The sequence below is a fragment of the Porites lutea genome, chromosome 5, assembly GCF_958299795.1.
Source record: "Porites lutea chromosome 5, jaPorLute2.1, whole genome shotgun sequence".
Lineage (NCBI taxonomy): Eukaryota > Metazoa > Cnidaria > Anthozoa > Scleractinia > Poritidae > Porites > Porites lutea.
Genome location: NC_133205.1, coordinates 18,027,994 through 18,172,172, shown reverse-complemented (window position 1 = coordinate 18,172,172; position 144,179 = coordinate 18,027,994). Strand labels below are relative to the sequence as shown.

At 38.7% G+C, this 144,179-nt stretch overlaps 4 protein-coding genes and 3 long non-coding RNA genes across 9 annotated transcripts in view; 4 read left to right on the top strand and 3 right to left on the bottom strand.

The window, feature by feature from the left end:
- The window catches only part of LOC140937474 (uncharacterized), a 22,319-nt gene extending 17,683 nt beyond the window's left edge, over positions 1–4,636 (bottom strand). Inside the window, exons 1-2 of the mRNA XM_073387042.1 lie at positions 4,388–4,636; positions 3,631–3,703 (exon numbers count right to left, since the gene is read on the bottom strand). Of these exons, the coding sequence (XP_073243143.1) occupies positions 3,631–3,703; positions 4,388–4,445 (131 nt within the window). The 5' untranslated portion in view covers positions 4,446–4,636. The remainder of the gene's footprint in view (positions 1–3,630; positions 3,704–4,387) is intronic.
- Positions 4,637–34,994: 30,358 nt separating this feature from the next.
- On the top strand, positions 34,995–36,722 carry LOC140937479 (uncharacterized). Its single transcript, XM_073387047.1, has one exon. The coding sequence runs from the start codon at positions 35,052–35,054 to the stop codon at positions 36,036–36,038; it is 987 nt and encodes a 328-aa protein (XP_073243148.1). The 5' UTR covers positions 34,995–35,051; the 3' UTR covers positions 36,039–36,722.
- A 3,251-nt stretch (positions 36,723–39,973) lies between these two features.
- LOC140937486 (uncharacterized) lies at positions 39,974–59,386 on the bottom strand. Of its 2 annotated transcripts, XR_012165470.1 has the most exons (4): positions 59,290–59,386; positions 45,997–46,048; positions 44,596–44,640; positions 39,974–40,543 (listed from the first exon to the last, which is right to left on the bottom strand). It is a non-coding gene; the product is annotated as an uncharacterized lncRNA (long non-coding RNA). The 2 variants fall into 2 exon arrangements; XR_012165471.1 differs by lacking the exon at positions 44,596–44,640 and having other exon boundaries at positions 39,977–40,543.
- A 2,102-nt stretch (positions 59,387–61,488) lies between these two features.
- On the bottom strand, positions 61,489–62,954 carry LOC140937491 (uncharacterized). Its single transcript, XR_012165477.1, has 4 exons — positions 62,848–62,954; positions 62,146–62,225; positions 61,950–62,025; positions 61,489–61,511 (listed from the first exon to the last, which is right to left on the bottom strand). It is a non-coding gene; the product is annotated as an uncharacterized lncRNA (long non-coding RNA).
- Positions 62,955–69,638: 6,684 nt separating this feature from the next.
- LOC140937494 (uncharacterized) lies at positions 69,639–70,314 on the top strand. Its single transcript, XR_012165480.1, has 2 exons — positions 69,639–69,730; positions 69,869–70,314. It is a non-coding gene; the product is annotated as an uncharacterized lncRNA (long non-coding RNA).
- A 5,428-nt stretch (positions 70,315–75,742) lies between these two features.
- On the top strand, positions 75,743–101,583 carry LOC140937473 (uncharacterized). 2 transcript variants are annotated; one of them, XM_073387041.1, is made up of 5 exons: positions 75,743–75,833; positions 77,617–98,360; positions 98,673–98,837; positions 99,175–99,216; positions 100,147–101,583. In XM_073387041.1, the coding sequence occupies exons 2-5, from the start codon at positions 77,703–77,705 to the stop codon at positions 100,345–100,347; spliced, it is 21,066 nt and encodes a 7,021-aa protein (XP_073243142.1). In that variant the 5' UTR covers positions 75,743–75,833; positions 77,617–77,702; the 3' UTR covers positions 100,348–101,583. The 2 variants fall into 2 exon arrangements, with proteins under 2 accessions (XP_073243142.1, XP_073243141.1); XM_073387040.1 differs by lacking the exon at positions 75,743–75,833 and having other exon boundaries at positions 76,491–98,360.
- A 16,047-nt stretch (positions 101,584–117,630) lies between these two features.
- LOC140938018 (uncharacterized) lies at positions 117,631–128,061 on the top strand. Its single transcript, XM_073387568.1, has 6 exons — positions 117,631–117,752; positions 119,335–125,505; positions 125,964–126,053; positions 127,052–127,141; positions 127,502–127,642; positions 127,939–128,061. The coding sequence occupies exons 2-6, from the start codon at positions 119,350–119,352 to the stop codon at positions 128,059–128,061; spliced, it is 6,600 nt and encodes a 2,199-aa protein (XP_073243669.1). The 5' UTR covers positions 117,631–117,752; positions 119,335–119,349.
- Positions 128,062–144,179: the final 16,118 nt, after the last annotated feature.

Here is a 144,179-nt window from a genome sequence, read left to right as displayed (position 1 = left end):
CCATCTCTTTTGGTTTAAATTACAGAACAACAACAGCACTTATAATTGGTTAAAATGACTCCCTAGCACACTTCAAAAACTTTTGTCTGTGTCAAAATTGCCCATCAACCAATTATGCCATAAATTCAAAACAATACTGTTCAAGGAAAATGTTATTATGCTTTATAAAAATAAGAGATTTCTTAACTGCAAATGAATGCAATTTATAATTAGTACTGATTAAGACAATTTTTTCTTCAGCTTAAAACACATGCTAAACCCAAAAAAGTTCAGCTTAGGTAAAAAAAACATTTACAAGATGCAAATGAACAATCACAAACAACCATGATCTGCTAAAATTCGTCACTGACATTTCACAGTATGAAATTTGCCCATGCTGTGAAATAAAATTAATAATACGGTAATCACTCACAAGTACATAAAAACATTGATGAATAGTTAAATAGCTGCTAACTGAAGCTTGCAAAAAAAAAGATTTAATTTACATTGATAAATTTGAAAATGAAATGGTTGTAGAAAATCAAGTTCAAACAAAACATTTCATTTCTCGGGCAAACCCAAAAAAGAAAAAAAGGAAAATTTTCTGTAAATCAAACAGGGATTTCGAGTACCTGTCCGGTCAAAAGTAAAACAGGAGAAGCTTTAAATAAACTATAAAATAAATAAAATATGAAAATTCCTGAGCACTGTGGTGCAAAAAATGAAAAACAAAAAAGAAAAGCAAAGAAAACTTTTCTGTGAATAATAAGGGAATTTTGAGTACCTGTTGAAAGTAAAACACAAGAAGCTAAAATAAACTATAAAATAAATAAAATACAATGTATGACATTCCTGAGCACTGAGGTGCAACACCCTTCAAAAGAATGCGAAAGTCTCTTTTGCATATCATTGGAAAAAAAACACCCTAAAAAGAGGAACATGGCAACAAAAGTGATTAATTTTTTCATTAAATTTATTTCATGAAAAGGCAACTTTGGAAAGAGAATTGCCAAGAGGAGGAAATATACATGAGTGGTCTTAAATGTGCTAGTGGGTTAACAAAAAACATTCACAATTACCTTGTGTATGAATAAAATAATTATTTTTCTTTGCATAACAGCACACAAGTATACGTCAAGGTCAATTCTTAGAAGATTTCAGTATACACAAACTTTAGAACTAAAATTTGGGTTTCTAGACAATCGGTTAATCGCTATTTAACACTATCACTTTTAATTTGCTAATCCCAAACATGTCCACCCAGTACTCACATCACTACAAAGCTATTTGAGGTCACATTATTATGAATAAAACATGAAATAATATGCTTTTCTGTTCCCAAGTGTGGCCCAATATCATTAAAGAACAGTCATAATTCTGCCTAAAAAACCTACATGCAGACCTCTGCAACGTTAACTTCAGCAGGAAAGTGGAGAAAAAGCTGCGATTGATTTTGTCGATTTTCAAATTAATTTCCTCCAATGAAAAACATTCTCTATGCCAGTCCGATAAGTACAGCTGCTTCTTATGAAATCCACATGTTTCATGCTGACCGAACAATGGGTATGACAATGCGAAACCTCATTCAAGCTCCGGGTAGTCTTAAATTTCATTCCCTTCTTACTTGTTTCAAGCAAAGGAAACAAATAAGCGCACATGACCAGTCTCCTGGCAGAAGCAACTTGAAGTTGCTAGCAAAAATCTGTAAGAAAACAACATGTCTACTTCCTCAAGAAGCTGACAGATTTGAAGCAAATTTTCAAATTAGGCATCCATTCTTTCTTTCAAGTCTAATTTGATTAAAAGGCACAATTAACATTTGCGATAACACAATTATGTCTGTGCCCAAATGCTTGTTATTACTCTAGGCAAAGCTACTTTCGACCTGGAAGACACTTGGATGAAAATTTTATTAGTTTAATTTTAGCACCGTATTTCAAAAAAAAAATCTTACACCGCGGCCACCACTTGCGCTTTCGCCTTTAAGACCAACGGAAGTGTTCAAAACTTTTTTTTCGACTCCCTTTTCAAGAGAATGAAACTGAAAGCGTCGTTCCGAAAGAATGACAACCTTTGCAGATTGATATTGTGACAGCATTTTGTTTGAACTGTGTTTTAGTGTAATACACCATAGATCGTAAAGATTTACAAAGGCAACCGAAAGGCGAATAATTACGCAAACGTTTTTTTTAACACTTTTACACACTCGTACAAATGCGTAACTTGGTGCATTTCAGTACGAAAGTATTGCCAGGAACTTGTTTTCCTAAATTGGCAAATAAGAGAAACATTCTTCGGATGAAAGAAACTTAAGTAAATAAAGATTATTCAAAAAAGCCAATAAAACTCGCGCAGAAATGTCGTTTTCGTAAATAAAGAATTAATGTCAGGCGAGACAAACAGGCAAGTGATGAAAAGAAGAAAAACAATAATCCAAGAAAGAATTAGACAATCTCGAGTTACTATTTTTCTTGCAAAAGTTTCCGCAGTGAATTATTTAACCATAAAGGGCTAAGTTGATCATGTGTCGAGTCTCTTTTTGGCGGCCGGGGAACCATTGTTTTGAAAAATTTTATGCTATTGTGGCGACTAATAGAGATTGGGAAGCAGCAATTTTGAACTCAATAATCTATAGAATTTTATTCCGGATCTTAATCCCCACAGAGACCATTTCTGCCACTATGATAAGAACGGGTAGAGCTGTTTGACTGGCCCATTTCCACAAACGCAAACGTTTTCAAACGAACAACAACACAAATCTTGACGCTTCGGAAATCGGTTGGCGTGCTTCTAAATAACCCTTTGTTTCACCTTGTAACTAACTTAGAGTTGTTAAGCTGAAGTTTTGAAAGTTTATCAATATAAAAGCACTGTTAATTAGGACCAAGCATTTCAAAACGTGTCGACGCGAAAACTACACTCGCTCGCCTCAAACGCGAAACAAACGTCAGAATGTGGAGGAAACTTTTCAACACCAACTTGCAATAAATCATCATTATTAAGTTCACTTTTAAAGCGAGTTTATTGAGGACACTTTTATGTTGAATAAAAACATCTGCTAAGCTTTCTTAATAATGCATGATGTTTGCGACTCGTAACTGTTAAGAGTAACCCACATAACATGTGTCATTAAAGCGCGGATAGTTAAATTAACCGTAATTTTGATTGCAACGAGAAAATATGCAGCTTCTGTCAAAATTACGCTACACGAAAGCATCCAACCTTTTAGATTTTGATTTAAAGAGGATTTTGGTTGACAAAAACTGGCTATGATTGGAGCCAACAGGATGAAATTAAATCACGCTCTCCACTGCGTATAAAATTGCGGTTTTTTATAAGCTATTATTTACCAAATGGATGTCCATTCTAGTCTTTCAGATTTCGAACGCGCGAAGCATGTGTTACGATTCAGTTTGAAATATGACGAAATAAAGCTAAAAATCCCCGTGAAAAGATAACTAAATGTAAAATAAGCTTTCGATGAGATTACTAGACACGCATTGCTGTCTTCTTAAACAAACATCGCTCTGTCAACTAGTAAGGAAACCATGCAGGTAGGAATTCACGTGCCGAAAGCATCATCTGGAATTCCAAGAGAATTAAAAGCGCTAGTTTATAGCTGGGTTAGTCTACGGAACTGTCGGTACTTACGTGCAGTTAGCTTGTCCTCTAAAAAGGGAGCAAGTTCCACCGTTTTTGCAGTAATCAGGAGTACACGTGGAAGCTGTAAGAGACAAACAAAAGCACGAAGTTGAACCCAAAAGCCGTCAAAGCCAGGTGGAATCTTAAACAATACTCTCGACTTTACAAGCTGCAAAGGGACAGCTGTTCTTGTACGCTGTTCGATACGTTTCCTATCTCTTGAGCCCCAAATGAACAACTCGCAACAAACGAAGCCAACTTTCGTGGCCGCATATTTGCGAAACTTAATTCAGCGAGTGAATTCCACAAGGAGTCCACTTACACACTGTGGTATAAGTTGACCTATAAATAAGAACTACCAACGGTCGATTTCTGTCAAACTATTAAACTTAATGCTCCGATCCTTAACCAGTAGTATTCTAGCATTTCTCAACTTGAATGATGGCGTTCGATCGGAGCAAGATTTGCGTGGAATCGACCGACGTAATTATCAACGAGAGGTGTAAATATAGCCGCAGTTAGACACAATGATGTGCGCCCCACGGAATGAATTCAACCGTCTTTTCAATTAAGCACTAGATTCCTTCTTTAAGCTGCAATCAAACTTCTGTCAAAGCCGAAGATTTCCACATTCGAAGCGAGCTTTCCGCAGAGACGAGCCAGGAGTCCAATGAACTGAGTTCGAGAAGCATTTATCCAGAGTGCCATCCAGTTTGTTTGACGGTTGTAATATGGCCCAGAACACGCATCTCGAAAAACAACTTACCAGAAAGGACTATCGGAATGAACAAGCCCAAAGCAATGGCGATCGCAAAGCCCTTCATAGTGAACTTGCTGTTCAGTTCCCGTAAAGTTGGATCAAGTTTTGAGCATCGTTGGGCAACTCGACATCAATCCGTGAAAAGCACAGTGTTCCCACAACCGGAGTAGAGTTTCACTGACTTCAACTCCCAAGTGGTCTCCAACAGATACATTTGCATATGCAATGTTAGCGCCGACCAAATTTCCACTGACAAGCGCCGCGCTCTCCTTCCTTTGTGGCGAGATTGTCCAATCACGGAGCCCCGTTGCTGTTTGACCAATGAACCGGCTCCGCCTTTGAAAATCGGCTTGAGTGCCGTGCGTTTTGTGTCGTCACGGCCTGGCAAGAGAGCCGTAATTGTCCCTGTCTAATTAGTCAGCATCAACGGGTAGGCCAAGGTTTTCTTTTCACTTGCAGGGATTACAAAACGTGGGAAAATCGCAAAGGACGTGCAAGTTACGACGTTTTGTAGTCAGGTGGTTGCAACAAAGCGAAAAAGCCACATTCTACCTTCAGCGACCTACTTATTCAGGTTATTTGATTTGTTTGACACATTAATGATTGCATTTACAGGGCAATAAACACTTTTCGAACAAAATCATGTCGAAATGTCAAAACAGTAGTTAACGCGTGACCTGCAGACGAACCCGAAGTAACAATCGTTCTTCAGTAATGCTCCCTTTTTTGTAAAAAGTCTTCATTCTCCATTCATAAACTATACTTTTCAAATAGTTTTCTTAAATTTTAAAAAACTGCCTTAAAGTAAGGTTTCACTTCTGTGAAGTGCCTTTCAGAGGGTTTCCATAGCAACTTTCGAAATTTAAAGCGACCTTATTTTTCCCACGGTGAGATAAGGCATCTAAAGTGAAGCGGAAAGCGCTGTTTTGTCGTTTTAAGGCAGTGTTGGTCGCTTGGAAAATTGTTTTTGGATTTTTAGTTTTGGAGTAGACTACACCCACAGGATCTTGTTGCTAATAAAACTGTTTCTTTCCCGTGATTTCCGTGATAACAGCATATAAATGACAGGAATTGTTTTAAAAATAAACTGGATCCTGCCCCAGACGGACAGAACAACACAATTTTCCTAAGCTGATTTTTTCGAGTCAAAGATTATCTCGATTAATTTCGTGTTTATTTATATAAGTTTCTCTGTTTTTTTTTTAACAAAAGCCAGACGAAATAAAGGCTTAACGTTTGTAACAAACCATACGAAAGGGATTGACTATTGAAATATGTACGACAGAGTTCCTTTTAAAATGTTAACCAGCTTTTTCCGGTTTTGTGTTTCTTTGAAACGTGGTGAATTGTGAAAGAAATGTACAATTACCTCCTCATCCCTAAATGAAAAACTAAATATAGAATTTCACTCCAAGCAAGTAAAGTGCAAGGAGGACCTTAATACGATTATCTTTCTTGAAGAACTGGAATTTTCCCTTAGTTTGTTGTCTTAAGGAACCTTCGAAAAAAGCCCGAGTAATGCATAAGATGAACTACCATTTGTCAATGTAAACATCCAACCTGGCGATATTTGAAAATCGCATTGAATATTGACACAAAGATTTTCACAAGTTAATAAAATCGAATTATGACATGTTAATACGAACAATACAACCATAGACAAAACTTCACCGATTTTGGGGTCTAGAGTCGTTTGCATAAATTGCAGGTCCAGACTTGTTCAACAATTTTAGATGCCGCGTTGTGATTACCACTCATAAATCGATATCTATCTATTTTTACTATATAGCGAAGAATCTCTGATTCTCATTGATTAAATATCTTCTTTAGAGATTATGTTCATTCTATGTGACCTTGTGTAGACTAACACTAAGATCAATAGCATTGCTATAAAATGTCCTTGAAATATTCCTATTGTTGGTGTGCTTTCTCTTTTACCCTAACTGGAAATACTATTTGCAGCACTTAAGCACGGCTATGAATTCCAATTTGTTTGACGGGCTCTTTTGCAATATTGTTTTGCCTGTCAGCAATATTGGAGCGTTCATTTCCAAAAAGAGCAAAAAAGAAAAGCGCTAAAATAGGCAATCACGTGACGCAAGTCATATGACTTCGCGCCACGTGTCGATAGAATGATAATTCAGGGGGGGTGGAGGGGAGGTGGTACAGGTGACGAGATTGTCAAGTAAGGCTTAGACTCTTTCTAAGACCATGTGTTCTTGGGTCAGTCCCACCCGTCATAACAAAAAAACTACTTTCAGGAAAATTAACAGGTGTACGCAGAAACTATCAAAACATCCTTGGGGCGACGTTGTTGAATTGAAAAAAAAAAAAAGAAAGAAAAAATAAAAAAATAGAAAGAAAGAAAGAAAGAAGAAGAAAGGTTTGATCAAACAAACCGGAGAGAAAGAAGCTGTCATTTTTTGAAAGTGTCCGTGATCTACTGATTAACCTACGTTACATTTCTTTTGTTCATGTTGTTACTGGGAGTAGTTTGTCTTTTGATGAAACTCAATGAACTTTTCTATTGTTCCAGTTTATTGCCGTAATGTGATTCCAGTCATTTTACACTGACTTGTGAGCCCGCAAATGATCTCCAAAAACTAGGTGCTTGTCACACCTTCTCATGCTCTCTCTCAGGGTCAAGTTTAAGAGTAAAAAAATTGGCAGTGAGTGGTAGAATCGAGAAGTCTGCTTATTTTCTTGTATTGGCGTGATGATCTTTTTAATGTATCAAAGGAAATAAAAAGGGTACAGTGGCTTCAAGCCACACAAAAAAATGTTACGACAACTAGCATCGTGTACTTAACAATGGAACACATGATCGTTTGAAAAAAAACACTCAAACACAGCCAATCAGAGTGCACCATTTTCTTTCGGCAAACAAGGCCTTCTCCATCTCTAGGGAGTACAACTGTGTTGTTGCTTATTAATGAAGGCGGGTGGAATTAACCTCACAAAGAAAAAGCGATAAACACGTTGTATCTGTGGCCGGCTAAATGGCAAAAGAGGAACTGTACAAATGACCATCAGCTGAATTCAAAGTTAAACAATAAACACGTTCGTAAAGTGTGTAGGTGAAACCCTATCGCGGAGAACGTTCGTTCTTTTCTCTAAACCGAGTAATATTCCATGAGAAGAACTGCTGTGCATCCGAGAAAGGAAGGACTTAAATTGTGATCCTTCAGGGCTTCGTTTACTGATCGAAGTATAGAATTTCAATAAGTTCAATCAGTTAGTTTATTGGCGTAAAAGTCAAGCTAGATGGCATTTCAAACCAGTACTGAATCAGTCACCGCAACATAAAGTGCTGCGGCAATCCACTGATCCATGGACACAACCCGGCGAAATCGAGAAGAATCGAGTCGAAGGTAAGGAATATAACTCCACAGCAAAGCTTTAGACGAGGAATGTTAGAAATTCTCAATTGAAAAAGATTTTTGAACGCGATTCACTGAATAGCATAATGCTATCTTCAATAGAAAATCAACAGCGCGGGTATGTTAAGCCAACAATTACAGGCCTGAAAAATATACACCTGTCTTAAGAACAAGCAACGAAAATCGGCGTTTTAATATTACAGAGAGATAGCAATGGATTGCAATGAAATGAAAGTTTTTCTGCTAATTCCTTCGATCGACAAAGAAGACGGCACACCGAGTACAGTTACACCTTTTGTAGACTAACGTTCAATTAGTGGCCCTGTGAACGCCAAACCGTATTTTACGGCCCAAAGGTGCTGAGAGTTTTCAGCAGGTCTCACATCTCCAAACCGAAGTGTGCCGCTTTAATATACAGTTTGTTAATTTCCAACTGAAAAGGTTTTTAATTTTTTGCATAAAGTTTTTAGGATTTGACTGAAATTTATGCTTTTTCAAAAGCAGTGTTCACTGGACATTTCAAGACTAAGTATAAGATTCTGCGTAAAATGTTATTCAGACTTTATACATGTTTCGCAAAGAAACGGTTATTCCTGGGCCGTAACATTGCAATAACTTTGACGAGTTAAGCCAATTGTAACGGTTCGATTCCCTTCACTAGCTGCAGGTGGTGAAATAAAAGGAAAAACATCATCTCTTTATAGCAAACAATAACTTACACAAACTATTACTGAAAATATGTTAAGCTTTGGCGCTTAACCCTCTTGAGGTCTCGACGCATATTTCCCTCAACCCTGATTTCAATGTTTTCAGTTTGAAAGGTTGTCCAAACTGGACTCCTTTGTTTATTTATAGCCTCTCTGATTCATTTGCATGCATGGTCTAACAAAGCCAACTTTGATCATATGGAGTAGCGAGTCTTTGTTTGCATAGGCTTAGCGGGTATCTTGTAAGGCTTTGCGTGTTCAGTATTGGGGCATTGATCGCCAATGTTCATACTTTTCGAATGAAAAGACCTCTTCATATGCCTTAATGCTTAATCCACTTCTGCCCAGTCATCTCCATCGAAAGAAAAAAAAAACAAAAACAATCAAAGAGCCCTTTAGCTTGATAGGACATCAAAAAAGTCTTGTCGGAAAACGCGTTTGGTTCTTTGGGTGATTCCTTTCAATCGTTACGAGATTTAGATGAATTAATTTTCTTTTGCTAATCATGTTTGAAGTTCATGTGTTTGCTTCATTTTTGCATTATCACTGCATGACTGCCACTGGCTGTTTTATTAAGAGGAAATCACTTTAGCACAGACGAGCTCTCAGCGGTAGAGCGCGCTTGTAAGCAGATATAATCCTCGACTTATGAATGGCGACCTGAGTCCTAAGTTATACTCTAGTTGCAATTGTATTAGAAATCCATTTTTATGACATGATTTCTTAACCACATTTAGCTCATCCTATCATCTAACACGTGGTTCAAACACTTTGTCAGTTTTGCTGAAAATATATGGAAGGACACTGTTTCCCTCCAGAATTAGTTCGTTCATTTGATCATTTGATATATTTGCAAAACATTCTATACACTGTCAGACAACCTGGGCGGTCTTGATGTCAGTTAACGGTGAATACATGACTAATCATGTGTCTTGTTTCTAGAAAACCAATTTTCAAAGTTTATGATCTTAAGTTGTATATAAAATATATTGCTGTAGAGTGCGAAAAACCGCATTACAGGAAATCACGGACGAAAGCTACCTCAGACGCAACGACCTAAGAATCACGCGACTAAAATATCACGCTCACGTCATTTTTGAAGGGAGAGATTGGTAAACGTATTTTGTAAGGGGAATAACGTAGAAAGATTTTTGAAAAAGTATTTACTTCTTTAAAGGTTAGTTCTTTAGAGAGTCATTCCATATTTAAAGCAGCTCAGTTATTATCTATATGATTGCGGAGGTCTGTACAGCAAAGCGGCTCTAATTGCTTCCGTTTTTAAAATGGGCTATTAGTAAATTTGTTTAGATCGACAAGAAAAATCTTTTTTTAAAAACGTGATCAAACAATCTCTTGTACTGTACAAGTTCAGATCAATTTCACTAAAATCAAAGCTTACAGAAAACAAACAGAAAAAAAATTGTTCGCAAAGACTCCAGTTGTCAAATTTTCGAATTAGAAATTTGAAAAGTCTTCTAGCGAAAAATTTTTTTTTTTTTGCAAAATGAAATTAATGAATGGAAAATTAACCTTTCCTGAAAACAATTAGTAAATTGTTAGGTCGGTATTGCCCTTTGTATTGTTCTGTAATAATGAGTAAATGGGGCCTTAGAGAAAATTAAGTGAACTGAAAGATATTGGTTCGGTAGATTAATTTATTGCCTATACGCTGTGCGTGCTTGTTATAGCGTTTCTAGGTAATTATGCAACCCCTACATTAAATGGTTAAAATCTTTTATTACGATACTAAGTTTATAGAACTTAAACGTTTCAGAGATGATTAATTAAGGGAGTAAATTGCCTTATGAGAAGGTATTTTTCGCGCCCACGTCAGCACCAACTCAAAATGGCGCACGCACAATTTTGCGCGTTGCCTTTCAGTTGATATTGCTTGTCTTCAAAACCGCATGTTCTTCGGTGGTGGTTATTACTATGACGCGTGTGTACAATTGTGGGCAGAGCATTCACCGATATATTTTAGTGGCATTCTAGAGCACAGTGCCTTGCAAGTGCTCTAGATGTTCACGGAAACACTAAGGCGATAAGCCAGAAAAGAAGGCAATGACTCCCGCACTATAAATTAGCATACGACAGTGGTATTTAATAGAGTTTTTCAAACGTGAGATTAAACATTCAACACTGAATATCTAGTAAGCTCCCTGGACCATTGCTAGAAAGAAACTCCGTGAATTTCAGGAATTATTTGAATGTCAGAATTCAGGATTTAATCCACAGAGACGATAGGTACTTCTTTCCTACCACACATTATTTGAATTTTTGGTGGAAGTATTATAGAGGTGTCTCTTGTTAGAGCTTACGTACATCAATGCCGGAATAACATCAGCAACAACATCAATGGCCACGCGACTATGGCTTTATTCGGTGTCGATTGCAATGATCGCTATGACAAAATCTTTTTCCAGGGCGTTAAAAAAATGGAAAAAGAAAAAGGGAAAAGAGAAATTGGAGATAATGGAATGCGAAAAGAAAGGGAAGTTTGACTTGGGTATCGCCCCATTTACATTGCTACAGGAATGTTTAAATTCCCATGTAATGGCGGATTATGTCACCGCTATGTTATGTTTATAGTCGGACGTTTACTTTCGCATTGGGAAAGATACATTGGCATTCCGACAAAAGACGACCTTGGCATATTTCGTTTTGGATCCAAATCAGCTTATTCACCTTGACGTAACAAGTAACCGGGTTCATGAGGGCTTTACGCCGACCTGTATGCTAACCTAACGCATTATTATCCACAGAATTTGATAAAAGGTAGCTAACAATATTTAATGTGTCGCCGATAACAGAAAAAAATTGTACTGCGGAAATGGACGTTATGGGAAAAACACGTTTAAACGATGCAAAATGCGTCTCAAAAGGCTCTTTCATCAGGAATTTATGGCGTATTAACGGAAGCTTGTTTTTAGTCCTGTGTAACTGGGATATCTTTGACCGACTTTTTGCCTATCGTTGCTAGTCATTTTTCTGCCTTTTAACCAGTTTCTCCTTGATTTCATACTTATGAATAGCAAGCTCCTAATTTCATTTTTTCTGCTTAGCAACAAACGACGTACTTAGATTGTTTATACCAAACTTCCAAGCAACACTCAGAGAGTACTCGGAATACTGTTGCGGTTCTCGTTAATATTTTACACACTACAATATCTGTATGGGTTCTCAAACTTAAACATCGCTCTTAGTAAATAAAAATAATACTGAATAAAACTACGAAAGAATACTAGGTGCTATTCTTTGTCACATGTGTCGGTGAAAAGTTGAAAACCTTACTGAACATGTCTAAGTTTTGTTTAAAGCATTAGCAAATCATTAGATAGTATCACTAACTAATGAGTTCATATTCGGCAATATATGGTACAACAGCGTAGCTTTCGATTTTGCGAAATTTAGAAATCTTCGCAAATCAAGGCGAACCAGTAAAAGAAAGTAGGAACAAAAAAGCGTGGAAAAGTGCAAAATCTAAGTAAAAATATGGTATATAGCTCATTCAGTATACTCTGGTTGGAAAGCCTGATGGGCAATGAGATTCTTACTTGGTCGTTTCAGTATATGTTACTTCCTGAATGTCACAATATTCACATACGCAACCAACTTCATATATTTTATTGTGATATCAACCACGCCATTACGTCTGTTCGTCAAATTTCACTTTGAACATATAAACGCACACAGGCGACCATTGGCTGTAGGATGCAATCCCCAATCTTACTCCCCGGCGCTCTTTCTCTAACCTTTGCCCAGGTTTTTATAGACTACGAGCAGTCTTTCGTTCAGTCTTGGTCCATTGAGCAAAACGCGCGAGACACGCAAATGACCACGCGGGTTACTGAAGGCGCGAGACAGGAGAGCAACTCGCGACTTCGGCGCTTGACGCTCGCGCGCGCGTGCACTCCCCTCACTAAATCTGAAGAAAAACTGCTCGCAGTTTAAGGTTCTTACAAAATGATTGCTTTTAGATGCGTTTTACGTTCCTATTTCCAACAAAAATGTCTGTATGATTGTGTGTCAGTAGATAAAACGATACAGATGAAAAATTAGGGCCATGCCCGAGGAGAGAAGGTATGGCAGGAAGCTCGTGCTAACTGGTCAGTTTGTTCGTTCTAGTCTTTTCTTTCTTCGACCTTGTCCCCTTAATTTGGCTAACTGCAAAAAGACGGCAACTACGCGACCTATAGCACGACACAGTTTGCTCCGTTGAGAAAGCTCAGAAAAGTTCAGAATACCGTACGCGTATGCCACCTTCAAACACTCAGGTCATGATCACATCACTAATTATATTTGATCTTTTGACATTTAGAAATAACAAGATTTGGGGTTATTTCCGAACTGCTGAAACTTTTGCAAATAGTTGCCTTTTAAGGTTAAATGTTTAAAGCCCTTTAACCTTCCCTGGCGAAAAATGATGCAAAAATATTCTAGAATTTGCACGAAACTAAAAAATGTATGAATGAATTGATTGATCAATTAAGACGCGAGTTTTGGGATTGGTACATACATGCTCACGAAGTAAATTTGAATTCTAAGTTTTTCTTTTTGGTTTTATCTTCAATTATTTGATTTCCAGTAGACAAAAAAGGCTTCCACAAAAACGTTCATCACAGACTAATTTTTTCTAAAGCTTTAATTTACAATCGTATTTACTGGAATTTTGTGGATTCACTCAGTCGAAAGCCGAGAGAGGAGGCTAGAGAGGAAAGATCGGGCTTCCTCGAGAAGCAGTCGTAGAGGAGAGAATGTTCTCAGTTTCTCTTTTGCCTTCCCCTTGCGAAAGCCTGCCACGCTAGCTAAAGCATGATTTGAGAGATTTTTTTTCCTCCTGCACAATTTATGTTTAAAATTGACAGTCTTATTGAACAGAACTAGTGATGACGTTACACGTAGTTCAAGTATAATTGTGGCCCCACAGAGATGCATGGCGCCAGTTATGTGCCTTATACTTAAAGAGTTGGTGTCAATGGGTTAACGCCTTATATGATTATAAAATCTACTTAACTGGATTTATCTGCAGACTCCATAGCGCACCTATTCATTCACCTTGATGGCAATTAAAAAACGGACTCTCTAAACGACTGAAAATCGAGCTTAAGTTCCTAAAGGTGCCCTGAACTATCGCGGTCAATGACACCAAATGCTTATTAAATGTCTAAGAAGCTTCCGTTTTTTTAATGCAAACCGTTATCAAAGTTAAAAAGAACAATAGAGATATTTTTTTTCAAGCGCTATGCAGTTTACTATCACACCAGTCGCTTTTATCTCCAGAAATTAGCCGGCCGTTATGGGAAATGTCTTTATAACTGATTTGATTTTTGTTTTGTGTAAGATAACCTAAATGTGTCCGTTTTATAAACAAAACTGTGTCAGTTTCTCCTTTTCTCGGAAACAGCTGAGGTATTGCCCTATTTTTGTTGGGAATCTTCTAGTTTTTATTCAACACTCAGAAAATAAATGACATTGAATGCGAAACGCGTGAAACACTCTTCCAAAAAGTCTAGTGGGAGGGTCGCTCTTAAGTGCACTGACTCAATCTGCAGAAGAAATTACTACTTAACAGATAAAATAGATAAATAAAGATTTAGTGGTAGCACACATCCATAAAGGGATTCTTTGGATATTATTTCTGATCGCACTGGAACTTGGAAAGCGGAAAATTGGAGTACCCGGAGAAGAACTTCCCGGAGGAAGACAGAGAACCAACAACAAACTTAACCATGCAATGGTGTTGCCTCCTGGAGGATTCAGTTAAACCCGGGTCACTTTGGTGGGATATACATTTAGCTTTCAATTTAAAGTTCAAAGTTTAGGATTTAATTCTAGACCTACCACGTTAGGACCACCTCGCAAAAAAAGCACCGTCTTCACTTTTAAAAATACTGTTCTAGATTGTTGTAGATTACCCGGTTAATCACTTTAATTTTTTGAAAACAGTTATAAAGCTTTTTGCAAACATTCTAACTACTGCCGCAGCTACTATCCTAACAAAATGACTGGAGAATGTTGTTTGCCGGCCGATTTAGCTTCAATACGAAAGTGGATCAGTATTGAATTCTTTTCTAGCTTTTTTCTGCGGTCGAAAGTTGTAATGAAAACGGTTATAATTATCCAGAACTCTTTAGCCTTTCTCGAGCTTTAGAAAATTCTAGGCAATATTTGATCCTTCGAAAAGATATTTTAGAGAAAAAAGTCGTTGGGTGCCCCTACTCCTGCCATTCAAAATCTACGATGAATTCAAACGAATTGAATATCTCTTATCGCATAGCTGAGCCGCTTTCCTGAGGTCCCATACTTTGTGGCTTACAACTTTTGATCAAAGTAGTAGCTGAAATCGTTAAGTTTGGCAATTAAAAGTAAACCTGTTGGCAGTTCTTCCTTTTTGCGGTACGGATCATCTTTTTCATTCTTCTTTTCAAATTAAATTTGGCATTTTTATTTGACTGAATGGCACCAAAGGGGTCAGGCAGACGGTCACCTCGCTCCCTATCTTCACAAAGTGATTATGCATTGCTCGTTATCTTGCTCGGAAAGTGCTGTCATAAACGTCTAACTGGATTTGCATATAGAAGTTAATGTTACTTATTTGGAAGTTTGCCGATTTGTCCGACCAAAAGGCACGATGAGGTCACATCTGCAGATTTCCGGCAATTATGCGAACATTTATGGTTTCCTGATAAGCATAAACATATAAACCTTAGTGATGAAACAAAGGCTGGGAAAATTACCTTTAAAATTTTGCCAAAAAACTCCTTGACCTTAATTGAGTTACTCAAAGTTAATTGAACGAATAAAGCTCTTTTTCTAAAAAGTGAAACTTTCACCTGCGCTACTAGCTAAGTAGCAATGGCTATGATGAATTCAGAGCTTGAAGAAAAGGGTTTTGGGTGGTCCCTTAAATTTCTTAATCTTGGAGATGATAAAGCACGGAAAGAAATATTTTGGCCCTAGCTAAGGTGTCTTTACTCTGGGTCACCATGCCATAAATCGATGTCGTCGTAATTGTTCACTGTACTTCAGAGATAACAAGGAAGCTCTTTCCCCAAATGAAAAATAAACAACATAATATTAAAAAACAAACATTTTATTATTTGTGTTATATGGTATACTACGTACTAAATACAGCAATACTCTGATAAAAAACGAGAGCAATAAATTCTTCTCCGACTCAGGGGAGGAAAGTTAAACTTAGTGCTTTTACTCCATGAGAAACAAATTCGTTTCATAGTGTAGTATACAGAAGTTTCAGTTTTAACTTGAAAGAAACGTTCATGTTGTTGATATGAACTTTATTTAATCAATTTAGTTTTTACATTGTGCAATCTGTGAACTGACGTCAACCGGACGAATGATAGTTTCAGGTATGCCATGTTTGATCATGTTTCCCTTGGTGCCTTATCGTGATAAATTTGTAAATGCACGAAGATATTAGTATTGTAAATTAAAAATTTGTCTACGGATTGCAACTGGAAAACAATAAAGACATTCGTTATGTTTATAACGTAATTGAAAAAACTTAGTCTCGATAGTTTTTGGGGACTCGCTGCTTTCGAGGGTGTCACTACGTTCGGGAGCTCCCTATTTTCGGGGTTTATTAGAAGTCAGAAACTTTTGACGTTACTTTGGGGGATCCTAACTTTCGAGGGGTCGCTACTATGGGAATTTTACGGTAGTCCTTTAAAATTTTCATCACGCAGTCACCACAACTCAAAAGCAAAAATTCCGCGATTCTTCCTTCTTTCAAGAGCTTAAGTCGTTTATGAACTGATAATTCCAATTTCTACCATCGAATCTGTGGATAAACTGTCATGGGACGTAGAATTATGATAGCTCTTTTACGTACTTAACTATGGTGGCTACAATTTTTCTGCTGTGCAAGCTAGACCAAAAGCTCCTAACTTTTGTATTTGTATATAGTAGAACCTCAAAATAACCAAGGGTCCGCAAGGGACTAGCAAAATATATTCTCTATAACGGGGCTTTGCTTCATATATTTAATTATCACTGGAGTAAAGAAATCGTTCGTTATAACGAACGATCTATACAGAGGTTCGTTAAATCGAGGTTCCACTTTAGTCATGTGAATATGAGCTCCGGCCCACTTGGCGTGATACCAATCGAAATTCGAAGAAAACGCCTTAGTTAACTTAGTCCTACGGTACGTTTTCCTGTTTCGGAACATATTCCATTATGAGACTTAGAAGTTTTGATGTCATAACCGTGAGGTCATAAGGATTTATTCACAGTTTGTTTCAGTCTGAGATGCGGTGATAAAATGCGGCTAAGGTCTTCAGCAACGTTGGAAGCATAATAATACAGAGGACGTGTAATTATCATTCCCTCAAGTTAGAATATTCAATTATGGGACCACAAATGGTCAAAATTGCTTTAAATTCACGTGGTTTCTTCTCAAAGGAAGTCTTAAGATATTTCACCGTGTCAAAAACTGTCCTCTCTGCGGGACCTTGGTATAAATTCGGAAAGAAACGTTTGGCTGTATGTCCTTACAAACCTAAGAGCGTTTCTTTCTTACTGAGAATTTCATGAGGTTAGAAATTTAAAGGATTAGTATAAGCTATAGATGATACTTTCAGCCAAACTAAATCTGTTGGACTGAATTGACTGACAGAAATCCAAAACAATATTGTCAGTTATTTGCAGCGGGCCACGTGGAGAAGACAACATGTGTATCACTTGCTTAAAAGTCTTTTGTTTAAAATACGGGAAGTAAAACTGAAAGACCTGAAAACATATACAAATTGACTCGAAAGTGAAATAAGCTATTCCTTTTAACTTACAAAATAGTACAAAGACTTCCTGTGTCTTTAAGTACTTTTGTGGTAGTTTGTAAGATAAATTTCTTTTAGTGTCTCTAAGATACCTTTAAGAAATTGGGGCCCATTTTGTTTCGGGATTATGAATTCGACGTGGACTGCGAAATTACTTTATCCGAAGTAGAATAATGTTTTAAGTACAAAAGTACAGAAATGCATGCGTAATTTTTCGAAATTATTTCAGGGAAAAGGAAGAAACAAAACACAGAAAAAAAACAAATATCCACAGTCTTTGAACTGATACACGAGTGAATAAATATTTTCCTTATTTGATCCAGGCCTTTCTTTTATTTATCTTTTCAGCAGCTAAACCCAGTCTATTTGTAGATCTAAACAGAATAAACTTCGCGCGCGAAACCAATACTGTTTTGAGACGAGTAAGACCGAGATGCCAGAAACCAATTCAGCTATGACATAATTTGATAAGGGAGGCAAAATGAATGAGTTAGATACAATACAATAAAGTAGATTTTAAAGCAGACTGTACAAAAGAAAATCAATGACAATGAAAGGTTACTTAAGCTTTGATTTCTTTGTCAACGAATGATTTTTATGGAAATTAAGCACACCCCCAAAACGTTTTTTGACAATTTGGATAACAAAGGCTTTCACCAGGATTTCATTCAATAATTCAATGTGACCTCTCGCGGAGTTCTCGAACTGTTCATCATTTGAGGCGAGTAAAAAGCTGTTTCGTGCTTATGACTTCGCCTTAAGCGATGTCCAACGCCATCCAAAAAAGAGAGACAAAACGCGCGCAGCCGGTTTTTTCTTCTTCAAGTAGCCTAAACTCGCTTCCATGACAATTTCTCTATAATTAGAACAACGCCCGAGCTCTTTTTAATAACGGCTTTCAATTCTCAGAAAAGCATTTCTCATTAAATACTGTGGCTGTTTTCATTTTTATGCAAACATATCGCACCCTGTAGGTAAACATCTTTGATCCCTGTATATGTTCGAATAATGCGTATTTTCTCGCCGTCTTAATGATAGCTCTGGGAATCGCAAGGGATGATTAAAACGCGCGAACTTAGAAAATGGACACAGGTTTTGTTTTAGTTTGACAACGCGTTTCATTTCAGTGTCAAATGCCACAGTTTTAAGGCGAATAGTGCTAGAATCCTCTTGAAAATTCTCATACTCTACGAACCGGCGACATGCATTTAAAGAGATTTCTTTTAAGCTCCGCTTTACCAAAAAGAAAAAGCGGAAACTATAAGACTTGTTTTTTCTGTTTTGTTTTGTCAATTCTTAATCTTTCTTATTTAGAAAGATTGAAATTTACTGAATAAAAAGTTTCTGTTCCTCTGTTTACTTTAAAAATCCTATTATTAAACCGACTGACAAAGTTGAAGTCTTCCACAGCGCGGTCTTTACTCGAGCATGTCAAATCACAAAAAGAGGCCTTTTGTTCTGGAAAATTAGTTCGCGTAAAACGGGTCTTATTCTTTTCACATGTTCTACAATGGTTTCCAAGACTTGAATCAATGGAAAATACAATTCCGCTTTTCAATTTTGCAAAGTAACACATGCTCGAATAGACCGGGATTTTTGGGCTGTATGACAATTAACAATAAAATAACATTTAACGCGTACGTCAAAATTACCAAACAATTTGCCACGGGCGGACTTAAGTCCGCTTGAATCCATGTCACGACCGGCATCGATCATAAGAATTCTGTTTAGAGTTTGCGGTAGTTTAATAACGTAAACTTCATTTTGTAATTTACAACCACCTCCGGGCGAGTTTAAGGAAGCGCGTACATTAAATGAAAAGACTTTTTAACCAAGCTCGACGAAATCGAATTTCACTTATGGAAAGGAACGATTATTTGGACTAAAGCGTGCGACACGTGCCATACATCATGTTTAAGCGGGTTTTCTGTCAAAATGACACAAAAGAAACCCCTTTCAAGACCTAAGCACGACAGCCTCTGCGCGAGCTAGGCGGGAGACAGTGCTACAACAGACGGCGATTTAAATATCCCTCACTTTCAAAGGGAAAACACCAACACTGGAACAGCTGTTGGAAACAAGAGAACTCGCGGGAACTGGCCGGCTACTAATCAAGAAAGGCACTTTTGTAAACGAAAGATCAAGAGTCAAGAGTAGGGTGCAATCTTGGTCCTTAGTCGTGCGCAATTTTTTTTTCATATATATTTTTTTTTTTTGAAAAGGGAAAAAATTCCCGGAGATCGAGCGCGACCTATGCTTGCAGTCATTTTCAATCATCGGCTTTACAATGATATCGTCAGATAGCGAGTGAAAATTAATCGCAAATGGCTCCAGGCTATTGGTGCAAAATAAAATCGAAAAGCCACCATTGAGCCGGCAGATAAACAGGTGTACGATTCGAAACGACTTGAAATGAAAGTAAAGCTTCACTGACCCCAATGCCAATCATTCAGTCATCCATTCACGTTTCAGTCAGTGCAATAGATCAACCAAAGCTATTTGGCTGATAATAATAAGATCTAAAAATCCCGCTCTCCGCAGAGTGAATAAACAGATCAAAGGACGTCCATGGAATGAATCAACGGGCCATCCCTTGAAATCACTCTAATGAAGTTAAATCTTAAATGGAAACTAATCTATGGGAAGCCTACCACTTGATTTATTTGCTGAATAAAATTCTTAGTTTTGAATAAGGAAATAACACAGAAGAGAGGATCCAAAATAAAATTTCCTTACCGCTTCATTAATTTCATGCCTCGTGGAGGGCAGAAGAAATCACTGAAGCTAGAGTTAATCGATCGGTGACCGTTGTTGTGTATTGATCATCAATGGAAACAACGAGGCTTTACTCGACATTTCTCCTGGTAAAATATTAACAAGTTAAATTTATGTCGCTGATAAGAGAAACGGGACTCGTTTTAATTTGAATAACTTTAATTTTACCGTAAGGAAAAGATTTTCCCTTGTCATGAGCTAGACTTCTTTGATGCAAACAAGGCGAACGAGCGATTGAATTTCGGAGAATTTTAAGTAAACTGTACCAGAGACTTACTTGGGTCAATGCACGCTTTCCCGCAATGTTCATGGCATGAACAAATCTCTGGCCCCCTGCACCATTTGTCGTTCTCACATAGCCGTACACCTTTACAGAACCTTTTAAATAACGAGGGTGCAAGGCGCACCGTACAGGTTTCCTGACCCTCCCTGGACCTGAGACGGCGCCCGACCACTGCAAGAAAATCAGAATAAACAAGATGACTGCCTGCGACGTTTACAACTCTTGGTGTATAGTAAATACAAGCTATCAGGAAGCTTCACCAGAAATCCCCCGTCCAAAATTACCTGCCTTGCCATTAATGTAAATTGTCAAATAGAACACGATGTTCAGTATATTCCACATGCTATATGCCGATACCCCATCAAGGGGTAATTCCAACCGGACTGGGCCGCACGTACTACGAGTCGACCATGAAATCTGACCTGGCTACTCAACATTACTCACACTGACAAACTAGCGAACATTCAAAACCCCAGAATTCAAAACTTTGACTAGAATTGACTTATTGTGCGGTCACGTGACCGCCAGGGTCCAATGGTTGGCCGCCCACGCGCGATCAAGGGCAGGTGGCGAGCGATGGAAGGGTTTTATTTGCCGCAGTTTTCTCGCCCGAGCAGCAAGGAACTAAGTGCGAATCATAATTAACGAGAAAGTAATTAATCGTTATTTGATGGTTTTGTTTCGCGGAGACTTGTTGCGCGTGGCGAACACAATCGGCATTGTTAACCAGGTGGAACGGGCCACGTGTGTGATGTAGAGCCCGCGAGATCGCCCTGGCTCAATTGTACGCACACTATACCTTGTTTAATGGACGTTTGCAAACAACTCACTGCGATTACAAAAGAAGGTTGACCGCTAGCCGAGAAAATTGGCTTTAAATACCGCGATCAAAGGATCACTGTTGCCAAAGTATCTGTGAAGAGTCGGGCGCGCGAACAATTTTCTAATCTGTTTGTTTTTCGCTTTTTGGACACAAATAAGAAATGTTGTTAAACATTGGTTTTATTATATCCCTCCCCTACCTCTGACGGACACGTAATGTCGTCTCTCTTTGGCTTAGTGAAAACATCTTGGTGTACAAAAACAATGGGTACTTATATTGAAATATGTCAATTGCACGCGTTGAAATCTTGGACAGAACAAAAAAATGTACATTTCAAGAGAAACTGACCAAAGTATCTTATTCGTAAGAGAAATGAGTCCAAAAACTTATAACAGAACTGTGCCTAAAATAACATCTTTTAAAACCATAATAAATGGCAACTAATTAAAAAGTGTGGCACAAATCTAAGCTGTTTCCCTCCGATTTCATCGTTTTGGTAAACCGAATCGGGTGTTCGAAAACAATAACGCTTTCTCCGGTTCGTTGATAATTAGTCTGCCCAGCTGTTTCAACTGAATGAGAGATGAGTGATTCGCTTATAATTTTTGAAACAGGAAAGCTAACATGTTCAATTAGGGTACTAAAGCTTGAATAGAACTCTTTATTACAAAGATGATCCATTACAACTTTATCCACCTTTGTTTAAATTTCATTATATGAGGCTGGAATATCCACTTGAGTCTAGTTGAAAGGAAAAAATATGCACTGTAAATTTAAAATTTAAAGTTTAGGAGCCGTTAAAAGATCTCGGCATAGCTCTGGCCCTAATTTTGTTAGCCGAAATATTGGCCTATAATAAATCAGCCCTTTGCCGTAGTGCCAGCCTTGCTTTCAGTTTTGTTTTATTTTACACTCCAAGTGACGTCTGGCTACAGCATCTCTTTGATTAGAAATCCAGCAAGAGGAACCAGTCAGTTATATTTACGTGTTGCGTGGACCTCTGCAATCAAACAGTTTTTCCTATACACTATGCATGCAGCTAAGTTACATAAAAAGAGAAAAGCGTTGGTTTTAGGCCAAGTGGTTCCATAACACACCTCCTGCCATAGCCTTTATTTGAAACAATATTTTAAGCCCTTAAGATACTTTTTTTGTTCGCTTAAAAAGTTTTAGAACACAGAGGTTTGAAAAAATTCTTTTTAAATAATTACCAATAATTATAATATGAATGTATTTTCTAGTTCGGTTTACATCATCACACCACTGTCTGATCGTGAATGATCTTCCGGGTCTTAAAAGTCTTCTTGTTTCGGCAGAACTACTTTTACTGGTCACGCCCCGCATAGCACATGTGCGAAAAAAAAAAAAAAAAAATTGAGTTCGAGTTTTCGTTCTGTTAGGGCCGGATTTATCTCCCTTTCTTCGCCAACAATCAAGCATATTTGAAAAAAGAGGGACAAAACTTGACGGAAAAATGTTGACCAAAGGATCACGTTAATAACAATAAACGCAAATTTGAGGAAGTGAAAAGCTTCAGCCTAATGAACAATTGCTGGATTCCAAAGTGGGTTACGAGAACAACAGTCAGAGCTGTCCACTAAATTGTTGCTATAAACATGCACTTATTTTTTAAAAGACCTTGCAATTATAGCTAAAGCCAGTTAGTAACGCATTGATTTAATGGCCTGATATTTACACAGGGACTCGTACGCTAAGGATTTAAAGCTAAAAGCGTGGCGATATTAAACATCTGGACGTGGGAAAAAGTCAGGGGCACCCATCGAGAATACAGTTCAAACCACTTAAACATAGCATTTTTGAACGTATTTTAGTATTTAAACGGTAGATATGGGCATATTTTTATCCCCTAAAAATTTTTCATCTGTTCGGATTTCCTAGCTGAAGGTCTAGTGATCCGAAAATTATAGGGATCAAAACTTACCTTTTCGAAAATTTCAGCCAGAAAAATGGCTCTCGAAAATTCTAGGTGACCTTTTCGAGGTAAAAATCCGTTAAAAATGGGCAATTATACTATTTTTTAGATGTTCGAAAATCCTAAGAGAGGCAGGCAAGCAAGAAATTTTACAAAAAAATGTTCCGAAAATTCTAGATCTCAAATCGTCTTCCGAACAGATATTTTCCGAAAATTGACGTTGGGTGCCCCTGAAAAGTGATTGACCAGGACTCGTCCAGATTGTGACTAATAGAACAAGAATAAATTAAGCTATTCCAATGTTGCTGTTGTTGTTGTTCTTTTCACTGTGTTTTAAAGGTCTCATCACCTTTACTTTATGTTTGAACCGTAAATGACGTATCTAGTGCTTCTTTTCACGTCCCACAAAAATGACATCAAAGACGGCTGTGAGACCGGGCCTACAGTTTTAATTCCTATCTTAAAAGTGGAATGACAAGGGCAAGACTTTCTCCTCACTTATTTACCCCCACCCCCCCTCCCCGCCCGTGCTGGTTCGGCCAAAAATTGAACAGCCTACCCCTCCGTAGTCCTGCTAACCAAATGAGCTAGCCCGTCGGGGCATTTGTGCGCCGATTTTATTGGCCTTCTCTTTTAAGCAAGACACTTATTTCACATCTCTTCTTCTGTCCAGCTTATGTTTAATTGCCTTTGCTTCTTCATTACGTAAAATTCATTAATTAAGTTACGTCTTGTTCTGTTCTTGTTCAAAATAATAACTGAACTTCTATTAAACTGACTTACAAGTGCAGCAGTTTTATGTGCTATACCAGAGTCTTTAAGATCTTATAAGACTTACCAGCCTGTTCATATCTCTTGCAGGGATGATCAGAATCTGAAGACAGCTTTGAAGGGCGTCAGAGAAAACCTCGCAAACAAGGGCAAAGATGTTACTGCAAATTAAATTTTTAAATTTTTTAAATTTTTATCTTCAAGTAATTTTAGGCGTTTTTATATGTGTAATAATATTTAACCCAGGGCCACACTAAAAATCACGTGTGAGACGTGGGCTCCCTGTTGAAATATTTGTCTTCTTACTATTTTCCTATCAAATCTTTTTAAAGACTAAACAGCTGAAGATTGCAGTGTTGGTGAATTTTGGGAAAGACTCACATTTACAGTCTCAGAGACAACTGTCACAACCAAACTATACTATGCGTGCCCCTGAAAAAAAATGAGACCCCTGAGTACCCTGAGTAAGCTTCGTATTGCTACGCTACCACATAGAGGAAATCTCATCCGGAACTAAAATGGGAAGGGGTAGTGTGGGGGCACTGCCATATTTAAGATCGATCAAGCATATATAGATTGTTCTCAAAACTACTGAAAAATTTGATTGACAAAAGCGGGGGTCCAAAGTTGCTCAGGAGCTGGCCAAAAATGAAAAACGTTACCGATCAACATAAGCCATTTATTTCTGCCTATTCTTATTTCCCCTCATTTCACCTAACTTGCCGAAAATAAATAAGACTTGAACTGTAAATAAAGTTGAAAATTGAAAGTTGAAGTTGAAGTTATTCATATTATTATATATTGTATAATAGCTTTAAGTAATATGCTATAACATTTCGCAAAAGTTGCTCTAAAACGAGCAAAATTTAAAAAAAAGTTGCTCAAAACTAGCCGAACACAAACGATAAAAGCCTAAGATGTATAGGAATAGAGAATGTTTTTCAGGGTGCTAAGTTGTCAAATAGGGTATCTAGTATTTTGATCCTTTGATAGGGCGCCTAAAAGCATGGACCTAAACCACTTTAGGGAATCTAAAATACCTAATTTAGGCACCAACAAGACGATTCAACTAAGTTCACCCTACAATTCAACGCTTCATGAATGACAAAGTAAAGAAAAGAAATAAAAAACGACCTTTTTAATCATTTCGATTAAAATTATTTGCCTTAAATAAGGTCAGGGTTTAAGACACGTTTAACGTTAGCGGTAAACCTTCACGTCAGGGTTTAAGAAAGGCTTCGTGGCGCAAGCCTTTCCTGAATAGGCCTCTTTAGCTTGTATTTGTTTTTCCAATACAGATCGTGTGATAATACCCTAGCCTGCGAGCAAGCTCTCCGGGGCGCTCTGGAAGCGGGGCGGGAAAGGGAAGCGCGCGCGTAGGAGCCCATAACCTGGAGCGAGCACCGATTTGTCGCCCCATGAAAGAGAATCCGGATTCTGGAATCCGGGAAATTTTTCTCGTGGAATCCGGAATCCTCTAAATTTTTGCTTGTGCAATCCGGAATCCTAGGCTTGGAAATACGGAATACAGCTCTTGGAATCCGGAATCCCACTTACGATGGAATCTCGAATCCAAGTTCTGCTGACAAGATCTGGGATCCAGTGCATGGAATCCGGAATCCATGCTGTGGAATCCAGAATCCAAGACTTTCCTGGACCCCTTCAAATGGGGAGTAGCGCGTGTCTCCCTCTGGCGCGCCCAATCTTTCTTGTGCCCACTACTTCCAAACGCCTGCTACGCTGGGTACATGGGGGTGAGACTTGTGCAGTTAATGTTTAGAACGATTTTGGCGATTTGGGATATCTTTCATTGAAGTCCGCACAAACCAGACCGGTAAAACGTTCAGACCTGGAAATGACCTTTTGTTGTTACTTTCGTAAACTTAGAATTCGCTCATAGACAGAGAGGGGGCTTCCATTTTCGAGAGGAAAATGCGCTTAATTGTTTCTAAAAATAAACCACTCCGTGAAAATTCCGTGACATGAGCCTGATCTACAATTTTCGAGAAATTCCCGGTCTACGTTAAACGGCGAACAAAGAGAAACACCTGCGCATATTTAATTAATTTCACGAGTGATTAGAGCGTGTTCAATAACCTTGTCACGGTTCTGGAAGCCATCTTCACGAGCAGGTAAACCTTGTGAGAAATTACAGTGTTTGTATGAAAATCTAATGTTGAATCATTTCCGTAAAACGGCTGTTCTGAAACAAATATGAATTGTAAGCTAAAGTTCCACTCACATGCCGCTACATGCGCTAGTACTTTTTAAAATTTTCTATACATTTTTCTGTGAAAATTGCAGACACTATGTGGAAAATCTAAAGCAAGCGTCTGGAGAAAAAAAAAATTGTTAGTAGAATCCTTGGCTGTTCTTAAGTTTGCAAGTCATCTTTCTTTCAGAACAGCCGTTTAACGGAAATTATTCGACATAAGATGCTCATACAAACACTGTATAAGTAATTTCTACTCGTCAAGAAGACTTCCAAAACCGTAACAAGGTCTATCCTAGACGAGGAAGGTAACCTATCATTTTTTTTTCTCTATAGCAAAAACAACCAATCAGTAAAGTTTGACAAAAATATTACAACAGAGGAATGACCTTGGGTTTGGCGCACAATATTCTCTGTCAATGTTGCATTTTCATCAGTTTCTTACTTTAATGGATGGATTACCCGGGGAAGGAGTATTTCCCCCAAACAACTTCCGTCTTGTCATGGATGTCTCTTCTCAGTTTCCAACACGAAGAGACACGAAAATAGGCTATTCTCATTAGATACGTTTCCCTACAACGGGGTATAAACTTTCCATCGTATGAAAGCTGTAGAACGAGATGCTCTTACCCGTCCACCCACTCATACCTACCCGAGGACCACCCCCGGATTCTCGTTTTTGTATCTATGTCATGATCTGCCTGTAAATTTATTTTTCATAATGGATAGGGACCAATAAAGAAAAGGTCTTGTTACTACTACTTTTTCTCAGAGAATTGAGTTATAATTCTTCCAATAGCTTGAATAGAGCCTTGCCGTGACTTAAGCAATAGTTGTTACAGCTGAGGTTCAACACTTCAAGCTTTAATAATAATGACTGTATTCAATCGCAAATACAGTTTTTTTTAACAAAGACAAATGAACTATATAATAAAACAGCAAATACAAAAGCGACTTGAGTTTTCAAGTTATATATATATATTACAGTTCAATACCACAAAGTCGCTTATGTTATGAACTAGTAGGTAATTTTTCAAACAACCCTGTTATGCAATCAATCTGCTTTGGAGAAGTTCCACAGTATATTTTGCAACGGATATCGATGTTAATAAATAATTTACCTGGACAAAATCAGTCTCCCACGTAGCCATGAGTTTTAGTGAAAACTGACCAGTATTATAATTATTTGAATAAAATGATTGTAACATGGAAAACATGCCTCAAGACGGGTATCACTCATATAAACTACCAATAAAAAAAGAGAAAAAAATACGAGAGAGTGAAAATAAGAGAAAAAGAATGATGTTATAAGTTGCGGTATAAACATCGGTTTGTTATCTATATACGATAGTCTAGATCTCCGATCAGAACAAAAATAAACACATGTGAGTAATTCAATAGGTGTTTGAATATGACGAACGTGGTTTTCGCCATCGATTACATCCAGAAAAAAAGAGAAAACAATTCAGTATATCTTGCATAAGTTTAAAAGATCTCGATAGTGTATTTTATTACCAGTTATCTACCTGCATTCTTGCTTAATGCTTGAACTTTTCATTGAAGTGAATGAGCTCGTTAGAAGAAAACAAGACAGATAAAGTGAGAAAACGGCTTAGCTTTTTAAGGTAATGTTATAATTGTGGTAAGGGAATTTTGTTGTGCAAGATCACGGCTTTGCCAACAGGTGTGATTTTTGGAAAATGTGCGATGATGTCTCGTCTGACTATGAAAAAGAGGGAGCTGGAAAGACCACACCGACGAGTGTTGGCTCAGAAAAGAGCGATGCAGTTTTTGGAACGCACGAAGAACGGTCAAAACAAACAAAAATTACAAGATCTAGCGGCAGCAACAACTTCAAAACATTTGAAGGAATCACCAAAACTCGCCACAAAAAGTCGCTGGAGTTTCAAAAAAATGAGGGCTTTAACGGCATTAACAAGAATACAGGAAACGACTATATTGAATTGCCTCTTATTCAGCCTGTTACTGAAAGTCTTAATGACAACAGCAAGTACCAGAATGTAATTAAACGCGTTAAAGACGTAGACAGGGGTGATGTTTTTGAAAACTCGTTGACATTTTCGTCTCAAGCTGAGGATAAAACCGGGGTTCCTCTGCCCAGCGACGCAACAAACACTGCTGGAAGCAAACGATATTCTGATAAACGCGGACGATTTAAAATTCAGCGAAAAAATGAGGGGAAATCTTCGCTTAGAAGCGTCACCCTTCTGCCTCCGTTGAAGGAAGAGAAATCTTCTACGACAGAGAACTTTGCTAAGAACCCCTCGGTCTCAGCAAATATTAGAAGGCATACCATCGGGTATCATGGAGAAAGCAAAGAAATTTTACTACCCTCTATAGTTGTAACACAAGCCGAAGAGGATGTTTCTTGGGAAGAACAAACTTTAAAGTTGCCGAAACTGGAGGCTAGCAACTCAAAATCCAGATATCAGAGGCGGCTGTCTTTGCCGGATCCAAGCAGATTAGCACCCCCTATTTTTCAGGATTCTCCTCAAAATATACACAGACCCCCGTTGCTACAGAGTAAGGAGGATGGAAGTGATTACGCAACCAGTGTTATGCGTTTGCCACGGTTAAGACCCGGCAGTTCAATGATAAATGGAACCCATACAAATGGGAACCAAAAGTGAATGTTGAAAGAAACAAACGTCGTGTCGCGTTTTTAAACATTTCTAAGCGAAGTGAAAGAACAAACAATTAGAATTCTCTCGTTCCTTTTATTTGCGCACTTCTCCTGCGGCTGGCGTGAGCTACATATACTTTCTCCGAGTTCTGACTCAGATTGGTTGAAAAGATTGTGTTTGTGTTTGTTTATGGCCTCAAACACACGAGTTAACGTCTTCTTGTCGAAAGAACTGTAGTGGAAAGGAGTTTAGCGAGTACAAAAAGTGATGGAGACCATGTTACATTTCGGGAACGTGACCAAATATTATGAACGCATTAATAATAAAACAAAAACAAAATTCGCGCACCTACAGCTCGTGAAATTGTCAAAGTGCTGAGGAGTTGATGCGCTTCGCGAGTGGAACTCATAAAGTAGTATTATGCACAACAATCAAAAATCTTTTGGAACCACATTCGCTAGTGCGTCGTAATGACTCAAGAAAGAGTGGCGGTGATGTTTTGAAATTTTCCTAGCGCATTTAAAATGTCTTTTTACAGTCATGAGCTCACTGTAACTGAGACTCTTCTTGTCCCAAAGGGTAGTTTTTGTTCCAAATTGCAGTATCTTCGGAGTAAGGGTTGCTCAAGATTGAATAGCCTACTTATTAAATTTCCAACCGCTTAAGAAACACAATAACTTAAAAGGTAATCCGAAAGCTTGGCCTTCGGAATCCGGAATTCATTGCAAGGAATCCTGCTAACAGTTAGAATACGGAATCCATTGCTTAGAGTCCGGAATTCACAGGCCCACAGCGTGGAATGCAGAATCCACGACTGTTTTGGATTTATGGTCTATAGCCAAAAAAATCGCTTCTATTGCCGTCCCCTGCCCTCAGTTTACAACGATCTGTGGTCCTGTACTGAGACTATTAACATGAAATGGTGACGAAATGCTTAATGCAAACACGAAATAACTCATATCAAGAGAGGGTATTCAGATACAAAATCAGACTCTAAAACAAAACTCAGGCTTTTACCAGGAAAGCACTATTAATGAGACTACGCTTGAATTTTTATCTGCTTAGATAGCCAGGTACAAAATCTAGAAAGGTAGAAAGTGAATTTTAAATTATTTACTTTGGAGAGTAGCCAAAAGTAGCTGATGTCTTCGAGAACGTATATTTACAACAGCGGTAATTTAGTGTATATGTTAAAAAGAAACATGTTATACAATCATATAACCATAACAATTAACTTAGTTTTGCTAAAATGATTTACAGGCTTGAAATCTTAGAAAATATTTTAAAAGGAGAGAAGAAAACACACAAACAGACAAACGAACGAACGTCTTTGAAAATTAAGTCATAACCAAGGTTGAAAGAACTGTACTAAAGAAAGAAATTTAAAAGAAACATTCCAATTACATAATGCATACATAATCTATGGCCAAACATATATATCACTGTCAGAGGCATACAACCCTGTTCATTGGTTAGATGCTTTTGATATTACATATTTCCATTGCTTTTTGCTATTTTTGTTAAAACTATTTTTAACGCTTAATATACTTGTAAACTGAGAAGCTCCAAACATTCTTGTACAGTAAAATGGGTATAGACTTAACACCATTGAATTGATTGCATAAAATAAAATTTAGTTAATCATTTTTACCACACAACGTACTAAATAAAATCAAAGAAAAAAAAAAGACTCTTTAAGTTACTTACAAAATGTTTGTGAATCGACCCAGAGCAAAATGAAAACGGTGGGAATAGTAATAACCGTCCATGTCGAAGATATAAAAGCTTAAATTTAAATGCAAGAAAGTTTTTCTTCTCATTACATGAGAAGAATGTGTGATTCCCCAAAAATATTTTTTCCCTCAATACAAGCGTCGTTACATTCTCTATGCAGCGCCGTAGCTAGTATGAGGCCAACCGAGGCACTCGCCTCGGTAAAATTTTGACGAATTTCGCCGATCATTTTTATTTTACATAAGCGATCATCGGATATTTTTAACGCATCATGATATTACAAAGAATTCAGCAATTCAGTCAATATACTATGGAAAAATTACCATATCATCGATCTCAAGGGGCTACGTACGTTAACTCAAATTTTTTTTGAACAAATACTGATCAAAACCATTGGCGAGGTTAACGGTCACCCAGATTATGTAGCTTGTTTCCGATTATTGCTTTTTAAATTCCACTTAAATTAACTCGAAAAAAAGTTACCGAAAGGCCCAGAAAACGCTGCAAATCGCATTTCCGAGAGACTAAAGTTCAAAATTTCTCGGGGGGGGGGGGGGGGGGGGGCATGCCCCCGAACCCCCCTAGCAACTCCCGCCTGCCTCGGTTGGCCGTTTGGTCTGGCTACGGCACTGCTATGTGGAGGCTAAAGACTGATCATTCGGGTTGTTGACAACGGTGCCACGCAAAGTATTGACGATTTTGCCGTAAACTGAGAGCGACCGTGATTACCTTTAATAGCATGGCCACCATTGTTTGGAAGCCTCTTGCTTAGAAATCTTTCTAGAAAAATCTATTACGAGGTCAAAGAGAATAAAAAAGTCGTAGATAAACTGCAAAAAAGGGGACGACGAGCTCTTACGGTTTATTTCTCGCAAAAAGGAAAAGCAAAACAAGCTTTTTATGACCCTTTTTTGCTCTACGAATGACAAATTAAGCTAAAATGTACAGCACATTTAATCCAACGATAAGAAGTGAATTCAACTTTATCGTTAAGCTTGATAATTAAAAAAAAGGAAATCTTTACTGAAAAAACGAGTTCGTTCGTTTTTTTGTTAATGAAACGTTTAACATAGCACTAAGAAGCCCTCAGGTCTTTTCTGTTTATAACCTCATTGACCATGACGTTGTAAATCGCGGTAAACAAACTTTCGAGCATTTAGAACAAACTTCAACTCGCGCAAAACCCGTGGCCATGTTGATTTCATCAATTTTAATACTGACGAACTGCATCAGTGAAATGATCATTTCGATAAGAGGTTAAGTTGTCTAAGTTTTATGCAATAATAAAGCTTACCTTTTCTTTAACTGTGTGGCTTCTCGTTCAACGCAGCTGTCTGGTAAACCCATTTTTGTTCCTCGATAAGTTCAACGTCCAGAAAAATATAGAACTATGAATGGACGCTACAAGCAAAGGCAAAGATGACGCCAATTATGTGACACGTGACTCCAGTATGTTGCATGTGACCAAGGTCAATTTAATAAAACTTTCATTTTTTTTTTCGTGTATTAAATTTACGAGTGTAGTCTTGTTTTCCTGGATTTATAGAGTGAAAAATAGCTTATTCACACTGGTCCCATGATCACCGATTTTTTTTTTAAATTTCCAAATGCAGTCGAAAATCTCCCAAGGGCGGGACAGGTACACGTATGTGCGGCTTGGAACTAGGGGGTGGGGGTGGGGGGGACTAGTAAGCGTCAAAGAAGAAAAGCATAACCACTCTAACTACTTGACATTCTCTATGGACATTTCCGAAGTGTACGAGTATTTTCGAAGTCAAAGCGACGATCGCTATTAATAAAGCGACGATCTTAAAGAGCAAGGCGACGATCGCATTGCCATTTGACAGCCGTGCGACGAAAACCAAAGCAGCAATCAGAATCTGTCAATCACTCATGGGGACATTCAGTATCATAGCCCCCCCTCCCCCCGTTTTGGTGCCAAAAGCCATTTTTACGGATGTACAGTGACATTACCTGTGACATCGTCCACTTCAGATCAGACGACTTATAAAGAACTACCTAACAAGCACCATGAAGTTACTAGGACCTCCTAAATAACTGCCTGCTGATGCATTATCACAAATCGATTACGGACACACTAGACACTGTGAAGATTGCGAAGAGGTTTGCTTGTGCCAACGAAAAACGCGAAGGGCATGTTGGAAAATCTGAATAGGGGTATGCATGTATGGCTGAGGGGAAGATGAGCCCAGCCCTACGTTTCAAAACGCTCCGCCGCTTCTGAGGATGGAGAGAAACTTCACATCAACAGGAAAAACTGTTACCTTTGATTGAATTTTCGCCCGCGGTTCCCTTAGGTGGCATCCGTCCAAGAGTGTTCGTCTCATTTATACGCAGATATTTAGCAAATCGATTCAGTAAAGACAACGCAATGTCAAGTAATTACGCAAAGGCGCACTGAAACGCCTGAACGCGACTTCGGTGCTCAGGCACGGCCAGGCCGCCTGCACCGCCGTCCGTCTTCTATCATGATTGAGGCTAGTAAAACATCAGGTCCAGGTTGTTCAAACGGTGTATGGCGCTATCCACCGGTAGATCACTATCCAGCGAAACCAATTTTGTGGATAGAGATTTATCCAGTGCCATGGATAGCGTTCGCCACCTTTTGAACAAGTGGGCACTGATAAAATGTGACTGGTGCCGTATTGTTCGAACGACTGAAGGAAAATTTAAAGAAAGTCTTGTAATGACCGGTATTCAGAATCAAAGCCTATCGAGCGAATTTGGGATGTAAACAAAGTTTTCTCCATCTGAACTACCGCATTTGCTTGAAAGAGCTCTGCCCTGGTGGACCACACCTGAGAACATCCGCACCCATTCGCACCTGAGTCATTTCAAAGTTTGATATTAAGCAATGATTGCATTGGGCTGAGTCTGCTCTGCTAAAAAAAAAACACTGTCCTGTTAAGTTGTAAATCAGTTATCTTCTCGTTCATTCTGTAATTAGCTGAACTCCTTTAGCTTCGAGAACTTCAAAAGGTCCCACCAAAGACAAAAAACATTATAACGGATTTTCTTTTTTACTTGCAGTACCGTATTACAGTTTGCATTGCTTTGCGATGAAAAAAAAAAAAAGAAAGAAAAGAAAAGAATTTTAACGCAAAGAAGCGAGTAATGTTTTTATTATTATTATTATTATTATTATTATTATTATTATTATTATTATTATTATTATCATTTTGTAGTTTTATTCCATTTCGCAGAGTGTATATGTTGTGGTTCAGTTTTATTCTTGGTTAAAATTTTATTTTCCTTTGTTTCAAACTCATTATCATATACAGGACCAAAGACAAAATTCAACCACAACATATACTGTTACGCTTTCAGGCCACTAAACCGTGAACGTTGGCTCGTAATCAACGTTCATTGTACAATGAGAAAATGATTCCACTTTCCTACTACATTGTTCCAGCTGTTACTACTTTCCACCAGTAAAACAGATGTGTATTCATTGCGAATAGGTTCAGCTTTATTTTCTTATAATAACTGGTGTGACGCTACCTCGACCCTCTATAAGCCGGACACCTCTCTGAAACGGACAGACGAGGCCGGTCCCGAAGGTTTCCGTCTTACAGAGAATTAACCGTACCCCGAGTGCCATAGGTTTTTTCTCACGTGCGGCGAGGAGCTTAGTAGGCCGCAGCCCGCCACGTTTCCGGCCGAAAAGGCTTGACCGAAATAACCGCGCATGAAAAGCCCCTGGTAACCTAAATAAGAAATTAAAAGAAATTTCATATCTCAAAGCTACCAAAACAATAAAGAAAATCGATGGGTGGTCTTTTGAAGATATTTATTTGTGTACATCATGGTGTCTCCTACGTCAATGAAGTTAGACAAGAAAATACTCAGAAAATATAGTACTTCTAAGATAAACTATTCATTCATTAGTTGAGAAAATAAAATAAACGGGACTTAAATCGAGAATTTTCTTCTTTCAAACTATTTATTCTTCAAATTTCCTTAGTTCTTCGTATTCATGCTGTTTCCATGGCTACCGATTAAAGTTACCTTTTATATTTTCGGATTCAAATTACGTTTTAACAGTAAAATTTTAAAGGCGCCTATGGCTTCATAAAAATAAAATTAAAAATTAAACAAGTAAGAATCAACTTGGAATTTCGCGGTTATAACTTTTCACTGACACTAGACAGAGATAAACTGAATATTTTACGAGTAAAGGAGAATCCGTTTGTATACATCGCCCTTAAAGAAACGTTTCCTTCAAGATGGCGCGGTTCTCATTTTTTAGCACAAGTTTAACGCTTAATCAGGTTTTGAACTGAAATTTTTATGAAAGAAAAGAGTAATAGGTTTTTTTTTGTTGAATGTGAATAAGCTCTTATTCACCAGCGGGATATATTTGTTTTGACGCAAAAACAAGGTCCAATACTTTCACCAATTTTAATATTTACGTTGACAAGTACTCAAACGACCTGTCATTTTTTGTTTCATGGAATAGAAAATTGACAAGTGCGTTTCGAATAGTTAGAGCACTATTAATATTTACTCTACATGTATTCTGACTGACAGATAACTTTAATATCTCTAGAGCGAGTAGCGAAGGGAAGTTATCAAATTTATTAGCGTCATGACGACAGAAATTTCAATTGAACGCGAGGCCAATCTACGGGCTCAAAAGAAAAAGATTCTGCGATTACAAAGGCTGAAATACCTCACCGGGAAACTTGAAATTTCAGACGCACTAACAGCAAATGACGCAGAAAATGAGGATGCCTCATTTGCTCAAGGAAAGGAAGAAAAGTCGAGCGATCAACTTTGCACCAAGGAGCCGCCAGTAGTCGCTTATGAGGAAGTGAATGAGAAGCTCACAAACGGCTCTGTTCCCGATGGTAACTCTGATCGAAGTGGAAACGAGCCATTTGCGCCAAAACATAAGAGTCCTGTTTTACTGAGGAGAAAGCGACATGACGCTGAAGTGACAGTCGAGCAATGTCAAAAGCTAACTAACATAGACAGTTCGAAATTTTCCATTGTTGTTGATAATACTACTGAACTCGAACGATACACACCTTCGGTTGCGTCTCTTTCTTCGGAATATCATCGGAAAACGATTGAAATCAAGAAGAAAGCTGACGAACGGAGACGAAATGTTGGATCACCAAGATATACACATCACACCCTACTGAATTTATCATCAAACAGCCATTCTTTGGCGGTCAATAACCTTCAACTGCGTCGAAGCTCAAGCCTTACTGAGTTGCGCCATCAGGATAATCAAGAAGAAATTCAACATGCCCAACACGCTACAATCAATCACGGAATTAGATGCAAAAGTGAAGACGTAAGAGTGGGAACCCCGAACGGGATTGCAGAGCATGAAACCGCTCCTTTCCCGCTACGTGCAACCAGCATGTCTTCCATAACCGATGTATGTCTCACAACAGAAAAAGAAGATATGAATTTTGGAGTTTTCGCGCGGAAACAACAAGAAAGACTAGAAGATAATTTACGGCGTGTGGAGCAAAACCTAGACAGTACTTTCAGCAAATTACGACGTTATATAAACGCAACGAACGAAATATTAGAAACTGTCAAATTAAAAGAAGACACGTGATCTCCACAATTCTTCTTTGTGATAAGTTTAGATGAGCGCAAGACTCCAGAATATTGTTGTCTACAAAGGTATCCATTCGAAAAAAAAAACCACTTAAATTTATGGAAATTGTGAGACCACGAGATATCAAAATAAACTAGTTTTCCTCATCCATTATTTAAAGCGAAGTAGCAATTTTTGGATATACAGAACATCCTGTCGACACTATCTGCTGATAGTAACTAATCTTTTATCACTATTCAAAACAAAATAACTTCTTTTTTTAGTATGATTTCCGAAATATTGTTACAGATTAAAATTCACACGTCTTGGCTTTTTACCTAATTCAATTCCACAAACTAAAAGAAAATATCCACTCTAGAAAGTCTTTTTAAGCTAAAATGACCTCAGCAAAGATTTTTTTATGAGAGTTTATAGCCCATCACAAACTTTTCTTGATATTCCACAAATATTTCAACGCAAACGACCTCCGAAGATTTTCCGAAAATTTTTCGACTCGGTTATTTAAAGGTCACGACTGTCTCCCGAAAAAGGTAACTCAGTACAATTAGATCTTAGACGTGATACTGTAAAAAATAAACTTTATACATATACAATGTACCTCTCCTATCAAATACTATAGGTGGTGAAAACGAAGTGAGATTTATCGCAGATCGTTTTTCAAAACATCGTTTTTCCTGGTGAATAGGAGAGGGGCCTTAAAAATGACTGTGCGTAGCAGGACAGCCGCTCCAAAACCGCAGGCGAAAGTTGTAGCACAATACAAAAGTAGGCGCGCTAACAATTTACTGACGGGTTTCTGCTGTGCAACTTGAAATACCAAAGGATGTGAAAAATTCTTAACAAAATTCTCCAAACTGTACTTGGTCTAAAATGTGACACAAGTTCCGTTGACTTGCTGACTATGCATGAAGCGAAGACGGGCACAGGCCTGAAAGACGGAAACCAAAACAGCAAATGTTCGCGTCAGTTGGCCGGAATGTGTAAATGAGGACTCATTTTATTAGCGATCGAACAACGGGGCGAATAGCATGCGGTTTCCCCGTAAAACGTCACTTCCATGCTGGGCTGTGATTGGTGGACTTATAAGCGTGCGTAAACGCAGACTAAAGTCAGAGAATCTTCAATGGGAGAAAGGCGCTTCAGATCGTTTTTTAAGAGAAAGACGAATTTAAAAAGTTTACCAGCAATGTCACCACAAAAACAACAATCAAGTTGCACAATAGGGCGCTTTCTAAAACGCAAAATACGTGCTGCCAACTTGAAGTCATGCGTTTTTTGGCGTTAATACACTTTACTTTTTAAACTTACGTTCTGTAACAATAGTCCAGTGGCCAATTTTAAAAATAGCCTTATTTTAAGAGTTGGCTGCACCCTCCTGTGGCAAGCTCGTTTATTAACGCACGCCACTTTATGAAGCGTAGGCACGCTTCTCTCTAGTGCACTAAAGCGTGCACGAATAGGAAAATGTCGATGAAAACGGTAGACATTTTTCAGTGACATCCAGCGCGAGGGTCGTGTAAGCAATTTCCCTATTCTTGTTAAAAATCTTCAATTAGGCACGTAAAGGAAAACAAGAAGGCACGCAGATGAATTATATGCGCTGCTATTGGTTAAGTTAACTTGTTTTGGCAATTATATGAAAGGGCTACCCGCAGGATACCAAATGATCGCTAATCCATTTGCACATTAGAATTAGCGAGCACCGCTTGCAACTTGTTACCTTTACACTTCGTCTTTATTTATTCATGAGAGAAAGTCGCTAGTCGTAATAGAAACCGATCTATTTATATGATAAGTTAAAGTGCAGTCTGACATTTTCAACAATCACCTGGTTTACTTGTTCATGCGAATGGAAGTACGTGGATTATTTACTTCTTGCTATGACTCGCTCACAACAACTTTTTAAACCGTCGCGTGGAAACCAAGGCAAAGGGTATAATTTTATTTTTTTCTTGAAGTAAGCCATGGCTCTGATACAAGAAAGGGAACGCTCTGCGTTATCGTTCATTTCACAAAATGAAGAAGATAATAACTCAACTTATTCAACGAGCGTCAAAACTTCCCAAAGAACTCGGCAAGCACACAACTCTTCGTATCTTCCTCAATTGAAACACAGGTATGTTCCTTCGCTGTATTTCAACCAGGATAAACAACTCACCCGAAAAATCAGAGAATTTCTCAAAAAGCCGCCTCTTAACTCCCAAGAATATTTCGATATGTTATGGTTAAGAAGGCAAAGCGAGCCATCTGGTAACAAAGATGACGACGATTTACGCCGCATTAAAAGCGCGCCATCGTCACCCGATGAACTTTCAAAGAAGCTTTGGCATTTGCTTCCTGAAAAGCGCACAATACAATCGATGATTCTACCTCCGATTAGAGATGGTTGTCTTGGTAACTATCACAGCAAACACACTTCAAAGGCGACGGCTCCACTTGTCGACTCGTCGGTTGATGTTATGGATCAACTTAAATATTGCCGATATCTCCGGCCAAGGCCGACCAAGGCATGGGCAGTTACGGCTCAAGGCATATAGCAGAGTCATAGCACTGAACGTTACAATTATTTGTAACAGCCAACTTTTATTAGAGCCATGAATTGGTTCGCCGGGCAAGTCAGTGACAAACTTGCACCTGATAAGAGGGCAGTACACAGGATGTCCATTCAATCCCTTTGGTAGAATATCTACTTGTGATATTAATATTTGTGTATTGGTATGTCTGTATGTGTATTCGGCATATCTGCTTGGTATATTTGTCCTCAGTGGAATATCTATCTGCCGAAATTAATTAGAACAAAACCAGGGCTGTCGGATATTGTATGCAGAATATTAATGCTTAAATTAGCAAGTGCCCTTGTAAAATGTGGCCTAAATTCTGGCTACATTATTTAAGCAATAGATCACACTTTCTATGGATTTACCCGCGTGATAACCCACGTGGGATGTTGGGAGAATACTCGAAAAGCTTGTAAATCACGAGCCAAAGGCGAGTGATTTACAAGCTTTTCTTGTGTTCTCCCAACATCCCAAGTGGATTATCACGCCGGTAAACCCATAGAAAGTGTGGTCTATTGCTTTTATAAAATAACTTTAAGTTTTCTATGAGTTTACCGGCACAATAAACCATAGGTTCTTAACAAATCAGAACGCGCGTACTATCTTAGTTATTTTATAAAAAGTTATATTCCCTCGCTTTAATTTTCAAAAGGAAAAAGTCCTTCTCCTAAATTCGGTGGCATTTTAATCATCAGTTCAAGCAGTTTCAGCGAGTTCTCCTACGTGTTACTCGTTGAGTGTCCCGGAGAAATCAAAAGCTTTTCGTGTTTTGAATGGACACAAAGAGGCTCGTACGTCAAAATGTTGATTATGAAGAAAAATTAGAAAAAAGAAGATGGACAACTATTTTTTGCTTACGTCAGTGGTCGCACCTGGTGCCATAATTTTCTTGGAGTGAAATTTTCCTGTCGTCTTTCCGTAGTTTTAGCGTTGGGAAGATAAGGGTGAATTGACTTTCTCTAACAGAAATCATCTAACGATCTTTTTCGTACCCTTCCCCCAGGTTCGAGAGTCACTTGAAAGATTTGTGACTTTCTCCAGGTTGTTGTCATGACAACATTTAAAAAGCACAAAGGTGTCCTCGGAATGTTTCAATGTTTCATATGTCTCTGAATACTCAATTCAAAGAACGAAGGTTCCCTTTAACTAGGTCTGTATTTGACCAATGGTAGAACGGCTGTTTTTGCTAAATGTGCCGCACAAATGTCTGACGTAACAACTAACATCAAGCCAGGTAAATTCTTTCTTAAAACGCCGGAACTTAGGATTTCCCACTGACGTAAGGCTTTACAAAGGTGGCCCTAGGAGTCTCCACAGACGAAGCAAAAAGTCATATCAAAAAAAAAAAAACGTAACAAAACATGCATGGCGCGCGCGAATGAAGATATAATGATTTATGTAATTTTAGCAACACTTGGACGTTTCAAACGCAAGCTTTATTTAGAAATGCCTATTTTTGTACGTAGGAAACAGCTTACAGCTGTTAAAGGCCGTGAATGTGTATGATGGAAAAAGATATGATGAGGGCCCGTTTTTAAGTTCTTTCGTTGTTTTACCAGCTTTGTACTCAAGCAAATTTAGACCGCACACCAACACAGTCTGATAAATACTTATATGGATAAAAATATTGGTTTCCATCCTGAACACCCTAAGTACCCTAGACTCCCATCGAAGTCCAGGAGGAAACACACCTGTCAGAGTCTCGTTTTAAATGAAATCTCTCAGGTTTGCTTTTATTAAAATAAATCCAGAAAAAGAAGCAATTTTGTCGGTAAGGTTTCATGTCAGTGTTCTGTTTTACAAAAAAGCAAATCTCATCCTATGATTGCACTTGGTAACTACTAAAACCTGGGAAGAAGAACCTCCAGTTTCTCTCCAGGACTGTTCTTCTTTCATGGATACTGCAACACTTTTCTCTTAGTGTCTGACGTTTTGTCCCATTTCCTGAAGAAATAAAAAGAACAGAGGTTTAGGGATGTCGGCATCAGAGGCAGCTTTTTCCGCACCACATTGTTAAGGACTCCTAAAATGCTTCCATTATCTTATTTACTCTCCAACATGGTCAGAATCGGGAACGGTGGGGGGGGGGGGGGGGGGGGGAGCGGTAACTGAAAATGACAACATTTTAGGTTTCTGATTAATACGGGTCAGTCACTAGAAAAAGGGACGTGAAAGTGAACTTCATCAGCACAAACTGGACGTACGAGGCCCTCTTGGGGAGGGGGGAGGTATGTATTGCAGGATGGTAAAGGGGGGGGGGGGACCTATCACGCACCACGCCGATTTCTTTTAAGCTATCACGAATCACGGAAAAATAAAATAAAATATTAACTACATCAACTATTATCATTTGTTCTGAGAAAATCAGAGTTCGAGTGACGAGAAAAAAGGGCAAGAAGTTGGTTTCATAACTGTCCATTTTAGATGTCTCTGCTTCTAGTTTCAAATGATATTAACCATCACGGAAATTTCAAAGGAAAATCACGCGTCACGCGTGAAAATAGCAAATCAAGCATCACGCTGCCATGCCTAATCACGTCACGCTGATAATGTGGGTCCCATCACGCGTCACAGAAAACCCCTTTACCACCCTGTTATTGAGGAGGAAGCCATGTCCCTTTTGTATTTGCGACTGTTTTCGTTAGAGTTTTAACCCATCTTTATTCGCCTCATGTTGCTGATTCAATACCGTGTCGCTTGCCGGACTTTTACTCTAACAGGGCATATATTAACATATAACAAAATAACATATGCTAAATTACAAGAAGAAAGAAGGGCAAAAAGAACTCCCACAGAGTCGAAGAAGACCAAAAAAAATAGCTGCTGATTAAGACGAGTGAAAAAGATTACTTTGTTATTTTTGTTTCAGAATAAAACACACTTGTTAACTGTCAAAAGGTCGCAGTAGAAAAAAAGTTCTGGTTGTCTGCTTTACTCATATTGAAATACAGTGCCTTTAGAGCAGTTTAAAGGAACACGAAGTTCTAAAACTAGGTACATGTATGTGAGAAGGGGAGCATTTGATAACATATTGTATACGAAAGGAGTGGCTTTCAAAAATGGTATCATATAAGGGTGAGAACAAACATTAAACAGTTCACGATCCTCCATCTAGGACCTAAACTATGGAACTCCCTTCCCCATAATCTTAGGGTACTGACAAGTTACTATAGTTTCAAGACTTCATTACAAAAAATACCTCATCGAGAGAGCTATAAATTAAACTCGCCTGACAATGACATGACAGCTGACATTATATCATAATTAAGTATGAGGAGCCCAATTTTCTACAAGCTATTTAGCTTCTATTGGGCTTCCTCACCACTCTATCTAGTACAAAAGTGCAATCTTAGTAATAATATATATATATATATTTTTTCATTTTCTTTCTGTAATATTTATTTTATGTGGCAAATGTAAATAAATGTAAAAAAAATAAATGTAAAATGAGGGTTTGGACCTTGGCGCGAAACCTCCTTGTCGAAAACTTTGTTGAGTACCCATGGGCGTATTTTGCTTTTCGGCGAATCTCAACGTTGCAAACGTTTACAGGCCTTCAACACTTGAGGAACTATTATCAAGTCTTGGAAAGAACACTAATTAGTTTGATCTATTTCATTCTTTTAAGCTAATATAATTCTCTGAAAATTAGTTAAGGTAATAGCATGATTTGTAGTGATATTTGGCATAAATACCACGAGCGATATTTCGAAATTATTATACGTAATTTCACGAGCCGTTATGCAAGTGAAATTTGCGACAATTTTAAAATATCACGAGTGGTATTTATGCCAAATATCACATACAACTCATGCTATTATTTGTTTATACTTAACTACCCACAAAAGGGTTGTAATTTTCACATGTAGGTATTTCAAATGAAATACCACTGCTCTAAGCCAATCAAATTGCAGAAATTTCTTATGTAGTGTAACAGACTTAATGGGTTTCCTGAGGGACCAATCTAGTAACTAGTTACAATGACTGGCAAAATGCTTGGCTGGAAAAAGCTTTGACTTTCAACGTAAATATCACACAGCAGTTAGGGTATACAAATCAATAAACGGTCTGGTATAGAATACTTGAGCAACTTGTTTACTAACCGTGATAGTGTCACCTCTTACTCGCTAAGAGACACTGAGAACAAACTGGCTATTCCTCAGCCCCAAACAAACTACCTAAAAAATAGCTTTGGCTAGGGAGGGGTGAAGTGCTGTGGAATAGCCTCCAAATCGAGTTGTGGTAGGCAGACACTCTGCACATTTTTAAAGCGGCTTAACACTAGCCAATTTTTATCCTATAGATAGTGAAATGTTTGTTTAGTTATAGAGGCACGGTTCTCATGGAAAGTACGCGTATATAGTGTACACATTATTTTACCTATTTTCTCTTATTACATTTTGCAGTGGCGGATACAGGGGAGGGGCACGGGGGGCCGGCCCCCTCTTATTTTTAGACCAAAATGAGGCCTGAAGGGCCGAAAAAGTTTTTTTTGAGACTGGGTCCCCCAACTTATCTCAGGGTCTGGATGACGGCCGCCCCCCCTTATCTGAAGGTCTGGATCCGCCACTGCACTTGTTCATAAAGTACCAAGTAGCTACATTAGAGTGGTTTTCGTTTGAGTGTCGTAAAACCAAAACCAAAGTAATTACTCTGACCAATCACATAGGACACAGACAATACATTGAACCAATCAAAACTCGAAGTAATTACATGTGGCTGACGCAAAACGCGGGAAAATGCATGCGAGCGCGTCACAATTGGCTTTGGTTTTACTTCTGATTGGATGAAAAGGTGGCGCGAATCTTTTAAGCCAATCGCATCGTGTAGAAAGTGCAAAACCAATTACTTTTCGACACTCAAATGAAAACCGCTCTAAGTTATAGCATTATTTACATATATTTGTCTTGTTTTTTATGGTACACAAATCAATAAACGGTCTTACTTTTTTTGTTCTCTTTTCGTATTACTTTTTAAGTATGTTATATAACCTTTTTAGTTCTGATGGGAAACCATGGGTAAATAAAGTTATTGTTGCTGTTGTTGTTGTTGCATTGTAATAAGGCATTTTTTGTAGACCAAATATGACTGAAAGAGTGTAATACTGATCATTAAAGGCCTGAAAAAACCTTTACATTATTGAACCACTTGAAATCAACCGTTGATTAAAATTATTCCTGTAAGATTGATTTATTCTCAAACAATAATAATACGTCCAACAGTTTCATTTCTCTCAGTTAAGGGGTTTTCATTATTTCTCTAGTTTCTTCATAAATATGAATGCTGTCCTTGAATCAATCCCTCATCTGTATTTTTGGGTTTATATGCTGAAAATATGCACTGTGATCGGTGCAATTCAAAGGTGCAGACGTGCGTGAGTGCAACTGAAGGTGTTAGGATAAGGGTCATTTGAGGTTCAAAATACACTGAGGCTTTAAGTCACGCCTTCTGACCTACAAATCAAATCCTCTGTCACAAAACATGCCAGTAAAGAAGATAAATTTGTATTTTCAAGGGGAATTGTGTCCAGGCTGATGGACCTTTCTTTGGTATAGTGTATTCTTTTAGCATTATCAAAATTATAATTTTCTTTTCGGAGGGGGTGGGTGGGGGTTAACCTTGGCTCATTAATGTACCTACATACCAATCAACAGGGTTACAGCTAAGTACCCCTCAAGGAATAAGTTACAAAACAGAAAAACAGTTAAATTGAATTTCAGTCTAACACTGTCACTGAATGATGTGTTCCTTAGAGGCTTGGGTGTATGTGGTCATATGTTTTACACAATTTTGTTTCACTTATACCTTACCTATTAGCAGAAAAAAATCAAACTAAAATATATATTACAGGCACAGTAGAAGGGGTGTCTGAGTAAAGGCCCTTGTGATTTCTTATTGATCAAAACATTATTACACTACTATTAATTTTATTTTTCTAAGAGACAGATGGTCAACAAGGAATGAAGCTCTTACAAAATGAGAACAAGCAGTCTTACCGTTAAAGTAGCTGTTTTATCCGAAACCAGCACTGGCATAACTACCTAAAAGGACACATCAAGCCTTTATTTACACAACCTTAATTCATGAAATCAATGTTTGTTTGTCTTAAAAAAAAAAAAACTTGGTGCGTGTTCCTTTGGGATCTAGTCACTTGGATCATGATGGATCAAAAGAGCTGCTTAATCCTACCTGGACGAGGATTCCTTCAGTTCCAAGGTACCTTTGATACACCATGATCAGAGCCATCATGGATCATAAATCCTAGTCTGCATGGATCATCCCATAGAAATTAAGTAATTTAAGTTTGAACGTCTAACCAGTTAAAATATCCATTCCTTAATTTTGAGGTCATTTTAGTTTCCTTAAAGCATCATAAATTCATTTCATTTTTATTTTCATTTATTTATTCATTTACGATGAGACAGGCATTTAGTGAAACACTGTCATGACATGTCCTTCCGTTTCCTTAATACGTGAAACAGAGGGTTTTGGTATTTATACACTGACATGCATCCCAGCTCCACCATCACTGTCCACTTATTAAAAACCATTAGGAATGGATCCTTCTTATACAGTAAAATAACCACTTGATACAAACACCAATGACACATTGCTACAGGGTTGCATGCTTTCAACCTAAAGTATAATATTCACAAAGAATCTTTGTGAATATTATACTTTTAGTTGAAAGAGTTTAGTTCTGTCACACTGTAAAAATACTTCTTCATCACTTTCATTAATTAGTGGTTATGGTCAAATTGAAACTATTAACACTATTTTAATGCTGGAGATTACTAAATATTTTATCTTTGTTTATAATTTTATTCCAGAAGGTCCCCTCCAGGCAAAAAATTATGATCCAAATATAGTTAGCAGAGCTGACGTCAATTGTATAGAAGTGAAATAAAACCCAAGGTTTAATTTACACTGAAAAAGATTTCCATGGAAATCTACTCTCTGGTAAAAATATCATTAATAAAGGAATTCCAAAACTCAGGGCAAAAAAACAAAACAAAAAGCAAAAACAATTATTTAACATTCAAACATTTTGTTTGAATCGTCAACAGTATCGATTTCATATAACACAGGAAAAAATAACAGATTCCCATTTTTGGATATTTTAGGGTATTTATAAAGAATACCCACAAAAATCCCAAATTTGGAAGAGTGAGACAACTCCCAACCAGGGAACTTGGTTGGGAATTCCCTGGTTTGGACTTGTCTCACTTTGCCAAATTTGGGATTTTTATGGGTATTCTTCAAATACCCTAAAACATCCAAAAATGGGAATCTGTTATTTTTTCCTGTGACATACATCGATCGGGGGCCTAGAGGTTCCACCCAATCAGAAATCTTAGAATATCTCAACTCTCTGGATCCTAATATCATTAGTTCACCTCTTAGGTTAAGAAGCATGATAAGACACCATTCTTTCTTGCCTGTGTTCACCTAGAGGATGAAAGCAAGACCAGGTTAACATTTTATTTACCAGGAAACCATCTACACAGATCAATTTCAATGGATCTTTTGAAGTTTCATGGAGTTCACTCCTTGCACAAAACCATTTGACTTTAACAGCAAGTCAAGAATGTTAATTAACAACCACACCGCACAGATACTATAAACTTCCACTTATAAGCCCTGGGCTTATACAACTTCATAAGAGGTTTTAGGAGGGCTTATAAATGGGGGGATATGTCAGGAGGGGCTAATATCTGGGGAATTTATAACCGGACTAAAAAAAGCATATTTCAAAACAAGCTAAATAGCAGCTAATCAAAATACTTTTTGAATTTACTTGGTTTTTGAAGCTTCAAAATGTCGTAAAAAGTTTAATTCATTTAAAGACAAACTAGAGGGGGACTTAAATATATATATATATATATATTTTAATAGTTTTTATTGAATTAAATTAAAGACAAGTTTTACAATGTTATTTAAGAATAAACATTACTTAAATAAACTAAATTATACAATTCCACTTAAATAGATACTAACCTAAAAGAAAAAAGAAAAAGGATAACAATAACAACGAAATATAATATATATATAGTACAACAACAACGACAACAACAAAGATGCCTGCTAAGGAAGAGAGTGGCATTTTTACGAACCTCTGTACATCAACTACTATTAAGTGCATTAGTTAGCTTCTCCCACTTTTGAAAACGAAAAAGAAGTTTATTTTTCTCCCGGCGATATGGAAGGAGCTCAATATTGAAGACACGTCTTGCCCTAGCAATTAAAACCTCTAATTGAACGTACGCTATTATGACATTTCCTACAGTGGATATAATATTTACCTAATAAAAAAATATGATTAATTAGAATATAGTGGGGGACTTATATGGGGGGGGGGGGGGTGGGTCTTATAACTGGATGTATTTTTTATTTACTGGTTGGTAGATGGGCCTGTAACTAGCAGGGCTGATATGTGGGGGGGTGCGGCGCTTATAAGTGGACATTTAGGGTAAGCTAAAAGTGTGGCATTGGTTACTACATCTAGTGGGAACAATGCCCAGAAACCTAACACCAATATTGGGAACTTCTCCTGCATTTGACGTTCACCAAAACAAGAGGCCCTGTTAGAGTGAAATTTTGACAAGCGATATGGCCTTGAAAGAGCGACTTTAAGGACAGCAGAAATGGTGACAAACAACACAAAGGTGGGTTGAAACTGCGACAGTGACAGAGAAAAATGCAAATACAATAGTACAATACTGACAGTGACACGGCTTCCTACTCAATTATACGAGAAATGACAGGTTTTGAAATTCACACTGGGGACATACATAACCCTCCTAAGAGGGCTTCAAACAATGTTAAGGTTCTAACCAATGAAGACCACACCAACAGGCTTTCCGTTAAGGGGGACGTTAAGGAGGCCATTACCATATTGATGACAAAGAAACCCCCTGAAGAGGGACAAGGGACTGGTCCTTCAAGTCGTTTAAATAAAATATTCAACTATAAAATTCACTATTTGCTTGCTTTTGAGTTTGGAGTTCTTTTCGCAAATAAAATTTAGTAGCTTAAAAATACCCTTGTTTTCATTTTTAAGATGAAAAATAATAAGTTACTGAATGGCTTACTCTCATGATATCATAATATTATAGTCATTATTCTAACAATGAAAGTTCTGACCCTGGTTCTCGGTGGTAACCTTTGTGTTCTTCATTACAGACCTTGTCACGGTTATCGACGCCATCTTGACGAGTATGAGAATCTAATTTCGAATGATTTCCGTAGAACAGCTGTTCTGAAAAAAATATGATTTGTAAACTAAAGCTTCACTCCTAAGGATTCTACTGAAAAAGGTTGAGGACGTTACACACACTAGGAGACCTAGAACCATTTTTTAAATTTCCTATACATTTGTCTGTATAAGGAAAGTCCCGGAAAAATTACAGACAAACATATGGAAAATCTAAAGCAAGCCTCTGGGGAAATTTAAGCACAGGTACGCCTCCAAATTTTTTTAGGGCAATCCTTTGCTTTGTAGCTTTAGTTTACATTTGATATTTTTTCCAGAACAGCTGTTCTACGGAAATTATTCGACATGAGATTCTCATACAAACACTCTAATTTCTCACACGTTTACCTCCTCGTCAAGATCACGTCGAAAACCGTGACATTAGGTCTATTTCTGGAGAATTTAGTGCTTCCATGATCAACATTTTGCTAGTAGTTTTCTTTTCAGCGTTGGAAAACAGAATGAAGTAAGTTATTAATTAATTAAAAATTACTAAGTAAGCTTACTATTTGCCACGCCAAATTTCCTCAATTCAAAACTCCTTTTTGTGTGCAAAGATGCTTGTAATTGCATCGAACGCTTATTTTGCAAATGAAATCACATATCGGTTCCAGAACAGTCGGGATACAGCTGCCGCGGGATGGCGAGTTTCTACTTTCTAACAAATCTGGTTCAAAAGTACACATTAGCGGATTGTTGTACAGTTTGCTTCAGTGGACAAAAACGCTGCTAGCCTATGTGCAAGGGGGAAGGGGGTGGGGAGGGAAGAGGGAGGGAGCGCTTGCTCCCAGGCAAGCGGACTGCTGGCTTTATCTTCTAGTTTGTTTTTTCTTCCTCGTATATCAGCCACAAAAAGGAAGAAAATAACGACATGACCCACCAAGGGGAGCCGAGAGTCATTCCGTTGCGCAACAAGTAAGAAATGACCCCTCTCTGTCCCAGGTGGAAACTGCCGAGCCGAGCCAGCGGGCCACCAACACTGACCCGGCCAATCGATTCATGACGTAAATGACCAATTTATTTGTGAGACTTGTGCCAAGTGCTTACATGTGGTAGACTTGCCAACGCCAAAATGGGATACTCCATGGATAGAAAAGAAGTAAACAGTTGTAATTTCACCTTTATAAAAATTTGTTTAAGCCGTCAGAAGTATGTGCAAGAAGGTATGAAATTGTCAGCCGTCTGGTGGACCATTTTAAGAACGATTTAGGAAAAAAACAAACAACGCATGCGCACTATCATTATAGAAAAAGACATCAGGAAGAGGTTGTGTCACGCAATTTCAGGTTGCGCACAGATGACGTCACAAAATCGTGACCCCTACCGAGAGTCAGGCAAACATGGGCCTTTTAAGGTGACTCGACCCAGTTTTTTTGGGGGGCTACCATCCTACTTTGAAGCTCTCTGGTATCCCCACCTTTACTTTTATCGTAAGTCTAACACATAGAATGGATAAAATATAGATCAATCTACAATATAACATAAAATTTTTGGCGATCGGAGTAAATGTCACGTGGTTATAATGCCACGCCCCTTTGAGGTCTGAGTCGAAAATCTGCTGTTGCCGGCATTTTTTCGTGAAAATCTCTCGGCTACACATAGTGCGCATTAGTGCCTTGCGCTGAACAGAAAAATTTGCGCACTATGTGTAGCCGAGAGATTTTCACGAAAAAATGCCGGCAACAGCAGATTTTCGACTCAGACCTCAAAGGGGCGTGGCATTATAACCACGTGACATTTACTCCGATCGCCAAAAATTTTATGTTATATTGTAGATTGATCTATATTTTATCCTTTCTATGTGTTAGACTTACGATAAAAGTAAAGGTGGGGATACCAGAGAGCTTCAAAGTAGGATGGTAGCCTCCCAAAAAAACTGGGTCGAGTCACTTTAAACGCTAGCTGTTCCTCGATACCTTATAGCAGTAAATGTTTCTGAAGCCCTAGATCACCCGGTAGTCTGATATTTCCGTCCAATTTTCAAGAATTCTCATCGAATTCTTTAAAAAAAAATTGATATTTGTTTAGAAATTTCGATTTCTCTGCCGAAGTAGAAAGCGTCATCGTAGTCGTACCAGATATTCGATAAATTCAGATTTTCGTGAAAAACCGAGACAATATTTCAGACTGCCGGGCTGTTGCGGCCTAGTATTCTGAAACCGTCTCCCCGATTCGAGATTCGAAGATGCTTAAGCTCGGAGAATTCATTTATACAAGACCAAACCTTTTTTCAGAATTGCTTTTGCGAACAAACAACAAATGCAAATATTTTTTTGGAATATCCTTTAATAACTGACCCCGGGGGGCGGAGTACTCCATATAAATGGCCTATACAGGGAGGCTCCTCCTGAAAAGGGTACCTTTTTTACGCTTCAGGTATATGCAAGGGTAGGGATTTTAATCGTTGAAGTATATGAAAGGGCAGGGAAATCTGTCATTTGGGTCTGTGGAAAGGGCCCAAAGGGCCGAACAGACGAACTTTATGGCTTTATCTGACGTAGATTATTTTTAGAATCTGTGCGCACCGAGCGGATTTTCAGTTGAATCCCTGCTCAACTTAGCGAGAACAATACATTATTGATCTGTAATTCCGAGAAGTTTTAGTGTAGTATCGAACTCGGCCAAGCGCGATGCAAACGGATTTTTCAAGGCTCTCTTGCTCTCCTAGCATCTTCTGAATTCGCGACATCCCGTCAGAAATTCAAAGTTTTGTACATGCGCAGTAACCGGATACTGTTCCTTAAATGTTAAGAGGGTTGCACAGCAATACCGAGGCGCATATTTCGAGCTAAGCCTGGTTTTCCTTTTGATCGCTGAAAAAAAACTCAGCGATCGTTGTCGCTGCTATCGCTACGATTGTAGAGGGTGGTTTCCATATGATCGCAACGATCGCTGTTTTTTTTCAGCGATCGTATGGAAACAGGGCTTTAGGCTACCTTGCAAAAATAACAATGACGACAGAATCCGCCAGCACTGAAGATCCCAGTCACGCCACGTCAACTGAGATCAGTAGGCCCTCAGCTCCGGCGGTAGCCTACAAACCTCAGTCATCAAAGGGAAAACCGTTTCCTCTCAGCTGTTAGCACGGCGCTGCCGAGCCGAGCCAGCGGTGCACCAATACCGACTCGACTAATACCTGCATGGGGTTAGTCTGGTATTTATTTGTGAGACATCCGCCGACACCTCACTTATGGTAGCCTAACTAAATTAATTATTAACAGTTACAGAAAACACATAGTAATTACAACAAAGACAAGATTAAATATAACTCGATCAATTGTTAGAATAGTGGCGCGACCAGGAGTGCGGCAATTTACGTTTGGTTAATTGGTCAAGCTCGACCTCAGAGCTTTTCTCCGCATGATGACCATTCGCAAAACCGTAAGTACTGGCGTCGAGAATAGTTAGTTGGTAAGAAATACAGAAACGCATGCGCATCTGGGGCCAGTTGCAAAAATCTGCAAGTCGGATGTAAACGCTAAGGTCTGTTTCAAAGTCCTGTCAAACTCTATATTTCAACACCAGACGTTAGGCTGACCCCTAGCCATTAAAATTAAAAGGGGACAGACTGCAAATTGTTGTTGCTCAAAATACCTATAAGTCGGAACTGATCATAAGTAGGATACCTAAAACGTGTGCAATTCCACTATTAGTCCGCCTTATGTTGCTGATTCAAGGCCGTGTCGCTTGCCGAACTTTTACAATTACAGGGCATATATTAAAATATCACAAAATAACCTACGCTAAATTACAAGCAGAAAGAAGGCCAAAAAAAACTCCCACAGAGTCGAGGAAGACCAAAATAAAAAAAATATTAGCTGCTGATTAAGACGAGTGGAAAAGATTACTTTGTTCTTTTTGTTTCAGAATAAAAGACACTTGTTAACTGTCAAAAGGTCGCAGTAGAAAAAAGTTCTGGTTTTGTGCTTTACTCATATTGAAATACAGCGCCTTTCGAGCCGTTTAAAGGGACAAAAAGTTCTGAAACTAGGTATATGTATGTGAGAGGGGTAGCATTTCTTAAGATATGGTATACGAAAGGAGTACCTTTAAAAAATTGTATTATAAAAGGGTGAGGGGTTGGACCTCGGCGCGAAACCTCCTTGTCTAAAACTTTGTTGAGTACCCCTGGGGGTATTTTGATTTTCGGCGAATCTCAACGTTGCAAACGTCTACAGGTCTTCAACACTTGAGGGACTATTATCAGATCTTGGAAAGAACACTAGTTAGTTTGATCTATTTCATTCCTTTAAGCTAATTACAAACTTAATGGCTTTCCTTAGGGTCCAATCTAGTAATTAGTTACAATGACTGGCAAAATGCTTGGCTGGCAAAAGCTTTGACTTTCAACGTAAATATCACACAGCAGTGTTGGTATACTTTAATAGTTTGCCAATACAAAATACACACTTAGTATTGACCGGAAAGCCCTAAACAGGAAACAACTTCTCTCACTGAAGGGCTACCTAAATTCACAATAATAAGAAATAAAAAACAAGTAAAAGAAAAATCATAAATACCTAGACAAGTGGCAGTCATGTACAATATTAAACTAGAATATAACTAAACTAGTCAGAAAAATAAATTAAGAGAATGTAGAAATATCCTTCACGTGTAGAAAGGATTTCAGGCAATCCTTAAAATGGTCCAAAGATTCAGTTTTTCTTAAATGTAGAGGCAGAGAGTTCCATGACTTTACTATTCTAAAGAAGTAAGAAAATTTTAAAACATTAGTCCTTGCATATCTAATTTTAAACTGGTAATTAGTATATCTGAGGTTATATTTACATGTGGAACTGTCAGTAGACACAAGATAATAAGACAGATCCAAATCATATAGGCCCATCATGCATTTAAAAAGGAAAACTAAGTCCATAAAGAGCCTCCTTGAGGCCAAGGAAAGAAGATTCAGTTCCTGAAGTCTCTCCCGATAAGGCCTGTCCTTTATGATCAGTCTAGTGGCTCTTCGCTGAACTCTTTCAATTAAGTCAATCAAAAACTGCTGGTGTGGCGACCAGACCTGGAAGGCAAATTCAACGTGTGGTCTGACTAAATGAATGTATAGTTTGAGCAGTACATGGGGTTGGGTACAAGTACCACAAGTTCTCTTGCTCAAACGTAGGACTTTATTAGCGGTGTTTACTTTAGCCATGATATAGTTATGCCAGGATAGGTTGTGACTTATCAGCACTCCTAAGTCTTTTTCTTCTGATGACAATGGGATACGCTCGGTTCCAAGGCTGTAAGAGGTTTCCAATCTCTTTACTTTGTTCGTGATGCAGACATGTTTACATTTCTTAGTGTTAAACTTCATACCCCAGGTCTCACTCCATCGATATAGGGTGGATACGTCTTGTTGCAGTATGTCTCGGTCTAATTGACCTCGTATAACTCTGCTGCATTTTGCGTCATCGGCATAAAGGGGTAATAAAGTTTCAGGAGAAAGGTCTGATCCAATATCATTAATGTAGATGATAAACAAAATTGGACCGATTATTGAGCCTTGTGGAACGCCAGAAGTAACATATTTCCAATCTGAGGAGATGCCGTCGATAGATACTCTGTGCCGTCTATTTGTGAGGTAATCACCTACCCAGTGCAGCAAAGGGTTACGAAAACCTAAATACTCCAGCTTGTATAAAAGCTTTTCATGAGGTACTCGGTCAAAAGCCTTTTCCATATCAAGGTAGATGTTATCAACTTGTTCTCCAGCATCTAATGATGTTGCCAAATTGTGCACATACTGGAGGAGTTGCGTAACACACGATCTGTACCTTCTAAAACCATGCTGAGAGGGACTTAAATATGGTTCAGTCATATTAAGAATTCTGGAGTGAACACATCGCTCAAGTACCTTGGAGAAGACAGGTAGGAGGGCAATTCCTCTGTAGTTAGTAACAACATCCCTCTGACCTGATTTGAAAACTGGTGTGAGGTTTGAATCTTTCCATTTTGTACGGAAAATGCCGCTATTTAAATATTTATTAAAGATGTCTGTAATTGGGCAGGGTATTTCTGAGGCTACTTCCTTTAGAAGTCGTGAACCGTCAAAACCAGGACTCTTAGATGGATCCGAATTCTTTAAGATACTTCCAACTTCCTTCACTGAGATAACAACATTGGAGAGCTATATACAAATGAATAAACGGTCTTGCTCTAGAATACTTGCGCAACTTGTTTACTGACCGTGATAGTGTCACCTCTTACTCGCTAAGGGACACTGAGAGCAAACTGGCTATTCCTCAGCCCCACACAAACAACCTAAAAAGTAGCTTTGGCTAGGGAGGGGTGCAGTGCTGTGGAATAGCCTCCAAATAGAGTTGTGGCAGGCAGACACTCTGCACAGTTTTAAAGCGGTTTACACTAGCCAATTTTTATCCTATAGATAGTGAAATTTTTGTTTAGCTAAAGAGGCACGGCTCTCATGGAAAGTAGGTGTATATAGTGTACACATTATTTTACCTATTTTCTTTCATTACATCAGTGCAGTGGCGAATCCAGGGGAGGGGCATGGGGGACCCAGGCCTCCCCCCTTATTTTTGGACCAAAATGAGGCCCGAAGGGACGGAAATTGTTTTTTTGAGACTGCGCCCCCCCCCCCTTATCTCAGGGTCTGGATGACCGGCCCCCTCCCCTTATCTGAAGGTCTAGATCCGCCACTGCATTTGTACATAAAATACCAAGTAGCTACATTAAGTTATAGCATTATTTACATATATTTATCTTACTTTTTATGGTACACAAATCAATGAACGGTCTTATTTTTTTTCTATTTTTGTATTACTTTTTAAGTATGTTATGTAAACTTTTTAGTTCTGATGGGAAACCATGGGTGAATAAAGTTATTGTTATAATAATAATAATAATAATAATAATATTTGTTTATTTCCACCATTCGCAGATTTCTCTGAATTACAGGTAGGGTCAGGCAAAGACTTACAAACATTCAGTTATACATATAAATATATAAATATGTTGTTGTTGCATTGTAGTAAGGCATTTTTTTGTAGACCCAATATGACTGGAGGAGTGTAATGCTGACTATTAAAGGCCTGAAAAAACCTCTACATTATTGAACCACTTGAAATCAATGATTGATTAAAATTATTTCTGCAAGGTTGATTTATTCTCATGCAAACACATTAATAATACCAACAGTTTCATTTCCCTCAGTTTAGGGTTTTCATTCTTTCTCTGTTTTCTTCATAAATATGAAATAACGCTGTCCTTGAATAAATCCTTCATCTGCATGCTTAGGGTTTATATGCTGAAAATATACACTGTGATAGGACTTTATAAGCCTCTTCAATACATGGATGCAATGACAAGATGGCACATGAATGGCACTTATTTGACATGTACCTATTTTCTAAAGAAAGTTCAGTGGTGACAAGGGCATGTCTTGGCATTGAGAATTATGCGTCGTAAGTCAAGTTAGAAAGCTACATGTAGAGCTCAGAGAGTTCTCAGATCCTATAGTGATAGAAGGAGGGATGCGAAGACCCTTAATTTGTTTGAAGACTTTTTTGGGTTCGGAAATGTGTGTCGACAGCTTTGTTGTGCCAAAGTACTTGGTGATGACTTCTTTTAGGGGGTTTAAAGACAGGGTATAAGTACATACAATGCTGTTTTTAATTCAAAGGTGCAGATGTGAGTGCAACTGAAGGTGTTAGGATAAGGGTCACTTGAGGTTCAAAATACACTGAGGACTTAAAACACGCCTTCTGACCTACAAATCAAACCCTCTGTCACAAAACATGCCAGTAAAGAAGATAAATTTGTACATCCAAGGGGAGTAGTGTCCAGGCTGATGGACCTTTCTTTGGTATAGTGTAGTCTTTTAGCATGTTAGAATTATAATTTTCTTTTCGGAGGGGGTGGGTGGGGTTAACCTTGGCTTATTAATGTACCTACCAATCAACAGGGTTACAGCTAAGTACCCCTCAAGGAATAAGCTACAAAACAGAAAAAGAGTTAAATTGAATTTCAGTCTAACACTTTCACTGAATGGTGTGTTCCTTAGAGGCTTGGGTGTATAGTCATGTTTTACAGAATTTTGTTTCACTTATACCTTACCTATTAGCAGAAAAAATCAAATAAACCATAAAAATAAACTTTTACAGGCACAGTAGAAGGGGTGTCTGAGTAAAGGCCCTATTGATTTCTTAATGATGATCAACATGCTACATACTATTTAAACATTATGACACTACTATTAATTTTTATTTTTCTAAGAGACAGATGGTCAACAAGACATGAAGCTCTTACAAAATGAGAACAAGCAGTCTTACAGTTAAGGTAGCTGTTTTATCAGAAACCAGCACTGGCATAACTACCTAAAAAAACACAAGCCTTTATTTACAAAACCTTAATTCACGAAAGCAATGTTTGTTTGTCTTAAATAAACAACTTGGTTCGTGTTCCTTTGGGATCTAGTCACTTGGATCATGGTGGATCAAAAGAACTGCTTAATCCTACCTGGACAAGGATTCCTTCAGTTCCAAAAAAAGGTACCTTTGATACACCATGATCAGAGCCATCATGGATGATAAATCCTAGTCTGCATGGATCATCCCAAAGAAATTAAGTAATTTATGTTTGAACGTCTGGTTAAAATATCCATTCCTTAATTTTGAGGTCATTTTAGTTTCCTTTGGGTGAGCATCATAAATTCATTTCATTTTTATTTTCATTTATTTATTCATTTTTAATGGGAAAGGCATTTAGTGAAACACTGTCACAGTCATGACATGTCCTTTCGTTTCCTCAATATGTGAAACAGAGGGTTTTGGTATTTATACACTCATGCGTCCCAGCTCCTCCATCACTACCCACCTATTAAAAACCATTATATTTGGAATGGATCCTTCTTAGTAAAATAACCACTGGATACAAACACCAGTAACACATTGCTACAGGGTTGCTTTCAACCTAAAGTATAATATTCACAAAGAATCTTTGTGAATATTATACTTTTAGTTGAAAGAGTTAAGTTCTGTGACACTTTAAAAATACTTCTTCATCACTTTCATTAATTAGTGGTTCTGGTGAAATTGAAACTACTAAGTAACACTATTGTAATGCTGGAGATTACTAAATATTTTAACTTGGTTTATAATTTTATTCCAAAGGGTCCCCTCCAGGCAAAAAATTATGATCCAAATATAGTTAGCAAAGGTCAATTGTAAAGAAGTGAAATAAAACCCAAGGTTTAATTAGCTATCACTGAAAAAGTTGTCCATGGAAATCTAATGTCTGGTAAAAATATCATTAATAAAAGAATTCCAAAACTCAGAGCAAAAAAAAAACAAAACAATTATTTAACACTTAAATATTTTGTTTGAATTGTCAACAGTATTAATTTCATATAACACTCAGGAAAAAATAACAGATTCCCATTTTTGGATATTTTAGGGTATTTAAAGAATACCCACAAAAATCCCAAATTTGGAAGAGTGAGACAAGTCCCAACCAGGGAACTTGGTTGGGAATTCCCTGGTTTGGACTTGTCTCACTTTGCCAAATTTGGGATTTTTATGGGTATTCTTTAAATACCCTAAAATATCCAAAAATGGGAATCTGTTATTTTTTCCTGTGATTTAATTGCACATCGGGGCCTAAAGGTTCCACCCAATCAGAAATCCTAGAATATCTCAACTCTCTGTATCCTAATATCAAGTTCACCTCTTAGGTTAAGAAGCATGATAAGACACATGATTCTTTCTTGCCTGTGTTCACCTAGAGGATGAAAGCAAGGCCAGGTTAACATTTTATTTACCAGGAAACATGACCTACACAGATCAATGTTGATCTTTTGAAGTCTAATGGAGTTCACTCCTAGCACAAACCATTTAACTTTAACTTTTTTTTCAGAGACAGCAAGTCAAGCATGTTAAAAACCACACCGCACAGATACTATAAACTTCCACTTATAAGCCCTGGGCTTATACAACTTCATAAGAGGTTTTAGGAGGGCTTATAAATGGGGGGATATGTCAGGAGGGGCTAATATCTGGGGGAATTTATAACCGGACTAAAAAACGCATTCCAAAACAAGCTAAATAACAGCTAATCAAAATAGTTTTTGAATTTACTCAATTTTTTAAGCTTCAAAATGTCTTAAAAAAATTTAATTCATTTCAAGACAAACTAGAGGGGGACTTATATATATTATATATTTTAACAGTTTTTATTGAATTATTAAATTAAAGACAAGTTTTACAATGTTATTTAAGAATAAACATTAATTAAATAAAGTAAATTACTATACAATTCCACTTAAATAGATACTAACCTAAAAGGAAAAGAAAAAAGGATAACAATAATAACGAAAAATATATATGTATATATATTACAACAACAACGGCAGCAATAAAGATGCCTGCTAAGGAAGAGAGTGGCATTTTTACGAACCTCTGTACATCAACTACTATTAAGTGCATTAGTTAGCTTCTCCCACTTTTGAAAATGAAAAAGAAGTTTATTTTTCTCCCTGGCGATATGGAAGGAGCTCAATATTGAAGACACGTCTTGCCCTAGCAATTAAAACCTCTAATTGAACGTACGCTATTATGACATTTCCTACAGTGGATATAATATTTACCTAATAAAAAAATATGATTAATTAGAATATAGTGGGGGACTTATATGGGGGAGGGGGGGGGGGGGGGGTCTTGTAACTGGATGTTTTTTTTGTTTACTGGTAGATGGGCCTATAACTAGCAGGGCTGATAAGTGGGGTGCGGCGCTTATAAGCGAACATTTAGGGTAAGCTAAAAGTGTGGCATTGTTTACTACATCTAGTGGGAACAATGCCCAGAAACCTAACACCAATATCGGGAATGTCTCCTGCATTTGACGTTCACCCAAACAAGAGGCCCTGTTAGAGTAACATTTTGACAAGCGACATGGCCTTGAAACAGCGACCTTAAGGACAGCAGAAATGGTGACAAATGACACAAAGGTGGGTTGAAACTGCGACAGTGACAGAGAAAAATGCAAATACAATAGTAAAATACCGACAGTGACACGGCTTCCTACTCAATACGAGAAATGACAGGTTTTGAAATTCAGACTAGAAACATACATAACCCCCCTAAGAGGACCTCAAACAATGTTAAGGTTCTAAACAATGAAGACCACACCAACAGGCTTTCCGTTAAGGGGGACGTTAAGGAGGCCATTACCATATTGATGACAAAGAAACCCCCTGAAGAGAGACAGGGGACTGCTCCTCCAAGTCATTTAAATAAAATATTCAAATATAAAAATTCACTATTTGGTTGGTTTTGAGTTTGGAGTTCTTTTTGGAAATAAAATTTAGTAGCTTAAATACCCTTGTTTTCATTTTTGAGATGAAAAATAATAATTTACTGAACGGCTTACTCTCATGATATCATAATATTATAGTCATTATTATAACAATGAAAGTTCGGACCCTGGTTCACGGTGGTAACCTTTGTGTTCTTCCTTATTTCTGGAGAATCTAGTGCTTCCATGATCAACATGTTGCTAGTACTTTTCTTTTCTACGTTGGAAAACAGAATGAAGTAATTAATTAATTAAAAATTACTAGGTACGCTTACTATTTGCCACGCCAAATTCCCCCAATTCAAAACTCCTTTTTGTGTGCAAAGATGCTTGTAATTGCGATCGAGGTCGAGCAAACATCGATCGCTTATTTTGCAAATGAAATCACAAATCGATTCCAGAAGCGTCGGGATACAGCAGCCGCGGAATGGCGACTTTCTACTTTTTAACATATCTGGTTCCGAAGTACACATTAGCGGATTGTTGTACAGTTTGCTTCAGTGGAAAAAAAACGCTGCTAGCCTGTGTGCAAGGGGGAAGGGGGTGGGGAGGGAAGGGGGAGGGAGCGCTTGCTCGCAGGAAAGCGGACTGCTGGCTTTATCTTCTAGTTTGTTTTTTCTTCCTCGTATATCAGCCCCCAAAAAGCAAGAAAATAACGACAGCACCCACCAAGAAGCTTAAAAGTCAATGAAATACTGTCACGTTTGGGGGTTTTCATCATGGGAACTGCCGAGCCGAGCCAGCGGTGCACAACACTGGCCCGACCATCCCTAATGCGTGTAAATGACGAATTTATTTGAGAGACTTGTGCCAAGAGCTTACATGTGGTAGACTTGCCAACGCCAAAATGGGATACTCCATGGATAAAAAAGAAGTAAACAGTTCTAATTTCACCTTTAAAAATTTGTATAAGCCGTTAGATGTATGTGCAAGAAGGTATGAGATTGTCAGCCGTCTGGTGGACCATTTTAAGAACGATTTAGGGAAAAAAAAGAACGCATGCGCACTATCATAACATCGACCTAAACCAGATGAGTCATCGATATGTCAGCGGCGTCTTACCAAATGAACCCTCCACTTCCGCTCATTTGATCGATCGCTGCTAGAATCAGTTAATTTGAGTTAAAAAAGGGTCAATTTTTGACAGTAACAGTTTATATTACTAAAAACTGTTAAATCTACAACAGACTCAGTAGTATTGCGCCGAATTACGTGGCTTATGGTCGTTCCGAGGAACTTAGCAGAGGCTGGTTTCGGTCGATGATATTTAGTGTCGACGGGTTACGAAATACTATCTAACATCGACCGAAACCAGGTTTCAGTGACAGAAGCTAAGAGGAGAAGAAAACGTTTTACTGATAAGTATGTACTTTATTGACATGTTATCTAGTCGAAGTTTGTAGCAACAAAGCTTGCAAATAATACATGTAAATAAAAGGCCAGGCAAAATAAGCTAATAACTTACTTGCAATCCCGGGGGAGGGGGAGTCCCATATGGAAGGGGCGGGGATACTCGTCAGAAATTTTGAATTAAACCTCTAAAGGAGACCAGTCTGGGTGTGGCCCAACCCCTAAAAGCGATCATTTTAAACTTTGTTCACATGACTCGAGTAAATAAAACAAATTGAAAATATAGAATTTTTTAATATTTCTTCTAGTGCAACCCTAAAAGAGACCTTTGCGGCTAAATATCGTGGTGTTTTGCCCAGAACACCCTAAGTGAGACCAAAATCTGCAATTTACACCCCTAAACGACACGACGAGCATCCCCTCCCTTTTATATAGGAGTTATCCCCTCCCCCTCTTCGGCTTGCAGTTTTAGATTATGTTCAGTATAAAGGACACTGGCCAAGCTGCCATAAATTTTCAAAATAAAAAAAATAAATCTTTTAAGAAATTAGGGAATCTCAATGTATTGATGCTGGGCAAGGAACATGGTAGGCCTAGGCCCAGGGATAAAGGAGTTGTTTCCTTCTTGTACTTTTTGCATTGAGAACAGATCATTATAAACAGATCAAATGACAACTGAATTTTCTTGCTGTTTTTTCCTTTGTTAATTTGTTTGTCCCAGTTAACTGATAATTTTAGCCAAGAAAAAACAGCAAGAAAATTCAGTTGTCATTTGGCCATGTATTTCATTGTAACCAGAGACTTTTGGAAATCAATCTTTGCCTCATCGCTCTTCTCAAGGAGGGCATGTCAGTCTAAAAACAAAGACAACAAGAGATGAATAAATATCATCATTTGTGTATATCTAATATAAAGAAGTATTTTTAAAGCATTCCACTTTGTAAGAGTAAGTACCTGATGAAAATCTGGATTCCTTCCTCTGCTAAGGTGCTCTGCAAACTGGATGTAGTTAGGTTTTATTAGTTTTATACTTATGATGTTATTGAAAAAGAGTTTAATTCTTTCTTTTAAATGTTTTTTTTTTTAATGACACAGTTGATGCAAAAATTTTTCCTTCCCATGCAGGCAAACATTCCACAGTGATAGGTATTTTCTTGTAGTGGAACTACCTAATGGGAAGGAAATTTAAAAGACGCCATTAAGAAATATTTCCCACAAATACAAATGCTTCTTTTTTAAATTTAAACAAACAGTACTGTGGGCTAAAGAAGTTATATTTTCATTGCTGAAACATTTTTTTGTTACCTGCATAATTTAGTGCCAATTATTTTCCCGAGATCAACATAGATGTATAGCTGATTGTCAATTAATCTTACAAAGACCCTATATACTGAGTAAATTTTATTTGTTTTTAGTTTTGATACTTCTTATTATTACCTTGGGTATTTCATCCATCCAATCCCCTTCGTTGAAGCATCGTCCCTTTCTCATCATCTCTTCCTTTAGAAAGCACCTTCAACATAGCATTATACTATTAAAACATCTATAGATTTCAAATTGTGACAATAGCAGTCATACTTAAAGTTTATTGATATTTTGTTTAAAAAAGGTATAACACATTAGATATTCTCACCTGATATTCTTGAAGAAGGCAGGAGAAATAATTTGCTTCCCATCCCAGTATGAGATTGTTTTTTGTGTCACATCCACAACCTATGAATCAAGATAGATGTTTTAAAGTGTGAACACTACAGAATAAAGAAATATGATCATCATTACTAAATATAACTATCTATTGTTATGGGGATATTTTATTATCTTTCTCACATGAATCTTTGCAGGGCAGTCACATTTTTTGGTGTCTTGGACTATAAACTGGTGCTTGATGTGGTGGTAGCTATGATCAGGAACATTCTCCTGAAACAGTTATGATAATATCTAATTGATTAGAAAAATATTACCAACTTACTTGATTTCCTGTCTGGAATTTTTGAAAGGGAAAATGAACTACAAAAGTGTGTATGAAGTACCAGTAAGTGGATGGGATGGGTATGTTAAGAGAAGAGGGTCCTGCACTGTCCAATATTTCCATTGAGCCATCAAACTATTTTCTCTTTTCCTATGGCTTGAGTATTAGTAGCAATATATATCTGTCTGATTTCATTAAAACGTGGGCACTAGGTTTTTGCCTGCAGTCCGGTGTCCAAAAAAAAAGGGGCTGCCCTAACAGTGGGTGGGTGGCTCAGGCCAGGGGCACAAAACTAGTAGGGTAGGAGGGGGCTGTTTGACACAACCCCTCCAGTAGTGTTCAGTAGAGGTTTTGACTGGCAACTACCTTTTTCTTAATTTGCCCTAGCCAGCTGAATCAGGCCTCTGCTGAGAATGATTATCATGATAATTGCAGAGCTCAGTGGGAGGTGTGGACAGTCACCCATTGTCCTGCTGGGTGGGGAGGGTCAAGTCAAAGTCTTGGTACCAAGGACACACTTAGCATAGGACCTGTAGGGCTCCGACCTGTAGACACTCACTAAAGCCATGTTTTCATAAATTCAGTCAGATATCAAACACTTGGAAAAGGAATTTGTTGGTGAAGAACATACAATATGTTTTATTTCTTTGAGGGTGTAAAGGTTTGGGATTGGAGTATGGGGCAAGGTAAAGTTCGGACATGCATTATAGACCCGCTGTATATATGTTAGTAATTTTATCTTGCTTAAACCAAGGATCCTCTTGTGCAATATAGGTGGAGGGTACTTCCCTCAAACCATAAGGGGGTGCTATGCAGAAAGACCTTAACTACTGGAAGGCTTTTGTCTGACATCTCCCCTTATGCCACTTGGTCAAGTACCCTCCCCTGGATTGTGCTGGTGCTTACATCCTCTTGCATTTTCTTTTTAGCTTGTTTTCGTTTTAGTGCCTTGTTTCGGTCCGGTCCATTTTGGCATTCAAGGATCTTTACACCAACAATTTGAAATGGAATACCATCATACCTCAGACTGCAGCCTGCCGTTTCCTGCGAGTCAGCCCATTGAATTTTGTGATTTTTGGGCTTTTGAGTCTTTCCTTTCTGGCCTGGATTAAAGAATAACGATGGTCGACAAACGTGATTCTTAAACTGTAAACTCATGGAAATTAAAAATGAGGACACTTGTACAAAATGCTTACCATTGTTGGAAAATCCCCCTGTCTGTTTAAAAATCATGAAATGGGTAGTAGTGGCAATTTCATACGCTTTAATAAGCTCCTCTGCTCTTTTTTTTGTCCTCTACGTATCCCCGCCGAATAAGGATCGAAAGCGACTTAGAATAAAGATTCCCACGGTGTATGGGCTGTTTCTTCTCCCACCATTGTCCTTCTCAGAGGACAATTCTCTCAGAAAATTTTAGATTTCGCGCCAAATGTTGACACCTGGGCCGAGTTGTTCAAAGCTGGGTTAAGATAACCCAGGAATAGTGCGAGATTTGAATTCAGATTTGAAAGCTTAAAAAGCATTTCAGTTTTAATTCTTTTTGTCTACAAGTTGATAATTGGAAGCTTTAAAAATAACAGAGAAAATTATCCGAGAAAATGCTTTTGAACACACAAAAAAAGAAACCTGGGTTACATTTAACCCCAGGTTAAGTGCTAATCGGCCTTCGAACAACTAGCTAATAACTGGGCCCTGATTGTTAACACTGGAAAAAATAACAGATTCCCATTTTTGAATATTTTAGGGTATTTAAAGAATACCCACAAAAATCCCAAATTTGGAAGAGTGAGACAAGTCCCAACCAGGGAACTTGGTTGGGAATTACCTTGTTGGGACTTGTCTCACTTTGCCAAATTTGGGATTTTTGTGGAAATTCTTCAAATATCCTAAAATATCCAATATTGGGAATCTGTTATTTTTTCCTGTGCATAAAGTAGAACTTTACTAATAATTTTCCGAACTTTTTAAACTTTCTAAGCTGAAAGTCGAAAAAGCTGAAATACAACTGTTTGAGACTCTAAGGACAGCAATAAACACACTCTTGCTCGATTTATTTTATTCAGGTTGTTTTTAACATTTTTATTGAATTTTTTTTTTTCAGAACCACTGCAGAGATCCGGCTTGGTTTCGGTCGATGTTAGTATTTCGTGGCGTGTCAGGAGTAAATAAAATCGACCGAAACCAGCCTCAGCTAAGTTCCTCGGAAAGACCATAAGCCACGTAATTCGGCGCAATACTGCTGAGTCTGTAGTAGATTTAACAGTTTTTAGTAATATAAACTGTTAATGTCAAAAATTGACCCTTTTTTTTTTTTAACTCAAATTAACATTCTCGCAGCGATCGATCAAATGGGAAGTCGGAGGGTTCATTTTGTAAGACGCCGCTGCATATCGATGACTCATCTGGTTTAGGTCGATGTTATCTAGTGCCTCTTCCGGTAAGAGGTTGTGTCACGCAATTTCAGGTTGCGCACAGATGACGTCACAAAATCGTGGCCCTACCGAGAGTCAGACAAACATGGGCCTTTTAAACGCCGAGTCTCGATACCTTACAGCAGTAAATGTTTTCAAAGACCTATATCACCCGGTAGTCTGATATTTACGAAAATTCTCATGGAAATCTTGTAAGAAAATTTGATATTTGTTTAGAAACTTCGATTTCTCTGCCGAAGTAGAAAGAGTCATCGTATTTGTACCAGATATTCGATAAGTTCAGATTTTCGTGAAAAACCGAGACAATATTTCAGACTGCCGGGCTGTTGCAGCCTAGTATTCTGAAAACCGTCCCCCGGATTCGAGATTCGAATATGCTTAAGCTCGGAGAATTCGTTTATTCAAGACCAAACCTTTTTTTAGAATTGCTTTTGCAACAAATGCAAATAATTTTTTGGAATATCCTTTGATAACGGACCCCGGGGGGGCGGGGTACTCCCTATAATGGCCTATACAGGGAGGCTCCTGCCGAAAAGGGTACCTTTTTCTGGCTTCAGGTATATGCAATGGTAGGGATTTTAATCTTTGAAGTATATGAAAGGGTAGGGAAATCTGTCATTTGGGTCTGTGGAAAGGGCCCACAGGGTCGAACAGACGAATTTTATGGCTTTACAGAGTTGGGAAAACATTCTAAGGAACATCAAAAATGTCGGCAATTTTGTAACTTGCACCGATGGCCACAAGGGTGGATTTAAAATGTGACGTTTGTGTTCTAGCATGGAAACGAGGCTGGAGCTTAAAGTACCTGAAAAACATCTTTAATGACAACAGATTGTTATCAGAATTACTCCTATAACACATAACAGTGTATCTGACTTGAAAACGTATCTGTTAACCAATTAATGTGGTCACGTGACCACAATTGCGTGGAAACGAGGCTCCACTTTAGAGTACTTGAAAACCATCTTCAATGACAACAGATTGTAATAGAAGTACTCTGATAACACATAATAGTGTATCTGACTTGACAACATACGGTATCTGTTAAGCAGTTAAACTGGTCACGTCACTGCGGTAGCATGGAAACGAGGCTTGAGCTTAAAACTCTGTTTGGCAACCACTAATAGCACGTAGTCAATCCAAAAAAAAAAAAAATAATAAAACACCTATTAGAGTGCCTTTCAGGTTATATAGAACCGGCCAAGCTTTTAGAGAATCCTGGAAACGAGGCTGCATCATAAAAATTCCTTAAGCTTGTTTAAAGATAAGTTCCAATAGGCCATTTGCAGGATGGCGTCATTTTACTACTACGACCAGAATTCTTTTCGTTTTTCCTTTCATTTGTAAATTTGGTAGCCCCAGTGAGGTTTAACTAACAAAAGCCTTAATTTGCGCAAGAAAGCAAAACCCTGAAGGATCCTGGTCATAGTAGTAAAATGACGCCATCATGCAAATGGCCTACGACCTACACAAAACAATGAAAGTGGGATTTCCTCACTACCAGGGCCAGACATTCATGCCAAGATGTTCTAGTTATCACCCTCCTCCTCGAAGTCATCGTCATTAACATTATCATCATGGTTAGAGTTTTCTTAATCCCTGTCAGCAATGTTATCACAAAGCTCATCTCTACCATTAATGCAGCTGCAAAGATCACTGCATTTACTGCTGGCCTTTCAAGACTGAGATCAATCTCTTTAGCACAGCCCGGCTTAACTGGATGGGGAACTGCGTCTGCTGCCGGTTGTAGTCATGTCATTACTGGAACCCATTCACCTTTAAAGAAACCCAGTTTCTACTTAGCTTCATTGTCACAAAGTCTTAAATACGTTGGTTTAATATCCAAGTAAAATACCTTTGTCCATTTAACTTCCAAAGGAGATATCATTGTTTACAAACATTACTCAAATTTGTAACGAGGAAAACAAAAGAACCAATGCGCTTCTGGTTAGCGTTATCATGTAATATCAAAAGGTGACTTCAGTTTGATTATCACTGTAGGTTTGGGTGACGGCAGCTCTGGGGTTGGCACCTTGTAATCGGGTCATATCATCGTCTGGTAATGTGCTCGCAATTTGGCCTCTTTCAATTTTTTGGAGGAAGTCTTTCAGACTGGCCTTCCCTCTTTCGGGTAGATCGGTAATCACCTCAGCAGTTCTTTCACACTAGAAATGCAAGTCTTTGGCTGCTACAGCTGGCAGACTAACTTCTCAATTACAGCAACAGCTCTTGATGTAGGCTGCGCAGTTGTCCCCAGATCCGCAAGTGCAATAGACGGCATCTTCTTCAGCTTCAAGAAATGCTTTCGAACAGGCCAGCTTTCCTCTACACGCGAAGCTTCCTGATATAGTATCTGTTCCACTGCTCCACTGTCTTTATCTTTAAGGAGATTGCCCCATCCCACCTAAAAAACTATTACTGTCACTTTTACTACTGACAGCGATGAAACTGCTATTATAAAAACTGGCATACAAATCCTCCTTAGTGTAACCTTCGATGTTTCTTCCTGTATCAAGCTTTTCAAGAATGTCCAGTAAGGTGCTCTTTAAGGAACCGTGAAGCATAGTACCATCCGCGGCAAACATCGACCTTGGCACGATTGACAACTCCTACTGCCCAACAGCAAACTTGATGTCACCCTCAGGGCTTACCTTACAAGCCTGATATACTCATAGCAACATGGAGCGATTCGCCAGCAGAAAATGTACTAACGTTGTGTAGAGTTTCTCGGATCCTCCTCCTCCTTATTTCCGGAGGGAAGGGTACTTCCTCATATGGCCTATACACAGCCGTATACAGGGATGTTCCGCTCGATAAGGCATTGTTTGTGTGACGTCAGGATTTTAATTCACCTGTGGAAAGTGTAAAACGGCAAACTGATCCTTACGGCAAGGCGATGAAGAAGTAAAAAAGGAATAAACCAAAAAATGTATATTTCAACAAATTTGCCCAACATTTCGGTTTGAAAGACAAACCATCTTCAGGGGCTAAAAGAAAGGGCCAGCCCTTAAAGAACGTTTGTCTTTCAAACCGAAACATTGGGAAAATTCGTTTAAATATATATTTTTTGTTTTATTCTTTTGTTTACTTCTCCATACACTTGCCGTTAGGATCTGTTTGCCGTTTTATATAAAAGTTATTATGGTACTGATCCAGGTCTACAACGGGGAGATCCGGCACCACTCGATGTTTTGTCGCAGTAAACTTTCTGATATTTTATATTTTAATTCACCCGCTAGCAAAGGTCTCGCATATCGTGAACATTGTCCCCTCGTCCACCAGGTGTGCAGGTAACTTGAACCGCAAGGCCAGGATCGCTAAGGTCAGATTTCCAACGGCCATGCACGGAACTTCGTGGCAAAGCATCGTCGACGGTCTTCGATGGAAAAGAGTCCTTAGTTATCATGAGTTATGCGAGCTGAAATTTGCGCTCTGTGATCGCTTTGGTCCAATGGAGGGAAGCAGTAGTTGGAGGAGGATTGTAACCTGCCCTGGGTTAAATCTAGAGGCGATTTAAGTACTTGGAGTGAACTTACAGCTGATTTCCTGTGGTTGATACGTGAGAACTCCGATCGAGCAAGTAACCAACCTTGGGTAATACAGTGGAACCCCGCTATAACGAAGTGTCACGGTACCGAAAAAAATGTTCGTTATACCGGGGTCTTCGTTATAGCGAAGACCCCGTTATATAACAATTATTCACCGAAGTGGAGGTGGCTAGTCCTGGATATTTACCGAACTGCGAAGCAGTGAGGTAAATATCCACGACTAGCCACCGACACTGAGGTGAATAATTGTTTTAGTCTAAAACAGTGAGATAATTGAGCACAAAAACGACGATTTTTAACTCAAATACTGTTGCCAACGATTACAATTTTGGCGCGTAATGACCGGGCGGCCGCGGCCGTCGCTTTTTCTTGCCGGCAACTAAAACTTTTGAAGGCATTTGTTTAGCTCTTGCGGGGAAATTTCTTCAAAAGGAGTTGTGAATTCTTTTTGTATTTAAAATCATTCTATAAAAAAAGATTATTAAGTTTAGTTTTAAGCTTATTTATGAACAACTCAACTAAATAAAGTAAGCAAGAGTTAAGCTTCATTTGCATTTGTAAACAAAAAACTTTTTCACCGGTTTTATCGATAAATTCGTGTCAAAAAGACAAAGCTTTACCTGTTAAAACTTCCAATCCGAACTTAGTCACCTTCTTCGTGTATTTCGGAAACAGCTTGCTTTATCAGTTGTGAAATTTCTTTGTTTGTTTACGGCAGCAAACCGGGAAGGCATTTTGCTTGCAACTTACACGAGTTTGGCGTCGCTCGCTCCGAGGAACTGGAGGTGAATCAGTGAATAGTGCAGGATATTCACTGATTGAGTAGCCAATCAGTGCGCCCGAAAAACACTATCCACTGTTTTAGTATATACTAAAACGAATTATCCGGTCAACAACAGAAATATTCGTTATAGCGGGGTAATTTAAAATTACCAAAAATTCAATACTACACGTAGAAATCATTACTTTTATTCATTTTATATTGTAAACTATAAGTACAACGGTTGTCAATCGAGACATAAAATTCAAGAACATTTTCAATTTAAAACTTTAAAATTCAGAAGTAACAGTAACATCCGAGGGAAATCATCGATGTCGTTTCCTGTAGTAATCATCTCGATTTGTCTCTACCCAAAAAACGTTCATCGTTTTACTTAAAAAAATACATCAATGGAAGCAACAACTTATTCCTTTCGATCTTGTATTCGAGGCTACCATGTGTATAAGGATATATGGGATTCAGTTGTTGGTGAAGTTCTGGATTGCGAGGTAAGACGTGTTTAACAATGTCAAATGTAGAGAACAGAACGTTGGCGATAAAAACAAACCCCTTAGTTCTTTGAAAATTTGGCGTTACAGTATTGATGAATGAATTGATCTCCGCAACACGCGTGTTTTTTTACGCAGCACGAGCCTGATAACCCACACGACACCCATGCTGTTGCCGTTAAACGGGTTCAAGATCAAGGAGGCATGCAGCAGATCGTAGGTCATGTGCCATTGACACTGTCACGTGTATTTCACTTGTTCTTAAAACACGGAGGACAAATCTCAGTGGAAGTGACTGGTAAACGGAGAAACAAGGGCATTGGACTAGAAATTCCGGCTACTTATTTGTTTTATCACAAGAAGCCTTCGAAAGTGAAGAAGTTAATAGAATTAATAAGAGACAAAGAAGAGAGCAGAAGTTAATTGATGTCGAAATACTGTATAACGCCAATGTCTATGACATAATAAGCCGTTGACTGATAGGTTGCTGTCAAAGGATTTGTTGACTGTTGATCTGTACAGCGTTTTATCTTCTGTCGCGTGTTGAGAAAACCGGAATAAAGCAAGCTGTGAATTCTACTCTACGCTCAAATCTGTCGTTGTTACTGACTGCGACCGAGCAACAGGACAAAATATTCGTTATAGCGAGGTAAATTGTACGTTGGGACCGTCAAAATCTTTCGTTATAGCGGGGATTTCGTTATAGCGGGGTTCGTTATAGCGGGGTTCGTTTCAACATATTTTACTGTAAATCTGCCGGGCTTTCAAATGTTGTTCTTTATAACGGGGTCTTCGTTATAGCGAGGTTCGTTATAGCGGGGTTCCACTGTACCAATAAGTCTATTCTGAGTTGTTTATGTCCTGATAATGTCAAATTGCATATTTTGTAAATTTGGGGAAATTTCGTAAGTTTCCACTAGCTTCCACAAAAGTTGTACGACATTTTAACTTCCAATCTCGTTTCCGTGCTATAATGGTCACGTGAACAGTTTAATTTCTTACCAGATACGTTTTCAAGTCAGATAAATCATTATGTGTTAAATGAATAATTCTGGTAGCAATCTGTTGTCATTAACGATTGTTTTCATGTACTTTAAGTCCCAGCCTCGTTTCCATGCTAGAAGATAAACGTCACATTTTAAATCCACCCTTGTCGCCATCGGTACAAGTTACAAAATTGCAGACATCATTTTTTATGTTCCTTAGAGCCCCCGTAACACATCTAGATAGGTGGCTTGCTTTTTTCACAAAAATCCCACGGAACTTTATTTCTTGACATATGCTCCCAGAGTAATTTACAGCAGTTAAAAGGGATGCAAAGTTCTAAACGAGGTATATGAAGGTGGTACCATTTGTCAATAGAAGGTATACGATCGGGGTACCTTTTTCGTGAAAAATGGTATATAAAAGGGTAAGGGGTTTGGAGCTCGGGGCGGAACCTCCCCGTATAAAAATTTATTGAGTATCCCCCCCGGCTAACTGACTAAGTGCATCACGCCGGTGAAGTGTTGAAAACAATGAGATTTCACTATATGCCTAAAGTCGACGGTTGAGTCTACTTCGAACCCAAGGCAATGTTTGAAATCGCTTGAGATATTTAAAGAAACATTTTATGTTTTTAATTCTTTAAAAATATTTCCCGGCTGCCTAGTCATTCCAAAACAAAACACAGCGTAATTTGCTTTTTTTTTTTCGGATTCCTCGCATTTGTTATGGGACTCAGATCACTTTTCAGAGATCCTTGAGTCCCTGTTACATTCTTCCCAGCTGCTACGCTAGCTGTTTACCATTTCCCGATAAAAATACGAGGAATAAAAATTGTTTTGACTCAACACTCTGTAAACGCGCATACAAAGCCTTTCAAGCCGTGAGAAGCAAAGACTGTCTGAGCTTGTCAGAGTCATACGGGGGGTCTCATCTGACGTAAATTATTTTTAGAATATGTACGCAGCGAGCCGATTTTCATTTGAATCCCTGCTCAACTTAACGGGAACAATATATTATTGATCTGTAATTCTGAGAAGTTTTGGTGTAGTATCGAACTCGGCCAAGCGCGATGCAAACGGATTTTTCAAGGCTCTCTTGCTCTCCTCGCATCTTCTGGTACATGCGCAGTAACCGGATACTGTTCCTTAAATGTTAAGAGGGTTGCACAACAATACCGAGGCGCATATTTCGAGCCAAGCCTGGCTTTCCTTTTGATCGCTGAAAAAAAGAAAAAGTTCGGTGATCGTAGCGATCATATGGAAACCACTCTCCAGCGATCGTAGCGACCCACTGAGATAGGACTTTCAGCGATCGTTGGCGCTGCTATCGCGTTTTTTTTTTTCAGCGATCGTATGGAAACAGGGCTTTAGGCTACCTTGCAAAAATAAAAATGACGACAGAACCCGCCAGCACTGAAGATCCCAGTCACGCCACGTCAACTGAGATCAGTAGGCCCTCAGCTCCGGCGAAAGCCTACAAACCTCAGTCATCACTGCATAGACCGTTTCCTCTCCACTGTTAGCACGGCGCTGCCGAGCCGAGCCAGCGGTGCACCAATACCGACTCGACTAATAACTGCATGGGGTTAGTTTGGTATTTATTTGTGAGACATCCGCCGACACCTCACTTATGGTAGCCTAACTAAATTAATTATTAACAGTTACAGAAAACACATAGTAATTACAACAAAGACAAGCTCAAATATATAAAAACTCGATCAGTTGTAGGAATAGTGGCGGGACGAGAAGTGTGGCAATTTACATTTGGTTAATTGGTCAAGCTCGACCTCAAAGCTCTTCTCCACATGACGACCATTCCCAAAACCGTAAGTACTGGGGTCGAGAATGGTTAGTTGGTACGAAATACAGAAACGCATGCGCATCTGGGGCCAGTTGCAAAAATCTGCAAGTCGCACGTAGACGCTAGGGTCTGTTTTAAAGTCCAGTCAAACTCTGTATTTCAACGCTAGACGTTAGGCTGACCCCTAACCATTAAAATTAACAGGAGACAGACCGCAAATTGTTGTTGCTCAAAATACCTATAAGTTGGAACTGATCATCAATAGGATTCCTAAAATGTGTGCAATGCCACGATTAGTTTCAACTCCATTAAATCCTATACCAAATGAAGAACATTTTAGGAGGAGCCACCTACAATGTGAGCACTGACAAGGCATATGAATAGGAAAACAGCCCACACACAACCTACACCAACTGAAAGGATACTAAATTAAGGTGGGTCCGTCATTAAACATTTAGCCGACAAACTTTTAATCATAACGTTTACGTTTTTAACGCGATGGTTGGGAAACCAGATATCATCCGGCAATAGTATGAAATATTCCGATTTTATTGATGGTAAATATTTTTGGCGAAATTAGCGCTTTAAAGGGCCGTACTGTTCATTGAAAATCGCTTCCAGTAAAACATTGCTGACTTTTGACTGAAATTTGTGGTATCGGCTTCTATTGATATAATAAATACGCCAGAGAAATTTCCAGGGAAATCGTTGGAGCAGAAGTCCGTAACTAGAACGTCGACCACAATTCAGCTGTTGAATTGTTCTGGAATTTCGAAAATAAATTGCCCAGAGGTAGAACGGACGAGCCACCAGTTAGAAATTTTGGGACAAGTAGTTCCATTATTTGGTAATTCTTAATTCTTACTGAATTTACAACAAAATCGTGAAAACGGAGTTGACAAATCCCGAAAAACTGTCAAACAACGCCCTCATTATGTGATGGCGTTTATTTACATATATTACTGTCCTTTTTTATTCAACTGACTTGGTAATCGCTAAAGCAACTATCCCCTCATGTAGGGTCGGTACATAGTATACCTCGATGTTTCACGTCTCGGTGTTTCCCACCTCTAATCGCCTCCCCTTCAGGAGATAGCTGTCAAAAGTTGATCCTCTCTACAACGGCCACCTTGGGGTTAGAAGCAAGTGGCCATTGTAAGGAAGTGGCCGTTGGTGGAAGTTCGAAGTATTACCAATATCGAAATAAAATCAACAAAAGAATTTTCGAACAAGTCTCACTGATAGTTTTCAAGCACGGGCCTGCTTGAAAATTTTCGTCGCGCCTTTTTTCCCGACCCAACTGACTGACCCTGGGTCTCTGAGGATGACTGATAGCGTAAAGTCGCAGTTTTTACAAAAAAAACCCGCTGGGTTAATACTGCACATAAAACTGGATTTACTACATTTCTTTTGGAAGCACATTCTTTATTTGAAATGAGTGAAATGACAGATTTGTAGCATATCCAACTCCCATGCAAGTGCTGCCACAGTTTGAAAGGTGACTTCAAATCAATCGATGCATTATTAAAGAAAATGTCTTGCCTTCCAAGAAGACATACAGAGAGCGAAATGAAAAGGAATTGTTCACACAAATGTCGTTTTCCTCCTTTTCAGAATTGTTTTGACGATGTTACTTTACAACGTCTCTGCGGGGCCGGTTAAACGAGGTTTATATAACTTAAGTCGCGGTTTGACAAATCTTTGGACCTCCAGATCTCTTCCTTAGTGCATTATTTAAAGAAGATAAATGCTTTTCTAGTCTACACTATATGCTTTCATAAAAAAGTTCACAATAAACGGTGTTTAGATGAAACCGTTGGGCAAATTAAAAAGGGCTTAGAACGCAGTCTTGTTAAACACTGGCTAAATTAGGCTAAAATAACTGGCCCTCTGTTTCTAAGATCCCGCCACAAGAGAGCGTTTTCACATGACGCACGGCCGCTATATTGGTGTCCCAAAAAATAAAAAGGCGGCCGCGTTGGTGTTCCAACCCAGTCCTGTGGGAGTTAAACCTTCTTCTTTTGTAAACACTTTATTCTGTTCTAATGAATTTGAAAAGCTGCTGGCCAGGTGAAGACGCATACATTTCATACCACTTTGGCCTTGCTATTCACATTAGAAAGAAAATGGCGTAAGTGCATGAAAATGAAATTTTAGGCAAACACTCTCGAAACTGTACATTTTTTAAAAAAACTAGATGGACAATAATGAAGCTTTTCGAAAAACGCTGGCTTCATGGCTACTCATTCATAACCCGGCTGGTGTAAAACGAAGCAACAATAAGGGAAATCGAAAACAGCACGTCTGTCCGACGAACATAAGCGTGCCTCGTACCTGGCATATTTTTCGATAGTTTCATGTACACGGTTAAACACGATGTGAAAACGCTGGTGTAAACTCAAAACATCTAACCCGGCTGGTTAGCGTGTGATTAACCTTTGCATGATTAATTATTCTACATCGTAATTCTGTCCGTCGATGATCTGTTTTTCACAAATGCAATAACGAACAGTAACATGCTAATACGTTAACAACTATTTACATCGTTCCACATAATGAGCTATGACTCATTTTATAGGATGTCTTTATTCCTTCGAATTTGATACAAGGTGCTGAACAAACGCGCGCTGTGAAAGTCGAATCTTTTGAAATTACCCTAAGCTTGTTTATTAGAGGCAACGAATCAACGAAAAAAAATACAATTGATTAACTATTTGTGGAAAAGTAAGGGTCAGTGTTAAACAAGCGTTGACGTCATTTAGAAAAAAATAGTCGAAATTGGTCAACAGGCCAACCTTAGTAGAGGCCAATTCTAATTTCAACGATTATCAATGTTTATAAAATGTTTTTTCGTTTTCTTAATATTTCCATTAATAACTATAATTATCCTTTTTACATTGTTGTTTTGTTTTATTTTTATAGGCAAAGGTGTTGGCTGGTGTTAAAACGTTTCAAGAGCGCCCTTGCGGTCATCTTCGAATTTAACTCGACGTTTTTATGGTTTCTAATTGCATCACAGTTCAGCGTTTCACTTCGATTTCCTTACCATTGCTTTAATGGATATCAATGCACGGTTTTGCCTTGGCAACATCTCAACTGTCAGAAGTGAATGAATGTTTATATTATTCATTTTGAAGAGGACCTGTCATGCATAAATGACTTTTGAGTAACATAAATATCATTCGAAACCTTAAGTCCCGGATATTTTTTGGCCCTGTCTACTGAAGAAACGAAAACACTTCACTCAACGTGTACGATTTGGCAAAAAAGGTCGAACATACAAGAAGCGTTTTCTCTCAAACTCTGCAGAAGTAAGGTATGGATTTGCTGAAGAGACTCTTTCCTCTATGATATTACGATTTTGAAAAGGTGATTTTTTGTCCGAAGTGTAATTTGATTCAAGGTACCGTAAAATAATTTCAAGGGTGAAGAAAGATACAGAATGATGTTCTCTAAATTTGCAATGCAATGATTATGGAGTACACATTTTTAATCTCGGACACCTAAAATGAACAAAGCAAAAGGTTCTTACATCGACCTCAGTACGAAAACTAAAGGTTCCAGAAAATGATTTTATGGATATCAGCTTCATTGTCACTAATTTCTTTTGAACCCTAGTCAGACATGATTAACATGTAAGAATTTTCTCTTGGGGGGTGTGCTTATCATAGCTTTAAAGTTGGCTATCAAGTTATTAATAATTATTTCTAATCTAATGAAGAGCTGTACGCCTGCAGTGAGGATTAATTCAGCAACTTTAAATAAGTGAAGAGTACGATTGCAATGTTGTCGTCATTTGATAAAATCTTCCCGGCTAATGGTGCGCAGGCGTCGATTCGATTCCAAGAATTACTTAAAAAGGCCTAGTTGTGATATATATGTTCTTTCTGTCGCGAGTAACGCTGGTGGCAATATTAATTATTAAAAAGCTTACTTGACAACTGCAAATATCTTTTACGCTGCACTCGCTTACGAACGCACGTTCTGCGTACTTTTTTTTTCTGTATACGTGTATTTTCGCTCGAGATGCAATGATTCGCGGCCATGACCCGTACTGGATCTATTAGATTTCTTGCCAAAAGCAAAACTTCACATGTTAGATAATTCTTGCCAAGAATAGACTGATTTGGAATCCGCGCTTTTAGTTTGCTTGAATAACATGGAAGGGTTTGATGCGTCCAACGAAAACGTCGAGGTGGAACTTCAAAGACAGCAGTTTGTTAAAGAAAAAAATGACATCGTTTGTGGCTTTCTCAAAGAAAAGGAAATTATTGAAATTATGCACAAGGAGGAAGTAGACGATCTCGTGGCAAGGCACGAGCAAGAGAAGGAATTGATGCGAAAAGAATTTCAATTAGAAAAACAGGACCTGTTGCAAGAATTTCAAAAACAACAGGTGGAAAGCGTAAACGAGTTTAAGCGTGAGAGGGAAAATTATGAAAGAAAAACAGCGATGGATCTTCAGTCGAGAGAAAGGAATCTCGAAATGAAATACAAAGAGGAAAAGCTAAAGATGAGGAGAGAATATGAGGAAATTATTGCCGAAAAAAACGAAGAAATAAAAATGATACGAAGGGAATTGCTCCGTGTTGAGCATCAAGAAAATTTATCAGTTAGACACTTCCCGGACAGTGATGTTTGTATTACAAAAATTGAACATAACGAGGAATTAAAACGACTAGCTGAAAAATTTAATGTTGAAAAGTTAGAACTCGTTAGGGAATTTGATCGAGACAAAGCGAAGCTTGTACAAGTGTTTTCAAACCAGGCGGAGCGTATGAATTCAAACTTTGATCACGTAAAGCAAAGAATGCAAGACGATCAAGAAAAGGAGCTAGAATATAAACTAGAAATTACAGAAAAGTTGCTTTCTGAAAAGTTCGAACTCGAGAAGAAAAGAATGCTTCAGCAGTTTGAGCGCGAAATGAAAGAATTACAGGAAAGTTTAGAGTTTGGCTATAATGAGACACTTCTTGAGAAAAAGCAGACCATCGATGATCTTGAGCAAGAAAAAAGGAGATTGCTCAATGCATTACATACTGAAAGATTTAGTCTAGCCAGAATTTATAACCGTGAAATGTCTTTACTTACAAAATCAGATCAAATAACCAAAGAAGACGTCGAAGTTGCACTCATCGATGAAACTGCAAAACTGAAACAGCAATATGAGGATGAATTAAATAAAATGGAGCAACAACATAAGCAGAAGATTGAAGTGATTAAAAGGAAGCAAAGACCAATTCGGGAATCAGAGCTTGAACATCGCAAGGAAATCGAGAAGTTGAAGAAAGACTTCGAAAATGAGAAGGGACGTTTGGAAACTGAATTCCGGAAGGAGCAGTTTAATTTGTTGAAGAGTTTCGAGTTTGAGAAAAATGACCTGCAACAGGAATATGAAGGAGTTATAAATGAAAAAGAATTGGAAATGCAACAGAGGGAAAGTGATATGAGGCAGCTCTATGAAGAAGAACTTGATAGGCTAAAATCAATTGTCGCGAAGCAACGAGAAGAGCTTGAGACCTCTAAACAGAAACTCACAGACTTAGCCGATCAAACAGAGGAATTTTTGAGCGAAAAAAACAGGATAGAAGAAAAATTTCTTAAAGAGAATAATCACCGCCAAAGCCTCCAGCAAACAATGGAGGCAAATATCAAGACTTACGAGAGAAACATGAAAGAAGTCGAAGCCTTTCACAAAAAGAAACTTGCCCAGCTAAGAAAAGAAAAAGAACAGTTGCAAAAAATTGAAAGTGAAAAGAAAGATTTGCAAAAGGAAGTCGACTCACTTAAAGTAAAGCTGGAGGAGGTACAAATTGCTTCAGAAAAAGAGGCTGAGGTTGGCAGTTCGTTTGTTACAGAACCAACAGTTACTGTTGATGGCGAAGCATACAAAGAAATTGAAGGGATGAGGGTTGATGTTAAATCCAAACCAACAGAAACCAGAGATGAAACATTGAAAAGTGAGAAAGAAGAAATGAATGACTTTCTCCGAAAAATTCGTGAAAGACTGAGGAGGTGCATGATCAAAGGAAAAGAGCCAAAAACGTTGGAGGAGTTTGAAATGTCCTACAAACAAATGAAGGATGTCATTAATCAGGAAATCGTTGAAATTGACAAGATCTGTGGTAGTAAAGAAAATGGCGAACATGATATCACCATTTTGCTTCCAGAAGAGCCAACATTTTCTTTGAAAGACCAAGTGCAAGCTGTAGATGACCTTTTGGGAGAAGAAAATACCAAAGGAAATATTGACAAATCTACAAAGGAGAAAATAAATCTACAAGTGAAAGGGCTGCTTAAGAAAGTTCATAGATCGCATGAGCTAGAAAAGCTAAAGCTGAAAGAGGAACAACAGCATGAATTCAGTAACGTATTGAAAGAGTTGGCCAATGAGAAGACAGCCAAAGTTCAAGAGTCAGTAAAAGATTTAAGGCATCTTCAGGATACAAATAAACGTGGGGATCGTTCACCTACGTGTGCTGAGATAAAGGCCACCAAAGACAGGGGTACATCGACAGACGATCTTCACCAAACAAGGAACGATAAGACTTCAATGAGCTCTTTAGATATGGTAAACGAGTTAAGGCGCGAAAACGAAGGACTGAGACGTTCCTTTGATGAACTTGAAAACGCTCTCACAAAAGATAAGAAAGAACTAACGGAAAAACTTCAAACACAGCATCTCGACTTTGTAATGAGCGCAGAGGGCGAAATAATTGAGAAACTACTAAAGCAGAAGTCGAGTCTTGAAGAGGCCCTCAACACCGAAAGATTCTATTTGAGTAGGCTATATTACCAGGAGATGAAAGACGAATTAGGGGACATTCTTTCTAGAAGAACAGAAAAAATGAAGAGGGAATTCAACTGTGAAAAAATGAACCTCATTTTCAAATACGAACGTGACATTACGGATTTGCAAAAATTGCTTTCTGAGAAAGCGGAGCTGGAAATGAGGTTACTTCAAGAAAGAAATGACGTCACAGCAAAGCTGCTGGCTGCACATAAAAAGGCTTCACCTGAAAAGAGTAAGAGAGAGCGGCTTAAAGAAAAAGAGAGACTCGAAAGAGATAAAGAAAATCTTGAAACTGCCATTCCACTTAAGAAGGAAATTGCTGCGCTACAGAATAAACGCCATCAAGAACACGAAAAAGCTGCTGCAAATCTCAAGGAAGCTATTGACCTGATAATGGACGTCATGGCCAGTGATCCGCTTACCACACCAGAAGACGTTAAGCCTTTTGATAGTCTGAGCTTTCTTAGCCAGGATACTACACGATCCAATGTAGTCTCGTCAGCGAACAAATTAAATGAGAACGGTTTTAAAACACACACCCAAGCTTTGCTATTGCAAAACGAAATTCACAACAGGGATGAGCTAAGGAAAGCCTTAGAGAAACTCGTAGACACTGTAGTTAGCGAGGACGAAGAGTTCACGTGCGAATCAGAGACAACGTCCGGTGCGAGTTCTGATTTGGAGTCAGAAGATTCAGGTACCGGCGCATTAAACGGCGACATTGACGAGGGAGCGTATTCTGGGCCAGAATCGAATGATGATGAGAACACATTGAACATCAAGAAAAAGGAACTTGAATTTGCCTTTAACCTCGAGAGGTTCAATCTTGGAAGAATTTATTATGGAGAATACAAGGATAGCTTGCGCAAAGCAATGAAGAAATTAGAACAGGCAAAAGAGGCTCTTCGCAGTAAAAGAAAGGATTTGGAAAAAGAAATGCTTAACGGAATAGAATTGGTTGTCAGCCGCACTCATTTTGGAGAGGTTTCAACGCAAGCATCAAAACGAGATACAGGAACGCAAACAGTGAAGGAATATATGTTGGAGAAGAGTTCAGAGGACTTAGTGGATGGACAGGGGCTCTCAAAAATAAAGACAACGGCAGTTACAATGGAACCGCCGGATGAGGATGACAGTAGACGGACTGATTTCCGGGAAAACATGGAAGGTAAGCAAGAAGACAAGACAGACAACAAAGAACAAGAAAAAGAGAAAGGCAAACCAGAATTACTGAGCTCTCCCACTAAAGACTGTAGTCGTCAAGAAAAAAGTCAAGTTGAAAATGGCGAAAGAGACTCCCCTGCTACTGGTAAACGCGATCTAGAGGGTAAGGGTTCGCCTACACCCGAAGAGGACAAATATAGTTCTGATGATCTCATTACTTCTGACGGCACGAGTCTCTCAAGAGAAAGCAAGTATCCGGCTGTTGGACAAGACCTTGATACTATTAAAGAAGAGCAAGAAGAGGATGGTGATTACGCTGGTGAAGCTCATTTGCAAGATTCCGAAATCGAAGACCTGCTTTCCGCGGAGAAGAAAAGGGATAGAGACGAAGGAATTAAAAACGACGATGTACCGCAAGAGCAAATGGAAATACAAAAACCAACGGAAGAGGCAACGCCCATTTCCAGTAAACCTAAAGGGCATCAAGGAGATGAAAAGAAGGAAAAAGGCAAAGGTGATGACACTGCCATAACGAATATAGAAAAAATGGTTGAAAAACCGGATGACGAGAAAGGAACAGACGCGGACGACGGAATTTCTTCGAAAGAGGGAATTTCAGAGAAGGCAAAAGAAGTAAAGGATAAATCTGCTGATGGCAAGGAAGATAAAGATACCAAGGGCAGTCCTATCGCGGAAACAGACGTCGTAGGGGACGAGGACATGAGCACCATCCAAAACACATCCCAAGCAGAACCGTACAATGAAATGAAAAGGTACAAAGAGGATCAATCCGGTGATGAAGGGGGAGATAAAAATGCCGAACAGGAAATTCCAGTCGAAATTGATGGTGAGCCTGGAATTCCAGATGCAGATGAAAAAATTACTTCGCTTAAATTAAAAACAGATAAAGAGTCACCAGAAGCATCAGTTAGCCAGGAAGATGAAAAAAGTGATGGAGACCTCATCGAAGGCCAGTCTACAGAAGAGAAAGAAAAAAAGCCAAAAAAGAAACAAAAGGGAATTGACAACGTTATTAAAGGAGACAGTTCTGAAGAAACGGACCATCTCGACGGTATTCTAACAGGGGGTATCAACGGTCATCCCAGGGAAAAACACGAAGAAAGTTCACCAGAAGGCCACACTAGTGAAGGAGAGAAAAATGTAGAAGTTAATGAAAAACCAAAAGAAAAGAAAAAAAGGAAAAAGGGAAGAGGAAGGAAGGCAGTTAAACACAGCAAAGAAGACGAAAAAGAAGACAAAGTAGAAGAAACGGACGAGGAAGACCACATGAATGTTAAAGGAAGAGAATCTCCTATCAGCAACCAAGATCTTATTGAGGAGCTAACAGAAAATAACAAAATATTGCAAGATAAGTTCAGTCTCTTGTGTGAATTAGTGGGCAAAGGATTCGTTGATGAAATCCCAGAACTAACCGATGAAAATTACCGGAGGAGCCTAGACACACCACTAGACAGCGTACACGAGTTATATACCGAGAAAGAACAGCTCGCAAATGAGATTCAAACAATAGATTTGCAGATAAAAGAGCTTGCGGAAAGTGGCAGTGATACGATAAAAGAGCTCAACGAAGACTTGGACAAGAAGGAACTGGAACTAATGCATTCCTTAGAAGAAACTGAAAAACATCTTAAGAGGGACGAAGACAAGAAGCTTGTGGAACACCTACTGAAAGAGAAAGAGGACGTGTGCACTAAACTGGATGAAATTAATAACATTCTAAATGAGAAGAAAGGGGAAATGGAAGACTTAAGAAGTGATGATGGGCATACCGTGCCTGGTCTCATGTACAGGAAAGATGTGCTGAGAGACGATTTAACTGAAAAGACACGGGAACTGAATTCTAGTAGAAAACTGTTAGAAACAGCGAGTCAAGAATCAGAGAAAGAAAAAGAACATTTGGAAAACTCCATAAACAGTTTGAATGTTCAATTTGCCGCTTTACAGGAATTTACCAATTCTAGCCATGGCAACTCCCATTTAAGAGCAAGGCCAATGAATAAATGGGTACCACCCGAAATCGAGCATTTGCTAAATAGCAAAGCGGACGCAGAGCATGAAATAGGAGAGCTAGATAAGAAGATCGAGAAAGCAGAAAATGAAAACAACAAGTATCACAGAGTGTTAGAGGAACAAACAGATAGGTTAAAGCCATTTTACAGGAAAAAAGCCAGACTTGAGAAGGCTTTAAAATTTGTTAATCAACCAGGTGACGGAACCGAAGACCTGCCAACTAGAACTGCTGAAGAAATAACAGATGGTGCAGTCGATGCTGGTGAAAAAACCCAAGACGAGTTACTTATGGACGGAAATAAAGTAAATGTTCCAGATCAATACATCTCTAAAAACCAGCGAAAGATGGAACTCGAATATCAAATTGAAGAATTGAATGCTGCTATCAGGACTATCGGGATTCCATTTGGCCTAGATTGCGAACTCGCCGAGGAGATCCCCACAGTTGAGAAGCTGCAAATGATTCATGAAGCAAAGACGAAAAAAGAGGAAGACTTACAAGTTCTCGAAGCTGAAATTATTAACGAACAAAATAACTTAAGAAGAGGTAGTTCCGTTGACCCTGAACAACTCATTGAAAAGTTTAAACAAAATGAAAAGTTGAAGAAAAATATTGCCAAATATTTGGATTCTTCAAAGTTAGCGGAGGGAGAGCACAACGATGTAAAACAGTTACAAAGTATACTTTCTTCGAAGTATAGCCTCGAAAAACAGGCTCATTTGCTAGATAGGCAGATATGGCAAGAACAGAGCAACTTTCTTGAGGCGTTTCAGTTCAAGAGGACTGGAAAGGTAAATGCTGACTGTGGTTCTAAAATCAAAGAGCTCTTAGACACCAAAGATAAGTTAGTGGAAGACCTAGACAATACCAATGAAGAAATACTGAAAAATATAAGTACTGGTGGCTTGATGGGAACCCACGCTCAAGGTTTAGAGGAGTGTGTAGAGAGGAAGGTGAAACTGGAAGAGGAAATTGCCAGACTACAGGATCACATTGCCGATGAACCTGGCAGAGCAGCTGAGAGCTTAGTCAATATCACTGAAAAGAAATCGGACGTCAGTAAAGATCTGAAAGGCGCAAAACGAAAAGATGCAGATGAATTAAGTAGGGTGCAAATAGAAAGTAGCGATGACTATTGCCGATACGATCCAAAAGAGGTAAACGATACCTTTACCCAGGCAATTTCAACCCGCGGAAAAGAATCTGCGCCTATAATAGGATGGGAAGAACTTCATCAAAAACAACATGAAATGGAAGTAGTCCTCAAAGAGAAAGCAGAATGCCTAATAAGAGCAAATAGAGAAGGAAAAGACCCGAGTAGTGACGAAGAGGTGGTCGAAAGCGTCATTAGAGACAAAATATCAGTGGACAAGAAACTTCAAGAGGTTCGCGAGGAAAACAATAGCAAGGAGGCAGTCTTTCCACCACAGGAAATGAAGGAAAACGAGAGCAACCAAAGGTTACAAATGGCAGAGGTGAATGATAAACGTGGAGAAATGGAAGATAATCTTTCTATGAATGAGTATCAACTAAACACTCTATTGCAGAACGCTGGGTTGATTGATAATGATGTACAGAAGTTAGAGTCTCTTGTTATTGAAAAAGTCAAACTCGAAGGAGAACTTGAAAGATCTAAGTTGCTTCAAGACCTGTTCCTCAAGAAGAAATATTTACAAGAAAAACTTTGTAATGAACAGCAACAGAGTGATGAATGCCAAAGAAACGAGGAGCTGAGGAGTGAGTTGCAAAAACTGAATGCGCTTATCGATCGACGAGAAAAGGACGTAGAGAAAATAAAGACTAAGAAAAACGTCACTAAGGAAAAAGTCAAGCACCTTGAAGATAAAAAAGAAAAGTTGAATAACAAGTTGAAACCTCTCACGGAAAGTATCATTAAATTAGCAGGAGAAGTACAGGTACGCTTAGAGGATGCTAAGAAAAAACTAAACGAACACGAGAAATGCGCTGTTGAAGAAAGGCAAGCACTTCAAAACGAATTAGAGGCCCTTCAAGACGAAATTGACAGGTGGAGCAAAGAGGAGAAGGAAGTGGACAGAGAATTGGAAAGTAGAAAGAACGAATTAAGTGAAAGGAATGGGAACCTGTTAAATCTTGAGAAGTTGCTTATTGAGAAGGAAAGTTTAAGAGAATATCTAACCGAAATTGATGCAACACTTGACAAAACCGAAATGGATACCGTCGAGCAGGCGAATGTTACAAATGCCCAAGAATTGTCAGAAAGAAAGAATGAGTTAGAGAGAAAGCTGGACGAAATCAGAAATAAAAAGTTAAAGATTGATGTTGAATTTGAAACGGAAGAAATAAGCGAGGCAATGAAAGAACTCTTCCAAACAATGGAGAATCTAGAAGTAAGGGAAAGAGAAGTTTCTGACCAGATACGTGAATCGGGAATTTTAGGCAAGCTGGCGGAAAGAAGAAAAAATGGCGAGAACAAAGTATCACGCTTCTTTATCTACGGTATCTTGGAAGCGATGGGAAGGGATGAAAAGACAGTAACCGAACTATTAAAAGAAAAAGAAGAGTTGAAAAATGCTGCCCAAAAAGAGAGAGACAACGTTAATGAAGAGATGGCATTGCTGAAAAGCAAAGTTGGCAAAGATCTCGCTAACGCATTAATACCAGCTTCTATAAAAGCACAAACAGACAAAGAAAGCGATTCCCTGTCAGCAATAGACGAGATTGAAAGTAGAGAATTAACCATCAGTGATTTACTCAAAGATTTTGAGGTGGATAATAAGCAGCTAAGGCTGATTAACGATGAGCTAAGCTCGGAGTTAGAATCTCTTAAAAATAAAATTGGAGAGGAATTAGCAAACGAACTCGGTCAGTTTCTACCAGATAAACATTCGCCATTTTCCGACGTTGTTAGTGTGGTCCAACAGGATGAAAAGACGTTGGAAGATATACTGGAAGAACAGAATGAGAAAATGCACGCAATAGAAGACTCAGTCGGGAAAGATCTCCTCAGCTCAATTTTGTGGATGAAAGACAACCCTCGCAGAGTAGATGTTGTCGATACTCCAAGGATGCTAATGACCCCTTCTATAATGGAAGAGTTTGACGAAGATCTCGAAAATGTCATTGCTGTTTATGAAAAGGAGCTTAATAGTCTGTCTTGTAAGAATGATTTACTAAGGCAAAGGCTGGGCGAGGTCCTTCTACAGGACATCCTTAGTTTAAGCAAAAACACTGAGAAGCCTGTACTAGCATATGGGACAGCAGCGGATCCTTACTCGGATGGCACGGTGAATGAACATGAACTTTGCACGCTTAATAAAGATAAAGACGTATCAGAATTTAACGCTGATCAAGGTGCTGTCAAACTACCAGAAGAGGAAGTTAATGGCATCAATGTTAAAACAACTGATCCGGAAGCAGATGGACGAGAGGAAGACGGCATTGAGACCGAAGATGGACTAAGAAGGGGAAGCACACTGAAGGACTCAAAGGATGTCAAACTAATACCAAAGCATCAACAAGAGAGACAAGGAGAAGTCAAAATGCGAGGCACCGACTTTAGGAGAGGCTCTGGGCCGCTTCCAAGTTATGTTGAAAATAAAATTCCACCCAAACTTTATTACATATGTTTGCCATACTTTACTTATCCACATGAACAGAGCGTTTCTGCTTCAGCTGACGAGGAAAATGTCCAAGGATACTTAAGAGCGCCAAAGATAATGGAAGCTAGTGGCAAAACCCTTGGGGACGTTATAGCCCAGTATGAAAACGATCTTCAGCGAATACCGAAGGACTTGAACCCAGAAAGTTACGTCAGAGATTCTGACACGAGTACGGACGTGGAGGTTGCGATTTTTTCCCCAACACGACAAAGACGAACAAGTGCTACCCCACTAAGCACAGCTGATACACCTGATGGTACAATTCCCAATGACATTGTTGAAATTGACATGAAATTGCAAGGTATTGTTGAAACCCAAGACAAGAACCTAGGAATGCTTCAACTCCTGAAAGAAAGACTTGGGGAAGATCTTGTTGATGCCCTGATAATTGAAACAGATCACCCTATAGAAGATGATGTCCAGACTAATGGCAAGTTAGATGCACTTAAAATACCTGACAATATAGAACGTGGTGAGACAACTTGTAAAGAATTGGTAGGAGAGCCACCAGACAAAGATGCTCGCACAGAAATGGGAAAACATTCGAGTGGCCACGTAAGGCCGAGAAAAATATCAAAGGCCTCAATAGACAAACCAAAGGGAGGATCGATAGAGCGGAAAGAGGAGAAGGCAAGTGTAAAGAAAATAAAGGCACCCAATATTGTTCTTGAAAATAAAACAACCTTAGGTGACGTCATAGCGTCTTACGAGAGGGTGCTAGATTCATTGCAGTCTAAACTGGGGCCATCTCTGACTAGAACATTGGTTACAATGCAAGACCCGACTGCTCTAGAACGGGAAGATGCACATAACAAGGAGAAGGCAAGGAAAACAGAGGAAAAGACCTCTGATCAATACGATGTAAAAGAACATGAGAAACAAATAGTAGATGAGCAGGCTAAAGAAATTTCTGAAAAAATAATGGAAACATTGCCAGAGTGTGGAACTGGTACGGGAGAAAGGACCACTCAAACATCACTAAGAGCCCCTGATATCATGGAAACAAGTGGAAAGACTCTTGAAACAATCATTGAGGATTACGAAAAACTACTTGAAATAGAACTTAAGCAAATGGAAAATGAAGTAACTACATTAAAGGAAAGGCTGGGAAGCGATTTGTATAAATCAATTATAAACACGAAAAACAGGAACGACGACGTAGCTGTATCTGACACAGCAGTTACTTTCCCAAACGAAAATGAAACGTACTACGTAAACCCAGTGGCACTTAAAAGTGAATCTGTAGAAGGCGAAGTTGGCGTATCATCATTCGATCTTAAAGCAAAATCATTACTAGAACAAAAGGGTATGACTGTCGAGGATATCCTGAGAAGTTATGAAAAGCAGCTGGAGGCGCTCTCAAAACTAGTTCCCAACGAAGATGGGAAAGGCGACTCCATTGCGGACCTCGTTTCCAGCTACCAAGACAAGATTGACGACTTAGAGAGCGAAAACAAAACCTTTTCAGATCGAATTTCGAAACTATCTGAACGTATAGGACCAGACCTTGTGGATAAATTAGAATGCATGGAAGATGAAGACTACGACGTTAGAGAGAATGACGGCCTAAATGCACCAATAGTTATGAGAAAAGAGGACAAAACGCTGGAGAATGTGGTAAGGAATTACGAGAAAGAGCTCAGTGTTTTGAGAAACATGCTTCCAACTGAAAGCGAAGAGATGAGTTCTATTTCTGATATTGTCAAAGAGTATGAAGACAAAATTGATGATCTAAAGAACAGAAACAACGGCCTACAGAAACAACATGACAGACTTGTCGGGAAAATTGGCAATGACCTCGTAGAAGACATATTGTCACTGAAGTTGACGGAAGCCGAAACTGAGAGAGGAGGTTTAGCTCATTCAGAGTTATCAGAAAAGGAAGGCAATAATAACTTAAGGGAATCTTCTCGACTGAATGCCCCTTTTATTATGGATAAAGAAGACTCGACTCTAGAGCACGTTTTGGAAACATACGAGAAAGCGCTTGGAATACTTCCTTACTCACGAGGTGAAGTTAGTAGGTTTGGCATTAACCAAATACCCTCCCTTGAAGAACTCGAAAGAGAGAACAAAATTTTCAGAGACGCTTTGGGCGGCGGACTAGCAGCAAACCTGATAGCGAAAGCAGACGAAGGCGTTTCAGAAAAAGGTGAACTGAAAGTTTCGTCGAAGGAAGATGACAATGGTGAAAACAAACTCCCCTATCAAGAACAGGAAGAAAATGAAGCACCTTTTTCTAAAGACGAAAGACACCAGCTTAAGGCATTGAAAGTAATGAAAGAGGAGGACACTACAATCGAAAGAATCTTAAAGAATTACGAAAATGAGATAGCAGCGTTACATAAATTATTTCCCAGCGAGACAAATGAAGCTTCATCAGTGTCTGATTTAGTAAAGGACTACGAGGATAGGATAGAGGAACTGGAGAATGAAAAGGCTACTCTCTTAGACTTGCTGAGCGAACTTACGAACACTATTGGTCCAGGGCTTATGGATGAACTGCAACATCTAAATACAAGTGACAACGAACGCGAACAGACACAATTGGGAGGTGAAAAGCGTTCCGATCTAGCGGCACCTAAGATGATTAGAAGTGAAGACAGAACGTTGGAACAAGTTTTGAAAATTTACGAAAATGAGCTTGCTGCTCTACGAGAATTGACGGAAAACCATGGAGATATGGCCAGTTCCCCTTCAGATATTATTAAGAGTTACGAAGACAAACTGAAAGACCGTGCCAAAGAAATCACTTTTATAGAAAACAAGTTCCTTGAGCTGCAATCAAAGATTGGTAGTGACCTCGTGGACGAACTTGATAACCTTGAAATAAGAAAAGCTGAAAAGGACAACACCTTTCTCAAAGCGAGTGAGAAAGAGGACAGAATTGGCAAGAAAGAGGCAGTAAAGCTCAGAGCTCCCGATGTCATGAATGAGAAGAAATTACCTTTGGAAGACATTCTGGCAATTTACGAGGAAGATCTTTGCAGCCTTAAAAGAGAAAACAAAATATACCAGGAAGGCCTTGGTCAGAGCATTGCTGAGGAGTTGCTAGATTTGGCAAAGAAAGAAGAAAGTTCTCGTTCTAAGGATTTTGATCAACAGAGGAGCGGAAGCGGAGCGGAACCTAACGCGACGCTGATGGAAAGGATCAGGGACAATGCGATGAGTGCAATGAGAACTGAGGAAGAAGGTTATGAACTCATGAAGCAACCATCTAAGGAAGACCCTGCGTGCGCAGTAAAAGGTGATTTACCTTCAGATACGGGTGGATTAGAAGCTATGAATCTCTTGAGAGAAGAAGGTAACAATATTGAAAGAATACTGAATATTTACGAAAAAGAGATACAAGCACTAAGAAGGCTGGCATCTGAAGGAATTGGGGAGAAAATGTGTGTCTCAGACCTAATCAGAGATTATGAAGATAAAATCAATGATTTGGAAATGAAGAACTCGGTGTCTAAGGAAAAGTTAAACCGTCTTCAAAATCGAGTAGGTCAGGACTTATTTTACGACCTGGAGAATATGCAGTCAAGAGAGAAACCACAAGGAGACGAAAGTTATGAGGCTGGTAAAAAGTCTGATTTAGAAGCACTAAACATGATTATCAGTGAGGATACCAACTTGGAGAACGTCCTAAAAAATTATGAGAAGGAACTATCAGCTTTGAGGAAACTCCTTCCCATCCAAAACGATGAAGGAAGATCAATGTCAGATATCATCAAAGAATACGAAGATAAGATGGAAGAAATGAGAAGAGAAAATGAGCGTTTTGAAAGTGAACTCAAAGTATTAGAAGACAAGATCGGAGCTAATCTTCTTGCCGACATCAAGACCACCAGTTTAAGCGATGCTGACGAAGGAGAAAATGAAGGCGGACGCGACATTTTAGGAGAACTAAAAGCTCCAACAATAATGAAAGACAACGATCTGACTTTGGAAAATGTCATTGCTTCTTATGAAAAAGATATCGAGGACTTGTCAAGTGAGAACAAAACGTTGACGGACAATCTTGGCCCAGGACTTGTCCAAATGCTGCTAAGTTCGGCAGGTAAGAAAGAGCGACCGGCCCCAACTGGTTATTTTGCACCCACTGGTACAACCAAAGTTGATGATAAAGTTATAACAGAAGAGGGAGAAAGCCAGAAACACGATTTTGAACCTGAGGACAAGCAGGACGCAAGTGACATTAGAGGTCGGCCACTTGACAGAAACAATAACAATGAAATAAAATTTGGTACAGATCTGCCTCTTCGCGTTTTTAGAGCCGAATCTCTTATAAAAGATGAAGGGAAGACAATCGAGAACATCATTCGAGACTACGAAAAGAAGCTTGAGGTCCTTACAGAAACAGATCCTGACAATAAGGAGGAATTTATTTCAAAACAAATGACAAAGTATGAGGATGTTATCGAGGGTTTGGAAAACAAAAACAATAACCTCGTTAAAAGGCTGGAAAATTTAGAGAAGACAATTGGAATAAGTCTTTTGAACGCAATGGAGAAGATAGGACTTGAAGAAACTGAAAAATTGAAAGACAATTGTGATCAAGAAATGGACGATAATTTAATGGTTCCAGAAATTATGAAAAAGGAGGGAAGAACGTTAGAGAATGTAATAAAGGCATACGAGAGGGAGCTCGATGTTCTGAGAGATTTTATTCCAAGAGAGGATGGAAATAGAGGCGCTATTACCGACGTGGTGAAGGACTACGAAGATAAAATAGATAAACTTAAAAGAGAAAATAAGCAATTGACAGTTGACCTTGGAAGCCTAGAGGAAAAAATTGGTCGTGATCTTGTTAACGATATCAAGATGCTGGAAGGAACTGTCATCGTTGAAACCGAGGCCAAAGAGCTGAAGGCAGGTGAGTCGCAAAAAAACTTAAAGGTCACTAAAATCATGGAAGTTAAAAGGTCAGCGTTAGAAGATGTGTTGCAAACGTATGAAGATGCTCTTGGAACATTCTTAAGCGACGCGTCGAACTTCATTGATGGCCCTGAAGGTATTGTTTATGACCAAAGTAGCACAATGAATGAGCTAAAAGAAGAAAACGATATCCTTAAAAGAACTGTTGGACCTGCTCTTTCACAAAAGCTAATAAATATCGGAAAAGGTGGTGCTGAAGCTACCGAAGGCGAGAAGAAGGTCTCTGAGAATGATACTAATGTCGAATATGAACTTGACGGCATCACAGAATTAGAAACAGGCGTAAAACAACAGTCTCCTGCGCAGAATACGGTTGCAAAAGAGGAATTTAAAGTTGAAAGTCTTATCAGAGAAGAAGGAAGAACTATAGAGAATGTTTTAAAGACCTATGAAGAAGAACTTGAGACTTTGAAGTCAGTAGTTCTTGACGACACAGGACAAGCAGCGGAAACATTCTTAGACTTGATAAGAAAGTATGAAGCCGAGAAAGAGAAACTTGAAAGGACAAACAAGAGCTTGATAGAGAGGCTAGAATTCCTGGAGAAACATATTGGCCCTGACCTGATCAACGACATAGAAAATAAACGAAAGGTTCCTTTGAGAGACAACAGAAGCGAGATAAACGCTCTTGCCCTTATGCAAGAGGAAGAAAGAACTCTGGAAACGGTAATAAGATGCTACGAGAAGGAACTCGACGCGTTACGTAAAATGAATGTTAGCCAACAGGAGGAAGGGGATGTCTCAATACCAGATCTTATCAGTGGCTACGAAGGCAAACTAGATGATCTCAAGAACGAAAACAAGTTACTTAAATACGATTTGCATAAGATGAAAGACAAGCTTGGTAGCAACCTTGCCGAGCATATTAAGGGACTGGATGATAAGGCGGAAAGTGAAGCCGAGGCAGAAGACAAAGAAGAAAGGATGGCCTCATATGGCTCGTTAGAAGCTGCAAACAAAACAGCAGACGGGACACATGGAGAGGAACTGCACGAAGTAGTTGGAGAAAAGAAACGTTTACTGACCACTGAAAGCCAGGAGAATGACAACAGAGTGCCAGTCTCAGATGACTTAAAAGCGAAAAATTTAATTAGAGATAAGGGGATGACAATTGAAAATATTTTGAAGAACTACGAACAACAAATTGAAGCCCTTTCTAAACTAACTTCACAAGAGAAGGATTCGAGCTATACCATCGCCGATCTCGTGACAAATTACGAAAAGAAGATCGAAGACTTGAAAGCATCAAACAGCGTCTTAGATGAAAACATGGGAATCCTCACGGAGAAAATCGGAAATGACCTCGTGAAAGCCCTCGAAGGTGAATTGGGGAATGATGAAAAAAGAGATGGATATAGGGATTCGGTACAGCAGCAAGAAGACCGTGCAAGGTCAAGGTGGAAAGCATTTCAGAAGATCAAAGAAGATGAAAAGACCCTAGCCGACATCATAGAAAACTATGAGGATGACTTAGAAAGATTGCAAAGAGAAAAGAGAGCTATGGAGGCTTTGCTTAACAATGAAAAAGACGGACAGTCTGCCCTTGACGTAATATCCCAATACGAGGATGAAATTCATTGTCTCAAGGACACTACCAAGGAGAAAGAAAACAAATTATCGACATTAATTGCAAGAATCGGTGATAATCTTGCTACGGACATCCTCACTCTTCCTCAAGGCAAGGAACCAATCGGCAGTTGTTCTTTAGAGGCGCTTAGAGTTATGGCATTACATGGTAAGCAGCTTTTTGCCGTTTTAATTGAGTACGAAGATGACCTCATGAAACTTACAAGGGAAAACGAGACCCTTAAAGCTGTCGCGAGCAAAGACGAAGTAGACGGGAAAACAGTTACCAGTCTTGTTTTGGAATACGAAGATAAGATTCAAAAGCTAATAAAGGAGAAGAACGATTCCGAGTTCAGTCTTCGTATGATAACTGAGAAAATGGGTGAGCCTTTGGTAAATGAAATAACCAATACATGCAACGAAGATAAGCCCGCATCTGTTAATGCTGTTAAGATCATGAAAGACGAGAAGAAGACCCTTGCTGACGTCATAGAGAAATATGAAAATGAACTTGCTAAACTGGGCGCAATAAGAGATCTGGCCACCGAAGATGCAGAAACGAAATCCTTTATAGAAAAGATTTCAGAGTATGAAGATGAAATTTCTCTTTTGACTAGAAAAATAAAAGAGCAGACTTTGCTGGAAAAGAAGGTAGGCATAGAGTTTTCAAAACAGCTGGCAGCGTTGGCCAAATGTGGAACAGGGGAAAGCAAGGATGCTGTTTCTTTGAAAGCAGTGGCAATAATGGAAAGGGAAAAAGAGTCGACAGTCGCGGATGTTTTAAAGGAATACGAAACAGATTTGGAAAATAAAAATCATGAGATATCTGTACTAAAAGAATTAATATCAAGTGATATGCTTGAGATAGCAGCATCTCAAGAAAGCGAAATACATGAGCTGAAGAAAGTAAAAGAAATTCTGGCCAATGATCTTGATATAATCACCGACAAAGTAGGCAAGGAGCTAGTGAGAGAAATTCTCAAAAAAACGTCTGGACAACCAGAGTTCGAAAAAGACAAATTGTATCGAGATGTGGTCGAAAGAATGAGTAAGGATGGAAAACCACTTGAGAGAGTTATAGAGGAGTATGACCAAGAAATAAAACTCATGATGGGCAAAAACGAAGAGCTGATTAGGAAGGAGGGTCTGCTTACAGCAAAAATTGGTGAAAGGCTTATCGTAGAACTTCTAAGTTCAGACGTACCATATAATAGCACTGATGTGGAAATGAAACCACTATTTGCAGCATCAGAAGTGATGTTAACCGAAAAGAAAACTTTAGCTGAAGTTGTCTTGGATTATGAAGAAGAAATTGCTAAATTAAAGAGAGAAAATGGAGCTCTACGTGTATTCACTGAGGAATCCTCCCAGGACACTTCGGTCATTGACGCTATAACCAACTATGAGGAACAAATTGAGAAAATAGGGGGCGAGCAAAGAGAATTGATGAATCGATTGCACAAAATAACTCATCGGGTGGGAGTGGGGTTGACTAAAGAGTTGCTTAAACTCCCGGATGACGTATGCGAGAGTAAACCAGAAGCTACTAGCCAGTTAACAGCATTGACACTACTTAAGGAAAAAAACTTTAGCTTAACCGATGTACTGCGAATGTACGAGACAAAGTTGAGAGGCGGTGATGAAGTAGATTTGGGGCCCTTGGTTTCTAGAAATGTCATGACGGAGGACATAAAATTTGCGCACCTTGTCCGCCTGGAAAGTGAACCTCAAGCTATCATTTCAGGGGAAGAAAATTCTGAGATGTCTAGATACCTACAAGGAAACGAGTTTGATGGGGCCATTCCGCGCGATGGTAACGCTTTAAATACAGCTTTGTTGCAAGAACACGACCAAATGAAAATGCTTGAAAAAATAAACGCTGCACTCTCTGAAAAGTATGAACAGTTGTCAAGGAAAGTTGGCAAGGAATTGTCGCGGGCGCTAATGAGATCACCAGAGGATAAAGAACAGGAAGGGGAAGCAGCGATTACGACAGCTGAAGACCTCGATGCTTTCGATGACATAAATAAGGAGAGGGCAACAATAGCTGAGGTTTTAGAAAGCTACGAGAGAAGATTGAAAGGACCATCGCAAAGTGACGTTGGCACACTTGGCAATGGTCACGTCAAAGAAGAAGAGATAAAGCCTGCTCGGTTGGTGCGTGCTAATGAAATTGTGGAGGAAATCTGTGATATCAATGACACAGAGATTGTTAGTCATTACAAGGCTCTGAATGAGGAAGACGCTCCCGAAGTTCCGGAGTTGTGGGATATGGATATTACGTATTTAGTCGAAGTCGTTGAACACCCAGGTGAATCAGTGCTTCCTATCCCAGATAAGGAAGTGATCCACGAGGAAGTGACGAAAGTAGAGTTACCGCAACATGAAAGAAACCTTAGTTGTGAAAATCTAGAAGAACTCTTTGATAGTGAATTCCCAGTCGAAAACAAAGGGGGTACAAAACTGACAGAAACTAAAGCCGTGGAAGGCGAAACAATGGGTACTTTAGAGAGAAGAATCATGGAGCTTGAACAGGAATTAGTAACACAGAAACTGTTAAAGGAGAAATATGAAAAAGATGTCCATGATCTGCTCAAAGACATCGTTGACCTCAAAATGCAGCAGGTGGACGGCGATTCGAAAAACCTTGAAGAGACGCGGAGAAAGATACAAGAAGAGGTCCATCTGAAGCAGGATAACAAGCGGCTGCATGAAGAATTGGAAGATGAAAAGCAGAGGCGATTGTCCATGGAAAAAACCAAAGGCGATTTGTCAGAAAAGTTAGACAGCCTGATCAAAGAAAATGAGTTGCTTCGCAAAAAGCAGAGCGATGCTCAGAATGTGTCTGAAAATGAACGCGCTGAAGAAATCTGTCACATTGGTGAGACAGAAATGGCTAGCGATTACAATATTTCCCAAATTGATTTGGATCAAAACGACGAGAAGGAAACTGACAGCCGTGCGTTTACAGAATCAAATGACCTGGAACTTATTTCACTAGAAAGGCTTATTCCAGCGTCGCCCGTGAGTATCGAGCACCCTGTCGAGTTGTTGGTAGAGACCAAAAGACACCCACTTGAAGAGGAAGTAATAAAAGTAGAGTTGCCAGAGTATATGGATACCTTAAATCCTGACTTTGTGAAAAGCCTTTTAGGAAACGACTTTCAATTGGACGGGTCAGGGAATGTCTGCGAAATATCAGACTCGAAAACGACAGAAAGTAAAGGCGAGTTTAGGGGAGGAGAAAAACTCGAGACCTTTGAGAAAAAGATAAAAGAGCTTGAACAGGAACTACGAAACGAAAAACGTTTGAAAGAGAAATATGAAAAGGAAAATCAGGATCTGCTGCAAGACATTGTCGATCTAAAAATGAAACAAGCGGAAAACGACGAAGAAAGCCCTGCTGAGACGCGAACCAAGATACAGGAAGATGTCGACCTACGGCTGAATAATAAGCGGCTGCAAGAAGATTTAGCCAAAGAAAGAAAAAGAAGGCTATCCATCGAAGAAAGCAAACGGGATTTGCTAGACGAGGTGGACACTTTAATGAGAGAAAGGGAGGTATTTCTTCAACAGCAGAATGAGACAAAAATGGACGGGAAACTAGTGGAGGAAATGATCAGTTTAAGAAAGAAAATTGGAGAGCTGGTTACAAAGAACAAAAATTTAAACAAAGAAGTCGAAGAACTCAGAGAGTCAATAAAGGAAATGGAAGTATGCCACGAAGAGGAGAAAAGTCGGCTGCTGATGAATTTCGAGACAGAAAAGTCCGCCATGATGGACGAGCTAGTGACGTCAAAAAGCGAGCTTGAAAACCAGTTACAAGAGTTACTTGCAATGAATGACGATCTTAAAAGAACCATCAAAAGTCTTCTAGAGGAGCTCAAGGAATCAAATGAAAAGCTAGTAACAGAAGGAGAGAAACATGACAAAACGTTATGCGAAGAGATCAAACAGCACCATGCAGAGCAAGTCGGAGCAGCATTGCTGGAAGAAGTAGAAGAAAAGGATACAAATGCAGCCCACGAAAGAATGAAAAACGAAAACTTAAAAGAGCAACTCGATGAGCCGGAAAATGCCCTGCAACAAACGTTAAAAAGGTACCAAGGAGAAATTACGTCTTTGGAGACAGAAAGAGCCAAGAGCGACGATGAATTACGACAAGAAATCGAGATTTTGAGAACAAAGCTTGAACTGTCGAAAGCCTCAGCCGAGCAGCAAAGAAAAGATTTTGAAAACGTTCTTGCAAAAGAAAAAGAACGCATAAAGGATGACTTGGAATTAGAACTAGCACGGGAGAAGAGGAAACTGAAACTTGACTTTGAAGATAGAGAAGACTCTTATGGCAGAGAAATAAAAAAGCATTCAACAGATCTCCAAGAGCAAGAAGAGAAGTGGTATATAGAAAGAGAGGAAATGCAAGAACTCTTCCGCATTGAAAAAGAGAAATTACAGAAAGCTTTTGACGAAGAGCTTAGAAGTAAAATGGGCGAGAAAGAAGAACAAAACAGACGATCAAACGAGCAGATGAACCGCGAGTTTGAGAAAGAAAAAATGGAGATCAAGGCAACCATCGAGAAAAAGATTTACGAGCAGCTAATTGATAAAAATATTGCAGCGGAAACAGACTTCCGTGATGTCCTTTCCAAAATCCTACAAGAACATTCTAAAGAAATCGAGGGGGTAGAGGACGATATACGAAAAGCCGAGGAAAGGTTTCACAAAGACAGAAACAGGTTAATTGAGCAAACTGATAAGGAGAAAGAGGCTTTAAAGAAGACCCATGAAGAAGAAAAGAAAGCCCTGGAATCAGCTGTTCAAAATCTGTTGAAAGAGGTCGTAAAGCTGAAGCATCAAAGAAAAGAAATGCGGATGATTCACAAGAAGGAGAAAGAGAGCCTTGAGGAAATTTATGAGCGAGATCGAGTAAAGCTTAAAGAAGACTGGGATAGGTACAAGGAGGATTTACTAAGGAAAGTACAAGGTGAATTTGACTGCAAATTAGAAAATGAGACCACAAAACTTGAAACTAGGTTAGAAGATATGAAACGAGAGATGCAAAAGTCAGCACAGAGAGCACAAGAGCTGGAGGGTATTTTGAGAGGAATACCTCGTGAAAATGAGCAACGAGTATCAGACGGAGATTATAGTCAAGGAATAGTGGTGAAAGAAAGTGAAGAACAGTTGAAAGAAATAAAGTCAGCGAAGAAAAAACTTGAAGAGGAATACGAGAAGAAGCTCAAGGCAGAGAAACGAAGGTTTGAAGATACACTGCAAGCTCTCCGGCGTGAGATTGGAAGCTTGCAAGAAAAGAGAAGACTTATCCAAGACAAGCTTTACAACCAAGATCCATCTGTTGTGGACAGACATGTCATGGAAAAAAGTCTATCGAATTTCAAAATGGAGATGCTTTCTAAAATGGAGGAAGAAGTATCGCAAAAGATAGCGCGCGAGAAAAAACCGCTCGAGGAAACAATAAGAGAGCTTCAAGATGAGAATGAAGAACTTAAAAGGCAAAGATGGGAGCTAAGAAACCAGCTTAGGAGGGAGCGATCTAAGTTAGAGGAACAGTTCGAACAGGAGAGAGAAACAATGGAAAGCCAATTCTTAAAAGAAAAAGAGGAATTGAAGAACAAGTTGGAGGTTAGGATACAAAGAGAAATGACAAAGAGAACATTGGAAGAGAAAGTCACAAGAGCCCTCAGTCCAAGTTCGAACGTAAGTTTCATGAAGTTGATTGAAAACTGTAAGGCTCCCATGCATTGCTAACCGTGTCACAAACATATCATAACTCACTTTATATATCCGATTTCAACGTGTTGGTATCACTTAAATGTCTTGTCTCAAAGTTTGAATACTTTCTTCCCTCAGTTTAGATGTGAGTGTCTTTGGCCAGCCTCGACTATGCTTGACTACATACGGGTGGAGGCTAATGTAATATGTTTTGTGAATTACGGAGTAAAGTTCTGAACCTGAAGAAATCGATGGAACACGTTCTGCAAATTAAATGTTTTTCCATTTCTATAATAGGAGTCCCCATACAGTTCACAAGAATCACCTAGAAGACTGAGATCAGAAAACATGACCTTAAGAGACGATAAACATCGTCTAGAGTTAGAAGTGAGGCAACTTACCAGCAAACTTGAGAGTCTTGAATCAAGCTTCCAAGAAATGATGTCTTCTGAGAAGGAAAAGGTATGTTAAAATTAAAGACGCCAGTAAGAATTGGAAATTAAATCAGTTAAAAAACATTTCTATCACGTAACAAAAAATGATCAAATTAAAAAAAGTTATCGCACAAGTGAAGTTTCATTTTCTCATATTCCTCAAAATGAGTATTCTTGCATTGAGGTTGGATTTATGAATGACACCGAAATTCAAAACGGAAACTCTAAACGTTTGAGACTTTATTTTCGTTGTTTTCTGACAACAGAGACCCGAGCAGGTACAGCTGACGTCGCATGAGAGTTAGACACAGCTTTCGTTCGATTTGGAAGTAGATTTACGTTCTATAAATTTGTTCGTCTTTTAGGTTGAAAAAATGAGGAGGATTCAAGCAAAAATGCCCAAGAAGGTAACTACGATGTAAGAAATCCCGATAATTTAACATGACATGAGACCAAATGACGTTATCCCGCATGACTGATCAAAAAGACCTTTCAGTAACAGACTAAATCATAATTCGAAGATTTTGACTCTATGCAAGGATGGTTCATTAATTTTCCCAATGGCTTCAGTGGTTGTAGTGACAAAGTGTAGCTAGAATCGTTCAATGACACATGAGTAGAACTATTCACCTGTCATCCTGGTTTAACCAGGGTCGCTCGAAAGATAGTTGGCGCAGGATATTTACTTTGGTTATAACCAGAGTTAAGCCAAATTTAAACTAAAATTTCTTTGTTCAAAAAGTTTTACTGGTGGTTATAAAGTAATGAAGGAGTTTGACGCAGAGAACTAATTCGGCTCATTAAGAATGAAATGCCATATCTTGACAGTTGTCTGACATTTTTATCGTTAAGCGTTCACTAACCGCCAATTTAAGCAACTGAGCTCAGATACATTCAGATACACCAGTGGAATTGCAGTATGTGCCTGCCTATCCTTTTGATAAAATTTCATCAGTGAGTAGCACTTCCTGGCAATAAACATCCGAAGGATGTCAATAGTGGCGCTTAATCGATAGCTGACCTGAAACCTTAAACAAGCGCATGCGATGGAACCCAATCACTTATAAAAGAAAACGTTTCTCCTAAAACTTCAGACAAAATAGTTGTAACCCTTGGTTGATTTTCCCGACTCCACCATTACAAATTTGCACATCGCTGGTACTTTGCGAAAGCGCGCCCTAAAAGGCAGGGACGAGAGATCTGCACTGTTTATGTTATCTAAGAAAATCAGAAGTTTCCAAAGGATGTTTGACCGAGGCTGTAGAACTTAGAGAAACTGAATTTTGTTCTGACCGCATGGGCAACCTGTGGTTAACAACCTTCATTTTTATCCACAGGTCACCTTCTCAGAAGAAGTAGAGACCAGAAGCATGGACTATCCCACAGGTGACCAGAACGAGACTATACTTCAGGAATTAAGAGAAAGGGACAGTAAAGTTAGAGAACTCTTGGAGGCTAAATACTTTTATGAAGAGGTTCTCTCTGAACTCTGTGAGGAGGCTGGGCTCTTTGAACTTGATCAAAACGAAATTATCTAGACTTAGCTAATGCCAGGAAACAAGAGTCATTTTTCTGCCCATAGCAACCCATAATTATGTGTATACTTTTTGGTCCGTTTTGTCATACGTATGTTCATTTTGATACAATAATAAGGTTAAAACAACAACATCAACAACAACACCAAAACACAAACAAATTGAACTACATTGTGGGAATAGAAAATCCCCAAACACAAGCAAAAACAAGCAAAAAGAATACAGAAAGAAGGCAAATACAGTTGTAAGTGCACAGCAGCGGGAGTAAATGGGCGACAATAAGGTCATTGAGTTGTATGAACATGTCGATTTAATTTCATTTAATTAGCGCAAAAGATGTAATTCGCAGAACGGATAAACTAATTAAGTTGAGTAAAAACAATTGCAAATCGTTTGCACAAATATTTGGCTTTTCCCCCTGTAACATACTGCAAACAAACTACTTTATATTTTGCAGACATTTATGAAATACGTTATGTTCTATGTACACGTACACATGTATAAATAATTACGTATGATCGCAATGCAGGCATAGTTTTGGGCGGGCGAGAGCTGATTTTTATTGTAGACGCCGCCCTTTTTGTAAGACACCGCTTCCTTTGACTTTAAAAGAGCAAGTTAGGGAATGGTTAAAATAACAACACTTAGGTTAGGCGTTAGTTGCAACTCCCCATATCTTGCGGGTATTTAACATGGAGCGCGCACAAGCCCCGAAGAAAACAACTTCAATACAGGCTTGGTTTCACCGAAACTTTGACGACGCGCCAAATAGGATTTTTAAATTGCCTAATGGACATTGTCAAGTTAATATACTCAAACCTTAAGGGGGCTTTGAATGGCAATGTATGAATTGGATACGAAAATGGAAGTTTACGTTTTTTCATCCAAATAAATGCCTTTTTATGTTTTAATTATAAACGTTTCTGTCAAGAAAATGGAAATTTCCAGTTTCCCAGTTACTTAAGCCTTTTTGATACCAGTATACCAGTAGCTTCAACAGATTTAAAGTGGTACTGCTTACAAAGAGGCTTAAACTATGAAAATGATGGGATAAAATTTAAAAGAAAGTGATAAAAACACTGTTAACACATTCTAATTAAGTAAATGCACATGACACAATTAGAAGCAAATATTAATATGCTTAGGCACGATGTGCTCACACATGCAAAAATATTCCGACCGTTTTGTAGTTTAGAAAAGATTTTTGTAAATTACGAGTTTATACAATTTGAAATAAAGAAAAAAGGTGTCAAAGTAAACCATTAAAAACTCTAAATATGCCTTATTGATCACCACACTTTAAGTCCAGGAATTACGGTATGGCTTAATTCTGCGCACAATTTCATGTGTCTTGGAGTGGAGTAAAGTGGACAAAAAAGGGAAAGAAAAGGGAAAATCACATGAAATCACAAGAGACACAACCATCTCTTGCCTTGCAGAGACATTTTCAATCCTAACAGCACAAATTTATTGATCTTACTCTCCTTATAACAGAAAACAAGTGGCATTTTTGAACATGGCAACAGCACTAAACAGGTCAACTATTGAGTTAAGTTAACCCTTTTTTTCGTTGTATATCGCTTGAAGTTTCTTCTTCTCTACCTCTTCAGACTAACTTGTCGAGACACGTCACAAAAATACCTATTTGTCATCTTGACAAAATTCACACAACTAATTGTTCTAACTGTCGTTATAAGGGAAAAAGAGTGGCATTCATTAACACGGCGACCGCAATAAATAGGCAATCTAAGACCTATAGTTTTGGTAAGGTTTACGCTTTTCCGTTGAGTATCTACTGAAGTTTCGTCTTGTACAACTCTTCCGACTACTTCGTCGGGCAGAACTTGTTAATACACATCACAAAAAGGCTATTGACAAAAACGCACACTGCCACCACGTTGGCATTTAGACCGAAACAACAATGACTAGGGGTTGGGGAGGTGGGGAGCTTACTTAGCTCTGTTCAGAGATGATAACATTAAGTTATAAATTTGAAAATGTATGGAATTGACTCAAACGTTTTGTCCGAGGTTTAGTTTTCCACTCTCGCTACAGTTCATGAGTTCACCCAGTCCTTTTAAAATATTTTCGACCCAAAGCTTGTTCTACGGTCAATCCAATAAGTAAATAAATGATTCCGTTCCGGCAACCCGCTGTTACCAACTGTTGCTTTAAAGGACACTCAATTTTTGTCCGCAATAACAGGATCTGAATTTAATCTACAAGGGTTTATTCTAGAAGCAATTTAAGAGCTGTTCTTAGCTGCCACAGGTGACGATAAAATTAAATTCAAGGAGCTCACTACGATCTCGTTCTAAGACGTAAACACTTAAAATGCAAGAAGTCTATAATTTATGGCCTGCAGCTTTGAAAACTTCAGGTCATAAGCAATTGTCCTTTATTTCAAATCAAGTATTGGCAAGTAATATCAAAACATCAACTGGTGCTACTATGAAACTTTAGACTATATAAGACAAAATAAGGTCCCGTCATAGAAATAGCAGTCGTTCAACAATCCACGGAAAGATACTTGGTACAAAATGAAGTTGCTTCCGCACTCTTAAGTGTCCCTAACCGCATTTTATATTAAAATCGTCCATGGCATGAAAGTTCGGCGAAATTCTACCTGCTGTCGATTATTCTCATTCAATGAGCAGCGAAATATGGACGCTTTTGTATTATTAATTTATAAATAACAGATACCATATATTAAGAACAAATAAGACGAGTGTACAAGTAACTGCTTCCTTTTTGCGTTTCAATAGAAAATCAAAAGCAATAGTTACACTTTGTGCTGAAGTTAAATCCTCCCTTGACAGTACGTTTTTTCATAACTGTACAGCTAGGACTAACAGTTATTTAAATTAAAGTAAAGGTATTCCTGGTATTACATAGAGTTGTAAATTTTGACGATCAAAATGTTCTCCTCCTATCCAGAACCTGCAATGTGGGATTAAAATATTAAAACAAATTACCCTCGAACGCTTGTCTTTAGCATAAAAATATAAAACTTATGGAATGGATAACAGGTTAATGTCTTGTGGGATACGCTTGCTGGCATAGCAACGTATAAACATTTTTGCTGGTGGCTGGTGACTCGCCGCAAAAACTGTAAATCTATTTTGTTTTATAGAGGCTTTAAAATGAGGAATGAGTGCTAAGAGCAGATCTAAATTTCATGTACAATCTGCAGTGAGAAGGAAGAGGGAACGGTGAGATTAAGCTCGAAACTAGCTTAAAAGTTTCCTCACAATCAAATCTAAATCTAAATCTCCCCCGATGCGAATCTTTGTGTGCGGTTTAAGTGTTTTCAAACAATAGACATAATGATAGATATAAACTTGAAGGTTAATTAACAGAAGAACGCTACTCCTGAAAGGAACTTTCTGGGGAAGTCAAGTTGGATGGACAAATTTCGATAAGAGGAAAATATACCGCTAAAATGACCTCCCAGGAGATTTCATTTTCAGAGGGGGGACAAATTCTGGAGGGTCAGATTGAAATTCAAAATGAAGGATACATTCAGATGACATCTGACGCCATGGCCGCCAATATGGACCCTCAAATACAATACATCGGCGAGCAACAAATGGGCTCCGTAGAAATGAATGGACAGGAAATGCTGATAATGCAAACCGAGGTAAATGGTGAAGAACAGCTAAATACACAAGGCGGAACCTACATGCAGATGACTTCACAAGGAATAGTTATGAACGAGGAGACATGTCAGATGCAATCACAAGATCTTTCTCAAAAATTCATGTTCGACGGGCAAATAGGGCAAGGGCAGCAACTGATCCTCGGAGAAAATTCTGGTCAAACAGTCGGAGGAGGGTTTGAGATGCAGGGCACATCAATGGAGGGAGATGGAATGATAATGCAAGGAGTGGCCCAAATACAGATGCAGCAAATGTCTTTGCAAGGCGAAGGGATAACCTATCTCGGGGGAGGTGTGGTTGAAGGTGAACAGTTTCAGCTAAGTGAAATGTCGGCAGGTGAGATGTCACTCGACATGAATGGACAGCAAATGCAGGCACAAGAAATGTCTGTGCAAGGCGAGGGAGTGTTATATTTGGAAGGGGGTGTAATCGAGGGTGAACAACTTCAGGGGACTGAGATGTCAATGGGAGAACAAGTACAAATGGAGATGCAAAATCAAGAGATCGGCTTTGCCGAGGGTGGAGAATTTCAGACGAGCGAAATTTCTATTCAAGAAAATGCAATTGTGGAAGAAGGCGGAATTCAAGAAGAGCAGTTTCAGATGAGTAACATGTCCATGACACAGATGCCACTTGAATTGAATGGGCAAGAAATACAGATGCAAGAAATGTCTTTGGAGACTCAAAGTCAAGAGATTGCCATAGGCGAAGGAGCAGAATTCCAGACTAGCGAAATTTCAGTTCAGGAAAGCAGATTTGTGGAGGGAGAAGAAATTCAGGAGCAACAGTTTCAGATGAACGAGACAGCGATATCTGAAATGCCTCTTGAGATGACGGTGGAAGGCATGCAGATTCAAGAAATGCCATTAGAGATGCCAAGTCAAGAGATTGGCACTGTTGAAGGGGGAAAACTTTTGACAAGTGAAATCTCAGTTCAAGAAGTTGGATTTATGGGAGGCGAAATTCAGGAGCAACAGTTTCAGATGAATGAGATTTCGATGTCTGAAATGCCTCTTGAGCAAGGTATACAGATGCAAGAAATGAGGCTGCACGAAATTCCACTGGAAATGCAAAGTCAAGAGGTTGGCATTGTTGAAGGAGGAGCACTCCAAACCAGTGAAATGTCAGTCCAGGAAGTTGGATTTATAGAAGGTGGCGAAATTCAGGTGGAACAGCTTCAGATGAGTGAGACTTCGATGACAGAAATGCCAATCGAAATGAATGCGCAAGAAATGCAGATGCAAGAAATGCCATTGGAGATGCAGAGTCAAGAAATTGCCATAGTTGAAGGGGCAGAATTTCAGAACGGTGAAATTTCAGTTCAAGAACTCGGATTTGTGGAAGGAGGCGAAATTCAGGAGAAACAGTTGCAGATGAGCGAGACCTCGATTTCTGAAATCCCTCTTGAAATGAATGTGCAAGGCGTACAGATACAAGAAATGACGACGCAAGAAATACCATTCGGAATGCAACTTCAAGAGATTTGTACTGTTGAAGGAGGAGAACTCCCTAGTGAGGTCTCAGTTCAGGAAGTTGGATTTGTGGAAGGAGGCGAAATTCAGGAGCAGCAGTTTCAGATCAGTGAAACTTCGATGTATCAAATGCCACTTGAAATGAATGGGCGAGGGATACAGATGAAAGAACTGACAATACAAGAAATGTCATTAGAGATGCAGAGTCAAGAGATTTCCATAGTCGAAGGCGCAGATTTCCAGTCCGGTGAAATTTCAGTTCAAGAAGTTGGATTTGTAGAAGGAGGCGAAATTCAGGAGCAGCAGTTTCAGATCAGTCAAAATTCAATGTCGCAAATGCCACTTGAAATGAAAGAGCAAGGAGTACACATGCAAGAATTGGGGATGCAAGAGATGCCATTAGAAATGAAGAGTCAAGAGATTGCCATAGCTGAGGGAGCAGAATTTCAGAACGGTGAAATTTCAGTTCAAGAAGTTGGATTTGTCGAAGGAGCCGAAATTCACGAGCAACAGTTGCAGATGAGTGAGACTTTGATGTCTGAAATGCCTCCTAAAATGACTGGGCAAGTTATGCAGATACAAGAAATGCCATTAGAGATGCAAAGTCAAGAGATTGCAATTACTCAAGTAGGAGAAATTCAGGAGCAACAAGAAATGCCATTGGAGGTAGAAAGCCAGGAGATTCGTATGTCTGAGGGCGATACGGGACAAACAGATGGGCTTGAAATAGTGGAAATAACATACCAAGAAATACCATTTGATAGCAAGGAAACACAGATGCAAGAAATCTCTATACAGAAAACAACGGAAGAATTGCCTATCCAAGATACCTCGATACAACAGACGGGAGTGCAAGAGATATCAGTACATGAGATGTCTGCGCAAAAAATTCCTGCGCACGACATGACAATCCAGGAAATGGCAATGCAGGAAACGCCATTAAAAACGGATGAGACAAATATCTTAAAAGAAGAAAAGATGCATGAAATAGATACCGACACGCCATCGCATGAACTGCAATCTAAGGAAAAGAGTGGTGATCTAGCCGAAAAAATAGGGGTGGAGCCATTCCAGGCAGCTGAAACGGACATAAAAGAGATGCCATTAGAAGAAAAAACTCAAAACATCACCTCCCCTAAGGAACAATCCTCCGTAGATGAAAAGCCTCTTCAAGAAGTGCCATTGGACCTAAATCAGAAGCATATGCAGGAGATGTCACCTCAAGAAATGCTGTTAGAATCACAACATGAAGCATTACACATTTCATCCGCAGGGATGACAGCTCAAGAAATACCATTAGGGAATATTTCTCAGGAGCTGCCGATAAGCAAAAAGGCAAGTCAAGGGAGCGATGCAAATAACGGGAAAGCCAGGAAAAAAGTAGAAACTACAAATAAAACAAGTGAAACAATACCCTTAGAAGACCGCAAAGAGGACGAGTTGCAAGAACAATTGTCTTCCAATGAGACCAAAAACGGAATTTTAACACATGGGATTGTTTGCGACCATGACCTATTGATAGATCAATTTCTGGAGAGGATAAGTCGACTTGAAAAAGATAAAGAATACCTACAGGAGCGCTATGAGGAGCTACGGCAAGAGAAAGAAACGACCTTTACTTCACACGAAGACCAGCTAACAACACGAGATGAACATCACCACTGTTGCAATATCGTTAAAGACTATAGTAGTTTGATAAATTACATAACAAGTCCACGTGAAGGTATGTCTCAAGACCGCACTGACGGACGTTGCTACGTTCATAATCACAGTTGTCTTACTCAAGGCGAAAGGCAGCATTTTGAGTATTTGGATCAAACGACTGCTGATTATGAGTACTATAAGTCTAAATGCGAGCAAATAAAACGCGAGAGGGATCGCTTACAAAGGGCCTACGAGACTGAGAAGAGGCAAAAGGAAGACATCGAGAGGGAATATCAGAATGAAAACGACGAGAAGACTTACCTGGAGGAAAGATACCAAGAAATGCTTGACAACATACAAAGGTTTGATGAAACCATACGTTGTTTACGAAGGGATAATGAGCGTTTGCAGAAGAATTTAAATGACTGGGCAAACACAAGAATTATGACGCAGACATCAGATATAGACAGAGTGGCGCTAGAGCAAAAGGGTGGCGGTGCAGGAATAGCTGAATACAAGAGAAGCATAGAGACACTGGAAAAGGAGAACAACGAGTTTAGGACAATACTTGAAGTTTTGAACAAAAAGAACGAGAACCAGCAAACTCTAAAGAACATTGAATTTGGTTTGGCAAGAGAAAACGAGTTCATTCAGCTGAAGAAAGATAGAGCAAGATTGGAGAGTAGCCTAAAAGACTTGAAACGAACGAACAAACATCAACAAGAGAGGATAGAAGAGATAAGAAAGGACTCTTCCGTAGAGATTACGCGCCTGAAAGAAAACTATCGTAAGCTGGAAAGATCTTTGAAAGAGAACGTGCGACTCTTGGAAGAGAAGGATGACGAGATAACTAGTATCAAGAAACGACATTCTGAGGAGATGCAAGGGATGCAAATAAAACTTCATACGGAATTTTCTGCTTCACTTCTGTCAAAGAATAAAATCAAAGATTTGCAGTCTAAGATAGAGCGACTTGAGGAAGACAGAAAAAGACTAAGGGAAGATTTGAGGGCCTCATCTGTTAACACAAAACATCGATTAGCTGAGGTTGATAAGGAATACCAAGATATTGAATTTATTCATCAAAGATACGAAGAAGAGAGGCAAAGTAAGATTAGGCTGGCGAGTGATATGAAATGTTTACTTGGCGATATTATGGAACTTAAGGAGAGGAACCAAAGACTACAAGAGGATTTCAATCGTGAAAGGATGGAAATCAAGGGAATGCTTGAGAAACAAGCTACCGAGATTACAGAAGAGTATCTGGCGCAAATAAACAAGCTCCAGAGATCACTTATGGAGGAAACGAAACGAAGAAAGGAAACTGAAGCTGGTAGCTATGGTTTGATCAGCAACCAAGGTAATGGCGCGCACCTTATCGGCGGTCAGAGAGAATTTAATGGAACAGCAAGCTGGGGTAACACTGAATTGCAGATACAGTTGAACAACGAGATTCGACAAAGAGAAACCCTTGAAATAGAAAATAAGAAACTATTATATAAGATAAACGACATTTTATACAGTGGAGGACAAGGAGGAGGAGAAAGAGAAAATCGCCATAACGAAGACACCCTATATAGTGGTAAGAACAAGCAGCCCCACTTGACTCAAAATAACACAACAAATACTTCACGCGAAAGGCAGGTTAATGATAATAGGCAAAGGGAATTACAAAGTGAAATAGAGGAACTTCAGGAAAAGATAGATGACCTTAAGAAAGAAGTCAAAAGAAACAAAGATCTGAAAAGGAAAAACGAAGAACTCGAGGAAGAGGTTACGCACTTGAGTCGCAAACGTGACGAGCTTTTGGCCGCTCAACGAAATCTAACTCGAGAGGTCGATCATCTGTCTCGTACACTGGACGAAGTGGAGAGGCGCAACCGAAAGCTTTCAGATGAAACTGAACGATTTATGAAAAAAATACAAGACATTGAGGAGTCCTTCAGACAGGAAAAGATGAGGCTGACAAGAAGTTTCGAAAGCGAAAAATCACAAGCTGTGGAAGAAGTGATGAAATTGAAGGAAGCATGTGAAACGAAACTTCGGGTTGAAATAGACACTACAAGAAGACTCGAAGAGAAAATCCTGCAACTGGAGGAAAAAATGCCGCCAAACGTTTATGTGCCAACTGGAAGTTTAGAGACAAGTTCACTTCTTAATGACACCCATTCGTATACCCTTTCAGGAAATGAGAGAAGTCAGTCAGTTAACACCTACAGTGACAACTTAAAACGAGAGGTGAAAAGGCTAGAGGCTATCGTCAGAGATGTAAACAACAAGCACGCAGACGACCTCAGAAATCTCGAAATACAAAAGCAACGAATGTCAGAAGAATTTAAAAGAGAAAAACAATCGCTGGAGAATTTCTTTCAAAAAGAAAAAGAAGGTTTGAAAAGGCGACTTCGAGATTCCGAGAGCAAAGTTAATGGGGACGGAGTAATAACCTATCAAGACCTAGGAGAGGGAGGAAGTCCAGGAAGACGATCGCTAATAGGTCGAGGTCTGGAAGCTGTTGATGGTGGGCTTGTGAATTATCGGGAGAAAGCGACAGAAGGGGATTCCGAGCACACGATCCAAGAGATGCGAAGAAAATATAACGATGAGAAGAATGCCATATTGAACCGAGCCTCTAAGGAAAAGTCAGAATTAGAGGATGAAGTTAGGGAAGTTAAAGAAAAGCTAACCCGTTATCGTCGACAAATGGACGACGAGTTGGATGACTTGAAAAGGAAGCACAGAAAAGAGGTAGATTATCTAAATGAAAAGCTCTCTAAAGAACGAGCAGAGTACGACGAAAAACTGCGCACTAACAGAAACATTCCAAACACCAAGACTGGACATTTGACAGGAAACAGTCAATATAGCTTGGAAGAACAGAAGGATGTAAGAGGAGAGAAAAGTTTAAAAGAGGAATTGGAAAAGCAAGTATCGGTAATTACTTCAAAGTTCCAGAAAGAAAAAAGCAGCCTGCAAAATGATAAGCGGAATTTAATGGAGACAATCCACGCTCTCACAAGGGAGGTGAATGATCTTAAATGTTATAAAAGAGAATCCAAAAATTGCTACAAGCAAGAAATAGAAAAGCTTTCACGAATTCACGAAGTTGAAAAAATAACTATTCTTCAACGAGCTTCAAGAGATAAAGAAGAGGAAACTTCGCGAATTAAAATGGATTTCGAAGAAAGGTTGTCTTTAGAAGGGAAAAAGTTGCAGTCAATTATCGATGACTTAAGACGCAAGGTATCAGTAACAGAGAGAAAGGTGAAAGATATGGAGGTGCAGCAAAAGAATGAGAAAGTAAGGTGGGACGAAGAGAAAGCTGCTACCGAAAGAATACTGAACCAAAGCCGGGAAGAGCTGAAGATTACTCTCGAACGTGAATATAGAAAAATGTTAAACGGAGAAAAGCAAAAATTTGAGGAAACGGTCAAGGCGTTAACGACGCAAATCTCTTTCTTACAAAATCAAAGGAAAGAAATTCAAAAAACGTTGGTGAATAACGAGTTCTCAGGAAATTGTAAGTTAAATAGTGAGCAGCTCGCAAGGAGTAGAATGGTTATTGAGATGGAGCAAGAATATTTGGAGAGATCGGAACGCGAGAGGCGACCAATGGAGGACAAGATTAAGGGGCTTCAGCGAGAAGTCAGTAAACTTCAAAGGGAAAAGACGGAACTAAAAGCAACACTTGAAAACGAGAAACAAGAACTCGAAGAGGATTTGGAAAGAATGCAGAGCGACATGAGACGAAAACTAAGCAAAGCGAGAGAGGAAATGGAAAGAAAAACTGATGCATTCAGCAAGAACTTAGTGGCAACCAAAGAAAAGGATGCATTGGTGAGTAAGATGGTATCGCTAAACACATTCATTCCCTACCACATTTAATTATACACGATAATGACAAACCTTTTTTAACAATAGCGCCAGGAGGGTGGATATACTTTTCGATGGTTTTTATTACAAGTGGCCTAATACTCTATAGATCTATCCCGAATTTTACGTGGTTCTGCACTGCTCCTCTTTCTGTTTATTGCAATCAGTAAGGCCCGTTTATTATCTGAATGAAAAAACACACAAACAAACAAGAAAAAAAAATTAAGGGAAAAATGTGTAACGATGTGTCACTTGTTAGCTTATTGGTAGAGCTCTCCACCGGTATCGCAGAGGTCTGAAGGGTTCGAATCCCGTACAAGCCTGAAGTTTTTCAGGCTTTCTTTTCGCATCTGCAAAAGTTGCGTATATAACTGCGATGATCATCCTTCATTTAATTCGTCACTCCGCAGTTCACATAATTATATGATTTTCATAATTTCATGACTTCAAAGTGCCACTTTGTTACAAACTCTTGGAATTCGATAATGATTCCGAAATAGTTATTTATACATGTCAAAAGACTTCTAGTTCCATACCCAGAATAAGCAGTAGTCTATCTGCTGTTCCTTAGAGGTACAGCAGATTAAAAAAATATATATATATTGGTAGTGGCCTACAACCAGCTAACAGTTGCCTCTATTAATTTCTTCAATTAAACTCCCCTTTTTTTGCATTTCCTGACAGATGAGTTCGGACTTGGCATGCTCTTCACGCCAAACGTCTACAGAATCAGAGGTCAGCAGGTATAAGGACCAAATAAACATGATGGAACAAAGGAATATGACTCTTAATGCTAAAACAGAAAGGCTTGAGAGAGAACTCAGAATTATGGGTGATCGACTGAAGACCTTGGAAACACGCAATAGGGACTTGGAGGCAGCCAACAGGGAGGAATGGGTAAGGCGTCTTGAATATCATCCTTTCACCCCTCCACTATTATCATCATCGTTATCATTATCACCACCATCAACACCATCATTATCGTCATCATCATCATCATCATCATCATCATCATCATCATCCTTATAATCATTTTCTTTATGTCTGCTTGCTATGTTTGTTTGACTCTACGGTTACAGTTTTATGTTTGGCGAGAAGACCTCAAGAAACAAGCGAGTTATTGGCCTGACAACCTTCATTCCCAATCGATTTACAAATGGCTGCGGCGCATTTGCATCACGGCCAAATCAAAGATATATTAGTAAAACACCTAACATCCTTTCTTAATGCTAAGAAAGCTTGCTCAACAGGTAATTGATACTGAGAGAGGATGTAGGACCTTGCTAGAGAAAAGTAAATTTCTGGTAGGATAAGAACGCGATCGACAATTGCCGCCTGTTTTGTTGTACGTGACTAACAAAGTGAGAAGCAATTAACTTGTAGGCCAGAATTGATTATAATAATAACATGCGTTTTGAAATGAGTTCAAGCATGAACAAAGGATTGTGTCGCTTGGGGTAAGCAATATCATTAGGTGAAATACGCATACACAGAGACACAATTTTGGCGCTTCTAAACTAAAGTTAGCGCCAAATAATAATACTAACATAGAGGGGAAGACAGATTGCATGACCACGAATGCTAATTTTACACTGTGCGTTGCTTTGACCAGTGCTTATGCTCAAGTCGAGCATTTCATCGCTGGAACATTGACATAGATATAAGCACTAGGACAAGAAGCAGAGTAGGTTTTAGTTTTCTTACATTGCTACTATCATTTTTTATTATCACACAAGCATCTTGAGGTTGTGTCGCTTGTAGCGACTGGGCTTGAAAAAACACTTTACCATATTAAGATCACAAACATAATGGCATTTATATTAATATAAATTACGATCAAAATCCAGGGACCTTTATTATCCTAACTGACTCTCAAAAGGTCCTCAAATGATTGGTGCTTACTGGGTCTTCGATGTCATTTTAGTTTTTTTTTTTATTCAGGTTCTTTATTTTCTTAAGATTTTTCCTGCTTACAAAAAATTTTATTGTTACTGACCATTGTCTAGCTAAAATTACCTATCAACAAGTTGCTTTGTTTTTACAGAATATGTACAGGAATGACCTGCGACGCTCAAGTCTGGGCTACCTGAGAGAATCCGACATAACAGGTGGAAACGATGTTTCACTGGGTTCAAATCTTGTCGGCTTAAGATTTGAGGGCAGACCGTACCAGCCACAATATTCAGCTAGGATAAGCAACTCTAATGCAGGCCAATCCTTGACAAGCATAGGCCAGGCTTACGGAGACATTCTTAATAGGGTTCGATATACAATGCAAACGACCGGAAGCGTTTCAGATGCCCTTGGAGGTACCACAGTGGATACTGCCGGGTTTTCGAGTACAGGATTGGTCGGAGCTACAGGGATTGCGTTACGACAAAGTGGACCTGTAGGAATTAGTGATTTGCGTTACTCTGTAACAAAGCCATTAGATAGCAGAAACATAAATAGCAACGGAAGTATGGTTGGAGGTACAGGTGAAGCAGTAAAAAATTTATCGCCTGGTGGAGAAGCAAATCACCAGCCGAAGGCCTAAAAACCCACAAGAATTTTTGAAACGACTGTTAGGAATTCATAGAAAATAGACACCATGTTAGTTGAGAAAGCCCCTTGCTTAATGTGAAAACAAAAAAGTAAGAAAAACTACAAGTCAATGTTTAGTGGTATACAGGACTATTTCAGTCACGTTGCAGTATTTAAAGGGGAGGCAGTGGGTAGGGGCAATTACTTTGATTTTAATATGACAGGGTTGAGTGACTATTGGACTTGTTAAAAGTATTAAAAAAAAAAAAAACTTCAGTATCCTCCCTCAAGGAAACAATACTGATTGCTTTGAGTGTTTTCTTCTTTGAGAAGAATATTTAAACTGCTAATTAAAAGCTCCATAACCTTTGCAAACTCAGCATTGCGTCCGTAGGACACTTAATTGTGAATTATGCTTTAAATTCAACTTTGTTACAAGTTTTTGTTTGAATGGAAAAGAAAATGGATCTAATCCAGTGCTTTCTCGTGCTTAGAAGTGTACAATTTTCTTTTGGAAATTACTGACCACGACTGCTAGGTTGCGCAAATGTAATGTTCCAGATGCTCATAGTTTATTTTAAGTCACGACAGTAAGCAATTTATCATATCAATATTAACCTGAGGGGAAAAAGCTGTATTATTAAAAGTATCAGATACAAATTAAGCCAGCAGTATACTGCATTTTTTGTAAAGCATTTTATCGCTTCTTGAAATCGTTCCTTGCTATGCAAGCTATAGTAAATAAACACCTTAAAAGCCTATGTGGGAAAAATACACCCATTTTTTTTTCAGGAACTAGGTAAGACCGGAGTTACTCGAAAAATGGTTGTCTCAAACTTAGAGTTAAGCTTTTTCCTTCAGACACATGTAGCAAGATCTTTAAAACTGTTTTCAGTTTTAAGTATTTTACACAGGGTGCCAGTTTTGCTAACTCCGATTATTAAAAACTGAATCATTGGATAATGCAATTCTAGAGCTTTGATTGGCTTAGCCATCATGGTATATGAGCCATTATAACACGCTCTCCAAATATGGTAACTGTACGCGTCAGCTCAAAATAAAAAAAAAACAAGCTGAAAATCGGTTGTTTCTACAAATAAAGTTGGGAAGAATTCTCGATATTTTTTGACCCTTTTTTCATAAAACAATTATTCCACTCGCACTTGTTGGATATGAGATGATTATAGCCAACTAGTATCCAACGCGCACTCGTGGAATAATTGTTAATTAAACCTTTCACTCATAAACACGTCTTGACGAGGTTATCGGTTAATATAACTCAGTTTTATTAAATCTGCGGACGAAATTCTATGGTGTTACCAATTAAATAAAACATAAAACTTCTTGTGTACTACTATTAATTTGATAGGTTTGTACGAAAAGAAATTTGAATTTTTTTATGGATTCTTTTTTCTTCGGTTACTATTAGGAATGAAGTGGTTAACAATTAAAAGCAGTTTAGAAGTAGGTTTAAGTTCTAACTTTGGGTTATTATTAAAATAATTGCTTTCGAGTAACTCGGCCTCGCGCTGTACTGAAAGCCATTTAACAAGAGTGCCTGATGCTTTGCGTGCCCCAACTATTATATACAATACTCGTCAAATTTCGTTGAAACACTAGACTGAAACTGAGGATTTTTCATGTCTTGCCTTCTCAGCAACCTTATTTAACTTTTCCCTGTGTGTAGGTCTTCTCTCCCCCAATGGTGAGATTCGCGTGTATTTGCAATTGGGTGATACGTGAATCAACGTGACGAAGCGTTTCAACAAAATAATGTGACGAGTATTGTAGTCACTTTTGACTTCATGATAGTTTTGAAGGAAGGGAGCTGTCAATTGAAAGTTCATTATTTCCTTTTCGATAGGATGTATGGTTCTTCAACTACAATCATTAAATAACTGTGGCCCAAAATTCTCTCGCTACTTCTGCCTTACATAACAGCGACTGACTTCTACGTTTAAGTTAAGGTTTCTCTAGTAATTTATTATCAATTACAATGTATTAGGGTATTTAAATATTCAAAGTAATGGTCTGTTAAACGTTATTTTAAAATTATAATGAATAAAGGGTTTTATTTATTTGTTGATTGAATTTAATGTCCATCAAAGATGTTGGAATAAAAGAACACCTCCACCACTCTTGCACTGTCTGTCTGAAAGAGGTGGACAGAGAGCTTCTTTTTTGGACAACGTATACAATAAAAATACCTTTTCACAGATTTTGCAACTGGGCCTAAAACCTTTCATTTGAAGACGGGATTTTTAAGCTGCTTCAACAGATTTTTCAGCATTTCTTTGTGAAGTAAAAGAGCCTCTTGTATCTATGAAAAATGGCTTTCTCTTTCTCTGTCCCTAAAAACGTTTGCAAAATTTAGCCTCCTCATTTTGCTTTACTTCTGAGTCCCTTCACAGCAAACGCTCACTAAGTACTGCATAATACCCGTGCTTTGTTAACGAAAGATTAGTTTTCTAATATCATAGGCGACAAATTACTCCCTAATTTTGGCGGGAAATTTAAGCGTTTATACTACTACATGAGAAATTTCTGCAATTTGATTGGCTTAGAGCAGTGGTATTTCAGCTTAATTTGAAATACCTACATGTGAAAATTACAAACCTTTTGCGGGTAGTAGTATAAACAAATAATAGCATGATTTGTACGTGACATTTGGCAAAAATACCAGTCATGATATTTCAAAATAGTGTCAAATTTCCCTCGCCTAACGGCTCGTGAAATTTCGTAAAACAATTTCGAAATATCACTCGTGGTATTCATGCCAAATATCACTACAAATCATGCTATTACCTATACTAATTTGTAATTTCACATGTGAAATTACAAAATTACCATGGCAACCCTTCCGTACGTCTCAGTGTCAAGATGGCGACGAAGTTTTAAAATGCCGTGAATGAAGATGTCAGGGCACAAAAAGACGCTTTAGAAAACCTGAACACACAAGAGAACATCAAGAAGGATTCTAACAGGTATTTTGCCGAAAAAGTCTGAAAAATAGCTTTAAGAGCCTCAGGACTGGTTGAATTGAATCTCTTAAATTAACTGGGTTACCACTCCACTTCGCTGACCATTAAACCTAATCTACAGCTCTAAGTATTTTTGGAGGGATTTTTCTGTCTTTATACTCAAGTAGGTTATTTGCTGTTTACGGTGGTAAATGTGTGAATTTACGAGGTTATAAGTTTGGAAAAGGCTTATGACAAGGCCTCTCTTTAATCCAACTTCAAACTTTCCTTAAATAGCCAGTACACTGTTTTTACCAAATATAAAGACTTTCCTGTTGGATTTTTCCGACCTGGAAATTAATGACCACTGTGAAAAATTACTACATTTTGGGGAACCCGTTGGCAAGAGCAGAATATCGAAAGAACTCTTGATCTGGATTTTAATTCTAACGCTTAAAATAACTGAAATTGTTCAGAATATAAATTCATTGTTGCTTGGTAACGACTGTCATTAAAAATCCACGCTTACCTCCCAGGAGTAAATATAAGGACAATTAGCCAAAAGGCGGTCTTGATTTGGCCTGTGTTCACACCACACTAACCAAACAACCTGTTCCTGAAATTCAAGAAAATAAATATTACTCTAAACCAAAAAGAAAGCATTTAGCTGTCTCGTGGACTTATAAGAATACAAAAAAACAAAAGCTTACTCGATGAGTTTAAAGGACAAAATCTGACTTGCAATAAAACATGTATATGATTATTCGAGATGAAAGTAACAATATGCAACCTCAAGTAGCTGGTGGTTAAGAGAACTATTAATCTCCCATGGCTTTTAAAATAAGTTGCAAGGGAATCAAATATAAACCAAATTAATTTTCAGGTTACAATTTCAAAATTCGATACAATACTTAAAAGTCATTTATAAAATAACTATACGTTTTTCTGTTTGTGCCATTGTTCATTTTGTTTTAAGTTTTCCTGTATGTTTTAGACTTAAAACAATCACAAGCGCATCTTGGGCAAACACTGTGTGACCTGTTCTACAGAGATGCAAATCTGGACAACGTGATAGAAAAGACAATTCTCATTGGATGTTGCACTGTATAATCTGGCATTGCTTCAAATGATACCACTAAATTTAAAAGACCTGTTTACATTCTGCAAAGAGAAGGCTTTCACTGTCTGTTAGTTCAAGAACGGAAAAATTGAGTCGTTTTTCTTAGTATTAATCAATTGTCAATCACACGGGCTATGAAGAAGCCCATTGTTTAAAGAAGGTAAGAATCCACATTTTAAAATAGCATCTTCAGAAAAAACAAATTTCAAATACCAGTATGGTCTTATGCGAATTTGAATCATTAAGGCTGATATCTTACTTTAAAGCAGACAGTTTTTGTTTGATGTGCAACTTCTGGAACTAAATGCAGTTAAATATTTTTTCCCAAAAAAGTTTCACATCGATCGAAAACATTGTTTACTCAAGAATCAAAGATTCTAATTTTTGGTTTGTTTATTTTAACTGGTGGTTAAACCTAAAATTCTATTTCGGTTAACAAAGAATTAACCATTAGTGGCTCTTCTACTTGCAAAGCTAAGCTTTTAGTAGCTGTATCATTTTACTGAAAAGAGGTAAAAAAGGAAATCGATAACCCAGGCTACGTCGTTCCTCAGACATTTTTAATTTGAGCTACCTTTAACGACCAAAGGTTTATAAATAACATTGATTTCACTGTTACGTTTATTATAACGTGAATTGCACTTTGGGAATTGGGAATTGACACAACTGATATTGTTAATATCTTGGTAGCAATGTCCCTATTACTTAGTCCTTGAATCAGTTACCATGACCACAGTGGGTGTCATAAGATGTAAAGTACATTGTAGACTACAGCATTAAACAGGAACCCCCTTCAAGTGAGTTTCTGCGGTTCTGAAACACTTCTCATCAACATTATTTGGACTAAACAAGAACATTCACCTTTAGTTTCAGGGTAGACAACATTCTTATACATTTCCAGTTTTGGCATCACCTTGTCTAAAGGACAGTTTGTCATCAACGTAGGCACCTAATTAACACTTTCTGAACAGTTTTCCCCCATCTCTGACATTGCTACTTTCGGCCTTAGGTACATGTACCATTCACAGTTCTGTTGCACTGTTGCACCTTTTTTCCACATCATTTAGCGATAGAGGAGTTTCAATTTTCCCGTAAGGAGTAAATAGCTGTTTGGGAAATTGGTGGTACCATTGTACCCAGTACTTTTTGCTGGAAGGGCCGGGTTGTTCAAAGCTGGGTTAAGATAACCCAAGGTAAGTGCGAAATTGTAATTCAAAAATGAAATCTTACAGCGCTTTTCACAAACACGCGAACTCTAAAGTTCAAAAGCCGCCTTCACAATTGCGTTTTTCCCTGCTGTCATTATACTTACCATCACAAGCAACGAACCTTGAAAACACTGAAAATGGATCGAAATCCACCAATCACAGATCACAAACCATTACCTTTTGAACCTGTTTAAATGAATTAAGTTGTTTCCTAAGAGGTCCGTTAAGATGATTGACGGCACCGAAAAACGCAAACGTCAGTTGGCTTTTGAACTTCAGAGTTCGCGTGTTTTTGAAATCCGCAGTAAAAAGTAAGTTCAGTTTCATTCTTTTTGTCTACAAATTGAAGATCACATGCTCTCAAAAGAAAAGAAAATTATCCACGAAAATGCTTTCCGTTTTTTTCTTGGATTTAAGATTAACCCCGGGTTAGCCCTAATCGGCCTTCGAACAACCAGGCCCACGACTTAATCTATGAGGCTTAAACCGATTCAGGCACAATGCAATCGATTTTTATTATTTTTGTTTTAATAGCAATATCGCACGAGGATGTCAGGAAACGAAATGCAAGTTCAACCGATGGCTGACGGTTGGGGAAGCCCATATTATGCTCAGCCTATTAACACGACGATGACATCCACCGAGATGCCAATCAATAATGGAGGTTCAAGTTGGGAAATGGAGGTTGTGGGAACTATCCCAACAGATAACAGCGCGGAGATAGAATCTCTTCAGAAAAGGATTCGTCAACTAGAACAAGAAAAGAAGAGTATCAATGACATGTACGTCAAGTCCGTCAACGAATATGAAGTGTCAAAAACAAAGATCATTCAGGAATACGAAATCAAGATCGGACAACTTAAAATCGATCGGGACAACTGGCAAAAGAAGTACAATGAATCGCAGAGAGAAGTACAGAGGCTAAAGCAGAAGATTTCTACAATGGAGATAGAGAATCTAAGAATGATTGAAGACGTGAAGCGACAACTAGCGAACAAATGCAAGATGGAGAAGAGTGAGATGGAAACCAGATTTGAAACTGAAAAGGACGAAATGCAAGACAACTACGAAGAGCAAATAAAGATGCTTCGAGCGGAAAACGAGAGTCTTATGCAGACATACCAGAAGAGTACGAAAGATTATGAGATGAAGATTGTACAAATACAGCAAGATTACGAAGTGAAGCTAGGCCAACTTAAACTTGACAAGGAAAAACTGGAAAAGAAGAATGCTAACCTCGCTACTCAGATAACGACCTGGCGCGAGAAATGTTCGGCTCTTGAAAAGCAGTATGAAGAAATGCTTGCCAACCTGAGAATTGAGTTGACAGAGAAGTTCCAAGCAGAAAAGGGTGAGTTCGAAGCCATGTTCTCTAAGGAGAAGGACTCGATGATAGAGATACATCAAAAAGCTATCGATGAATACGAGCTAAAGATTACGTCGATTAATCAACAGTGTGAAGAAAAGATAAAAGAACTTAAAACACAGAAGGATAAGTTGGAGGCAAGTTACAATACGTCTTTGGACGAATTAGCGGAGTTGAAAAGAAAGTGCAAGGAGCTGGAAGAAAATCACAAATCGTTGATGAAGGGGCTGCAAGATAAGCTTAAGAACGAATACACCCAAAAAGAGAATGAAATAGAGAGTGAGTTTGATACTGAGAAACAAGAAATAGTTACAAAATACAAAAAGATCATTCAACAGAATGAAATACGAATCAAGGAGTTACAAAAACAGAACAAACTGGTTATTACGAAACTGGAGACTGAGAAAACGCAGCTGATAGAGAAATACTCTGCTGAAATTGAGTCTTGGAAAGAAAAACTTGCGACCCTTGAAAACCAGTACAAAGAGGAAATGAAGGTCTTGGAAAAAGAGTTAAACGAGAAATATGAAAAGGAGAAAGAAGAATTTGAAGCTAACTTCGTCAAAGAAAAAGACGAGCTGATAGAAAGTCATAAGACAACGGTTCAAGGTTACGAAACTAAAATTACCAGTATCCAACAAGAATACGAAATAAAAATAGCTCAGATGGAGAAAGAAATAGAACGGCTTGAAGAGACGAACAAAAGTAACATTGGGAAACTGGAGAAAGAAATTGAGGAAATTAAACAAAAGCACGAGAAAGAACTCAAAGAAGCCAAAGAGGAAATGGTAGAGAAATGCAACAAGGAAAAAAGTGAAATCGAGGAAAGGTTTGTGAAAGAAAAAACGACGTTGATTGAATCACATACGACCGTAGTGCAAGAGTATGAAGAAAAGATCACTGCTTTGCAAGATGAGATGGATGCCCAATCGCAAAAGATGGAAAGTGAAATTAAGGAGTTGAAGGAGTCGCATCAGAAGGCTTTGGAAGAACTGAGGCAAGAAATGGCGGAAAAAGAGAAGGAGTACAAATTGAGCACAAAGGAGCTGAAAGAGGAAATGACACAAAAATTTAACAAAGAAAAGAAAGACTTGGAATCAAACTTTTTGAAACAGATAGAAGAGTTGAAAGCATCCAATAACGACACAATAACAGCTTACGAAGACCAAATAGCCGAAATAAAAGAGAGGAACGATAAGAAGATTGCAGATTTAGAAGTTGCAATGGAGAGTAGCGAGGAAAAGTACAAAGAAAAAATCCAGGCTTTAAGAGACGAGCTTTCGAGTTGTATTGACAAGTACGAAAAACTCGTAAAAGACACGAAAAAGGAACTACGACAGAAGTACGAGAAAGAGAAAGAAGAACTGGAAAACGAGTTCACCGAGGAGAAAAACAAACTAACCGAGGCTCACGAACAAACCGTGAATGAGTTCGGGAAGAAAATTGCCGATTTGCAAGAGGAATTGAATTCAAAGGTGGAAAAAATGAAAGAAGAACGAGAATCCTTAAGGGAGGAACATTCTAAAAGGGAAGACGAATTGGTAAAACAATGCAAAACGATAGAGGAAACTTACAAGGCAAGAATCACAGAAATTAAAACAACTTTAAAAGAGAAATGTGACAAAGAAAAAAGCGAGCTGGAAACAAACTTTGACCAAGAAAAAGAACAGTTAGTGGAGAGACAGAGCGAGATAGTGAAGAAGTACGAGATGAAGATCACAGAATTGTTACAGGATTTCGAAAAAAGAAATTCTCATTTTTCAGAAGAGAAAGAGAAACTTGAGTCACAAAAGAAGAAACTGCAGGCGCAAGTCGATAAACTGCGGAAAGAAGCTTTGAAAGCAAGGGAGCAGTACGAGACAAATATGACAAAAACAAAAGAGGAGTTAACTGGCAAGTTTGAAAGGGAGAAAGCTGAGACCGAGGCGCAACTGAAAAAACAAATGGAGAACATGAAGACACAACTTAACAAGAAACTACAGCAACTGAAAACAGAAAAAGAGAGTATGATATCGAAACTGGAACAGGCGGTGAGAGATCTCGAAGCAAAAATCAAGGAAGTACAACAAAGCTATGATTTGAGGATAACCGAGTTAACACGAGAAAACGACAAAATAGCGGAGAAACGCCAGAATCTAGAAATTCAAAATGCAGAGAATGCAGCAAACCATCAAGCGGAAAAATCTGCGCTAAAAGAAGAAATTATCAGACGTGAGAAGTTGATGGAAGACAACAAGAATAAATACGAACAAGAATTAATGAAGCTCAAAGAAGTAATTTCGAAGATGAAGGAAGATCTAGAAGATAAAACAGCACAACTGGCTTTGACAGAAAAGGAACTTGAGCGAGCGCAATCAAACCTTAAGGACAACCAAGATGGCTTCGAATCACAGATAGAGTCCCTGAAAAAGAAGATTGCTGAAATGGAAAAAGAAAGGAAAGGTCTCTTTGAACGTATACAAAACCTTGAATCAACGAAAAGGGGAATCATTTCTAGGTATGAGGAACAGATTATTAAAGTCAGAAGGGAGATGGAAACGAAATATACAACACAGGAATGGAAACTTCAAGAACTTCTCAATAAAGAAGTGCAAGAGAAAGGCAAGCTGAATGTTCAGGTTGTAGAGCTTTCCAGTGAATTGACCATGTGGAAAACAAAGTACAAAAATCTAGAAGAGGAGTATAAAAACGGTCTGTCAGGCATGAGGAACAGTCATGAGCAGCAAATGAATGAGCAAGAGGTAGCGTTCAACAATGAAATAACCAGTTTAAATAAGAAGTCAGAAGAACAAAAAACAATTATCGATAAGCTGGAGAGAGAGAAGCAAGGCCTTGAAGTGGCAGTGAACGACCTCACTGCAACTATAAAAACACTTGAAGAGCAAGCGAGCAAGCAAGAAGATGAATGGCAAAAGCAATTCCAAGAGGCAGAAAACGAGATAAAGAAGCTAGAAGAGGAAATGTCAAAAATGAATAACGAAGTAGAACAACTACAAGTAAAATTAAAAGAGGCTGAGGAAAATCTTAAGGAGACGGAATCGCAAAATGAAGCTACGTTAAACGACCTTAATTTGAAAACTACGGAGTACGAGACAAAATTGAAGGCTTTATTTGAGCTAGAGGTTTCAAACCGTGAGATGGCCAACGAACTTGCTCGTTTACGATCCCAGATTGAGGGACTAATGAAAAAGGAAAGCAAACTCAACCAGGAGAATGGCGATCTAAAGTTGAAAATTAAAGAGATGGAACAGCTCAACAAAACGCTTACACGAGAGTTGGAGTTAATGGCCAAGAAGGTCTCCCACACAGAGGAGAGCAGTCAGAAACAGATAGACGAGCTCAAGGAGAATATTGAAGTAGAAAAAGCAAAATGTTTTAATGAGAAGAAAAAGCTGAGTGAAGAAATACAGCAGTTACAAAATACCATTCGAGAGTTGGAAAGCACTTTGCGAAATTTAAAAGATTCCATCGAGTTTCTTAATGAAGAGAAGAGAAAAAGCGAAGATCGCTTCAACTTTGAGATGCAAAATTTGCAGGAAAAGTATGACAATGAGCTAAGAAAGGTTGGAACGCTGCAAATGGAATTGCAACAGAAGTCGTACACCCTTGAGGAAAAAAGCAGAGAATGGAAGCGGAAATTTGATGAAATGGTATACAAGCATCGAGAGGAACAAGAGACACTTGAGAAAGAGAAAAAAAAATTGGAGGAGGATTATGAGAAGCAATTGAAGGACCTCAAAGACGAAGTAGCTAGCGAACGGGAGATGTGTGAAAGAAAACTGAGCCAACTTGATCAAATGTACAAGCACGAGATTAACTCGGTTCGTTATGAGCGCGAGCAGTACTTCAGGGAAGTAACCAGCAAGGAGATAGAAGAAATAAGAAACGAACTAGAAAAGGAAAAGGATAAGCTGCAACAGCGAATGCTTATAGAGAAGAAGCAGCTGATCGAAGATTACAACAAGAAATTACAAGAAGAGAACCGTAAGTTTACTCAAAATGAGGATAAGCTGAAGTCTGAGATTACGTCTCTAACAAGGATCAAGTCTGAACTCCAAAATCAAGTGTATGATTTGCAAAGGAAGATCGAAAGGACCAAGGAGCAATTGACGTACCGCTTTGCTGAAGAGCGTCGTAAGATTGAGTACCAATTAGAAATGCAACTGAGAGAAGTTAAGGAAAAACACAGACTGGAACTTATCGAGCGTTCCGAAACAGAGAAGCTAAACACAGAAACAAAAATCAAATCTGAAAAAGAGGAATTCGAAGAGAAAATTCGTCTAGAATACAAGGCTTCGATAACAGCGGAGGTATCATCTCGAGAGAGGCAGCTACAAGAGGCTCTTTTCAAATTAGAACAGGAATTCCGAAGTGAGAAAGACAAGTTAATGGAGTCGGAAAGATCATTGAAGTTTCAAAACGAAGTGCTCCTAAGGGACAAAGAAGCTTTGCTTGAGCAAAGTCAGAGAGACAAGGAAGCACTGGCGAAGAAAATGGAACATGACAAAGAATTACTAAGTGTTTCAATCGAGGCCATGAGCCGAGAACTTTCGAAGATGAGGGAGGAAAAGAACCAACTCGCCAGTTCGTTTTCGAACGAGAAGAGAGAGCTGGAGAAGAAACACGAGGCGGAAATTACCGAGGTAAGAAGAAGGCTTGAAAGAAACAAACAGGAGCTTGTAACAAGAATTCGTGAAGAAAACAATCAAGCCACACAAGCCTTCAAGCGAACGACGGACGCAACAATTGCTGGGTTAAAAGAGAAACTTGCCAAAGCAGAGCGGAAGATCGCAGAAATGGAAGAACACTTTAAGAGGGAGAAAAGCAAACTAGAGCATCAGTTTGAGCATGAGAAAATGGAACTGGAGCGAAGAGCACAAAAGCTTAGCCAAGAGCTCAAGGTTATTTTGGAACAAGACTTTTACAGGAGAGCCCAAGAAGAAAGAAAAGTTCACGAAAACGCCCTCTCAAGCTTAAGAGCCGAAATTGTAGAGCTTAGGGAAAGCAAATCTCGGCTGGAACGAGCGCTTTCAGAACAGCAAAAGATCGCCTACGTTCTTGAGAGAGACATCAGTTTCCTTAAGAGCGAGTCACGAGTGGCAAGTCCAAGAAAACTGGAGCCGAGTCTCCTTGAGCTAGAGCTTCAAGAGTTAAGGCATAAGAATGAAAAGCTTAAGATTGCGACAAAGGAGGCGCAGTTTTACAACAACGAGATCACCCAATGGGGAGGTGGGAGGAACTGTCCAGTTTTGAGAACTGCCCAAGAACTTAAATCTGTGGTTTCAGCTGGAAAGCCCTCTCCGTTAGCTTTCTTTCCTTATGGCCGTGGAACACAAAAGGTAACAACAAAAATCATTCGCGTAAGTGTTTTAACTCTACACATGTTTCGAGGCTGAGAAAGCAACTTTAGGGCATGACAACCTGACTATCAGTACGATTATTTTCTGGGTTAGTATTTTTCATGGCTTTACTAAGAAAGATAGTCTGATTAAAGGTGGACACGACCATGCCACTGAGCCTTAATTATTTGGCTCACTCTACGCGACAAGATTTTGAACATGTTCTGCAACTCTTGTTATATTTCATACATGCATCATTCGAAATATTATACTAAAAGACTATTGGGACACCGCGTTTTGTTTATACCTCGTCGCCAAGACTTACAAATTGTTTGATACCCTAAAGGTTAGCTAACTTTAAATTAGTGTTATCGTCAATTTACGAAAGGGGGATAAGTTGTTAGAAGTATGGACTTCTTTATTGAGGCTGTGTCCCTTCTTGTTTTGTCTTTATGCAGCCTTTAGTTTCAGCTGAAAGGGAAATTTCATACGGTTATGAGCCCACATTCAGCACCAATGAAATGAGCAACTACAGGCCGGAACAACAGGTGAATTGGACCATTATGCATTGTTTCGATCAGAAAGGATACAGTAAAAACCAGCATATAAGAACCCAGTGATTTAAGAACCTACATGCTGAAATTTGGCATTTACATAGCCAAAAATATAAAAGAACCTGTTCATCCTGGCAAAGAAAAATAGGTTCTTATTCAAAAAAATAACTCCCTCCAATTTTAGTGGTCAAAATCCTCTATTTTATTGTGTGAGAAACTTCTGACAAAAGTTATTGTGTATATGTTGATTTATAATTGTTTGGATTTTCACTAGAAATATGTTTTCCATAAACTATTAAGTATTATTTAGAAGTACAATATTTCTGCCAATAGTTACACTATGACAACCTCTGAAAAGTAAGAACCTATTAAGAACCTAATCAGCCTAAATTATGAAAAACGACCCTAAAATATAAGAACCTGTTCAGTCTGACCTCGAAAATTCTCGGTTCTTATATGCGGTTTTTACTGTATTCGTAGAAACATGAGTGAGTCGTGAACACAGTTAAATTCGTTTGATGTACAAGGTTAACACCTATGACCATGATTAAAAGCAGATATTGTTTAAAGAGCACTTGGTCTCTGATTGGGCTGTTCGCCATTTCACCTCTTATTTTGGAAATGCTGATTGTATAAGAATTCACACTAATCTTACAAGCTGACTCCACCCGCGTCAAGCTACTTACATTACAATGATCTTAGTAATGTACCATTTAGTATGCATTTCACTTGTTTACAGAAGTGCCATAGTTTCATTCGGTTACACTAGACTCTAACAAAGATTTTGAAACCAAAAACAAGCAAAAATATACTTTAACATTTTTTGTTTAATTTTTTATGGCTCGGCCAAAATTTCTATAACCAGCTTGATCTCATTAAAGCCAACCAACCACTACGGTTGCAAATAGGCAATTCAGTCATGAAGAAATGCCAAATATTCTTATCAAAATTGTGCAAATAACGCTATGCCCGCTGCTGTTTCTACTTTTAAGGCCACTAAAGTTCCTGCAGAAAGGGAAATAGCCTATGTTGATGAGTCCACGATTGTCACCAACGAAATAAGCAACTGCGGAGAGCAACAGGTGAATAAATCATTACCTTAGTAATACCTCAGTAGCAGAGATGGCGACGTCTGTCCCTTTTATGGTAATAGGGAGCTTAAGCAACGGCGTTTTTGAGAGACGAACGCCAACCGGAAGTGGACTTTTTCATACTTGGGCAATGTTTTTACCAAAATTTTTGGACAAATTGTCTGTTTAAGAATAGAGTGTATAGAGTAAAGAAACACAGCAAAACAAATGTGGTAGTGTCGACACACATTGAACGGTAAAAGGTGCGTCCCTCAAAAACGCCTTTGCTTAAGCTCCCTAATTCCAAATGACATTCGTTACTTTCGCACGAGGAAACTCGTAAATTCTATATATTTTGTTGTTACTTTGCAGAGTTCTATTCCGGATTCAGTTTTTGTTGAGCAAAGAACATGGGACCCTCAATCAAACAACAGTCGTCTGGAGGAAGAGTTAGAAAAGATGGGAGAAAGGCTAGATTCCTTGGAGGACAGAAAAAATGATCTCTTACAGGAGGTGAGCATTAAATTAGAGAAACAACTTGTAATCTACTTACTTACTTACTAACTAACTGATTGACTGACTGACTGACTTACTCACTTACGTAGGCCGATCTCCCGATGAAGACTCCATGACAGAGTCTTTCCACACATTTCTATCTAACTGCTGACCGAAGTTACGTTGATATGTTTGTGGGATTTATAACGAAAGTCTTAAACATTAAATTGTTGGATATCGTTGTAGCGTCTTTCTTCAGAGTTAAGTAGTACGATGCTACAGCATTATTGACAATGTCTACTCTACTTTAACAGGTCGATAACGATATGATTCAAGCAGGAATTACTTGTAATCGATCGACCAGTACAACTAGCGTGTATACCAGCAGCTATCAGCAGCGATCACCTAGGTCGCCTAGACCTAATTTCTACAGCTAAGGTTGTAAAATGCACCATTGTGAACAAAAGTAAGTACAGCAGTATGCATTTACGGAGATTTCAAGTTTGTCCTTTGCAGTTAACTCAGTTAGGCACCGTAATGTGCATACTCCATAGTATGTTATGATCTCAGACCCCTTGCATAAAATGATACAATGGAATTAAGAGAACGCGTAGGCAGTAGAGCGAAACTTTTTCTTTGATTAAGGAACTCCTTAAAGTTTATTTCCCAAGTAAATGGGAACTAGCCTACTCAAGCCAACGAATACAAAGAAGTTAAACGAACACAGTCAACCGATACACCTATGCATGAGATACCATTGAATAGCTAATTTGCATAACACAAGATACGCGATTGACATAACGTTTTTAACCAAATATAATAAAACAGAATTATAGGACGAGTAAGAAAACACTCAGGAACAGGTTTCTAGTAAAATGTCGATTGAAGAACGAATGAAACAGTAGGCAAGATTGACGCGCATTTTGACGCGTACCTCTGATTTTGGGTTGAGGTAAAAACTAGTGTCCCGGTCAGCAAGTTCCCAAAGCTGACTGTGTCCCTTTAACACTATTATTCTACAATGTAGCTAACCCCGGTTAGCACTGCTGCGTGGTAAAGAAATGTACTGAGAATTGCAAATCACTGAGAAGCTCAGTGTGTGCACGGTACGGTACGTGCAGTTAAGGCCGCGTCCAGACGTATCTGGATGTTTTTGAAAACGGAGCATTTCTTCTCCACTTAGCCTTTCGTCCACAAGAAAACGATGCTTTTGGGCACCAAAATTGCAGGTTTTACAAAATCGGTCTCACAGTAAAGAAAAAGTTTGGTGTGGCTGGGCGAGAAGGGAGAAAAAAACATCCATTTCTAAAAAAACAAAAATATCCGGATACTGGTGGACAGGGGCTAATTTTGAGGAGGAAAGACACGCTTCAAATAACGATGCACAGCCCAAAACTAACGCGAAAAAATAAAATAACAAGATAAGCTTTTTTCAAGTGGCCTATAAGACTATAACTATGGATGGACCTCATATAACCACCTTAAAAAATTTTCTCTAGGAAAAGAATTGCTATTATTTACATATATATGTAGCATTTTTAACATTATTGTTCTTTGTTCTTAGTATTGTTTTAAAATTTAGTTAGTTTTCCCTTTTTCATTTTCATGTTTGTTCCACTTGTAGGGGAATTAATAGTACATTGATGACTTTAAGAAGTACCAAGTTAAGCCTTTCAACCCTAGTGCATTCAGTATCCATATTTTTCACACCATGTGCCTTTATTCTCCAGACCAATATGTTTCATTGAGCAGTGGCCAGTACATGCAGGTTAAAACAATTTCAAGTCCAAAAGTGGCCGAAGTCAGAATTTAAAAAAAATTCCAAATTTTGTCTTGTACCATTTATTTAGCAGCATTTAATGCTGCCAAATAAATGGTACCTTGTGAACGTATTGCCAGAGAGCTTTCATTTGAATGGTCACACCATAGGATTTCGCTCACAGACTAAAAAAATAGAACCACCTTACAAGACTCCGTCATTCACTCTGGGAGCGATGAAACTAAGGAGAAATAAGATGCTAGTGACTCTTAGAGGCTGAAAGGTTTACCTGGCGAAATTACTTAACTCAGTAATGAATCGCAGCACTCACATTTTTGGGCTTCGTTCAAAGAACACCGATCTTTTTTTGTTATTTTGTCAACCTGCTTTTTAAAGAAAGCAATATGCAATATTGGTATAGTTGTGCACTTACATAGTAAATGTAGCTTATAAAATATTGTTTTAACTTGTTTAATGACTATAAGAAACATCATTGTTTATATGCATTTGCATGATATTTTAGTGGGTTTAATTAATTCATTAAAATGTTATTTCTATGAAACGTTTTCCTTTCCGGTAGTCGGGACTTTAGGAATAGATTTGCTAACATCTTCCATTGGAAAAAATGTTACAGCACTACTAAGGTGTAAAATACAAAAAAGCCGTTTAAAGGTTTATCAAGTAAGAAATGAAGAAGTAAGAAAGAAGGAGCAGGCTAGAAGGTTGACACTTTTTCAAGTACACCAAGAACAGTTTGTAAATAAACTTTGTCCTTACATGTAAGCAAAGAAGTAAATCAACCAGACTATGAAACAGGAAACTTGAATAATAGTAACTGTTATGCAGAACTGTTGGTATATCTCTAGGAGAATTTCACTGTACCTTAATTAATATTTAATGAAATTGACTTTCAAATCTTTGCAAATTAGGTTTTTTTTGGTTTTTGGTTTGTAAAAGGAACACTTATACTTATATGACAACATGCTTAATTTAATAAAAGCACCTAACAAAATGTTGATTTACACTGTATCACAATGTGTGTTTTGTTTGTAACCTTAAAAAAAGTAAGTGAAGAAGAACTGAAACAACAAAACTTTGCCTCACCCTGTATTTTACACATTGTAGTCTTGTCACTTCCACTGACCAAACGATTTCCTCAGTTGCAATATTGCAATATAATTGGAAGTAACAGCAGTCTTTCTATTAGTCAATTTCAACCCTAAAAAATTCATTGGCTAATGCGCATCATGTGTTTGCAAGTCGACATCACAGCAGTTTTGTCTTTGTACCCCAACTATTAATTTCCTTTTAGTACAGAAAATTCCAGAACTCAGAGGGAAAAATTAAAACGTTCGTCTGAATCCTCAGATTTCATCAGCGTTCTGAGGTGACAGGTTGCGTAACAGAAAAGTTTTGAATCCCCAAGAAAGGATTGTAATTTGCCGATAGGTCCGAGCCCCCACCCCTATACAGGGAGGGTTTCTTTTGTTTAATAGCAAAGGCCTCCTCGACTCTGCGCTTGATGGTGTTGTTTTCGTCAGATAGTACTTTTACATTGTGTGGGTTGAAGTTGTGAGCCGTTGCTTGGCAATATTCGGAAACGGTAGAAGAACGTCACCTCACAACGCTGATGAAGTCTAAGTGATTTGGACGAAATATTCGTTTCGTTTTAAGTTTTTCGTCTGAGTTTAGGAATTTTCTGTACTAAATGTCTTCGCCAGAGCAGGTAACGTATTAGTAATGTATTTATTTCGATACAACATACATGTATATACATACAATTAGCTAAGGCAGTTATGAATGCAACTCCGGGGACAAGTCCAGCCCTTTGGACCCGGGGGTGGGGGAGCTGTTTGAGGCGGCGCTGTACCTGGGAGTAGGGGGTGAGACAAATGAAAAATATCTTCTCTTTGATTTTGCGCAATACGTGTTATTTCTTGCACAGTTTACACGATGGCTGCTGACCTCAAGACTACGTATTTTTAAAGACAAACGCAGGAATTTTGAAACTCGCCCCAGTCCCCTCTCAAAAGTAGGAGAAAATGCATTTGGTGCGCCCTTTCTGCAGCTCTTAGACTATCTACCGCAAAAACGATGAGGGTGACCCCATTTTTTATTTTATGATTTTAATAAGAACAGTTCTTCCTTTCAATGAGGACAAAATTGGTATAAATCTATGTTCAGTTTTTTTCGGGGGGCAATTTTACTAAATTGTACGGATTGAGCTATAACGAGTTGAAAAGCGCGTGCTCAAATTAAGTCTACTTTGGGGCGTAAATTAAGATCGAGGGCATTATAAGACATTTTTCTGGTACGTTATTGGATAAAAATACATTCAAGTCAAATTCTGTGCGATACCACATGCATCATCGAAAAAATCTCCCCTTTTTCCTTAGTTTTGGGCTGAGCGCGGTTTATTGTCAAAGGGTCCTAAATAACCGTATTTTTCAGCATAGTGACGTGAAAACGAGCACAGTGACGCCCCACTTTTTATTTCTTTTTTAATCATCTTAACTTGTTACGTCAGTGTACCAAGTTTCATCTCAATCTATGTTACAGGTGTAGGTTCTTTTACTAAGGAATCACCTTAAGCATATCATGTGTAAAACGCATGTTAGGAAGGCCTTATTCTACACCCTAAAGTTAAGAGAAAAATTAATAGCGGAGCTCCACGCGCGCGTACCCCAATAGCCAAGAAAATCTATCTTTCCGAGAAAATTTGGTAATCAAGTGACCTTAAAGCGCCCGACCGCCCGACCGCTCGTCCGCACCACAGGCTTGCCAATGTAAAATAACTCAATCAACAGGTATGGCAACCCAAATGCAACTCGAGGTTATTTTGGCGGGAAATCGCATAGCCACACACGTCTTTTGAAGTAGAGACAACTAAAGAGCCAATAAAGACGAAAACGGAAAGCGGAAATTGTTTCTGTTTCCGTGTTGTCTAAAGTTTTAAGCTTAGATCAATTGTCATGTCCACAAATTTGGAATATAGGGCAGGAGAAGGACAGAGAAAAAGAGAAAGTAGGAGACAGACCAGCGAAGCTCAACGAGAAAAAGAGCAGCATGGAGCTAGAGCGAGAGATAAGGAGCCATTTATTGTTGAAGAACGACACGAAAATTTTGTAGCGGCGGTGACAAAAATTAATGAGAAATCCTAGCGGCCACCAAGGTGAAAATGAGCGGCAGTAAAAAAAAAAATAAACAAAAAAAACACGTACGACATTCCCTCCATAAAACGCGTAACTAGGAAGTTTTACGTTGTCGTGCAAAACAACGGCAAAGAAATGTACAAAAAAAAAATGTGCTGCACGTGCAAAGATGTGTTTTTGCTAATTAGACCTATTGTTGTTTTGTCATCGTTCTCTTTGCCTTCGCCTCTTAGCATGACACGATTCTATAACTATTTTACTTGAGCAAACTATAAATATTATCGTGAGCTTTACTTTTAGCCTTGGCTAAATCTATATAAACCTATCTTGAATTAAATTGTTGGAGAACTGTGATCATCTCTTACTTTTTGGAGCATCTACAGTATGGTATCACAGATGTCATGTCAGGCGTGTTAACCCATTGAGCCATAAGCTTATGATGTGTGAACTTTTAAATAAAATCTCTTAAATTATGAACTAACACGTAAACCCTATGAATCTTCTCTAGAATTATATGCTATTTTTTGTCTTTTAAAATCACCCTCTAAGGATTTAGGACTTAAACCAGATATAATATAGTAATGTGTGTATATTATAAAATTAAGTCTGTTAAACTTAATTTCTAATTCTTGACTACAAACCTGTTATCATTGTTAGTTTGATGAAATCCTTAGCTTGATGAAATTCATAGCTTCATGAATTCGATGACACTAAAAAGATAAAAATAATAAAACAATAAAACCTAGGCTTTCAATGTGATCACCCAAAGGCCACAAAACTCTGGTCACATTCATGAGAAGGTCATATCAATAATGTCGCAGATAGGAGGAGATCAGTACAGCATATTGTAATTCGTTCAAAATATTCCTCTGATTCTGATAAGCTTATATTCCCTGGCTAATTTGTCATATTAATAACCCTTATGGATGTTTACGTTATACGAGTAAATTTCACCACCAGGTTCTGGCTGTCATTTTATTGGCTGGGAGGGTTATCAGAAGCTCATGTTTTAATCTTTTAAAATACATTTGTAAAAATTCATTAAATTGTTATTTAAAAACATTTTGAATTTTCTCTCGAATCATTAAGGAGATTTACATGAACTATGAAGAGAAGAACACAAAACACTGTGTGTGGAATGAGAAGATCGTGTGTAACGCATACAAATGATCAACCTTGGACTAAAAATGATTAAGTATCTATTCATGCCATTTTTGTCTTAGGACTGGCAGCTGCATGTTGATCAGCCCATCCATCTGATAAAAGGGCTTATCCACTTTGCAGTCACTGTGGCTTATTCAGGGGGAAGAGTTAGCCTGTCAACAGGCTGCCAAGTGGAGTGGGGAGAAAAAGAGACAGGACCAGAGCTCCCCCATCTCCTCTTCTTCCACTGCCCATTCTCAGCTTGCCTCACTCGCCAATTTTCCTTTTTGTCCCACACCCCTCGGGAACCTGTTCACAGGCTAGGAGAGGGTCATAAGGATCTAGATCTCCCTAAATACTGTATATCCATCAGAAGCACTTGCTCAGAGTTGCCACAAATTGAATACCACATTACTGCAGGTATTTTGAGGGTATGGGGCTAAGGCCCGGTTCACACACTGAACTTTTCATGAACCAAACCTTATTCAAATTAACGCCCACCCAAATTATTTAGACCATCTGAACTGACTCAGACGCTGACCATAATTCAAGATGAACAAAACTAAAAAAGTAAAAAATGCTCATTTTGGTCAAACTGCTTGCAAAATACATTATATTAATTTATGCAGTAGGTTCGGGACATGAAAAGTCCGGCCTCCGAATCAATGTTGTTCCAAAGACACTCCAAGAGGAAAGCCAAAATTCCTGGCTGCCCTACTGGGGAAGAATGGCTGAGCCATTCCAAATTGAAATAAGTCCCTAACTGATTCAGATGCTGAACTTTTCACGTACTTAATGTATTAGGCTTGGCTCATGAAAAGTTCAGAGTCCGAACCAGGCCTTAGTAATAGAAACCAACGTGTAATAAATTGCAATTGAAGGAGGGAAATTATAGGCTTCCACTCAATCAATCAATCAATCAGTCAATCGTTTATTTATCCACGTAACGTCTAGTGGGCTAAAAAGCTCTTTCAAAATAAAAGGGGTAAAGTTGGATCCCCTTGAACAAAAATATCTGGATCTAACCCTAACCTAACCTAATATGACCTGCTATATTTTTGACAGATTGCAGAGTTCACGTATTCCTTCTCTATAGTGACAGATTGTAGAATTTGCCCCTTTTTGTAGTGTATGATTATTTTGTTCCACCACTCTCTCTTTGCCTTTCTCTGAGTGAATACATTACTAAAACTGTTCATGATACATGTAGGCCTGACACCAGAATTTAAGACACCATTGCTTTCAAAATAGTGTCTTACATGTTTTGCTTTCAGCAGATGTTCACTCTTAACTTTAAAACACTTTGACTTTAAAACTTGAGACCACTTGAAGCGATAAAGTGTTCCCGAAGGAAACCTTTTTGGGGGGACCACTTCCAATCGACAGATTTGCCGTACGTTTGCACAAGCTTTTAGTGCTATATAATTGTACTGAAAAGATTTGCTTACCTTTCCTTTAACACTGTGATCCTCGTACGTAAGCTAAAGTGGAACTTGAGAAACCCGCCGCCATTTTGAAAAGAACAAAACAACTGGAGCCCAGGTCACGCTTGTGATGTTTGTGAACGGTTACCAAGCTTGCTTAAATGTGGTCCCTAGTCCCTCGTCAACTGGACAGCTGTAATTTTCATTATTTCCTGTTTTTTGAAACGAAAGGCTTTTATTCCCTTGTCAAAAAACAGGAAATAATGAAAACTACAGCTGTCCAGTTGACGAGGGACTAGGGACCACATTTCAGCAAGCTTGGTATACTCGTCAAGCATTTCGGCTTAGCAGGCGCCAGTTTTTTAGGGCGAAGAAAAGAATTCAAGGATAGGTGCACACACGAGGGGAGAAAAGGGATTTTCCTCTCAGGCGTTTTGTTAAAACTAACCGGCGCCTGCCACGCTCGCCTGCTAGCCGCATTTGAATTCTCTGCATTGCGTGGGGCTCTCACTGAAAATTGGATAGAATAATAGGACAGATAAGCCCACCAAAGAAACAGATCTACTTTCTAGTTGTCGATCCATGCCAGTCATACTTACTTTAGTATGTCAAAATATCATGAACTCTCCATGTTTTCTCTCGTGCTCTGGGTCATGAAAATGCGCGGTCTTCCTCCTTATCTGAAACTGGGTTGCGGAAGTTTGTCCTCCTTTCAGACAGTTTTCAGACTAGGAGTGGTTGCCTATAAACCTGCACTCCATATCTCCTAGAAACGAAAAAACAATGCTCAGTGATCATGGTGGAGTGCAATCGAGTTTCACCAAGGCTCAATGCTTCACTAATATCTGTTGTGAACTTGTACACTTAGTGATAAGGCCTTTTTTGGGGGGGACAGGCGAGAAAATCGTGCGGAAGGAAAATTAGGGAAATTGCACTAAGGCTCTCTTTCCAGTGCTCCCCGCGATGTATCCTTCCTTTCCCCTACTGAGCGCCATTTCCTGCCCTCTTCCTTAGAAAAGATCAGAGAGCGTGTTCAAGGGCTAAATTTGTCAAAAGAGAAACAAAAGACAGAAAAAAATGTTGGGTTATTATTGCCCATCACCTAAATTACCGAACGAAATGTGTTAGCGATGCTATCCAGATGTCCTCCACACGCTTATCACTGTCTCATCATTCGTAGTCCTTGTCGATCTCATGATCTCCAAGACTGTTGAGACTGAGAGCAGTCTCTCTTTTTCTTCAGATTATGTGAGGGGAGTGCACGCGCGTGCTCTTTTCAAATTAGAACAGGAATTCCGAAGTGAGAAAGACAAGTTAATGGAGTCGGAAAGATCATTGAAGTTTCAAAACGAAGTGCTCCTAAGGGACAAAGAAGCTTTGCTTGAGCAAAGTCAGAGAGACAAGGAAGCACTGGCGAAGAAAATGGAACATGACAAAGAATTACTAAGTGTTTCAATCGAGGCCATGAGCCGAGAACTTTCGAAGATGAGGGAGGAAAAGAACCAACTCGCCAGTTCGTTTTCGAACGAGAAGAGAGAGCTGGAGAAGAAACACGAGGCGGAAATTACCGAGGTAAGAAGAAGGCTTGAAAGAAACAAACAGGAGCTTGTAACAAGAATTCGTGAAGAAAACAATCAAGCCACACAAGCCTTCAAGCGAACGACGGACGCAACAATTGCTGGGTTAAAAGAGAAACTTGCCAAAGCAGAGCGGAAGATCGCAGAAATGGAAGAACACTTTAAGAGGGAGAAAAGCAAACTAGAGCATCAGTTTGAGCATGAGAAAATGGAACTGGAGCGAAGAGCACAAAAGCTTAGCCAAGAGCTCAAGGTTATTTTGGAACAAGACTTTTACAGGAGAGCCCAAGAAGAAAGAAAAGTTCACGAAAACGCCCTCTCAAGCTTAAGAGCCGAAATTGTAGAGCTTAGGGAAAGCAAATCTCGGCTGGAACGAGCGCTTTCAGAACAGCAAAAGATCGCCTACGTTCTTGAGAGAGACATCAGTTTCCTTAAGAGCGAGTCACGAGTGGCAAGTCCAAGAAAACTGGAGCCGAGTCTCCTTGAGCTAGAGCTTCAAGAGTTAAGGCATAAGAATGAAAAGCTTAAGATTGCGACAAAGGAGGCGCAGTTTTACAACAACGAGATCACCCAATGGGGAGGTGGGAGGAACTGTCCAGTTTTGAGAACTGCCCAAGAACTTAAATCTGTGGTTTCAGCTGGAAAGCCCTCTCCGTTAGCTTTCTTTCCTTATGGCCGTGGAACACAAAAGGTAACAACAAAAATCATTCGCGTAAGTGTTTTAACTCTACACATGTTTCGAGGCTGAGAAAGCAACTTTAGGGCATGACAACCTGACTATCAGTACGATTATTTTCTGGGTTAGTATTTTTCATGGCTTTACTAAGAAAGATAGTCTGATTAAAGGTGGACACGACCATGCCACTGAGCCTTAATTATTTGGCTCACTCTACGCGACAAGATTTTGAACATGTTCTGCAACTCTTGTTATATTTCATACATGCATCATTCGAAATATTATACTAAAAGACTATTGGGACACCGCGTTTTGTTTATACCTCGTCGCCAAGACTTACAAATTGTTTGATACCCTAAAGGTTAGCTAACTTTAAATTAGTGTTATCGTCAATTTACGAAAGGGGGATAAGTTGTTAGAAGTATGGACTTCTTTATTGAGGCTGTGTCCCTTCTTGTTTTGTCTTTATGCAGCCTTTAGTTTCAGCTGAAAGGGAAATTTCATACGGTTATGAGCCCACATTCAGCACCAATGAAATGAGCAACTACAGGCCGGAACAACAGGTGAATTGGACCATTATGCATTGTTTCGATCAGAAAGGATACAGTAAAAACCAGCATATAAGAACCCAGTGATTTAAGAACCTACATGCTGAAATTTGGCATTTACATAGCCAAAAATATAAAAGAACCTGTTCATCCTGGCAAAGAAAAATAGGTTCTTATTCAAAAAAATAACTCCCTCCAATTTTAGTGGTCAAAATCCTCTATTTTATTGTGTGAGAAACTTCTGACAAAAGTTATTGTGTATATGTTGATTTATAATTGTTTGGATTTTCACTAGAAATATGTTTTCCATAAACTATTAAGTATTATTTAGAAGTACAATATTTCTGCCAATAGTTACACTATGACAACCTCTGAAAAGTAAGAACCTATTAAGAACCTAATCAGCCTAAATTATGAAAAACGACCCTAAAATATAAGAACCTGTTCAGTCTGACCTCGAAAATTCTCGGTTCTTATATGCGGTTTTTACTGTATTCGTAGAAACATGAGTGAGTCGTGAACACAGTTAAATTCGTTTGATGTACAAGGTTAACACCTATGACCATGATTAAAAGCAGATATTGTTTAAAGAGCACTTGGTCTCTGATTGGGCTGTTCGCCATTTCACCTCTTATTTTGGAAATGCTGATTGTATAAGAATTCACACTAATCTTACAAGCTGACTCCACCCGCGTCAAGCTACTTACATTACAATGATCTTAGTAATGTACCATTTAGTATGCATTTCACTTGTTTACAGAAGTGCCATAGTTTCATTCGGTTACACTAGACTCTAACAAAGATTTTGAAACCAAAAACAAGCAAAAATATACTTTAACATTTTTTGTTTAATTTTTTATGGCTCGGCCAAAATTTCTATAACCAGCTTGATCTCATTAAAGCCAACCAACCACTACGGTTGCAAATAGGCAATTCAGTCATGAAGAAATGCCAAATATTCTTATCAAAATTGTGCAAATAACGCTATGCCCGCTGCTGTTTCTACTTTTAAGGCCACTAAAGTTCCTGCAGAAAGGGAAATAGCCTATGTTGATGAGTCCACGATTGTCACCAACGAAATAAGCAACTGCGGAGAGCAACAGGTGAATAAATCATTACCTTAGTAATACCTCAGTAGCAGAGATGGCGACGTCTGTCCCTTTTATGGTAATAGGGAGCTTAAGCAACGGCGTTTTTGAGAGACGAACGCCAACCGGAAGTGGACTTTTTCATACTTGGGCAATGTTTTTACCAAAATTTTTGGACAAATTGTCTGTTTAAGAATAGAGTGTATAGAGTAAAGAAACACAGCAAAACAAATGTGGTAGTGTCGACACACATTGAACGGTAAAAGGTGCGTCCCTCAAAAACGCCTTTGCTTAAGCTCCCTAATTCCAAATGACATTCGTTACTTTCGCACGAGGAAACTCGTAAATTCTATATATTTTGTTGTTACTTTGCAGAGTTCTATTCCGGATTCAGTTTTTGTTGAGCAAAGAACATGGGACCCTCAATCAAACAACAGTCGTCTGGAGGAAGAGTTAGAAAAGATGGGAGAAAGGCTAGATTCCTTGGAGGACAGAAAAAATGATCTCTTACAGGAGGTGAGCATTAAATTAGAGAAACAACTTGTAATCTACTTACTTACTTACTAACTAACTGATTGACTGACTGACTGACTTACTCACTTACGTAGGCCGATCTCCCGATGAAGACTCCATGACAGAGTCTTTCCACACATTTCTATCTAACTGCTGACCGAAGTTACGTTGATATGTTTGTGGGATTTATAACGAAAGTCTTAAACATTAAATTGTTGGATATCGTTGTAGCGTCTTTCTTCAGAGTTAAGTAGTACGATGCTACAGCATTATTGACAATGTCTACTCTACTTTAACAGGTCGATAACGATATGATTCAAGCAGGAATTACTTGTAATCGATCGACCAGTACAACTAGCGTGTATACCAGCAGCTATCAGCAGCGATCACCTAGGTCGCCTAGACCTAATTTCTACAGCTAAGGTTGTAAAATGCACCATTGTGAACAAAAGTAAGTACAGCAGTATGCATTTACGGAGATTTCAAGTTTGTCCTTTGCAGTTAACTCAGTTAGGCACCGTAATGTGCATACTCCATAGTATGTTATGATCTCAGACCCCTTGCATAAAATGATACAATGGAATTAAGAGAACGCGTAGGCAGTAGAGCGAAACTTTTTCTTTGATTAAGGAACTCCTTAAAGTTTATTTCCCAAGTAAATGGGAACTAGCCTACTCAAGCCAACGAATACAAAGAAGTTAAACGAACACAGTCAACCGATACACCTATGCATGAGATACCATTGAATAGCTAATTTGCATAACACAAGATACGCGATTGACATAACGTTTTTAACCAAATATAATAAAACAGAATTATAGGACGAGTAAGAAAACACTCAGGAACAGGTTTCTAGTAAAATGTCGATTGAAGAACGAATGAAACAGTAGGCAAGATTGACGCGCATTTTGACGCGTACCTCTGATTTTGGGTTGAGGTAAAAACTAGTGTCCCGGTCAGCAAGTTCCCAAAGCTGACTGTGTCCCTTTAACACTATTATTCTACAATGTAGCTAACCCCGGTTAGCACTGCTGCGTGGTAAAGAAATGTACTGAGAATTGCAAATCACTGAGAAGCTCAGTGTGTGCACGGTACGGTACGTGCAGTTAAGGCCGCGTCCAGACGTATCTGGATGTTTTTGAAAACGGAGCATTTCTTCTCCACTTAGCCTTTCGTCCACAAGAAAACGATGCTTTTGGGCACCAAAATTGCAGGTTTTACAAAATCGGTCTCACAGTAAAGAAAAAGTTTGGTGTGGCTGGGCGAGAAGGGAGAAAAAAACATCCATTTCTAAAAAAACAAAAATATCCGGATACTGGTGGACAGGGGCTAATTTTGAGGAGGAAAGACACGCTTCAAATAACGATGCACAGCCCAAAACTAACGCGAAAAAATAAAATAACAAGATAAGCTTTTTTCAAGTGGCCTATAAGACTATAACTATGGATGGACCTCATATAACCACCTTAAAAAATTTTCTCTAGGAAAAGAATTGCTATTATTTACATATATATGTAGCATTTTTAACATTATTGTTCTTTGTTCTTAGTATTGTTTTAAAATTTAGTTAGTTTTCCCTTTTTCATTTTCATGTTTGTTCCACTTGTAGGGGAATTAATAGTACATTGATGACTTTAAGAAGTACCAAGTTAAGCCTTTCAACCCTAGTGCATTCAGTATCCATATTTTTCACACCATGTGCCTTTATTCTCCAGACCAATATGTTTCATTGAGCAGTGGCCAGTACATGCAGGTTAAAACAATTTCAAGTCCAAAAGTGGCCGAAGTCAGAATTTAAAAAAAATTCCAAATTTTGTCTTGTACCATTTATTTAGCAGCATTTAATGCTGCCAAATAAATGGTACCTTGTGAACGTATTGCCAGAGAGCTTTCATTTGAATGGTCACACCATAGGATTTCGCTCACAGACTAAAAAAATAGAACCACCTTACAAGACTCCGTCATTCACTCTGGGAGCGATGAAACTAAGGAGAAATAAGATGCTAGTGACTCTTAGAGGCTGAAAGGTTTACCTGGCGAAATTACTTAACTCAGTAATGAATCGCAGCACTCACATTTTTGGGCTTCGTTCAAAGAACACCGATCTTTTTTTGTTATTTTGTCAACCTGCTTTTTAAAGAAAGCAATATGCAATATTGGTATAGTTGTGCACTTACATAGTAAATGTAGCTTATAAAATATTGTTTTAACTTGTTTAATGACTATAAGAAACATCATTGTTTATATGCATTTGCATGATATTTTAGTGGGTTTAATTAATTCATTAAAATGTTATTTCTATGAAACGTTTTCCTTTCCGGTAGTCGGGACTTTAGGAATAGATTTGCTAACATCTTCCATTGGAAAAAATGTTACAGCACTACTAAGGTGTAAAATACAAAAAAGCCGTTTAAAGGTTTATCAAGTAAGAAATGAAGAAGTAAGAAAGAAGGAGCAGGCTAGAAGGTTGACACTTTTTCAAGTACACCAAGAACAGTTTGTAAATAAACTTTGTCCTTACATGTAAGCAAAGAAGTAAATCAACCAGACTATGAAACAGGAAACTTGAATAATAGTAACTGTTATGCAGAACTGTTGGTATATCTCTAGGAGAATTTCACTGTACCTTAATTAATATTTAATGAAATTGACTTTCAAATCTTTGCAAATTAGGTTTTTTTTGGTTTTTGGTTTGTAAAAGGAACACTTATACTTATATGACAACATGCTTAATTTAATAAAAGCACCTAACAAAATGTTGATTTACACTGTATCACAATGTGTGTTTTGTTTGTAACCTTAAAAAAAGTAAGTGAAGAAGAACTGAAACAACAAAACTTTGCCTCACCCTGTATTTTACACATTGTAGTCTTGTCACTTCCACTGACCAAACGATTTCCTCAGTTGCAATATTGCAATATAATTGGAAGTAACAGCAGTCTTTCTATTAGTCAATTTCAACCCTAAAAAATTCATTGGCTAATGCGCATCATGTGTTTGCAAGTCGACATCACAGCAGTTTTGTCTTTGTACCCCAACTATTAATTTCCTTTTAGTACAGAAAATTCCAGAACTCAGAGGGAAAAATTAAAACGTTCGTCTGAATCCTCAGATTTCATCAGCGTTCTGAGGTGACAGGTTGCGTAACAGAAAAGTTTTGAATCCCCAAGAAAGGATTGTAATTTGCCGATAGGTCCGAGCCCCCACCCCTATACAGGGAGGGTTTCCTTTGTTTAATAGCAAAGGCCTCCTCGACTCTGCGCTTGATGGTGTTGTTTTCGTCAGATAGTACTTTTACATTGTGTGGGTTGAAGTTGTGAGCCGTTGCTTGGCAATATTCGGAAACGGTAGAAGAACGTCACCTCACAACGCTGATGAAGTCTAAGTGATTTGGACGAAATATTCGTTTCGTTTTAAGTTTTTCGTCTGAGTTTAGGAATTTTCTGTACTAAATGTCTTCGCCAGAGCAGGTAACGTATTAGTAATGTATTTATTTCGATACAACATACATGTATATACATACAATTAGCTAAGGCAGTTATGAATGCAACTCCGGGGACAAGTCCAGCCCTTTGGACCCGGGGGTGGGGGAGCTGTTTGAGGCGGCGCTGTACCTGGGAGTAGGGGGTGAGACAAATGAAAAATATCTTCTCTTTGATTTTGCGCAATACGTGTTATTTCTTGCACAGTTTACACGATGGCTGCTGACCTCAAGACTACGTATTTTTAAAGACAAACGCAGGAATTTTGAAACTCGCCCCAGTCCCCTCTCAAAAGTAGGAGAAAATGCATTTGGTGCGCCCTTTCTGCAGCTCTTAGACTATCTACCGCAAAAACGATGAGGGTGACCCCATTTTTTATTTTATGATTTTAATAAGAACAGTTCTTCCTTTCAATGAGGACAAAATTGGTATAAATCTATGTTCAGTTTTTTTCGGGGGGCAATTTTACTAAATTGTACGGATTGAGCTATAACGAGTTGAAAAGCGCGTGCTCAAATTAAGTCTACTTTGGGGCGTAAATTAAGATCGAGGGCATTATAAGACATTTTTCTGGTACGTTATTGGATAAAAATACATTCAAGTCAAATTCTGTGCGATACCACATGCATCATCGAAAAAATCTCCCCTTTTTCCTTAGTTTTGGGCTGAGCGCGGTTTATTGTCAAAGGGTCCTAAATAACCGTATTTTTCAGCATAGTGACGTGAAAACGAGCACAGTGACGCCCCACTTTTTATTTCTTTTTTAATCATCTTAACTTGTTACGTCAGTGTACCAAGTTTCATCTCAATCTATGTTACAGGTGTAGGTTCTTTTACTAAGGAATCACCTTAAGCATATCATGTGTAAAACGCATGTTAGGAAGGCCTTATTCTACACCCTAAAGTTAAGAGAAAAATTAATAGCGGAGCTCCACGCGCGCGTACCCCAATAGCCAAGAAAATCTATCTTTCCGAGAAAATTTGGTAATCAAGTGACCTTAAAGCGCCCGACCGCCCGACCGCTCGTCCGCACCACAGGCTTGCCAATGTAAAATAACTCAATCAACAGGTATGGCAACCCAAATGCAACTCGAGGTTATTTTGGCGGGAAATCGCATAGCCACACACGTCTTTTGAAGTAGAGACAACTAAAGAGCCAATAAAGACGAAAACGGAAAGCGGAAATTGTTTCT

Bases quoted from the DNA above. Each gene is read 5' to 3' on its own strand.
- LOC140937479 (XM_073387047.1), top strand. From the start codon at position 35,052: ATGACGACAGAAATTTCAATTGAACGCGAGGCCAATCTACGGGCTCAA.
- LOC140937473 (XM_073387040.1), top strand. From the start codon at position 76,677: ATGGAAGGGTTTGATGCGTCCAACGAAAACGTCGAGGTGGAACTTCAA. The intron at 98,838-99,174 runs GTATGTTAAAAT...TTCGTCTTTTAG, and splicing joins TGTCTTCTGAGAAGGAAAAG to GTTGAAAAAATGAGGAGGAT. The intron at 99,217-100,146 runs GTAACTACGATG...TTTTATCCACAG, and splicing joins AAGCAAAAATGCCCAAGAAG to GTCACCTTCTCAGAAGAAGT.
- LOC140938018 (XM_073387568.1), top strand. From the start codon at position 119,350: ATGTCAGGAAACGAAATGCAAGTTCAACCGATGGCTGACGGTTGGGGA. The intron at 126,054-127,051 runs GTGAATTGGACC...TCTACTTTTAAG, and splicing joins ACTACAGGCCGGAACAACAG to GCCACTAAAGTTCCTGCAGA. The intron at 127,142-127,501 runs GTGAATAAATCA...GTTACTTTGCAG, and splicing joins GCAACTGCGGAGAGCAACAG to AGTTCTATTCCGGATTCAGT.